This window comes from Gymnodraco acuticeps, unplaced genomic scaffold, assembly GCF_902827175.1.
Source record: "Gymnodraco acuticeps unplaced genomic scaffold, fGymAcu1.1, whole genome shotgun sequence".
Taxonomy (NCBI): domain Eukaryota; kingdom Metazoa; phylum Chordata; class Actinopteri; order Perciformes; family Bathydraconidae; genus Gymnodraco; species Gymnodraco acuticeps.
This window is the reverse complement of record NW_022990027.1, coordinates 1,153,848-1,298,026: the sequence shown is the minus strand read 5'-3', so window position 1 is coordinate 1,298,026 and position 144,179 is coordinate 1,153,848. Positions and strand designations below refer to the sequence as shown.

The following is a 144,179-nucleotide window of genomic DNA, read 5'->3' as shown; positions in this document are numbered from 1 at the left end:
GTAGTTTATTGATGAGCTTGGTGGGTATGCCTGAGAGGATGGCGTTACAGTAGTCGATGCGGGACGTGACAAATGCATTGACCAGGACTTCAGTGTTTGATTGAGAAAGAGATGGGCGGAGTCTGGAGATGTTGCATATGTGGAAGAAGGCAGTCCGGATGATCTTATTTATGTGAGGTGAAAATGAGAGGGAGCTGTCCAGGATGACACTAAGGCTCTTAACTTGGCCAGAGAAGGGGATGGAGTAGCCATCAATGATGAGCTTGGAGGCAGGGGAGGATGAGGTTTTGGAGAGGGTGGTTTTGGTGCCAACCAGCAGGGCTTCGGTTTTGCTGCCGTTGAGTTTTAGGAAGTTCCTGCTAGGTTCAAGTTAGACAACTAATGTATGGGTTAGTGTTCATGACTTCATGTTTATGTCATCTTAATGGTTAATCTCAATGCACACACATTTTCCGTGCTTTCCAATAGTTTAAAATTGTTTTATTCCACTGTTAATAACCTGTTCAATACAAACATGCCACTTGTAAAAATTAATTAACATTTCTGTGAACTGATATTTGTTTAGTGAGCTTATTAGAGGATGTTCCCTGAAAGATTGTAAAATGTCAATGAAGATGTCAGACTTCATTTGTAAATAATCACATATAATACTTGGCATTTGTGTGTGTTCCATGTGAATCTGCGGCCCCCTGGTGGCCAGTACATACATTATGTGGCCCACACCACCATCCAAGTTGCCCATCCCTGAGTTAGAGCTTCAGCTGAGAAACACAGCTAATAGAGACAATAAAGGTACTTTAAAACCCTTACAATTCTCAAAATTGCCAATGTCCGTTCATAAGCAACCATACATCCACTTAGAAGTCACAAAGAATATGCTACTTATAATTCCAGAACCTGTCTGAAAATCATTATCCAATCATCATGTTCTGTACATCCATGATAACAATGTGAAAAGGAACCGCTAATAGACAATTTGGCAGACCTTTACTCATGGCAATTGGCCAAATGGTCTCCATTATGCATTAAGTAAGGCCTACATTGTCGGAGCAATATTCCGATAGAATCCAACTGTTGCATTAACAAATCCCCAAAAGTGTGTTTCTATCCTCGGTGCTCTCTCCTACTCATTCAACATTCAGCAATTCCTACTTTCCAAACAACCTCTCTCTCTCCTTGTAGTTCTCTCCTGCATAATCTTCCCGCCATCCCTCTCCCCTCAGTTCCATCCCCCCAAGGACACAACCACCAGGTCATTATCTTCTCCCTGCTCGCATACATTTGAAACATATCTATACATAACATAAACGCCCCGATGCACTGTTATTTGGCCGAAAGGGAAGTCTTTGATGAAGTCAAGTGGAATTAAATTGATGGTAGTTTTCTCTCTCGTGACCCATGCATGTGGCTCTTTTTGCCAACACACACATGTTCACAAACTAATTCACATCTGTCCTTTTCACCACGCTGTCCACCTGAGAGAGCCTTTTGCCTCCCAGGCAGGCCCACAGAGCCCAGTGACAGCTGAAGGGGTGAGGCAGGAGGCGTCAGGGAGGTGACTTATGACAGCAACACAAAAGCACTAGTGTTTAGTGAGGGAGGTTGTATCATACATTAGGCTGCTGCTGCAACGGCCTGCCACTGAGCTGAGGTAACCATGGCAACAGGCTGCTGGGAGACAGTGGAGTGAGAGTCAGCAGGATGGAGTCAGTGGGCCTTCAAGCTTTTGAACACCAAGAGAGATTAGCTCAGAGCAAAAATCCTAAACCTCACACTACAAGCAGCTCTATGACGGGGTATTGATGTCGGAGGAAGTGGAAAGTAAGAGCAGTGGGGATACAAAAAGTTTATTCGGCAAAGATCCAACCAAATAGTTGACATCAAAGCACTTGCAAGCGCATCCTCTTAGAGCCAGCGCTCATGGCAGTATGAAATGTACAAATGATGCAGAAAGCATCAAGCAGTGGAGAGCATGCATAGTACAGGAATGAAGATAAAATATCCAGTGATATTTCAGCAATCAGTGTAAATTGCATCAGTGGATCAATCCAAGAGATTAACGCCATCGTTCGGAGATGTGAAACTCATTGCCATGATGTCTGTAGCAGATTGCCATGGCAATAGAAAACAATGAGCGCACGGAAGATAAAAGGAGAAGAGTGGCGCTTACATAACAAACCAAGGTCAAGATGCGAGGAGGCTTGATGAGCTACAGGGAGAGAAGGCACAAGAGTGAGAGGGCTGGAGGAAAAAAATCGATACGAAGAAATCTAGACGAGAGTTAGGAAAAGAGGAGATGAAGACGGATATCGGAAATGTACAGAAGTAAAAACAAGCCAGAGAGCGCTTGATATCTTATCCTTCGGAGAGCGTTTAACCAAGCTGAGGAGGTCAGGGATCCGATAAAGCATTATGAGATGTTTAGAACAGACACACCAGGCAGCACGGACAGGATGTTGTGGTGGTAAATACTGGAGGAGAGGAGACTATTTACTGAACGAATCGTGTCATGAAATATACATGAGGAATCATCAGAGGGGTTCTCTTTACTCTGCTCCTTAATCCACCTACTCAAGTAGGACATGACACTCTCTCTCCCCTCTCTTCACGTCTCTCTCTCACTTTATACAATTTGTGTACCCTCCTGGGGAGAAGCTAAGGCTGTGCCCACACTAATGGTGGTAAATCTGAAAACACCATTTACATGTACCAAGTTTTCCAGCCACATTATGCACAATGCTGCATAACTATCACCATCTGGTATCACTTCTTACGTTCTCACTCCCAACCCATCACATGTTGACAGACGGTCAGGGCCCCTCCCCGTCACTCTATTACGGACAGGGTACCCCTTGAGAGTCAGTTTTCAACGGGCAGGGCGTCCCATTGACTTGCATAGAGCTCCCTGAACGTTGGTAATAGGTAATAGACGAGTTGAGATCGCGGCGAAATGCTCTCCGCAGATCCATTCTCACAGCATTTATCAACCTTTTTCTTACTCAATATCAAGCCAAACTTATTGTTTTTACTTCTTTATTTTAATTGAATAATGTAGGACTTTTGTTGCCGTCAGTTATGGGGAGAGTAGGGGCTCAGAATACTGAAATCTGTATTGTTTTTTCCTTCTAATTTTTTATTCTTTTCTAAACCACACACTGTTATTTACTCAACAATAACACATAATTATCCTTGTGTTTATTTATTTGTTTGATTAATAAACACAAGTTGGAGTCCGTCAGGACCGAGGGTCAGAGCAGCTCATAGTAGTTGCTTTCGAGAATTTTACACCCGGAAGTAAGTATTCTCTCCGCTTCGCTTGACAAACCCCGTGATAGTCCTCAAGCTCTGTGATTGGATGTTTGAGTGTGCTCCGAGGGTTATGCCGAGCATCGAACAGCACTTGAAATGGGATGGAACCATGGCAGACTGTCCAAAACTGGATTTGAACGGTTCCACCCCGTCCCCCCCTCCCACACCCACACCCCGTCCCCAGAACTACACATGCTGGCTATTGTGTGTTTTGCAAAATGCTCTATGGCACGTCTACTGGGAATTGTAGTTTTAAAAGACGTTTTCGTATTTCCCATAATAAGAAGTTGCCAGTATTAAACTGTGTACATCCCTGGAAGTTTAGGGGATAGGAAACACTCACATTTAAAACATATAATTAATAAATGGGTGAAGATTGCTTGTGCCCATAATGGGCAGCATTATATACCCACATGACAGCTAAGGTCAGAAGAGCTTTATTTAACAGCTGGTCTTATGTCTGTGACCCCTCCTGTTGTTCATTGATAAGCCTGAAACAAGCACTTGTCAAGGTTCAGAGGCAAATATGGCAGTATAGCCATCGATCATCTTAAGATAAGATATACTTTATTGATCCTAAGTTGGAAACATTTGCGTTACATCAGCATGTGTAACAGTTGTAAATATGCAGTGGTGTTTATTTGTAAATTATTAATCACACAAATTCTGTGTTTTATATTTAATAATTCTGTGTTCTTTATTTATTGATTGTTCAATACCTGACAAGGTCGGAGATGAAAAACTTGGGTCGCAGGCTCCTCAACAGTGCATTACAAGACATCTATCAATATGTGTGTATACCTCCACCATTAAACTGTCGTATTCTGCACATTTCTTATACTATCTACATACATCTTATAAGAGTATAATACGTATAATATCAGTTAAAATAAGTGCTTAAACATAAAGTAGTTAACATTGCAGGAAAGCAATATATTAGTACTTTGTCAGGCTTCATATTTATTAGGGATGGTCCGATCGATCGGTCACCGATCGATATCGGCCGATACTCACTCTCTACCGATCGATCGGTGCTCTCTAAACATGCCGATCGCGAGAAACGATCGCATGACGTAAAATACATGACACTTTTCTCTGTGTGCGGCAAAACAAGCTCGCCAAAATGGCTTCACCGGTCTGGCATTATTTTAAGGTGTCCGAAAAAGACAGTAAAATAGCGGTATGCAACGTGTGTGAAGCAGAAATCCTGCAGCTCCGCCCGCCGGACCGGTAAGCGCAGCGAAACACACACACAGGGATAACCAGACCGCAGTTCATTTCCTCATATTCCAAACGAGAAACTACGGTAGCAAATCACCCGGTTCTTTACGACCAGAACTATTAAGGGGATACAAACTGGAGGAACCAGGCATGGAGGGAGGTGGCAGAGACAGTGGGTGAAACTGGTAAGTTTTCGCCTGTTTGGGGAGTTTATATATATATATATATATTGCTCGCATAAAATCCCCGGGGTTTTTTGCTTTGTATGTCGGGGGCGGGAGATTCATGTGATTGGTTGTTGGTCGCAAAAAATCCCCAAGCTTTCAGACACGCCCAGCTCCAAGATTTTCAAGATTTTTGAAAAGCTGCTGTGTGGACGTACCGTAAGAGTTAGACCTAACACACTTAGCTATTTTATCTACCTCTGGATCAAGCTAAACTAGTTATTATAAATATATTTATTCTTCATTGTCGGGTCACTCATTACTGGATCAGTGAGCTGCATGAGATACTGACAGGCTGTCAGGAGAGGGAGAGAGGGGGAAAAGAGAGCGCTTCTGCTAATTTCTCCCATGTTATTATCCAAAGTGAATGTAAACTTGAATTATGTACATCATTTGAATGTAATAATTAAGTTGATTGTTGTTTGTGGAAGCTCCAGTGAATGAGCCCCATTAACTGAGTTTTAAACATCACTTTAAATGGAAGATTTAAAGTGATGTTTAAATCTTCCATTTAGGCCCCGCCCACTCGATCGGATCGGCGATCGGTATCGGCCGATACTGATTCCGGCGATCGGTGATCGGCCCCGAAATTGGCGATCGGAGCATCCCTAATATTTATACCCCCAAAGCTTTTTTCTTATTCAAAATAAGACCTTAACCTAAGTATTCTTTAATGTTTAAATAAAGCCTTATTAGTTTGTCTGTCTGTGTCTCCTATTAATATCTATTAGATATTAATAATAAATAAAATAACCCTAACCCTAAATAAAAATTTCAATAACGTGCTTTAACCACCAGGTGTCCCTTTCTATCAGCTGTGCACCGTTATGGTGTAAATATACCAATATACCGATTGGATCAAATATAAAAGTCAGCCGAATTAGTATTGATACTGTAAGGAGACTTATATTGTGAAGAGAAATTGAAGATTTTGTTTAATTGCTCATATATTTATGATCCACGTCACATATTCAGTTCGGCGGCAGTTCTTCCTGTTTGTCTAGAAGTCTTCTCATCAGGGCTCTATAAATAGAGAACTACGGCAGATATGTAATATTTAATGCAGCCGAACCGTGTATTACAATGCCGTTATGTGATGACCTCCAAAGAGAAAAGCAAGCAAACTCGGAATAAAGTATTATTTTATTTTTAAAAAATGTTTTCGGATTTCACATCAACAGGAAGTCCGGTTAACTAAAATGTCCGTGCGGAACAATACCCCAACCCAGCGCCAACCCAACTCAGTCTCAGCGCCATATAGATAGTCTATATGTCTATAGTCTATATGGCGCTGCCCCAACCCATAGATCCGTGGGTGAATAATGTCAATCACCACATTACACACATCCCTTCACATTTAAATTTAAATTTGCATTAAAGTATTTCGTGAGGCCTTCTAAAATGTTTTTAAATATAATTAGGGTTGTAGTTGAAGAGTTTGTAACGGACGGTCCATTAATTCCACAACCACACACATGGATTAACGTTGATTTAATACATTAATGTAGCCTTTGTTTCTGCTAAAAGAGGTGTCGACCAGCTGGTGCAACAAGAAAATCTGCGAAATCGAGTGTGACTATTAAAAAATAAATAATTATTATATTAATATTGACAATAACAACCGTTGATAATATACGCCATGAGAGCGTTCTCATGGCGTCTATTATGAACGCTATGGGAGATATATGAAGGTCTATGGGACGCCCTGCCCGTTGAAAACTGACTCTCAAGGGGTACCCTGTCCGTAATAGAGTGACGGGGAGGGGCCCTGACCGTCTGTCAATGTGTGACGGGTTGGGAGTGAGAACGTGTTGTTTAATGAGGTGGCATGGGAAGATTTTGTAATGCGGGGGGACACCTTACTCCTCCTGTGCTTTTCTACACCATATTGAAATTAATTTAATCTCTAGCTTGTGTTGAGATTTCAAGGAGTGTTATGCTACTTGCTGGTGTAATAGATGTGACACAGCAGGAACACATTTTTAGCCACGCTATGCAGTGCCACCACTTTACAGTCTGAGATATCTTCACAAGAGTTGGATGGATTGCCATTACATTCTTGGCAGCCATTCATAACTCCCAAAGGATAACATTTACTAATTTTGGCACCATGATTATGTTTCCCCTCAGCCTCATCTTTACTTTTACTGTGTAAAGTGCCAATTTATAAATGTTATCATGCTAAACTAAGATGGTGACCATGGTAATACTACTTCAAGCATTTAGCTCAAAGCACTGCTATGCCAAAGTGAAGCCTTAAAGAGCTTCTAGCATAGCGGTTTGTATCTTGAAATTAGCACTGTGTGTTTTGTCTGTCACGTTTCTTGAATCTAAAGCAGCTACGTGTGCTGCTTCTGCTAGTTTCAGTTCATGGGTAGATGGAATAGTGGCTGCAAATAAATGTTTTACTTCTTTTAGTTATTGGGTTTTATCTTACAAACCCATTACTTGTCCGGTTATTTACGCTGTAGGAAGGTGAGTTTGAACTTTGTTGAACTTTATTGTTTGAGTTATCAGCGGCACAACAGTATTACCAGTGGCGACTGGTCATTAGGGGCAGGTGCAGGCACAGCCCCACCTAGTGTCAGCAGAAAGTATTAAAATAATGATTACAACAAAATGCAAAAAATAAATTAAAAAATATATAAAATATATTTAAAGATCATGTTTAATCATCTGATTCGTCTGTACATTGCTGTTTTAGTCTGTGTTCTTCTAATTAGTGTCTACAGTGTGTGCCTATTGAGCTGTTTAGAGCCATGTGGGACAAAACCAGATCCTGCCCCTCCATCTCACTGTCTAAGTCAGGGGTCTGCAACCTTTTTGACCAAAAGAGCCATTTTGCTCCTTTTTCCAAAAAATGTTTTTGTCTGGAGCCGCAAAACATATTTCATAGTTTTTTATTGTTATATCAGACAAAAACTACAGTTTTTTTGCATTTATTAGGCTATTTATTACATGATATAAAACTGTTAACCTCTAATAAGAAACTAATACACAGGCCTACTTTAAAATAAATTAAACACAGCACTTGGGGAGTCCTCTGCACATTTGAAGGAAAAAAAATATTATTAAAATGGGCCCACTTTGAAATAAATAAAACATATAGCTGCACCCTAAAAAGAGTTAAAGGTAGGGTAGGTAAGAAAGGAGAAACCAGCTCGAGTGCGCTAGAATTTGAAAGTACACAACCGGAAAAAATATGCCTCTTCCTTCAGACTTTCTTAAGTCCCTCCTCCAACACACACGAACGCGCACATGACCAATGAGGGCACGAGATAAGTTTGTGCACAGATGGAAGGCTGACAGGCAGGTAGGCCATCCAGTTACTTTAGCCGGGCCGGCTCAGATGATTGGTCGTGCTTTTTACAGCGCCACGGCTTCCAGAGATTAATTTGTGTATGTATTTATTGTCAAAGCATTTAATATATTCATTGCTATCGGGACGTTAAGAGCATTCCATGGAATATAACAAAAAGTGTTTTCTGAAACAAATGACATACCCCATTGAATTATGACTGAGGATCGTCAGCTGTCTTCCTCTCCCTTGTTGTTCCTCGATACGTAAAGGCTGCACCACCGTTGACAACTTCTCTCTACATATCAAACATACCGGTAAACCAGCATCGTTTGCTGTGAAATCATATAACTCTGTCCACACAGAATTAAATCCTGTGTTCCTCCGGTACTTTTCTTTGATTTATCCATAGCTCGCTCATCGAGCCGGGGGTCAGGTTATTCGCTTCCAAGAAAAGGCGCTCGCGCGGGACCGTAGCAGCAGGGCCGCCCCTGGCCAACTTGAGGCCCCAAGCGACATTGTGAGATGAGGCCCCCCCAACCGACAGGAGTGAACTTTTTTTTTTGGAAACAAAGTAGGCTACTTTGCAAATATAATTCCTGTTTATTATTATTATCAACGGTTACTTTTTTTATACAGTGAGGTAAATGGTAAATGTGCATGTATGTCGTTCAGTATGGGTTTACAGGTGAATTTTGCATTTCCTGCCAAATACTAGCCTCAAAAAGATAAAAATATAATTAATGCAAATAAACTACTTCTACTAATAATAATAATCATAATCAATTCAATAATATAAATACTATATTGTTTTATTATAATATAGTTGTAATATAGTCAAGACAAAACATGCTTATGACATGCTCAAAAACTGATATTTCTTAAATCTGTATTCAAACGTAGTTCCCTCTGTCAGCAATGTATCAACAACTACACACACATTTCAGTATTTCTCTGTGTTGTGGTTGACATGATGATGACTGTTAGGAGTTAAGGGGAGAGGCTGAGCATCACCATGAAATGTGCAAATTGACATAAAAATGAATAAAAGGGGAAAAAATGCTCCATGTTTTTTAGGCTGTAAACTTTAACTGTTATGTAAGCCAACTAGACAGACAGTGTATCACTCTTCCTCCTGTACATTAGCAGATAAAAGGCATCACATACTTGAATGAATGGTAAATAAAGAATGCTGGAAATAACTGCATCTCCATTAGCCTATATGCTCTGCAGAGACTGCCTTCTTCATGTCGTGAATTGCAGCTGATGTTTTAATATGGCAATTGGCAATTTGACTTATACACAGTGTTGTGCTAGTTACTGAAAACCAGTAACTAGTTACCATTACTAGTTACTTCATTTCAAAAGTAACTCAGTTACTTTACTAGTTACTTGCACCAATAAGTAATGCATTACTGTGCAAAGTAACGTTTTAGTTACTTACACAAAGGGCTCCCATTAATGCCCTTATAGCCTTCATTTCAGTACTGTTATTGCATTGGAGAATAATAAAATCTGTTGATCAACTTGACATGCATTATATGCAATCTGGATTGCTTCGATATTAGCTGGCTTTCCATTTTTGTATATTCTTTCTCCAGGTAGTTGGAAAAAGTTTTCCGTCCCATATGCCGTCCGGACATGCTATCATGCTAACTAGCTCCCTGAAAGCGGGTGACTCCACTGTAGCAATAGCCTGCATGTGTTCTACAACATACCGTGCAATGGCTTTATCGACTTTTCCCTGGCTAGCAGTCCCTCGGTTAAAATCCAGCCGCTGTTCCTTAGGTGGAGGTGGAGTGGCGTCGGCTGAGTCTCTGTGGTCTTAGCTACTAGCTTCGTCCCAGCATGTTGTTTTTTCAGATGTTTTAAGAGATTTGAATTACTGATTTGGGCAGTAGATAGGATCTTTGACCCGCCAAGACACAACTTACATTTAACTAAAACGTTCTTTTCTTTGTGCTCGACAAAAGTGAAATAGTGAGAATATCTCCAGGTGGAGAAACTAGACTTGAGCTCCGCCGCCGCCATGATAGTCTTGTTAGTAAACAACACAAACACGCCCACAGCCCGTCTCCGCATGTGACACAGGAAGTATCTAAGTACATTTACTCAAGTAGTACAGTACTCATCTCTGTTCGCCTGGCTGTTGACTATATAAAAAAAACAACGCAGTAACGGAGTAACGCACCATGTAGTAACGGTAACTGAGTTACTGAATTAAAAAAGTAATGCGTTAGAGTACTAGTTACTGCCTAAAATAACGGCGTTACAGTAACGCGTTACTTTGTAACGCGTTAGTTGCAACACTGCTTATACAACATTCGCAAGTTGTACATTTGACTCATACAATAACCCACCTTTGAGTGATGCTCTAGTTTCTTCATGGTTTGTTTTTTGCGCCGGACTGAAACTGTCTTTTCACCGACATCTCTTTACCTGCACTAGTGGCCGTATCAGAGCTGTGATTGGTCATATGTCGATTCATTGCAACGGTGTCGGGTTACAGACGTGCTCCCCTTGTCACCTCTCACTCTCGCGGGGGGTGCGCGGAGAACTGAGCGGAGAACTGCGCACAGCAGCTGAGGCCCTCTGGGCGGGGCCCCCTGCGCAAGGCGGGGCCCCCTGCGCAAGGCGGGGCCCCATGCAGCCTGCGTGATTGGCCTGTAGGGAGGGGCGGCCCTGCGTAGCAGGATGTGACGCATATTTTAGTTGACCTAATTAAAACCGTTTTGTTTTTTATTTATGTGTCACAATATCACCTCAAAATAAAAGATACGAAACATTTTCAACCGTGCAACAAAATAGAAATAGTCCTACAAATACTTTTATTTTATTTCCTTCTTATTTTTGTCTAAGCTCAAGGGAGCCAGAGCAGAGGGATTAAAGGGCCGCATGCGGCCCGTGGGCCGCGGGTTGCCGACCCCTGGGTTGCGTTCCGATAATCCAAAAATTAGCTCCTAAATTCTAACCCTATCTCCTATTCCTTGACCTCTGAGTGAAACGTCACGGGGTTAAGGGATAGTGGATAGGAGAATCCAAAAGGATTTAGGAGAAGAGACTGCGGTGCTTAGAGAATCCGAATGCACTTTCACTATCCGACGTGTTTATGATGCGCCAGCGGACGTCATGAATGTGCGTCTGCTGCTGTGGGGAAACTATGGAAACTACAGTTTTCTATACAGCGGACTACAACATGAATGTATAATAAGAACGAGGGACTACTGTAAACTCATCTAGAGACTCTGCACCGTGCTCTGATGCTGTTGTGTTATGCTTTATGAACGTGGACAACAGAGAAACATATTCTTCATGACCAAAGATGGAATTGAAATAAAAAAGGAAAGTGAAACTTATGCTCGTCACCCTCTGCCTCCGGTCCACATTAATACAAATGATCCCAATACGTATGATTGTATGAACTATTAAAAGATCTTAAAATAAATACAAATGGATTTATTATAAACGTTAGTCCTTAACATCTATCACTGTGTACATCACCATTCAAACATCTTTTAAAAGTTGAACAAACTCCACACAGCTCAGTAAAGACTGTGAAATGTTGACTTTATTTGATCATTTCAGTAAAAACTAACGTTCATATTTCTCTTTTTGATTATAATACTGATGAACGTTCAAAACAAAGCACTTTGGCAACTTACCACATACGTTTTAAAATGCGTAATAAGCACCGTAACTTTCATGATATCATTTCTCCCATTATCGTTTGTGTCCGTGAACGACTGTTGAGTGACGGCAAATGCTGCGGCTGCAATGCATTGTGGGGCAGCATTTTCTCCTCTCCTTTCGGTTAGGGAGGTCTAGTGGTTCCTAAGCTAAAGGAGGTTATAAAGGAAGTTTGAAACCTCCTTTCCTTTCATTTGGAGAATTGGAACGGCACTTATCATGGCTGCCAGTGACGTACTTCCGGGTCATTTCACTTGGTTAGGAAGGTTCCTAAGCTAAATGGACTATTGGAATGGGCCCCTGGTCTAAGTGAACGGTGACTGTAAAAACTACACTGCGCATGCTCAGAGTATTTTCCTATTTAATGTGTGTGGCAAAACATAATGACCATAGGGGCATTGAGCTACCATACGTCATATACGTCATATATTGAGCTGCCATACGTCATCTCAGATAATTTAGAGCTGATTGGCTGTAAGTACGTGTGCCGCGAAAAGTGTGGTGTGTGAAGAGGAGGTGAAGAGGAGGAGAGAGACGCGTCCTAAAACCAGGAAGTAAGCTGCGCATGGCTTCCCTCCACAAAAAAGCAATGAGATTTCTCCATAGGATTTTAGAAAATAGCTCAAAATAAGATCTGTGGGAAACGTAGCTGTTAAATAAATGTACGTTTTGTTCAGCCGGATAATATCCACATGTCTACCCTACTTTTATAATTTTCGAATCATAAATCCATCATTTAGATTTATGATAGACTTTTGAAACTACAAGAAGATAAGGAGGACTTTTACAAAAAAGTAATAGAGATTTTTGTTCAGAAGGATAGGCAAATGGACTTCATCTTCAAGTCAAGGTAAGACCGCAATTTTATTGAAAATGGGATCTTACTAAGATAGAACAATTAAATATTTAAATGATAAAAATTACATTTGTTGGGTATCCTTCTGTTGAACTGTCTGTTTAAAATTAATTGAAGCATCAGACTAAAGAGGCTTTTGAAAATAATATTATATTTTGATTTAGGTCAAAATACAATATTTGTAAACCTGAAGAGTAGTGCTGGGGGGAAACGATTATTTTGAAAACGATTAATCGGGCGATTATTTGATCGATTAGTCGACTAATCTAACGATTATTTTTCTGTTGTTCAATTCATAAAAAACGTAATGTAAAAAAAACGTAATGTAAACAAAAATTTTTTCACGATACTGTGTCTCAGGGGATCTTAATATTTAAGAACCTATTAATGTGTTATACCAGATTAACGGAAATAATCTCAGCTAACTGACGATACAAACCATGTTTACCAAAACAAAACACAAGTCTCATAAGAAGCATCTAAATGACCCCTGAGCGAAAAATGCTAACGGACATTGGCACAGAACTCAAGATAAAAGTACCCTTATTACTTATCGTAGCTGCACATACAATATATCCGATTAAAGCTGAGACTCCACAGATTATGTAGGTATATAGTATCATCACTGAGTGATCCGGACTCGCGACAGGGGAAGCAAATACAGTCATCACAACACGTACCTTCACAGAGCTTCTAGGGAGATCGTCTCACAAGTAGCTGTCAATCTGATCAAAAGACGTGTTCAATGGCAATAAAATGAGAAAAAACGCGGCTGAATCGGTTAATCCATAGGTTTTTAACGTCTATGTATACAAAAATGATTGAATTTATAATCCATAATTCCATTTTATGTAAAAATCGGAGAGCAAATGCTAGCTGCTAATGGTAGCCACCACAGCTAGCTGCTGCTTCTGCTAGGCTATGCAGCAGTCTCAGTGAGATATAAATATATAAATATCTTTGCGTTTTGGACTAACTTTAAAATATTCCCATGCTTTTGAAGACCTAGGGCGAGATGTTTTCGTTTGGGGGCTTCGTGCGCAATCCTGTGAGGAGGAGGTGGTAGCCGTTTCAGTCTCCATTGTGTTTGAAGTGCGATTGCGAACTGCTTGTTGCTTTGGGTGACCCACGTGTGTGTAGCGACGCGTCGACGCGGAAATATGTCGTCGACGATATTTTGAAGGATGTCGACGCGTCGCTACAGCACTAATGAACACCCAGACCTACACACACACACCCACCCCCACCCACACCCACATATACACACACACACACACACACACACACACACACACACACACACACACACACACACACACACACACACACACACACACACACACACACACACACACACACATACACATTTTGAGTACCTTTGAGGCTCACTCCAATGGGGATGCCAGAGGCTTTACCTACAGGCATGAGAACTGTGGTAAGGCAGACTGAATCTATAGCCTGGAGCTGTTTTCAACAATCCAAAACACTACCTGCACTTTCCCCAGCTAATTCCATGGGAAACCATATTATTTACCATGTGAAAAATTGAAATCCATTCCTATAATGCTGCTTTTTGAGATACAGGATCAAAGGGTATTTACTTAAATTATAAAAAAAAAGTTTAAAGACCTAGTGAAAAAAGTATTCAAACAAATACACCATATGTATACCTTTTTCTAATCAAGTTATTACTTTTGCAAGTGTCTAAATTGCTTTCTGAAGTATTGATTATTTAATTCATAATTGGCTTGTCTAACAGCGGTTTTTTTCACATTCTGCTCTGACCAAGTCTAGCTGAGAATTGTTTTAATTGGAAAGTTTTTTTTGCAAACTCCGGTACAGCCAAGCCCCCAAGGAGCTGTACTTTCCTCTTCCCAAATATCAATCACTTGAATGAGATTGTCCCATTAAAAGAGCTTTAATGGGCCTAATCACTGAGGCGGGAGACGCATAGTGAGTCAATTAAACAGATTTGTGTAAGAAGACACACTGATGTGATTTCTCATTTAATATGTGGAGACTTTTAAGATGATTGACAGGCTTTTGTTTATCGTCAAAGGTGTGCGGCAAGATTAGATTTCCGTCTAACCGCTAATAAAATGCCAAGTATAGACATAGATGTTGAGGAAACTTCTGTGTAGCTATGCAGTGGGAGTCACCGACTCAGGAAGGAGACACGGGAAGAGCAGTAGCTTTGATGTCAAACACATGATGGTTTATTTGGAGTTAACGGCCGGAGGATTCACATCACAAGTCCAAGAGTCAGAGGTTCTGACTTCACGGTAGAGTTGCCACGTCAATTCTGGAGAGCCTCTCTCTTGCCAGCCCATCTAACTGGTTTCGCAGAGAGTAAACAACATATTTGAGGAGATAGCCTAAACAGTGTGGGAACACAGAGCTACTTGCCTCGGACACTTATGACCTCGAAGATTTTACCTTGGAGTCCACAAATACAGAGAAGGAAGTGTCCCAGTGTACCCACAACACAGACCATCTGTGACCCAGTATTGACCGGTCACAGAATGGGAATAATAACATTATTGGCTAAGCAGCCTGTGTCCTTAAAGAAGGTAAACAGACATCAAGGTTTGTCCTGTATGTCACATCTTGGCGTCTATGACAATTATTTCCATAACAATAGATAACATGCCCATTCTGGTTTTGTCGAAAGTTTGAGTGCTATTTACAAAACATTCCATTAAGCTGTCATGTAGTTTCCCTGTTTGAGAACAAATATATATAGACAGATCTTCCACTCCTTTTCTGTCTTTACCTGTCATAGTTTAAAGCTCCTTGCGGACCCTTACCGTCTTGCTGACTTAACATCATTAACCTGCCTTTCTCATTGGCATAATGGCATTTACATTTTGGCATGGCTAATGCTTACTTTGTCCATCCATCCATCCATCTTCTCCCGCTTATCCGTGGTCGGGTCGCGGGGGTAGCAGTTCCAGCAGAGAGCCCCAAACTTTCTTTTCCCTGGCGACATCAACCAGCTCTGACTGGGGGATCCCAAGGCGCTCCCAGGCCAGCGAAGAGATATAATCCCTCCACCTGGTCCTAGGTCTACCCCTTGGTCTCTTCCCAGCTGGACGTGCCTGGAACACCTCCCTAGGGAGGCGCCCAGGTGGCATCCTAACTAGGTGCCCGAACCACCTCAACTGGCTCCTTTCGACGCGAAGGAGGAGCGGCTCAACTCCGAGTCCCTCCCGGATGACCGAACTTCTCACCTTATCCCTAAGGGAGACACCAGCCACCCTGCGGAGAAAACCCATCTTGGCCGCTTGTATCTGCAATCTCGTTCTTTCGGTCATGACCCATCCTTCATGACCATAGGTGAGGGTAGGAAGGAAAATGGCCCGGTAGACAGAGAGCTTTGCCTTCTGGCTCAGCTCCCTTTTCATCACAACGGTGCGGTAAAGCGACTGCAGTACCGCTCCCGCTGCTCCGATTCTCCGGCCCATCTCACGCTCCATTGTTCCCTCACTCGAGAACAAGACCCCGAGATACTTGAACTCCTTCACTTGGGGTAAGGACTCATTCCCTACTTGGAGTGGACAGTCCATCGGTTTCCTGCTGAGAACCATGGTCTCAGATTTGGAGGTGCTGATCCTCATCCCAGCCGCTTCACACTCGGTTGCGAACCGATCCAGTGAGTGCTGAAGGTCGCAGACCGATGAAGCCATTAGAACCACATCATCTGCCAAAAGCAGTGGTGCAATCCTTAGTCCACCGAACTGCAGACCCCCTCCCCCATGACTATGCCTCGAAATCCGATCCATGTATATTACAAACAGGATTGGTGACAAAACGCAGCCCTGGCGGAGGCCAACCCTCACCGGAAATGGGTCCGACTTACTGCCGAGGACCCGGACACAGCTCTCGCTTTGGGAGTACAGAGATTGGATGGCCCTGAGTAGAGACCCCCTCACCCCATACTCCCGCAGCACCTCCCACAGTAACTCCCTGGGAACTCGGTCATACGCCTTCTCCAAGTCTACAAAACACATGTAGACCGGATAAGCGTACTCCCAGGCTCCCTCCAGGATCCTTGCGAGAGTAAAAAGCTGATCCGTCGTTCCACGACCAGGACGGAATCCGCATTGTTCCTCCTCAATCTGAGGTTCGACAATGCTTACTTTGTATAAACAGAAATTATTAAAGAGGAAAGATTATGCACATTTTCTTGTGATATGTTCAAAAAGTGCTTTATTTTTCTCAAACTGCCTGAGTCTGCTCTGATTGGTTAGCTGGCCGACTCTGATGTGATTGGTAAAACGCTGAGATATGTCCTGCCCCTTAGCGAATCTCTTATAATGTGTTGGATTGCTAGCCAATAAAAGTGTTGTTGTTACAAAGGAGTCCAATTTAGGTGTTTCAGGCACGGGGGTGTGTGTGGGAGAGAAACACCCTCTGGCGTCAACTAGGCAAAATAGGACCCCTTTAACCACAGTTATAATAATCCATAACATCTAGATCTGATCACCCTGAAAATAAATACAGTTAAATCAGAAGATACAATGTATCTCACACTTGTCAATGTTGGATTTACCAGGTTTTCACCGTTAAAAAACAGTCTGTCAGATTTATGCAGGCCACAGGAGATGTTGTATGCTCATCCACGTCTGCTTACACCTCAGTCTGTATTTTTGTCACTTGTCAACACTGTGAATAATGATTTGAGGAAGGCACACCTGACTGAGGTAAGAGATCCCCGGTGCTTCAAGATTGCATGGCTGACTGTCTGCTGACAACTTCACCTGGCATTGGTCTAGTTTTCTGCTCGGCCATGGGTGGAAGGGGGAGGACAGAAAAACAGTGGGAGTCAGTGGAGACAGCTGATGCATATTTCATCTGGTATTGTGCAAAGTGCAGGTAGCCTCCTGGGGGATGGGGTAGTAAGAGAGGTGGATAGTATTGTGGCCTTTAAACATGCTTTTCTTCTTTCCCACTAACCATACATGCATTAAAACTATCAGTAAATGGGTTTTCTCTCTAATTACAGTCGGCACTCATCCCTGAGGCAGACTTTGGCATTACTGCTGTTGCCAAATTTGAACAATAGTTTATATCTAACTCACCAGCACAAATATGCTCCATTTGCTGGCAGGAAGGCACACACACAGCATTATGAATTATACAGCAGTCATGTAGTCACCAGGTGAGGGTGGCGGAATGTGTGTAAAGCGAGCCACTCAACACGACGCAACATAATATAGAAAAATCATTTTAAGGCAGGTTGCTTGAACAATGTCATCAATGTTCAACACAGTTTCACAGCATTTCGTGTTATAGTCACGAAATGAAACTATTGATTCGTTTTGACCAACACGATTTCGCAATTTTTTTCGTGTCACACAGAACGATTTTAAAAGCAATGTAAATAATAACAAATTAGAAGGGAATAAAGATGACAAAAAATACAGATTTCAGTATTCTGAGGGTCTGAGCCCCATTTCTTTTCCACGCAGACGGCAAAATAACTCAGACATTATACAATTTAAAATAAAAACAATAATCGTCGCTTGATATTGAGTAAGAACATGTTTTTATGAACCACACAGCTTCTGGTATTCCAAGACCCGACCGGACAAAAAGACGTGGTGCAGGCACGAAACACACTACCAATAGAAATACATTGCTTTTAAAATCATTGTGTGACATGAAAAAAATGCGAAAATCGTGTTGGTGAACACGAATCAATAGATTAAATTAGTTTCGTGACTATAACACAAAATGCCGTGAGACTGGGTTGCAATGTTCATATTTATAGTAATTGCATTGCTTTACTTATTACTCAAGTCATCAGTGCATTATTTTTGTTACTTAGGGTCATCCTCCATACATTTCATTCGAAACATATTCTGCGTATATAAATATTAAATGTAGTGATTAACAAAGCTGTAAGCCGTAGTTTGGAAGCATCTACTGACCAACGATAGCTAGCTTAGCATTAGCAATGGTCACCAGGTGAATTCCTGAATGAAGGCTAATGAATAACTAATGCTAGTGACCAAACAAAAAAAGGCAACTTTGGAGATAGCAGTAGGCACATTTCTCCAGATGGTAGTTGCGGTTCCCCTCTGTTTGTAGAAGAGAGCAGTCTTTACCGACCGTACCCCTGCGCTAAGCTAACATTTACCAGTGTATCAACTGAATGCACATGTTTATGGTCTCCAAAACATAAACAGTCTTGATAGCTGTATAAAATGTGATAATGGACCCCACTTTCTTTCTCCTGTCTGCAAAGAATACAAAAAAAAGATGGCATTCTCGTTGTTCACTTGTCACCCAATGCTGAGTTTGGTTGTGAGTTGCTCGTTTGGCTCGTTGTTTGATGGCCTCAGGTACTGGCTATGATGTTGCCAAGTGATAAAAACAGGCTTCAAAAAGTCCCTTCAGCTACCTACAGGGTGGCATCAACTGTCTACCCTTTGTGCTGACAATCACATTTTATTTACATCTTCCGTAAGTGGACCTTTGGCATTTCTTGTCAGAGCATAAGGACGGCTACACCTCGGTGCCACTGAGCAGCAAAAAGTTTTGGTTCTGGTTCACATGCCCCGTCCTCTGCTCCTCAGTGGGATTATGATCACTCTGTGAGAGTAAACAGGAGGTAATGAATATATATATGAATATCCCCTTTCCCAAAGCCTGGGTAATCCTGCCTACAAAATGCCCCCTCATTGATAAGATCAACCATAATACCAAGAGGGAGACCACTGGCATCCAGCTCTCAAACACGTTTGTTCACGCTTTGATGCCTAAGCCGCATTCCTTTATTTCTTTATTTTGTAACACTGAAATTGGGTGCAGTTATTGTTTATTGGGGGATTTGTTGCTGGTGGTGGCAATGAAATGGTCTACCTCCTGCTTAATCTACCCACAGTCTACTTGCACTGTTTTTGTCTCATTTGATCAGTGTTCCTTTCTCCCACTCTCTTTCTCTTTTGTTCTCTCTTTCTCTGATCTCCTTTTTATAATCCTTTGGTGGTGGGAACATGATTTTTTTTAAATACAAAATGTGAATTTGCATCTTAGAACACTCTGTTCATTTCCCCCAAATGTTGGGGACCAGGAACTTTTATCTACTGTGAATTTTGTGTTTAAGACTTAAGTCCTGTGCTACTGACCTGACTAGCTCAATTATATCTTTTTGAATCAGTATGGCAACTGCACAGCAGATGAATCATGTCTACAAGTTTGCTAATTGTATGTTATATAAATATACACACCCGTCACGTAAAAATACCCTTATGAACGAATATTTACTAAATGGGGATGCCAAATCCCAAACTAATACATGCTCTGAAGCAAAATATAGTGATTTATCACTTGTCCTATATTTACATATTACATCAATGACCAGAACACGGCTGAAAAACAGTCTCAGAATATCAAAAATGCCAAATGAATTAGTGCTGTCAGTAACTGTGATTATTTTTTACCTACAGGCAGCAATGTTTCTCAACTCCTACATTTTCCTTTTAAAAGAATATAAAATGGAGAAAAACAGCAAATGCTCACATCTCTACATAGATGAAAAAAGCTCTCAGTCCATCTTCCAAAGTATTTTTTCTGTCAGCATAACGTGTGGGTTCTACATGTAGTGCACAACTCTTTTGTATAGTTAGTTAACAAGAAAACAATAGAATACTGTATAGTGCTATAGGCAGATAAAACTAAAAATAAGGTTTCTAAAAGTGATTCAAAAGGACCAAGAGAAATTGCTGCCCTGATATTCTAAGGAGAGTCAATTAAAAGTCTAGGAGCCCTATCTAAACAGTTCTGTAACCTTTGTGTGTGAGCCTAGAGCCGAACAAGAAGAGAAGCATCTGAGGATCTCACGGATGGAGAGGGAACATGAGGCATTGAAAAGTCATTAATATAACTTGGGGCTAGGCTAGGCCCCTGAAAGCTTCAAACGTAATCAGTTAGATTGCATCAATTGGAAAAGCAATTGGTAGCCAGACCAGGGACTCTGGACTCTGTAAAACATGGTCTTGTCTTTTTGTTGTAGTTAAACTGTGATGCCAGAATTTTCTGGGAGTTGTCTGGGGGGTACTATTGTACTGCAAGAAACAATAATACAGTTGACATGTGATGAAGTTATGAGAAACTAATTTATTTTTCTTGTGCACGAAGTCCCTTTTTAAAACAATGACATCCTCCGTTCATTTACAAAACGCTGCTGCAGCTGCTTCAGTAAAATATATCACTTCTTGTTTGCCACATGTTTTTTAAGGAATATGTGGCTTTTGCCTAAATTATTTGTTTCAGCAGAGAAAAACCTTCGCTGAACTAGAGACTGCCACCGATATCAACATGTTTCCTCACGCACAAGATGATATAGTCAGGCCATGACAACTGTATTGTCGCTCTTTGTAAAGTTAGCATGGTGGTTAAACAAACCTTTAAAGACCATCCTGTCTAAGCTCAGTGTGTGTTCCAGTAGGTCATTAAGCATAAGGCTTGACCCTGTTGCAGTTCACTTCATCTCATGGACGTGAATCTGCTTAAAGCGATAGTGGAAATCCGCGAATTTTGGGTTTAACTTATGTATTTTTATTAAAAATAAGCATAATAAACAATTTTTTTTTTATTTCATGCGCCTAGTTTCATTTTATTTTCAATTTTACTGCGCCCTCTCAATGAAACGAAATACTTCGGGAATCTTCGGGTGATGACGAGAGCATAGGAAGACGGGCACAAACAATGGCGGACATTCAATAGCATTTGCATGTGAATAGCCGACCTTTATTATGGTGAATAGATGTGTCAATACTTTATACCGAGTATATTGCCATAAATATGATGATTGATTATCAGTAAAAAATTCTACGTGACACAACGACATTGGATTAACCTTGAGATGCGTTTTTATTCCGTTGAACACAACTTTTGATCACAAATCAAAAAAGGTAAGACGTAATTATTGTAATATTTTTGGAACCGGATGTTGTTTACTTTCTCTTTTCTGGCTGATAGCTATAGGAATTCGAGGTCTTACAGTGATGACATTACATGTGTGGAATCTGTAGAGTCTCAGCTTTAAATCGTATATCTTGTTTGTGCAGTTAAGATAGTAATAAGGGCATTTCTACCGTGTGTTGTGTGTAAAAAAGCGTTAGCATTAGTTAGCATTGTTTCGCTCAATGCTAATTCAAAGGCTTGGTATCACTCTTGTGTTTTTTTTAGCTAACAATTGTTCTTATTGTCAGTTAGCGGAGTTTCTTACCTTTAAAAGGGTATGAAACATTAATAGTTTCATAAATGTTAAGAAGCCCTGAGACATGTGAGAGAAAAAAAACGGTGGGAGGGGTCCACTGGGGGGACCTTCGGCCTTAACTGGTTAACAATGATTAATATTTGTAAAGGCTACAGGTGATCTTAAGATGCGTGAGCTATGCTTAGGGACCTACCAGTCACGATTATTTGTGCGTAGGGGTGCATCATCTGGTGCCTGGTCCTGGTCATCCTCGCCATTGCCCATGCCGTGAACCATCACCTCGGGCTCGGGCTCGAACAAATAAGGACGTAATGGTCCATCGTCTGGCTCAATATTGTCACCATCGTCGCTTACTGAACCGGATTCAGATTCAGTTCCTAAAACGACATTTTCGTAGGAAAGCCGAGAGGATGTTTCTGACTCGCTATCATCACTGGATACCTCGTACAATCCTTCTTCTTTGTCTGGTATATTTGCCCTTCCACGTTCATTCTGCATAGACGCCATGGTTTGTTATCGTATCGTCTTCCTAAGTTTTCGTCACTTCCGGTTAGGCTGAGAAACATTTCGTTTCTAAAAAACTTCGGGGAAGCTGCAATAAAGTGCTTCTAACATGCGTAAGGCAATTATTATATTTTATTAAATCAGGTGTGATTGTTTTGGTACGTAATTATGCTTGTATATAAGTTAAAACGAAACTATTTGAGGTTCCATTTCCACTATCCCTTTAACATTAGCATCAGCAAGTCTGCCTCGCTCTGTGTTATTGATCCCAGGTCTACATTTTATCCTTTAAGTGTCATTTTGTCAATTAAATCACCTTTTAAGCAGGCACTAATGTCTATGATTGCAAATCAATTGTCATTGACATTCTGTATTAGTGCTCCATAGGTTGTTAAATACTACATTTAGGCAGCTTTTAGACTGGGATAAGTAATTAGTCCACACTGCTCTTGACATATTGTCACAGACAGAATTAGACTTTCATCTATCTTGTCGTTTAAAAAGCTTCCTGGCTTTGGCGTGCATTGAATCAATCATAGTATGTGATTTAATAACACCCGATCTAGAAAAAAGGAGAAAGTTATTTTGTTTCTGAAATTAGTGACAGTTTTTTGGGGGGGAATTAATAGTGTGTCTAATTTCCATGATGTTTAATTTGATATCGAGGATGTGTTTCATTGAACATAATTTCAATCCATTGTTTGGACCAAGAAAGATGCATGGCCATTCACTGGTTTTAGCACATAATCAGTAATGTGTAATTAGTGTAATCAATATAAGTGAAATAAATCCTCCCCATGTGGTGCCTGTGGGCTCCCTGAGCAATAGCGAAGCCAGCAAACCAAAAACATAATGCTTAACCATTTCCACTCTGACATGCATGGAAAATAACATTCTCAGATGTGCTGAAGAATACAGTGTTAATCTTTTTTCTTTCGCATCAAGTCAACTATCTGTTTCCTAATAATTTGTGTCCAATTCATCCTCCGCTCTCCCGTGTGGTTTCATCTTATCCTAAATAGGACAAAAGCTTGTTACATTTAAAAGCGCTTGTCATTACTATGTGCTTCCTGTCATCGCTGATGCCACAGTGGGAGTGATCTGAGTTGAGCATTGTCTGATCTGGCGTAGGCTGGTTTTCATCTGTCAGTAATAGCGTGTGACCAGAGAGACATTTCCAGTTTCTTCCCCCGCCTCTCACATCTAGTGCTAGCTCATTGGCAATTTGATTGGGAACATCTCAGCACAAATTGTTTGCTCGCTTGTAGTTTCGCCCGATGCATTCTTGCTTTTAAGATGCATCAGAGATTGGCTTGGTATTAAAGAAGATGGTTCCTCTCTGAGTGTCTTGTTAACCTTGTTACCTTTTGCTGTTGAAGTTCAAGGTTACTTGAATTCTGTAAAATACCCTGTGAAGTAAGACCTACGTTAAACATTAGGAATCTCTTGTTATTTCTCGCTGGATTTTGTAAGTGGTTTCTGAGAAACATTGAACTAATTCATTCAATCCAAGATGCAAACAGAATAAAAAATGTCACGCATGAGAAGAAGACAGAATTAATTGGGGCAAGGCGAACAAGAATTGGACAAATACCATAGCTGAGTAGGTTTTTACCAATGGTGTGGAATGTTCTTCGCGAATACATGAAAATCTCACCTCGAATCAGTCATACCCTGACTGACAACTGGAGATGTTCCTTATGTAACAAGAAGTGTTGCCTTTTCCAGGGCCTTGGCAGCTAAGAGCGAGGGAGGCAATCTGAGAAACGGCTTGTTATACCCTTATCTGAGAGCATGGGCCAGAGACAGGCGACACCTCCCTAACATGAAACCTACTGATTGCAACAGCTCTTTATCTCTCCACAGCCCAACAGCCCCAGAGAACCAGACAGCAGAACAAGCCCCCCCCCTGACAGAAACCAAGCCTGACAACAAATGTTCAATGTTAGATCTGGTCCTCGGCATTGAGAGAAAATAACAACACTCCTTAGGACACTCAAGAAAGGATATAAAGTGTGCACACAGAAACATTCATGCTGGAGGGTTAAAGCGTGTTCTTAAAGTCAAACTGAAATCACTGGACCGGACCGGAGGACATAACAGCACGATACAGCTCTGCAAACGCTGATGCGATAAGTCCTGATCATGTTTTTTTTTCAACCAAGGTACCCATCAGCCTTCTGTCTGACGACGATAAGACTCTCAGAGCAAGAGGCTATATTTCTCCGGTTCCGGTGTAGCCAGCAGATATCTCTGCAAGGACTTGATTTTTAACGCCCCGGCCAATTGTTTCTCAGTCCGATAAGCTACGTGAGATACGAGACTGGAGTTGGAGTTAAGCGAAGACATCTTTGACCATATTGTTTAACAAGTAGCCAGTTTACAAGCTTGTAAAAAGCTAAATGATTTTCAGACAATAGCAGAAGGTTTCCATGATTGCCTAACCCACTCAATCAAACTTGAATGGCCAATACGAATCTACAAACAGACACAAAAATGTCTTCCGATACCGACATTATCATTTTTAATACACACATATCCATTTATAGAGGTTATACGTTGAATGATATATTCCGATCTAGATCCCATAACATTTCTTACATTAACCTTGAACTTGTTTGAATATTTATCTGACACTGAAAACTTCCTTTATACATTAGTATATCTATAATCCTATACTAATTAACTATTAGTAACTAGTCATTACTACATACTAGAAGAAGAAGAAGAAGACCCTTAATTAATCCCCAAGGGGAAATAATGGATTTCTGCTATTCGTCTTGGTTTACTGTTTTAGCAGTAAGTATATAAAATATTAAGCTAAAGTGAAAACTCAGATATCTAGCAAATGTGACTATGAAATGTCCCTGCAAGTCAAATTGTGCAAATAGAAAACAAAATGACTTGACAATGATGGTTTAAGCTCAAAATAACTCAAACGACCCCAATGTTTCAGTCTGATTGTGTTTATTCCCACCCACGTGTGTTTTTTGGTGAGGGAATATGAAGGGAAGCTCGAATCAATTAATTCCCACACACTGCGCCTCACACCTTGTTTATGAAATTGACACTTGTCTCGGAGAGACATTTTGTAAGGAGATGGAGACAGTCCTGATGTTTGTGCAGGTGTATGTAACTAAAGAGTGACAGGCTTTTACTTGGTTTTCAGTGCACATTTTTCTATTCAAATTACACTCACTGCCCACAGTATGATCCACAAATCCCGCTGCATACACACATAGTATAAAGATACAAATAAAACCCTAACCGAGGAAAGTGTTGTGACAGAGGTAAAACCGGACAAGGGTGTTAAACCTGTTTGTATCCTAGGTAAATGTGTTGACATGAGGTGTTTTATTTTCTGATAGCTGAGAAGCATGCCACGGCATCTGGACCAAAAGCTTTGACACCTATCATCATATTTCATTAGTAGCTGGCTGTGTTTGTATAACCCCAGAGCATAATTCAAGCAGAGGAGTTAGCGGTCAAAACAAATGTTAACCAGATGGCCGAGAGTGAAGGAAGAAAAAATAGCTTTCAGGATGTTTCTGACAGCGGACGTAATTAATTAATATGTTGTTTCCTTCCTCTGCTTTTTCTTTTACCGTGTGTTATACTCAGAGCAGTCTGGATCAATGGAGAACAGAAACGGGCACATTGGTCAATTAATTCAAACAATGTAGCTAGAATTGGGTTTCTGCCTAATAGCTAAAAATACTCGGATTGGTGTGTTGGTTGCTTGATGCGAGAGAAAAAAAGTTCCTAGAGCTCTTTGTTCAGCTCTGTTTCATGATTAAAGCCAATGCATGGGTGAAATGTGGTGCAGTCAGAGTTAATATGTTCTTTTGAAACAGCCATGCAATACAGAGTGGTCATTATTTTTTGCCCATAAAATGTCAAAGAAAGCTGATCAAGGTCAAATGGATGAATAAAACATATTCGTGTTAAAACTTCAGATTAACTTCTTCTCTGGTTAATCACATTTGGTAAAAGACAACAGAATGAATATATGTATGTATTTATTTGTTAAAGTGGAATTACTTAACAGTAAGCTAATGTAACGGTTAAATAGTTGAGAGTAAGCTAAAAGTAAGGAAATAAAGGTGAGAAATGTTTCAGTAATGGGTTTACTATCTTGAAAAAATGCTTGAATAGTTATTGGAAAATATAAGATGAATGGTTGAAATAGATAGTTAATTAATGGCTAAATGGTTCTAGCATACAGATTCTGTCACTGCTGGTTGCAGTAGAAGGCAAAATATTGAACCGAAATTACCTAAAAACTGACACTTAAATTATATGAAAAGAAAATTGCAATGATACCAACTTATATATAATGTATGGTAAGAATGGTATTTGACTTAAATTGACACATTTTGAACATGACAGTTGGTGGCGATAAGGGGGTACTTGAGTTCGTCTGACAGGCTGTTTGGGTAAATAATACAAAATAAGGGTGGAACCGTTTATATAAGCAACCTTGACGCAAAGGCTTGTAGTGAAATATATTATTTAGCTGTAATGTCAAACATACTGCTACTTTGTTAACTTTTAACTTTGTGATGCTGTCTTTTTTCAGGGAGGGAGTAAACCTGCATACATCACAAAACGTTCAAATGCCTCTCAGAAACTCCCATGGACATGACAGTCCAAATGGACATGTCACCATGTCAGCATTACCGCAGTGTCAAGCATGCTGGGACAGAATTAGTGTACGAATGAATGCCCAAATGACAACCTAGCCAAAAGTGAAGAAGACATCTGTCCACCACAAACAGGAAGAGTGTTGTAGTCAAACATACAGCAGTTTCAGTTTCCTTAACTTTACTCCCCATTCACTTTTAGGATGTATAACAGCTTGCTGACTCTCTCCGCTCCATCACCAATGACTCCGCCTGTTCCACCTCTGCTCTTTAGCTCTCTTTCACTTTCCCATCACTCCATATATTCCCCTCTTCTCCTCCCTCAATCTGTATGAAGCTGTTCCAGAGTGTGATCAAAGCACAGTGTGCCAGAGTTCTTTCCTCCCTCTGTCAGAGGCAAAGAGACGAGGGAAACAAAGGCCCCACAGTAGTCTGCCACAAATAACCTCTTCACAGCACAACATACCGACTCAGCCAATGGCAGTGGTACCAAAAGTGAGTAAGGCAGATCTGTCTGAGAGTGTATGCTGGCACTTGTTGGGTCTCTGTAGTGATCCACAGCATAAAAGGATGCAGCTTCTAATTATCTCCTATTCACCAACCCGACACGACACATAGAGTAAGACTTGACTGATAGGGGAGTCGGATGCTGGCTTTGAGGTGCAGAACGGGAATTTTAAATGTGTCGCAGTCTAAATAATATCACGAGCTACAAAGACCAGAATGCAGCTATGCGATTGTACTAGACAGTGAAGTATAAAGTCACAGCAGAGAAAACTATTTCCATTTTCCTTGGGTTTTTTCACAAGCGTTAAGGTCATTGACCATCTTTTCTTTGTTGTGCATTTCTTTTAAAAAGGCCATTGAGGGAAAGTGTGAGTTATATTCCAATTTCCACTGGAGATATAGGCTCCATATAGGATGGGTTATTTGAAGCAGCTACAGTGCATATCTGCTGTAGAGTAGAGTTTTTTGTTCTGAACTTATTCTCTGTCTATCTCTCTCTGCACTCGCATCCATTAGCACTCCAGTTGAAACTCTTCAAACTCCCCTTCACACTGCAAGCTGCCAGTGGCTGGATTTTACATAATGAAATGTTTTTGCATTAATCAGCGGATGAATACAGTCTTTCGGATCAGTAGCCTTGCTAAAAATCTCCTGACTGATGTTAGATCTCAGTTTGATGTTACTTGTTCCAATTTGGCCTGGAGCTGGATGAGACCTGTCAGTTTTTCTGTGTGGATCTTTCCTAGATGTTGCGGCCAATAATGAGGGTTTGTTTATTACTGGTTCCTGGGAGGGGGATGGTACTCAACTGCAGTGTGTAGCTACGGGTTTAACAAATATCTACAAAGTGGTGTGTGTCAGGTGCACAGCAGAAACATGAAACATGGACTAGCAATTTAAACATGTTTATTTTCTGCTTTTTCCTCCATAACAGGTGATTGTCAAAGATTGTGGCACTGTGACTCTGTGGTTACCGAGTCCCTGCTTGATGTCTGGTCGGCAGCGGGGGGAAACTGTGTGGCTCATTATCCCCCATTAGGGTTTTAGGCTGAATCGGTGTGGAGGCAGCTCAGGGCCGTATAATGAGCGAGTATGAAATCTCAGAGGACAGAGCTAACAGCCTCGCTGAGCAGGTGCTGCGCCGACACAAAGCACACTGCACCCTGCATCTCTGAAAATGCCGCATCAAAACATTTGACTGTAAGTTGCTGTAAACACATGCATATCTGTGCCCTCTCACGCATCTCTCTGCACAGACATGCACAGACAAAAATATGTAGTGTTTCATGCCTGCATATAAAAAGCTTTAGTCATGTGTTGAGGCAAAAAGACCTCCGTCTGACTGTAATAAACAGAGCCAGGCTCAATGTTAACATGAGGCTGATGCCACCTGACCAGTGAGGACTGTCTTCTTTTGCTTTTTATCTTTACTTTTAGAAAAACACTGGCGCCACAGAGATCTCTCTTTCTCACAGTAAACACTTGTGTCACATAATAAACCGATCACAAAGCTTTCTCGGCTATACAGAGGACACCAGTTCATCCGTCTTGATTTCAGTTTTTTTGTTTCAGTCTTTCTGCTATTCAGGCAGAGGTTGCACTGAGCTTCATGGGTACACGGTACGTCCATGCAAATTAAGTGATATTGATGCGAATTTCATGCCTGTAGTTTATTTTTGTGTTGCTCAGAAATGAATGTAGGAGCAGTTTTCTCGCAGTCCCTCTCGTTCAGTTTATCTCTCCGCTCACACCAACAAATGGGCTGTTTGTCTCGACTCCAAATACACCTTTTGCCAGATTGGAATTCTATCGCACATTATCACACCTTCGACAGCGGAGATTTAGCTCCATTAACCTTATCACTTTGTAAAAGTGTAAGAGTAAATTGTTTTCAAACTGCGGATTAATCTGCCGGTTGGTTCATAATTGTTTTTTTATCTCGTCCATGTCTGTTTGAACAGCTACTTGGAAGCATCTATGGATATGGTTGAACAGTGAATGATGAGTGCAGTAGTGTTTGAGCTGCACATAATTGACAGTGAAACATGAAATTAACAGTTCACTAAACTTCCTAGTGACTGCCAAATCACAGTTTAGCAAAAGTAACCAGGCAGGGCTGTTCTGTCAAGCTTTTTGATTTTTAATCAACATCTTATGTGTATATAAAGTGTTTGGATCATGTTTCTTTTCATTTTGGACATTTCAAAGAAAAACATGTTGTTTTTCTCATATTGGCTTTCTGAATAAACCTGAAATGCTCCATTTTAGCATGTCTTCCTTAGCCCACCTTCTGAAAAAGCCTTGTCTGCTTTGACTGGGGAATAACTGTCAGGGCACTGTAGAGAAAGACACATTCTACCTTTACTGTATATGTATCATTGTGACATCACAAACTTAGAGAAGTTCAGACGGGCTTGTTTCAAAGTCCCATTTTCTGAATATGGGCCATTTCTCATGGATTGAGCAAGTGGCTCTTTTACAGTGTTACGATAACAATGGGACATCTTTATACTATGACACCTTAAATGCCTAGTATGTATCCTACATGGAGGCACATTCAGCCTCACTCTTTTAGCACAATAGTTTGAACTATATCTATCTATAAAGGGTTCTTGTTAAGACTGCTTACTAATAATTTTTGAATTTGAAAGAAAAAAGACTGGGAATGCAGTATTTGGCTAACTTTTCGACGTTACTTTTTTTACCAACTCAAAAAGCTAAGATGAGTTTAATTAGCTAGCTTTGGAGACGATTGCTGGCAAGAAATAAGTTGCATTTCTACTGTGTCCGAAACAAGAGACCCATTGTTGCAAAGGGGTGGTAAACAGTAAAGGGAAGCACTGGCAGGAATCATTGAATATACTTTTTGCCATAAGGGAAAATTGGGTCGTTTAGTTGTATAACATTTTGCATTAAGGTTTAGAGAATGTGTGCTTACTACCGAAAGCATCTGCTATAGGGCAGATATGTATGGTTCACATGGTACCCAGAATATTTCAGAACGATGGACACTACATCCTCTTAGTGACTGCTGCCGCCGCCGCAGCCCATTGCCCTGCAGCTCCTTCACTGTGGCAGAAAACCGATCATGCATTGTGATCCCTTCTCTTTGTTGGCTATAGGCTTACAGACTGAGGCAGAGACTGGGGCACTCTGTGGAGAAGCTTAGACTGAGATCTGCTCACTAGCTCAGCCATCTAAGCGCTACAAATGACCCACAATATGCTAGAGTGCCCGCAGGGGAAATAAAGCTTCCAGACATGAGACTCCATCACCACTGCGCTCAAGTGAGGGAAATCGAGGGGCAGAGAGCGTTTAACCATGCTTGCTTCACTGGCCTCTCGCGTCTTGTTAAAAGCCGATGGCCACTTATGACAGGAGGGATAGCGGAGATGATGAAATGTAATGGGCCAAGAGGAAAGGGGCTTGGCTGAAGAGGGCTGGTAAGTGAGGGGGAAGAAGATATGATAGCAGATACCAGATCTGAATGGTTTTAAAAGAAAGACGTGGAAGTTATGCTGCGCCCACACGTAGCGCGTATGTACATTTATTTACGTGTGTAAAGAGTGCTTTCTAAAAGGCTTTGTTGTAAGAATTAGAAACAGTAGATTTTTCGCTCGTTCTATCAAAACATGTCAATTTCCTGTTGTACAATTTGGGATTCATTACAATCATCAAGTGATGTACTTACTGGTGAGCCATAACTTTAAAAGCTTTAGTTACTTTTTTTATTTGTACTAATATTTTCATCTCAAAATAATATAACAGTGATATCCAATGTGTTTGTTTTGTGACCATGAGATTTAAGCAGTTCCGCCAAATAAAAATGTGTCCTCTGAGCATCCCCTTTTATCTTGTGTAAGTATTTATGTCACACAAAATATGTTTTATTCTTCTCTGCAATGTAAAATAATCCTCAGATTCATCCCCATCCATAATACTACTGGACATTAACTTAAGGCCCTGTCACACTGTCCCGAAATTGACACCCGATGGACACACGATAAAGGAAATGTTCAAATTCGGCTGTGATCGTAGCAACATCGGGCCATTCGTGAGGGCATCTAAGCCATCGTATGACCGCCGGTGGAGTTTCTCAGGCTCCGGCAGCAACTTCGTGAGCGGCAACTTCGTAAGGCACATCTTGTCAAATCGTGTCATCTTCGTGTTATCATCGGTGCATTCGCCCTCACTCTGATCGGGGCGAATGCCCGATGGCACCGATGATAACACGATGCCCTCACGATGGCCTTACGAAGGGCACAATTGACACACGAATTCAACACGAAAATGAACCTTCGCAAGGTCCTTCGGCAATTTTTTGGCATGCCAAAGATTTTGCCACCGCTCACGAAGTTGCTGCCGGAGCCTGAGAAACTCCACCGGCGATCATACGAAGGCTTAAGATGCCCTCACTAATGGCCCGATGTTGTTACGATCACAGCCGAATTTGAACATTTCCTTTATCGTGTGTCCATCGGGTTGTTTTATTGCACAACAAAATCATGTAAATATATTATGTAAATAACCCAATTTGTGTTCTGTGAAACTAAAAAGGATATAATATATTATTTTGAAGGACAGTTGACAGGAAGTTGTTGTTGTTATGGAAACAACATTACGGAGAAAACGTAATATGTTCTACATTACATTACATTACATTACATTTAGCTGACGCTTTTATCCAAAGCGACTTACAATAAGTACATTCGACCAGGAAGACACAACCTTGAAGAAAACAGAATCGTATAAGTACATCAGGTTTCATAGAGCCAAACATTTCAAGTGCTACTCAACTGGCTTTAGGTAAGCCAGTCCTTTATTAGTATAAAAGTGCTTCGTTAATAGTTCTAACGCTCGAAGTGGAGTCGAAAGAGATGAGTTTTCAGTTTCCGCCGGAAGATGTGCAAGCTATCTGCCGTCCTGATGTCAATGGGGAGCTCATTCCACCATCTTGGAGCCAGGACAGCAAACCCACGTGTTTTCGCTGATGGGAACTTGGGTCCCCCTCGCAGCGAGGGCGCAACGAGTCGTTTGGCTGATGCAGAGCGTAGTGCACGCGCTGGGGTGTACGGTTTAACCATGTCCTGGATGTAGGAAGGGCCAGATCCATTCGCAGCATGGTAAGCAAGTACCAGTGTCTTGAAGTGGATTCTAGCAGTTACCGGAAGCCAGTGAAGGGAGCGGAGGAGCGGAGTGGTGTGGGAGAATTTAGGAAGGTTGAAGACCAGACGAGCCGCTGCATTCTGGATGAACTGCAGAGGTCGAATGGCACATGCAGGTAGACCAGCCAGGAGGGAGTTGCAGTAGTCTAGGCGTGAGATGACGAGAGCCTGGACCAGAATCTGAGTCGCTTTCTGAGTCAGCTGGTGACGTATCTTCCTGATGTTGTAAAGTGTGTATCTGCAGCAACGGGTTGTAGCAGCGATGTTTGCAGTGAAGGACAGGTTGTTATCTAGGGTCACACCCAGATTCCTTGCAGTCTGAGTCGGGGAAACAACTGAGGTGCCGATGTTGATTATTAGGTCAAGAGTGGTACAATCTTTTCCCGGGAGGAAGAGCAGCTCAGTCTTGTCAAGGTTGAGCTTGAGGTGGTGAGCAGACATCCACTGAGAGATGTCAGCTAGACAAGCAGAGATGCGTGCAACGACCTGGGTCTCTGAGCGGGGAAAGGACAGAATTAATTGGGTGTCATCAGCGTAGCAGTGGTAAGAAAAACCATGCGGGCTAATGACTGATCCGAGCGATTTTGTGTACAGGGAGAAGAGGAGGGGACCAAGAACAGAGCCCTGAGGGACCCCCGTAGTTAATTGACAAGGGTCGGACTCAGACCCTCTCCAAGTCACCCTGTAGGTACGGTCTTTCAGGTATGAGGTGAGGAGGGAAAGTGCAGAGCCTGAAACTCCAAGTTTTTGGAGAGTGCGAAGGAGGATCTGATGATTGTGTCGAATGCAGCAGACAGGTCCAACAGGATGATGACAGAGGAGAGGGATGCAGTTTTGGCAGTGTGCAGTTCCTCCGTGACAGCAATGAGAGCAGTTTCTGTGGAGTGACCTGCCTTGAAACCAGACTGGTGCGGATCCAGAAGGTTGTTCTGATGGAGATAACAGGAGAGTTGTTTAAAGACAGCACGTTCAAGTGTTTTAGACAGGAACGGGAGGAGAGAGACAGGCCTGTAGTTTATAACATCAGACGGGTTGAGAGTGGGTTTCTTTAGGAGAGGGTTTACTCTTGCCTCCTTGAGACTGTTTGGAAAGTGACCAGAAGTTAGAGAAGTGTTGATGAAATGGGTGAGAAACGGTAGAATATCAGGAGCGATAGTCTGAAGGAGGTTTGAAGGGATAGGGTCCAGAGGACAGGTGGTAGGGCGGGCAGAGGTAATGAGGGTAAGAACCTCACTTGGAGAGAGAGGGGAAAAGGAGGTAAGTGTGTTGGTGGAAGGAGGGTCTGGTGACCCAGCGGTGAGTAAAGGTGAGTCAGAAAAAGAAGAGCGAATATCATCAACCTTTTTTTCAAAGTGGGTAACAAAGTCGCTTGACAGAAGTGAGGAGGGGGGAGGAGCTTTTGGAGGGTCCAAGAGGGTGGAGAAGATGGAAAATAGTTTTTTAGGATTGGAATAGGAAGATTGGATCTAATAAAAACCTGTCTGAAAATGAGATTTTGACAACTTTATGATGTCAACACCCGCCCACCTTATCACCTGAATCTCCTCCTAGAGCACCATTGTGTGCTTTTTAACCAAATATCTCTCAGAGGGGCGTGGGGAGTGGCTCCTTATTGTCATCTAAAGTAACAGCACTTTTGAAACAGGGCTGAAACAGAGGGGATTATGGGATGCTGCAATGATCTGTTTGGTGTTTGGACCAAACACTTCAGAGACATGTTTTGTATATAACTGGGAACTATAATATTTTGATGAAAAACAGTATAATAGGGGACCTTTAAGCAGTTTATACTTGCAGTTGAGTACTTTTACATTGCTGTAGTGCTACTTTTACTTAAGTAAAATATCTTCATACTTCTTCCACCCCTGCCTTCTTTGGAGAAACATTGGTGGCTATGTTATGTATCATGTTATTGTGCTCTCTGTGAACATAGCTGGTTCCCATCAAGTTCCACGTGGGTTTCATGCAGTCAGAGTGTCAGAGTACACATGTTGGCTGGGCATTGTTGGCCGTCACCCTCCTGTGAGAAGGTCAGCACCTCGCTGTTGCAGAGCGCTGTGTAACCTACTCTGGACGCCGTCCTGTCCTTATCAACCTGCTTAATGGCTACCATTTGTGACACGAGGATTCTTACAGATGTATCCTGCTGGCCGATGGAATTTCTGGTATAGAGTGCCCTCTAACTGAATGTTGATGAGAGGTTTATTTGCTGCTTTTTTGTTCTGTTGAAATAAACATGCACATCTCCTCTAGTTTCAACCAGTGGCGTAGCTGTGGGTGGGCCCGGGTGGGCCTGGGCCCCACGCTTAATATGTCTCCCCCTGGCCCACCTACATTTCTCCAGGCCCACCCACACAATAATTCCTGGCTACGCCACTGGTTTCAACCAGGTATGAAATTGGCAAATACCAATTTGTGTGTGAGGGGAATGTAAAAAACAAAGATTTAGGCAAATTATATGTGATTTTCTACCAAAGTATATACCTACAAATGCACTGCTTTGTGTAATATGCTAACCTTTTGTCCAACTAGTCATCGCTCTCCTCCACTACTCCAGCATCAAAAGGGAAATTACATTTGTGAAATGGAAGATATCTTCCGGCGGAATAAATCTTCCAGCCAGCCTTTGACCTTAACTTTGTTACCTCAAAGAAAGATATGAGACAGTCAATGTAGTGCTTGCAGGATATGTTCATTTTCACTTTGTTTATTTGAACAGGGACAGTGCACATTGATGAGCACTTTAAACAAATAATGCTTCAAATGTAAATATGCCGGATTTTAGCTTTGAGCAAATTTCCATCCGCAGTCCCTCACATACAACATTTAAGAACATGACATTTATAAACATAGCAAAAATAAATACATGATATGCGGAAAGAGCATGAGCAGCATACACAAGCATTTACCACATGGCAGTACAATGTAGCAGCTATGACATATAAAGTCCAAGAGAAGATAAAAGAGCTACATCAAGTGCAAGAGGAGATACCCCTGTATTAAAGTGCATTTAGCGGTGATTGCACATCTGTTTGTTTCTCAACCATTCTTTGAGTTGACCTTTAAAACTATTGAGAGAGGGACAATCCTGTATCTCAGTTGGGAGGCTATTCCAGAAAGAGCTGCCTTTAATGGAGAGGACATTTTGTCCAAAAGTGGTCCGTCTACGGTGGACCTGACAGTCTCCTCTGGTTTCTGACCTCGTGCAGCGTCCAGTGTGTTTTTTGTGGATGAATTCCCCTAAGGGAGGGGTGGGCCAGTCCATGTAAACATTTATAAATAAAAAAACATACTTTTAAAATACTTAAAATTGTCAAAAATGGGGCGAAGTCTGCGAGCTAGTTCAGGCAGTCAACTCGAGCACTTATGCTGCATTCATACATAACGCCCCTTGCCACTCCACAACCAACCAAACAGAGTCTCCTTAATATGGCGCTCTATTTAACCTGCCAGATCTCTCTCTATGCATTGCTTGCTGCTGCTTGCCTGCCCCACCACCAACCCAGCTTCCACCTGTAGGCTCGGGGGGTTAGTTATTTAATCATCACTCATCGTGTTATGTATATCCGTGGAGTGATGAGACCCGAGCCTAGACGCCAAACTCAACTATATGCTGCTTCTAATAAACATGTTAAAGAAACACGTGAGTTGTCTGACTGAACTCAAGAAATTGTGTTTTTCAAAGATGGTACAGTGGTGGTATGAATGTGTCTTTCTGTCAGACACCTTGATAGCTCTCTTGTACAGCTGTTCTATCGGTTTAAGGTTTGTGGCACAAGCAAACGACCAGTTTGTCAAACAGTATTCAATGTGGAATCATACAGTGGAGGTATGACTTTGCAGCATTGACAGTTAAGAAAGGTCTAATTTGTTTAACATTTTGCAAGTTGAATTTAACGGTATTGGATACTTTCTTAATATGTTTCTTAAAAGTCAAGTTTGAGTCCAATATGTCTCCAAGATACTTGAACTGGGAGACTAGTTCTATGTCAGCTCCTTTTAAAAACACATTGGATCCTTCGATTTTGACTGGTCGTTTACTGAACATCATGCATACTGTTTTTTTTACGTTTAACTGTAAATGTTGTTCAGCCAGTGAACCTTGTCCAAAGCATTTGAGAGACAACATGAGATCATTGCAATGTTCTTCCCGTGTACAAAGATGACCACATCATCGGCATACATTTGCACATTCAACTCAGGACATACATTAGGCAAGTCATTAATGTACAGAGAAAACAGTAACGGTCCAAGAATGGAACCTTGTGGAACCCCAACAGGGTTGACAACGTAGGGGGATTTCGCACCGTTGACCAAAACACACTGTTTTCTGTTTGATAAGTCAGACTTAAACCAATATATAGAAAGTTAAACTGCAGAAAAATTTAAATTAGTCAGCTTTGTAAGGAGCACTTGGTGGTCAACAGTATCAAATGCTTCAAGGAAGACAGCACCTACATATGGGCTCATGTCCAACATACATTTTCCACAAAGACACAGTTAGCTGTCTCAGTGGAGTGGTGAGCATGAAAACCAAACTGCATTGGGTGGAGTGGAGCGAAACCTTTGTCTAAATGTTTGGTGATTAGTTTTGATGTAAAAAAAGTGCAACCATTCACCCCTGGGACTTATTTCATTGGCAGATCTCTGTGACGAACATCCAACATATTTATCCTATGTTAAATCATCTTTTTCTTTTGAGGAGATGTTCATTATTGCAATAATCCGGCGGAGGAGGGCTTTATCAAAGTCAATTAAATCGATGGATATACAGCTCTGGAAAATTAAGAGACCACTTCACAATTGTCTTCAATCTCAATCTCTACATGTATGGCAACCAGTCCATTCCAGTGTATGTTGAATTCCAACACAGAGAAATGTTGTCAGTAGTTTATAGAATAAAATAAAAAAGTGATTTTACTCAAACAAATACCTATAAGTAGTAAAACAAGAGGAACTGATAATTTTGCAGTGGTTACTTATTTTTTACCAGAACTATATATTGATGCATTTTCTGTCATCATAACTTTGCTAAATATTTCAAATGGGGTCCTCAGGAAGAGCAGCTTCTATTGAAATACATTATTGTAATCTAAATAGTTAAGAAAAACTCTTACAGCTTGCTGTGTCAGAGTAAGTAACTTACATCAAATCAATGTTTCATTTGAATGAATCCAGCCATCTGTAAACATATGGACTCTTAAGTGTGAGTGTGTCATGGTTTTTTCCATGTATGTGTGTGCGAAGTAGTGTGCCTGTAAGTGTATGTCAGCACAAAAGCGCAGCAGGGGGGGTTCGAAAAAAAAACCTGGAGCTTGTGAATGCGCTCATCCAAAATACTTTTACTTCCCATGAGCAATGCATGGTTGTAATTTCAAGCCTCTCAGGGAGTCATCATGTGGCGCATTGACTGGGAGGAGATAACTGTCCGAACATATGTATCCTCACTCTATTCACCCTTCCAGCCCACGGCTGCTCTCTGTGTGTGTGTGCGTGTGTGTGTGTGTGTGTGTGTGTGTGTGTGTGTGTGTGTGTGTGTGTGTGTGTGTGTGTGTGTGTGTGTGTGTGTGTGTGTGTGTGTGTGTGTGTGTGTGTGTGTGTGTGTGTGTGTGTGTGTGTGTGTGTGTGTGTGTGTGTGTTGTGATTGCACGTTCGAAGACAACAAAACCGAGCAAAAACAGGAGCTTATTGCTGCAAATGTTTTATGCATTGCACATAATGACAGTGTCATATCTCCTCCACCCCCTAGTGCAGGGGTCTGCAACCTTTTTGACCAAAAGAGCCATTTTGCTCCTTTTTCCAAAAAAACATATTTCATAGTTTTTTATTGTTATATCAGACAAAAACTACAGTTTTTTAGCATTTATTAGGCTATTTATTACATGATATAAAACTGTTAACCTCTAATAAGAAACAAAGAACTCTTATAAGGAGAATTAAAAATAATACACAGGCCTACTTTAAAATAAATTAAACACAGCACTTGGGGAGTCCTCTGCACATTTGAAGGAAACATTTTTTTTATTAAAATGGACCCACTTTGAAATAAATAAAACATATAGCTGCACCCTAAAAAGAGTTAAAGGTAAGAATGGAAAACCAGCTCGAGTGCGCTAGAATTTGAAAATACACAACCGGAAAAAATCTGCCTCTTCCTTCAGACTTCCTTACAGAGTCCCTCCTCCAACACACATGAACGCGCACATGACCAATGAGGGCACGAGATAAGTGTGTGCACAGATGGAAGGCTGACAGGCAGGTAGGCCATCCAGTTATTTTAGCCGGGCCGGCTCAGATGATTGGTCGTGCTTTTTACAGCGCTACGGCTTCCAGAGATTAATTTTTGTATGTCTTTATTGTCAAAGCATTTAATATATTCATTGCTATCGGGACGTTAAGAGCATTCCATGGAATATAACAAAAAGTGTTTTCTGAAATAAATTACATACCCCATTGAATTATGACTGAAGATCGTCAGCTGTCTTCCTCTGCCTTGTTGTTCCTCGATACGTAAAGGCTGCACCACCGTTGACAACTTCTCTTTACATATCAGACATACCGGTAAACCAGCATCGTTTGCTGTGAAAGCAGATAACTCTGTCCACACAGAATTAAATCCTGTGTTCCTCCGGTACTTTTCTTTGATTTATCCATAGTTCGCTCATCGAGCCGGGGGTCAGGTTATTTGCCTCCAAGAAAAGGCGCTCGCGCGGGACCGTAGTAGGATGTGACGCATATTTGAGTTGACCTAATTAAAACCGTTTTGTTTTTTATTTATGTGTCACAGTTTCACCTCAAAATACAAGATACGAAACATTTTCAATCGTGCAACAAAATATAAATAGTCCTACAAATACTTTTATTTTATTTCCTTCTTATTTTTGTCTAAGCTCAAGGGAGCCAGCGCAGAGGGCTTAAAGGGCCGCATGCGGCCCGTGGGCCGCCGACCCCTGCCCTAGTGGATACCTGCTGTCACATCTTCAGAGTGAACACACTGCTATTCCCAGAGCAAAACCAGCTAAGCCATGTGCCTTTGCTCCAAAAAGATAAACCCCCGGAGCTTGAATGGCAGCACTTTTATCCATACACACATGCATGCGCAAACTCTCACACACACATATTTTCTCTCTATCTATTTATCTATGAGACTCTTCCCTTCCTTGCTGGACTCAGCTGGGTCCATTTTGAGTCTTTTAATGCAGCAGAAGCACAGATGTCGTCCTGTCACAACATTTGTCTGCGGATTTTTGGCATATTCATGACCAACAGCTGGTATTTTACCCTCACATGTAAATCATTTGAGGATTTGAAACAATATATAATTAAAATGTGAATGCCACCGGGAACATCAAAGTTTTCTTCAAGCCATTAAACCGTTTGCAGGACAACAAGGTTATGAGACTGTCCCTTGGTGTCTGAGGGGGGGCGGTGGAATAGGAGGAATTGCTAAGAAACCCGCTGATGTGGGTAGTGGCTATCTCTTCTGTGAGTAATAACAAAGAAGAGATAGCCAGGTCTTGTAAGCGTTATCAGGATAGAGTTTAAATTGGGTTAAAGGGACGTGAGCTTCTGGATGAATTTTAAATCATGCGGTCGTGCGTAGCTGGCTGATCGTATTGATGGTTACACACAGGTTAGACTCTTGGTTAATTACTTGGATGGGATATACAAAGTAATGTGAAAACTTTATGGATTATTCCATAACATATCAAATCCATTATGTTCTGTAGGGAAAGAAATGTGTTTGTTTGAGTAATAAAAGAAGGCATGAGAGTGCATACACCGGCAACGCTATGGACATTTACAAAAAATAGATATCCTCATAATGCACAGTGCGGTCAAAAGCAAATATTTGTTTTACCACCAATAGTAGACAGAGTTAGAAAATAAACATTTGGCTCCAAAATGAAGAAAATTAAAGCAAACAGCAGTCGGTTAATGAGATCAGGACAGAACCCTTTAGAAAGTCTAAAAAAAATAGCTAAATAAAAACAATTGATGCTACCTACCAAACAAATGAGTAATCAAGTCATCTGCATTGATGATCAAGTTAACTCCATACTGCATGTTGCAAATGCTGACAAAATCCGAGTAATGGGAAATCTTCTGACATCTCTACCCTGTTGGTTTCACAACAATTCACACATCCATTCATGTGAATTTGATGACTCTTTTACATGAGTCCCATGTGGCCACAATGATTCTCATGATTATCAAGAAGGAGCCAATCAACCACATTAAATGATCATCCAACAGTCAACAGAAAGGCTTCTTGATCTACACAACGTGTTCAGCCAAGTATCGAGAGGAATTACTGTCAACTTCAGGATTTACGCCCAATGTCAACATTCGGTATCCCTAAGTTGTATATGCCTTTTACTGCCTTTTAGTTTGAGAAAATTCTGACTGAGAAAATGTGTTAAAAATAAACAGCGGACTGCAATGTTGTTGGTGTGTTGCCATGCTCATGGTAAGAAGATGGCAATACAGGATGTCCAGTTCTATACCTCAATGACTTTTAAAGACTGTGTTACCAAAACCAAATCAATTAATAATACAGTACTATGCCATTTTATTTCTGATGACATATGACATTTTCAGGAATATACTGATCCAATACCAATGAAGATACCTCAATTCAGAATACGAAGCATCCTGGCATTGGGCTGAATCAATATCATTGGAAGCGTTGAATTTTATAATGATATTGACATTGTTTCTTTTCATTATGGCTGACATCCGGACCACCAATGGGACCATTAACATCGCCAACAGCGTCTAAATATCTATATATAATAATAATCTCAGCAAATCTATTCACAACGTTTCAGCATTATAATAATAAGAGAACGAAAATACCCTAAAAACTCAATCGTGACACCTGGAATGCTGTGAGCCAGCCAGAATGGCAGAGGAGACAGAGGGATGTAGGAGACCTGAGAGGAATGGGACGTGACCCGTGTTGTGGGTCAAGCATGGACTCACACCCCATAGCATTGGCCAGAGAAAACACTGCTAATCGGATCGGAGTAGGTCAGGTCAAATACAGTAGATGTGCACACTCTTAGGGGCAGTCACAGGCAGGTACACTCCAACAGTCACATGCACAGCACACAAACCCACACACAGCTTACTCATAGCTTTGGTGCACAGGCTGCTTACAGTATTGGCGAAATGACGTACTCAAAGGAGTGTGGAAACACAGGGGGAGTTGGGGAGGTGGGGGGTATCAACGGATCATTTGGAAACATCTCGGTCCACAATCAGTATCTCCCTCCCTCTAATTAATTCCCCTGCACCCTAATTCTTCTTCTCCATCTTGCAAGTTTCCAGCAACAGATTTCACCACCCTCCTCCCATCTTCTTCTCTTTCGATGCACCAAGGGGCCCATATTTCCCCTTCTAATGGAACCGTTTCAAATGCAGCAAGCGCAAAGACATGGAAAAAACGCAACAGGAAGACACAGATATACACACGCATGGTTTGATACAAGGTTGGTTTCTAATGCCATCGTCATGGTAACGCTCCCTCGCTGCTTTTGCTCGCACAACAGAAAACCGTCCCCAGGAATCTGTGTGGATTGTTATGTAACCGCACAACCCCTACGCACTTTACAAAGAGACAGACAGAGAGTAAGACAGATAGAGAGCTGGGGGGTGAGTCAGTGCTAGACCACATAGTGAGAGCATCTGTCATCGACGTTATACCTTTCACTGTGACAGGAACAGTATGTACCCCCGTGTTACTTCAGCCTCATTATAAGACACGCGCACCCCCACACACGCGCACATCAGAGGCTTCTCCCGTGCTTCGGTGGAAATAGCTGTTTAACTAGTTATGGTACCACCACTGGCTCATGTATCAGCATACTAATTACTAGTTTTCTTCCCTGAGGGCGTTGTACACGGAGATGGTGCTGGGTAGGTGGGGAGAGGAGGGCTAGAGAGATGAGAATGGGGTCAGTAGAGGCATCGCTATAGATGTACAGTAATGAATTGACTTGCTGCGGAGCAACTTGGGAGGGAATCACGAAGGAAACAACACAAGAGATAATGACATGTGCCGGCCTATGAATACGCAGTGTACGGGTTAAAGAGAGAAGGAATGAGCAAGTGTGAAAGCACATGAGTGCATCAGACTGTTTGGTAAAAAGGGAAGGCGGGTGGAGTGTTGCAGGACGCTGCGCTCCACATCCTCGGCTGCTTGTTTACGTTATGGATGGAGTGCTTCGTAGGTTGTTTTTATTTGGCCTTGGCGCTGCAATGCAACATTTGTAAGTGTGGTTGGGTGATGCATTGCCCTCGCTGGCGCTTAATATATCAGTTGCCTGGTGTATGATTTATAGATCAAAGAAGGATGAACAGGTCTAGAAAGGTTTTGATTCAAGGATCATGTTAATATAGTGGCCGAGCTTCCACAAGGATTTCTTTAAAAAGGGCCGAGGTCAGTTGTTTTTATTCAGCACATTTGGGGCAGACAGACAAAACTCTTACTTACTGTGGAGGTTAACAAGTCTATTTGTACCTAAATGAACTGGCTTTTAAACAGGAACCCCTCAGAGAGGGTAAGGTTGTGGCTGACTGGGAAACACTAAATATTAGTTGTGAAGAACGTGTAAGAAAGTATTCTTGATGCCACTTCTAAACTTGTTTAGAAATGACAACACATGTCCAAACTGTAGCTGACATTACTTTCCATGCCTGTAAATCGTCAACATGTATTTGATTATATTTAAAGTTAAAAACTGCTGCTGTTTTTCTATCACTACATGGCGAAGAACTACATTATAATTCATTAGATGTCATTTAGATAACGCTTTTATCCAAATCGACTCACATACACTAAATATTCTAATAGCTATGGGAGCAATTTGGGGTTGAGTATCTTGCCCAAAGACCCCTCGACATGTTGACTGTGGGAGCTGGGGATCGTACCATCGACCCTCCAATTGGTAGATGCCCATTATTCCTCTGAGCCATAGCTTTCTGTATCTGAAACCTCAGATATTTCAGCTTGGTGGATGAATGATAAACTGGACCTTTTGCTCTGCATCATAAAACAGTGTCCTTGTCACTGAAACACTCATTTTCTCTCCTTGTTTAAGTGTGACAGCTAGTGGCTGTTGTGTGGCTGAAACTCAAGCAGCATAGACACTCAGCAAGTGCTTTCATGTCCAAACAAAACAGTCTGCTATTTATACCAACCTGATCTCACCAGAATGCGTGACTCCACCACGACTCCTTAACACTGCATTGCGTGGTGGACTCACGAACTTTGTTACATTTACGTGTCTGCACCACGCAAACAACCCCAATGTAAAGTGAATGAGGCTCTTTTGTCGTGGTGCACACACGCATTTCTACAACGTCCTGCAGTGAGTTTTCTATTCTATAAAACGTTTTTAAATCTACTTTATAGCTTGTAGTAACTCGCGGGAGGCTTCTTTTATTTTATTTGTATTCATAATAATTTAAATTTTTCATCAGCATGTATTATGGTGCATTATTTACGATTTTTTGTTCTAAAAAAACAGTGCATTGTATGTAATACAACTGTGATTTTTATTAAATTAGTTAGTTTTTAAGGAAGGCCAGAGCTTCAGCGGTGTCCAATAGATTGTTCCCTTTTAGTTAACGTTTTTTAAAAGAACATTATATTCCGATTTGATCCTGTCCCCTTTATTGTATTACGGAGAGCAATGTGAGCATCCATTCCCATTGGATAACGGAGGATTTTACACCCGGAAGTAAGTATTCTCTTTACTGTTGATTGATTTTACAGTGATATCTGCACTACTCATCAACTCAAAAACACCAGATTATCCTTGTTGATTACACAACATTGATTGGTTTAAATTGTGTACAATGCTTTTGTAATTTTCCCCTTCGATTCGGAGAAACAAATATGTGTTCAGTTTAGGATGGCCGAAGACACTACACTACCCAGAATCCTCAGCTATTGTTCCGCGTTGCCTCAAGCTCTGTGATTGGTTGACCTCCAACTGCATTCCATATGAAAAAACAAGCGGCAAACTGTGGGGTAGAGCCATGGATGTATAATAAGAACTGGATACAGCGTGGGAGGCGGGGCCTCATTCATTCCTATGAGAGCTGCTCATTAGCGCATGATGATAAAATGGTCCAACTTTTGAGAGAGTGAAACGTCACAGATTACCCAGCATGCCTGAGAAGTACCCGTATGTGCACTCATAGAGCATGCGCAACTTTAACCAAAATGCTCGTTCACATCAAGCACGTCAATTTGCGTACACGTAACAGCACCGCGCGTTCATGACAGCATGGTAATAGATTGTTGTTATCATGGATTTGATATGAACGAGGCGGCAGTTAGCGGCTAGCTAGTAATGATGCTAATGTACACATCAATCGTTATGTACTTATATTACGCTGTAACAGGATCTAGTGATATCCAACAGAGCTTCATTTAGCATGAAATAATTATTGCACTGTATATATATATATTTATATACAGTGCAATAAGCTTCTTAGTGCAATACGAAGCTACAGGGACGTTAATAATGTCGGTAATATTAACTTTATTTAATACAACATTTACGGTACAAGATTTAATCATACAGCCCATGTATGATAATGAATTACAGCAAACATGTGCAATATATCCATTATTACAGCTCCGTGGGGTGGCAGTAAGACGATATGGATCCGTTCTTATTGTGCATCCATGGGTAAAGATAAACGCAACTCACATTGGTTTCTCATACAGCATCTCTGTAAACTACGTGTATTCACTGAATTTCACTCTGCCTTTAACGGCTCGTTGTAGCTCCAATAGCTCCAGCCCCACCCTCCCTGTGAGCACAGTGTGCTCTGATTGGTCGGGACACGTAACATGAACGTGCCGGGCGGCGCGGTCCCGTGGGTTAGATGCGCGTTCATAATGCAGAGGGAAATAACTCTCAGAATAACGTTATTAGCAAATTTTTACAACTTGAGGAACTAATGTTTTTAATAAGGGCTATACAAGTGTTCATATTGGGTAGTTTATTTAGTTTAAAAAAAATTATCCAACGAGTTACAGACCACTCTTTCCCCATGTAAGTCAATGGGAAAAAGTGTTTCCGGGCCTGGCAACCAAACGGAAGTGTAGTACCGCCGTTTGGCCAGCACGAATATTTTCATCTGAGTCCGGCGCACTTCCTGGGGCCTTGGGTAGAGCCGGGAAGCCAATACGGAAGTGCCACACACTGCAGTTCATATATTGGCCGATAGGCGATGGCTGCAGAAAGGAGCAATTTCCATAGACCCCCATGTTAAAATGCCCAATTTTACAGCAGAAAAAAACATGTTTCTACCCCTGGCTCCATACATTTTATTATCGATATAGTTAGATTCCACCTTCATGATTATGGATCTGTGAGTGAATTGTTTTCTAACGCGATCCAGGGTTTCCCACACATAGACTATACTTGGGCGGGCCGCCCAGTTATATTAACGGCCGCCCAAGTATATTTCGCGACCCATTCTTTTTTTATTTATTTTTTTTATAATTTTTTTTAGTATTTTTTTTTAATTTATTCGTCCGTGACCACGACGCCATCTGCGATCGATTAACTTGTGGACAATGATCCCTCGCTCCCTTGCTCTGATCTCGCCTCGTTAAGTGGCCTGCCTCACACAGGGTGACTGGCTGTCTACATGATGTGGCCTGCCAACATGGCCACTGTCATACAGATCATAAATCAAAGCCCTTGATTGGTCTCTGTGTGTCATTCAAGCTCGGGATAACCTCAGCTCAGGTGAGGTAAAGGACTCTCTGAGTGTTTAGATAGTTAACTTAGTTTAAGTTCTCAGTGGATCTCAAACAGTGTGGTCACCATTTATGTAAACACATATTTCCATTTGAGAGGGTAGTGATTGGTCTAATGGATAGTGAGGTGGGCTGAAGATCGGAAGGCTGTGAGTTCAAATCCCGCCAGGAACACCTCCACTAGTGTGCCCTTGAGTGCCATCTTTACGCAAAATGATTATACAAAATGAAAACTTTTTTTTTTTTTGCGCACCCCTCACTCCTCACAGCAGTGAACTTCAGCTCAGGTACAAAGACTCTTTTTTCATACTGTACAAAGAATCAAGAAAGATATTGGTTTAAATGAATGAAGTATTGACTTGAATACACTGATATACATTCCATTAAACAATACTAAATATTAGATCACCTACACATCAGTTAAGTTGAGGGTTTTTTCCATGCAAAAAGTTACATTTAGATATTTAGCAATATGACTTTGTCAGCTTTCTAATTTAATGTATTGAAGGCAAAGATATTTAACACATAGTGAGAACTGCTACTATTTATCTCTCAATATTGTCTGTAAAAAACGTGGTAAAAGTTATTTTTTCAGTGAGACAACAGAGCAAGCTTCTACAGTTGCACTACGTTTTGATAACAGTTAAATATTATTTTGATAATAACTAGTGCTGTCAAAATTATCGCGTTAACGGCGGTAATTAATTTTTTGAATTAATTGCGTTAAAATATTTAACGCATTTAACGCATGTGCAGAATGGCCCGCCCCATACGTGCCACCAGTGGCAGCGCCAGGGTATGGCTGGGGTAGGCTACACCCATACCAAGAAATGGCTTAGCCCCACCATGAAAAATGATGTTAAAGGAAGCAAAATAAAGTCTGCCAACTCGCGCGGAGTAAATTGCACAGACAGCAGTTAGTAAGATTGATTTCAGTAGCCACGGTTTTGAAAACTTTTGTCACGTAGTGATCGTCTTCTCAATAGAACATCTTTGATAACGGCGTGGTGTTGTTGCAGGAAGTCCCGACGGAGAATACTTTTGCTGTAGTACAGGGGTGCACATAACTGGTACGCAGGTTATGTGCGTAATCTCTTTGAAATGCGTACCGTCACTTGTGTCATAAAGCGCATTTGCGTACCGACGTACTTGTGAAGCTTTTCCAGAAGGCGGTTAGATCACCGGACGACAGAGTCGGTCTCCGTGTGCACAGACAGGGCTGCTGTTAACGTCGGTCTGTACAACGGAATTGTGCCAAAACTACGCCAACTGGCTACGGAGGGAGACTCCCCCCCCCCCCTTCACTGGAGAACTGCGCTAAAACAGCTGATCACAACGTTCACACTCTGTGGTCACGAAGTACTCCACTAGCCGCCCCCCCCCCGTCGACTTTCCTGAAGTACTCCCCCGTTGATAGAAATCAACACGTAATGAATTAAGACCCCACGGTTTGATGATTGATAGGTGTGTGGGTTGTCTTTCATTTTGACACGCAGAAAAATGTTATAATAAACATAGATACTGTATGTTAAATGGATATATCCGCCTTATTTCATTTATCTTTCCATTCCCACAACAATATACATAAATAAATGGCATATTTTGGACATAGTTCGAATGGTGATTAATCATGATTAATTCATTTTTAAGCTGTGATTAATCTGATTAAAAATTGTAATCGTTTGACAGCCCTAATAATAACATATATTTCAATGTTGATGAACTTCATACTGTTCATTCATAATCTGATTGTCTTTGTAGCTCACTGTTAAAATAAAATAAAAACATTACAATTACAAAATAATTATATCTACAGCCCCTAAACACACCACTTTCATAAATAACACACTTGTTCTGCAATAATATGTTTTATGTTTCCTGTCATTTTTGTTAGGAAAGGACATGCCTGAAAGACACGACATTTTCTCCTTCTCTGAGGGTCAAGAAAAACATCCAAGAGGAACATTAAAAGCTGATGTTATGAGATTTTAAGACCAGTAGGCTACAGGACATTCACTAAGAAACTACTTTTATTGTAAAAACAGTCAGCTGATCGAATGCAGCTATTTCCACATCTACACTCCATCTGCTGATTATTTCTATTTGCCTCACTTTATGAGCTTCACATCACTTGTGCCTTGTACCGCAGAGTTTGCAACGTCACAAATAAATGGGGCCAATCTTCAGTCAGATGTGAATGTGTAATCTAACATTTTCAGTAAGAATAATGGACAAAAGGAGTGTAAATACAAATACAATTTATTGAAATGTGAACCAAAAGTTAATCAAATGTTTTAAATAAAAAGCACATATGGACAGAAGGTGTAAACCTATTAAATGTATAAGTAAACACATTTAGTCAAATAAAGTGACAGACTAGGCCTGTGCAGTTGGTATCAGCTTTGCCCAGCATGGGCTCCTCCATCAGGCCTGGTCCTCCTCGCAGAGGAAAGACCCTCAGTCCTCCTCGCAGAGGAAATACCCTCAGTCCTCTCCAAACCAACAGACAGGACGTCCATCACACGGAGGTTTCTCCCTGAAGTCTCTGCTGCTCTCTGGACACCATGCTGTCTCAATCCGTCCACACTGAATATGAGAGGGGGGAAATGAAAATAATAAATGCTTTAGACAATAAGAAACATAAAGTTGACTGTTGAGTTGCTCAGATTTTTTAGATTGTCAATACTATTACTGTATAACTAATATCTCAGGTTAAGAGGCACATTCAAATAAAGATTGGTCTTTAAATACATTTTGTCTTTTGAATTGTTTGTCTAAAGTCAAGGATCTAGAACTAGTACTTAGTTTTAATGATAGAGTCTGGTTATTATGCTGTTTGGAGGAGGCCTCAAAGGTAAGAGCACTAACTAGCTACCATCACATGTACCTTAGCTTGACTTAAATGTATTAAACGTATAGTTAAGTGATATCAAAATATAAATAACTAATGTCATGCAAACATATTAATATTTGCTTGATTCCAGTGTTGAATTTAGCACAATTGCATACAAACGTTAAGGGGTTTTAAGATTCTGAAGTATTATGCTAAAAGCTCAATAACTTAGATTATTATTTATAGTTTTGCTGAATAGTTTCATGTCCGCTTACCTTAGAAACGTAAAATGCGACGGCAGCGTGCAGATGGGGAGCATGTTAGCTTAGATTGGTAGCTTCAGCTAGCTCTGGAACTTCCAGCTCGGTGGCAGCAGGTCCCGCCTCGGCTCCGCCTCTTTGCCCTTATTTGGAGCAGGCTGGAGAAGGCGGGAGTTGAACTCTGACGTCACTGTTGAGCCGTTAGTGGCCGACTCCGCCTACTAAGGGCTTCACGGCAACTCTGCAGAATCCTATGGGTGACGTCACGGACCATAGGTCCATTTATATATACAGTCTATGGGTTTTTTGCGTGGTGCAGACACGTAAATGTAACAAAGTTCGTGACTCCACCACGCAATGCGGTGTTAAGGAGTCGTGGTGGAGTCACGCATTCTGGTGAGATCAGGTTGATTTATACTCAACAGGGTGAAATTTCGCAGCGCAATCTTTGCTTCAAGTTGCTACAATGAGGCGAGGAGCTATGGTAATCTGTGGCCAGTGGCTCACTCACAATTGGCTCTTCGAAATCACCAGGTTTGTGATAGCCTCCCGTAAAAGCCTCGGGCGAATCATTTATTCTACTCGACGACAGAGCATGTGTGTTTGTGGCGCAGCCCGTGGTGGTGCATGAAATCGGACTGTCAATCTGACGCACCTGCCCGCAGCAACACACTGACGCATTCCCACACCAACTGAAGCTGTTAATTGGGCTAATAAAGCCATAGGACGAGAACAGCTAAATCCCAACTCCTGTTTTTGTGAGTGTTTTTTTCCTGTGCTGCAGTTCAAATGCTTAGCACTCTCGCTCTCCCTCCAAAAATCAGGCAATTTCCTGCGAGGCCATTGGACTGTGACAGCAGCAGGTGCCTAATGGGCAAAGCTTAGGAAACAGGGCATTACCAAAATCCAGCAAACTCAATTGTATTAATCCTCGGGATTAGCAGTCTTAATTCTCAACACATTTTCAAAAGTCTTATTTCCTTACTGAAAATGGGAGCAGCACGTGAAGTGAATATTTTAACAAGCAGAGGAGTTTTACTTCTTCTTTTACTTGGAAAAAGGTTGCTTGAAATGTAAAAGGAACAGCTGGAGATGACCACAAGTCAAATCAAAATCTCCTTTAGCGCGTTTTCCACATCTACCTTTAAAACTTCTGGTTTACCTGTCAGTTTCATGATTAGTGTAGTTCTTGCTAATTAACCCTTCGATCAATCCCTTGCTACCAAAGTCCTTTTATTTTAACCCCACTCTGCACATTTCCCCTCAGACCACTGAAAACTGTCAGCTATAATCTGCCTGCCGCCGCCGTCCTCCCGTCTCTCTTTCACACACACAGCTTTCAAATAAGGGATTTAGATTACAGTGAACAGTGCTAGCTTCACGATGATGAAGTGTGTGTACTCCGAGGGTGAGCCTTATTGGAATTCATATGACGTTTGTTGACTCCCCTCATATAAACAGGTGGCTGTGCGGAGATAACGTTCAGCATATTGTGCCGAAGATGATGCGCCCCGCACACACACACATCTGGTTGTTTTTTTCTAAATCCTGAAGCAGTCACAGGGACATTTATTAATCTTTCTATTTCAGAAGAAGAGCGGCCAAGCCTTTCAGGTGTATGAGCAGGGATTCCTGAACATATGTCACCTCGTATCCACCCAGTGTGAAGCTGCAACAACAAAACAAAACTGGTTTTGTTTTGTCATCACTACTGGAGGGTGTATAAATCCCATCCTCTGCTCTCCTTGATTCCTGTTTATTTTCATGGCTCAATTTCACCGATTTAAATGACTCAGAAAGTCACATGAGTAGTTTTGATGTTTCCGACAGAAAATATAAATACTTTTTGTTGAACTGTGTGTATGGGGTGATATGAAGGAAATAATATATCACAACAATTTTGATCAAATACCCCAAAATCAAAACTGCAACTATAGGGTTGATTGATTGGTGCTTTCAGAAAATATTTTTTAAGTGAGATTTTTGATGAGTAATCAGCAGTAGTGTTGAAATAATATAAGTGGGTAAAAGCAAATAACTTAACACCTAGGTGAGGTCTGGACATCAGAATGAAATGTAGCATTTAAAGGGGCCTTATTATGGTAATTTTCATGTTCCATAATTGTATATTGTGCCTCTACTGTGACATGTTTACATGCTTTAATGTTGAACTAAATGTAAATTGCTTGAATTCATCACATACTGCCTCTTTTCACCCTCTGTCTGAAACCAGAGCCCAGTCTGCTCTGATTGGTTAGCTGGCTGGCTCTCCCTTAGCTTTTCACGTGCAATGTGTTGGGAGCTAGCCAAGAGGCTCGAGTATTAGGTAGAGATGTCACTATGCTACAGAAGTAAACAAAGGACTATGATCGAGGCGTTTCAGGCAGGGGGGGAGTGTGTGGGAGAGAAACTCCAGAAGGGAGGGAACTTTGGGTGTTAGCCTTTGCAGACAACTTACATGCACAAACACACACACTACAGTAAAGGAAAAAACCCAATAAGCTAATAGAGGCCCTTTATAAGCAGGAAAATAATATGTATGCCATATTACAATATCCAAAATGTAAGATGATACGTATGTCTTATATCACGATATTGGCACAATATTAATACATTTCTCAGCCTTAGAAGTGTTGTGTTTTTTAAACGTTAAAAGCATACTTTCACCGCTATTCACCTTTTATTCGTCTCCTCATTGTCAAGGCAACCAGTAACCGACTGTCACCTCAGTGATCTGCAGTTCCTCTCATCTCAGTGTGTGTGTGTGTGTGTGTGTGTGTGTGTGTGTGTGTGTGTGTGTGTGTGTGTGTGTGTGTGTGTGTGTGTGTGTGTGTGTGTGTGTGTAGCACCGTCTCGTACTGTGCAAAGTCTCCATCCTTTGATCCTAATAGAAGATGAGGCCTCTTCTGTCGATGTCTTAGCGTTAACAATACGTCTGCATGCTGACCTTGCTACTTCACATCCGGTGCCAAGCCAACCTCTGTATTGATTTCTCATTGCAAAGGCTCAGAAACACCGGCTGACAGCGCTGACAAAGCCATTACAATTCATCACGGCTGAATCAAATAGCCTTCAGAATGTGCTGGAATGACTTAGGGCACTTGTTAAAAGGTGCTTTAAATACTTTTTATCATAAATAAATGAGATTGGGGATTTTTAATACTGTACTTGCATTTTCCAATAATCAAAGATAGGGTAGTAACGGTAGGAGATTTTCGCAGTACGATAACCGCCTCAGAAAATATGTCAGCTTCAGTTGAGTATACTATTATTATTATCGATATTAATATTATTATCAGTTTCAATGGCCCCTAAAGGAAAAGGAATACATTTTATTAGAAGCAACATGATCATAAACCTGAGGAAAATAGCATGATACTGTAAGTACAACTAAAGCATGACTAACTACGAAATGAAAAAAACATTATTATTTTTTAACAATGTCCTGTAAAATAAACTCTGTTATCATGCGAGTGCTTCTTTCTCTCTATGTTTAACTTACACACACACTCTATTTTTTAAATACCGTGGATAAGAAAATGGACACTTTATGATAACCGTCACCTTTAATACTTTGGTAAACCATGACAATGGTATAGCGTTACAAACCTAGTCCAATTTCAAATGTGGTGATAGCGGTTGAACCCTGATATAATTACTCTGCAGTAAATGTTACTTCTGGGTGTCAGATTATTATACAAAATTGATTTAATTATGTCCACTACAGACCACCGTAGGCTGTGCCAGAGGCTCAGAGGTTGAAATGTTACGGTTTCTTGGTCACTATTGGACGTTTGTATTACAGTTATAAATACCAAAATGCTCCTTTAACAATTCATCCTTGCTTTGAAAGCAGCTATGACTCACTCAGCCCACACAGCTTTCCTATCAGAGTTACAGTCAACACTAATAGCCCTCTTACTGTAGAGGATCACAAGGGATAACATCATAGTTCGCTATTCACAGAGAGTGAACAAGTTAAGATGAAATGCTATACCACTGTAATATTAAAGATAGAAGGTAACTTAATAACAACATTTATTTTCTTTTGAAATGTACCACAAATGTGTCTGTAAATTGACTGGAATGCATTGTGTACTACATTTTGTATGTTTGAGAATGGCTCTCCAATGTATTTTTAGACTTTTACACTTGAGAAATAATCCACAACAGTCCTACTTTAGCATTAGAAGCATGAAATACAGCACAACCATGGCAAGATAGTGCCAAGACTAAAGAAACATTAAACAATGTATGCAAAATACATTTTAACAGCAGGCTTGTAGTGTACATTTTCAATACAACTTTACTGAGCATTTTTGGCAGATTATTAAAAATGCTCAACCTTTTGTCGAAAGCAAAACAAAACACATTTGCAAATATGAGAGACTAAAGACACATGGCATTAAACATTCATGCATGTGATGAAAGGTTTATAAGATGAAAATAAAATGAATTTATGTTCTGCGACACATCAAAGTCACATAGTTGTTGCCACAAGCTAGAAATCAGAGAACACTTTGACTATGCATTAATATTTCATACATTATTTATTTTGAATTTAGAAACAACAATGGCTACTTGCAAACATACCACTTCATCTCTACTAAAGAGGTGAAGTATGGAGACACAATAGGGATTTCTATAAAGGGAGTTTAAGTGGACTAATTGGCTTACAGTAGAAGGGACAAATGTCACGGTATGGCTAGGAGATGGGGCACTTATTATTTTCCTTTTTTCTCTTTTACATAAATTGTTATTCTAGAATCCAGACGTCTCTGCTTATATATGTCAGATGTGTTTTTCTCTTAGCTGGTGTTGAAAAGGTGTCATTTCAGCTCCCTCTTCTGTTCATTCACATGTCCTTGTGATTGTGTATAAATCATGCAAAGATGCCATAGAACTGGATATACACTTCTTCCAACATAAACAAATGGGACCAACGTCCCGAAATATAAATCATTAACCAAGATAAGCAAATCAAGCCACCATCTACTGATGAAGAAACATTCAACGACATAATCTCTCTAAAGTCCTGCTTATCTGAAATACTACACACATGGCAGACAGACACAAACATTAGATCGATAGATTGTGAACAATTACACCAAGCAATAACAGTACGGCCATATATAGAAATCCGAGATTCTTCCCGTAAGTTCAGGAACTCAGTCAAATCTGTTCTTTTCAATTGATAAATGCCCATTTTTTTCCATCTATTTTCAAGACTTTGGTTCCTTGTTTAAGAAATCCTTATTATTCAGGGTTTATAAAGCTGAATTACTGTGACGTTTAGTAACTAATTTTCATTTCAATTGCCAGTGATGAAACATTTCCAAAACACTCAATGCATTTCTCCTTAAGGCAAGAGATAATACTGCCCAGCTTTTACTTTTAACAAATGAGTATATTGTGCTGTCACTTCATTTGTTCATTGAATTCACTGATTGATAATTAGGTTTAATCCATTCAAGCCTTGAGTTGTGTGCATGCTTTAATGTAATGCATGTATCCTTGAGAGAAAGTAGAGGAGAGAGGAATGTTGAAAGATGCATAGAGGATATTTACTTTGATGTCTTCACAAACAAAGCACAAGCTCACCCTAAATGCGTAGATATTTCATGAAGAGTGATGTTACACAAACACTGCTAACAACACCGTGAACGCACGCTGACCATAATGGGCCTCACATTCACAGCCATCACTTCTTTGTACCTGATACATGTTTTGTTTTTATAGCAGCACCCTTATCTTCCATCTATCTCTTCCTCTCTCTTGGTTCCTCATCTCTCATCCCTTTCTCCTCTCCTCTCTCTGCTATGTTCCTTCTCCTCTTTTCATCTCTGTCTCTGTCCTCCAGCTGGCTAGGTGAGATAACTCCTCCACACCGAGATACTCTCAGCTCATTGGTCGGGTGATGGAACACAGGGCACCAATCAGACGCTGCATCATTAGTTGTGGAGATCATGAGCTGAGGCAGTGTGCTTATCTGTCCTTTCTGATCCTAATGCATCCTAAAACATCCCACAACTCTGCTGAAACACACCCCAGTCTGGTGTGGCTGCAGCTCGATTTAGTTAATTCCTCTTTAAGTGTGGAGTAATCAGATTTATTTCAGAGATAAGTTAACTATTACAAGGACTGACAAAGTAATAAGAAGATCTGCATATCTGAGTTAAAGTCATTCCGTTGGTTCAATAACGCTGATAAAAGAAACGCCATGGCAGCATTACATTTGTGTGAATGTGGTTGATAATTACATTTTATTCATTGCTTATACTTAATCTCATCTCTCATCTAACTGGGATGATAAAAGTAACTTGACCTGTGTGAGAACAGGAATGTGTGTTTTCTCTTCATGTTAACATTGAGTGCTGAGAAACCACAAGCCACTACTTTACCTAAGCTTTAGAGAGCACAATAGTAGCTGGCTAACATATGAACAGGACCACAAGTAAATCAACCAGGAGGTAAGAAGGATGAGGAGTCTGTTGGTAGAAGGATGAGAGTGAAATGTAACAAACACAAGTCTACAGACATGCTAACAGCTTTGTGGTGCTTTAGCTAAATGCTAATGTCAGCATACCATCCATAAACCGGAAGATGACTTAGCATTTTGGCTCTTCTCACAGTCAATGGTTTGTGAATAATGTTTTTTGGTTAGATAGCTAAAATAAGGTAAGATATTTTCCGCTCTTTTTTACAACTTAAAATATGTCAGTAAACACCTCACTGGTTAATGTCTTGATGTATCATAAAAAAAGGTGGTTGCTAACAAATGTCTAAAACGGAACTACTAAACGTTGTCATGGCAAACATTAGCGATGGTAATGTAAAGTCATGTGACCATGTTATAGTTTGTTCAAAGCCCAGTGTTAGCTATTTACTTCTGGTGATTGTATTTACGCTTTGACTTTTATAAAAGTGTTGTTAAATGTTATCCTGCTGAACAAAATATCTAAGAATCCTAAATGTTTGTTAGCCACATAGCATTATGCTCTGCTCAAACCAAGTGGAAAATGATGATTAGAATTGTTCAAGGCAGCCCTTGCAATGCTAACTTGATGGTTATCAGACAAAAATAACTGCAGCACTCTGGAAGCTCCCAACGACAATGCTAACATGTTAAAACATGCTTATGATATGATTTCTAAACTAAACAAAAGTGGTGTGCTGCCTAGTTGCTATGCCAAACTGTACAGTAAACACAGATCATACAGACTGCTTGCACAGCCCCGATGTAAACCCATTAACTCACTTCGATATGTTGAGGAATGCATTCCATCTTAACCCCCGTTACCTGAAAGTCACAGAAAACAAACACAACAAATCCCCACAAAATAGAACTGCATTGGATTATGCCTTATTTGCTTGTTTGCAATATTCTTTAAAGTAAATGCTTGACTGCTGAATTGACAATAATTTCTCCTTTTCCAATCAGTTGAATCATCTCCTGTTCTCTCTGAGTGTGATGCAAAACCACTGAGCTATCTGGCTTAAAGCTGTATGAGCAAGAGTGGAAAAGACTGTTTGGAAAAGCGTAAAGAGTTTTTTCTTTTATCACATCAGTGTCATTAGGATTCAAGCTGCTACAAGCTCTTATGCTGCAGAGCTGAGGGATAAGTGCACCCTGGTGGGCCATCATAGACTCTTCATCTCGGTGCATCAAAGATCTTAAAGTGTCCTGTGCTGCCATCCTGTGTTCACACCATATATGACGTCATTGGTTACTATGCATAAACAAATCATTCCTCTATTTTTTGAATATTGCTAAATAAATAGATAGATATTCAATTCAGTACAGCTATCCATACACTGAACCATCTTAAGTTGCATGTGGTTGCTTTCCTTCTGGCTCTTTCTATGAGTTCCTCTCTGATATCTGATATTTGACAAACAGGGCCGAGACAGACTTGATCCCAGGAAAGGTTTGCTGGTCTATTACCCTGTAAGTCAGCCAGACAACAGGCAGAGACGCCCTTACTGTTCTGACAGGTCATTTGGCTGCCAAGTCTGACCTTTGTCAGTTGGCCTCGCATCTCCAAGCTTCAAATAGGATAACATTTCAAACAGAAAGGTTAATATGAGGGCTCGGGCATATTTAGAGAAGGTCAAAGATCTTCCCCTCTCACACTGTCCCACAGTGTCCTAAAGCAGCAAACAACTCATTATGAACAAACATCTGAAAGGCTAAACCAGTACGTGTTTTGAAGAGCACTGACGTATAATTAGCTCCACAGGGCTATCACATAGGTTAGACTGGATTATGAGGCATTGTTTGTTGTATTCAGCAATTAATAGAGAGGGGAAGTGTAACAAGCATGTTACTAGGGTCTGCTCGCTGACAACATCTTTGTCAAATGAGCCTATTGGAATTTAATTATTATTTTCTCCAACAAATTGTATTTTTGAGAGCCTTAAATTGCTTAGAAATGTGGTTAATCATCACTAAAATATCCGCCATGTTGAATATTCATGTAAAATATTGGTCTTGTGCATGAGTGGGGAATAATGGCCGAACAGCTTCACAAATAGAGCAGTCCCTGACATGTATTGATCCTACTTGTATGGACATTTGGTAGGTATATGTCACATGTGGAGAGTCTTTAGAGGTATACCATAAACCCAACAGGAAGTCGGCCATTTTGACATTCATTCCAGGGTTTTTTTTGTTCAGCATTTGAGAGCTGTGCTTTAACAACCTCCTCCTCCTCCTTCCAGGAATTGTGATTGAATGACTCTTGTTAAATGAAGCAGTTCCACACATCAGCCAGTAGATGGTGGCACAGCCTCCTAATAAAGCCCCCATAGGTATGTACAGTATACGACCTCATTGTGATCCAGTAAAGCCATCCAGGAACATGATGTCACACATTATGCTCCCCAGATCTCAAGGCCTGGCTCATCGTATCATTTCATAAGGTTGAGGTCACGTTGACTCATCATGGCGATGCTATTCTGAGTTGAGACGTCTGCTCGGAGAGAGATGCCCTCTCTGTAACTGTAGCTCTGGCAGGATTAAGGACAGGCAGCTTTCATGATGTCAGCAAAGGGCCATGAGCTCTGAACGTCATGGCCTTGTTAGAGCCTGATGTAATCATGAGCTGTTTGATCTGTGTGTTTGGTCACAAAATAAAGCATGTGACAAGAAATGCTCAAATAATGCGTTCAGGTATGATAACAAGCGGTCTGCTGTAGGCCATAACCAGTTAAAAAAAATGTTGTATCATAAAATGGAATTTGGTGAGATGAGTTACTGACAGTGTATTCATATAATGAGTATGTATGGGGGAAATTAAGGATTACTTTTGTCATTGTTTACTGTTTGTTTATGAATTAATGAGTTTGTCTTTAAAATGTCTTAGAGTAGTGAAGAAAATTGAAAATAGCCATATTCATTTCCATAAAGGAGAAAACGGCTGTTTTCAAAATGAATGTTATTGATATGGTCTTGGACTACTAAAAATGGTCTCTCAAATCCAAAACTAGAGTGCTAAACCTCAAATGTATGATGTCATCATGTATAAAGTATCTGAAGACAATGAATTTGGAAAGATGTGAGAGCTCAATTTTTGTGATTATATGGGATATTTTTACATTTCAGAACTGAAACACTAAGCATATCGTGGTAAACACAAAAATAAGAGAATTTCTGTTCCCCTTTAAGGCTAAAGTGACGACTTAACATTTTTTGTTTTTTGACCAACACTGCAAAATGTAAATATATAGTTAACTATAAGGGCATTAATAAAACTAGAAATATTTACATTTGAGATGTTACTTTAATGTGACTTATATTGATTATTATCTAAATAGTTGCCGATTCATTTTCAGTCAATCAGCTCTAATTGTGTGGGGGATATAGTCAGGAATAATCTGCTGTTTGCCATTGCGTTTTATGGTCATTTTATTGCATCATTGTTTAGTATTTCACACTTATATTTTTATGTTGATTTTCTGTATTTGTATAAAAGTCCTTTTAAGGATGGTTGTTTTAAATTAGCTTGGTCTATAAATGCTGTGTGGCACTGGTCCACAATGTCTCCCTATAAATATAAACAATAAATATATAAATATGGCTTTTTACAGGGCCTTAGTTTGGCAGCGTGAACGAATTGGCATGGTCATATGTTCATAATTCTATTAATACTAATAACTCAATATATAATTAAGTTGTATACAAGAATTGTAAGAGCACATGGACCATTATGATTAACCAGAGTTGTATGGCAAATGTAATATATGATTCTGTGAAGTGTGTTGTGCTTTTTAAATGTTGTTTGGTCTGGATCTTTGTGTATTTAAACAAGGACTATCTATGGACAGGTCTTGCAAACTAGCTTCAGCTATAAATACTATGCGGCACCGGTTCATTTTATAGCATGACTTGCAATGTTATTAATACTCATCACGCTCAGCATGACATGAATAGTATAGAAGTATTCAGAGTACACACTGGTAGCCACAAATCATCTTTCCACCATCACAGTGTGTCCCTAACCTACTCAGGGAACTGTATCATAAAATCCATAATACACAATGTAATACATAAATAATGTATCATAATCTATCCCAGATAAGCATCCACAGCTGTTCCCTATCAGTCCTCTCGTCTTTTCCCAAGAGGACATGGTGACGAGGAGGAAGGCTGACCAAGCTCTCAGTCACTCTCTCTCCACCATTTCTCCCTCTCTCCCTCCCTCCCTCTTAAACCCACACCCTTGATGCAGGCAGGCGTGCACACACCGGCAGATTGAGTCAGCTTCCGCATCGCTCTCCCTTCTCTCCATCTCTGCTGCCTCTATCCTTCCACTGGTGGATTTCTAGCCCACTTCTGACAAACACCGGTAAGAACGAATCATCCCTGCTTCAGTGTGTTTCTCAATGTGTCTGTGTCGCTGTGTCTTTTTCTGCTTCTGTTTTAGAGACAAACAAAGGACCGGGGTGTGGCTGGATGAGCAGGGGCTGTTGGAAGTGATGTGAAAACAGGGATGTTGGAGGATGACGAGGGAACAATGGAGATAATGCTTGAATCGTTAGGTTTACTGATTGAATTGAAGAACAGTGAGATTAGGACTGTTACGGCTGTTGGTAAGATTAAGAAACAATGTGTTGCTAGAGGGTAATCCAGAAAAGATTGTTTCAAGAGATCATTCAAATCATGGCCTTGTTTCCAGTATGTCTTTTTCTATGTCCAAGGGATTGTATTAGGCCTCCTCTTCTGAATACAGACTAGTGATTTTACAGTAGCTAGGTTTGCAAATGGCTGCAGGCTGATGTGTCACATTTCAGCAGCAGATTCTGAGCAGACTGTGGAAAATAGATTAGTCAGACCTGCGGCTAGGTCAGGAATATGACTGCAGTGGAGGATCGCCTGAATCCACCACACTGCAGGGGTGGATGCAGAGGCAGAGTGAGAGAGGAAGAGAGGATGTGGAGGAAAGAGAACAAAGACATCTGGCTCTGAGAGGAGGAAAACAAAGACAAAGAAAGGAGCAGACAGCTAGGTAAAACAAAAAAGGACCCATGTTCGCCAAAAAGGTATTGTGGAATATCAAGAGAGAGCATGTGCTAGACTGCCCCCGCTCACTGGCAGCCATGTCTGCACAGAAAGGTGTGGCTACGACACGTGCTGCTCAGTCAGTTACAGAACATTATCTTCAACATCAGACAAAGGCATTTCGATTTTAGACAGCTATTGTGATGACTTGTTATTGCTCTTACATTACAGAATAGATCTAATACAATGTGCTGCTGCATTGTCAGTGTGATGACTGACAGGAAAGGGGGAAATCTGTGTGCTCAGGTGTTTTTCTTTCTATCTCCTCTTTCACAGCCAATATGTCTGACAAGCCTGATATGACGGAGATTGCCCGTTTCGACAAGGCAAAGCTGAAGAAGACAGAAACACAAGAGAAAAACCCTCTGCCCACCAAAGAGAGTGAGTGCCCCTTGTGTGTGTTCTGGGCAGAAGCCTTGTTCCCCCTGCAACACTTTTCCTGGCAGTAGCTACTCATCACTTTCACTGCCGTCAGAAGACTATACGCTTAGCAAGCAGAGCGGAAGGAAAACAATTTGCTGCAACATCAGCACATCATTCATATACAGATAATGAACACGCAGCACTCTCCCTGTTACATATTCACTAAACACAAGCCTGCTGACCTAAACTATCTTCTTTTCCCCTCCTCCAGCCATCGAGCAAGAGAGGAAAGGCGATGCCACACCTTGACTTCGAGCACATGAAGAAATGATGCTGAGATGCCACAGCAAAAAGCACTTTTTTTTTATCATCACAGTATTTCAATCTCTTGCTTTGTCTTCAGAAAAGGTTGCTTTTGAGCATCGCGGGGTGCCGTAAAGTGTTTAAGGCATCCCCTCATTGGGGGTTCTCTTACCACATGGGTGGAAAAACGTTAGCTTGGGTGCCTGTCTTGCACTGTTAGCCTATAGCTAACATGTCTCCAATATTGCCAAACTGGGGAGTGGTGTAGTGATGTAGCACAGAGAGAGGCAGGCATCCATGCTAGTGGGAGGGAGAGGGGGGGGTGTCTAAAGATGGGAGCAATCGGAGTCGAATCATGTGGGATGTTTTCTTATTCAACTTTTTACTTTTATTTATGAAATAAATATGAAGACGTGAAACCAGTCAGTCCTGTGCCTTTTGCTGTCTCCTTTATGTCTGTGTAACACACACACCCATGGGTGCTCAGACATGGAATAAATACACTAATAAAAATGAGTTATCTAGATTACGGATTGGTCAGTACTGTATATTTAAGTATACAATTATGATTCACACCTTTCATGTGAGTATATACGGAGCCATATTAGAGTAATGATATTTTACAACTACATTACTTTGAGTTCTTTGTACAAAAAGGGGCAAAACATATTGTACTGTTAATAATTTAAGAATAAGTGTTGGCTATATACTAATAAGAAGAAGAATCCTAATAACCTCCTAGGCTAAACACACACTGGTATAACAGAACACTGAATAAACACAATAAATCAACTGCAAAACTCTAATATGAATGAATAAATTATTTAAACAGAACTCCTTATATCCTCTCTTTTTAACTGGCAACAATAAGGCAACCAGCCTGGGGACATTTCAAGCTATTTAACACTATAAATTGATTAATGGACCAAAAAAACCCTACAAACATTCTGATAATCAGCTAACTAAAAGCTTAATAATTCTGCCTTCTCAAATGTGTTTTTTGTGTGTTGCCTTACCCTTCTATGACAATATATGTAAAAGGTTTTAGACTTTTGAATGTGCCAAGAAAACTATTTGAAGACCTCACACACTCTGGGGCTATTTAAAAAAAATATTTGACCAAATGATGAATGTGCAAATGATGAATGAATAAAAACACATTTAGATTAAATATATACGAAAGATGACATGAGTTCCATCCCTACTTGTTATCATTCAGTGTTGTACAGCAAGATCATAAAGACACTCCAAAAGCAGTGCTGCTGGATGGTGTAGCTAGCAGTATAGATGATGCATTCCTCTGATAGGCTGGATTATGGTTGATTAAAAAGAGAGGAAGGAGGGATTGGTGACAACAATATTGTCATGGAGACGGACACCATAAACAAACGCAGCAGTGTAAAAATACCACATGGACGTTTGGAAAGGGCTATTTAAGATAATATATCAATCATTACATCTGAATAGGAATTACACTGCAGAACGAAAGATATTTCATTCAGTCAACAGACTATTGGATTTACTTCACCAATCAACAGTTTACACCATCTCGAACTGTGCAATATTAACAATACCCAATCTCAGTAAAACCTGTGCCATTATTAAACTGTGCAATAACATTTAGGATTATTACTGTACAATGTATATTTGTTATCAACAATCTGGTGTGCATTATTTACATGATTTATACACCCCTGTATATATTTGTATACACATTTTTGTTGAAATATATTGTAGTAGAACAGGCACATTGTTTCTTAATTTAATATGTAAATGTAAATAGGTGGATTTCATTTTATGTAATCTTCTATTTGCACATTTTTACTCCATATAAATCTTTTAATTATCTTTTATCTTGTTATATTACTGACACATATCGAATTTCCCCATGTGATAAATAAAGCATTCTGATTTCAAAACAAATTATGTTTCTCACTTTAAGGGATTTTTACTAAACCTTTTTGCAGTTATTGATATGTTGTTAATGCCGCCTAGTTTAGATGTAGTATACATTTGTATTTTGTTTCCCATGACACCCTCCTGCTACAATGTTAATCTACAGCCCGATCTGTGCCCTGACTGAAGTCTCTGGCTGGCGTCAGCAGTCCTGCCACCCTCCCTCGGCCTGTGAAGCCCGTCACCTCCTGAGCCTTTATTGCTCCATTTCTCTCACCTTGCACTGCCGTAAATCTCCCGTCAACACTCTGTTGAAGGCCTAATGTGTCTGAAATGTCTGTTAGAACAATTTAATTAGTGCGCATTTTTACTTGATGTTATTCCAAGCATGGCGTAATTAAAAAAGGTCCTGACCCTTCCGTCTCCCTCTTGAGCTGGAATACACAAAGATGCGTTGAAATACATTCCGAAATGAATAGGGAGCTTTTAAGGTGCTATTATTCTAATGGTATTGTTTTGCTTGTAATATATAATTAATAGTAAAACACCGTTGAATAAATTGTATTAATATAGTTACCAAATTGTACATTTGACAGCTGCCAAAAAGTCGGATTATTAATGTAGCCTATTAATAGTACATTAATTAAATATATGTATTTTAATGACACTTAATCCGCGTGATTTGTCCTTGAAAGTTTCGGTGTTTAAGAGACATCTCGCACCCACGCTGCAACACGCCCATCTGGATAGATTGCTATTGTTTGCAGGTTATTAACCCATTCAAAACCCTAAATGAGCCTTCGGTTAGGGACAAATTGTGAAGCATCACAGATTGATTTTGTATCGCTCGGTATTATTTCCCAACAAGGTGATGAGGGGCTCGAGGTTTCAGTTTTATTGCAGTATGAATGTGGGCCATATCTAATTAGTAGGGATTATCCTCACCTACACCTCCTCGCTATTGTGCGGAGGAGCTCGCTCAGCCCTCTGCATATTGCCCGATGCGCAGAGTGTATTGTTGTTTTAGGTGATTTTGAGTGGTTTAGAGGGGATTTGAGAAGTATAAGCGATTCAATGTAAAAACTGTAATGTTAATCAATAACTCGTCTCGCATTAAATCACGGTATGAGTATGAAATGACAGAAACTGGTATGATGACTTTTGACTAAATCAAGGATGATCAGCTAAATGAAATCTAATACTGGACTGGACTGGATAATCCCAGATTTGATTAATGAATGATCAACTTCATCGATCTTTAAATTTAAAACTACAAATCAGCAACAACAAAAAAGATGTCCCAAGCAAAACATTTACAATTTTATGGTTAGGAGGACATTAAAGCTGTTATTTGTTTATACTCTTGTAAATTCCAGACTGTTTTCACACCGAGTTGTTTTCCAGGAAAACATCTATTATCCTATTATCAGGACGATGCCAATGTCGCCGATGTGTGAGGGAGTATTTACATGACTATATACCATCAGCTCCTGAAAGACTTTATGACTTTGTAGTCGCAGTCTTTCTCCCTGGGGAACTGGTGCCATTTCCCAAACGTTTCCAAGTACACATTTAAGCCTCAGGACGGCATGTTGTCCTGTTTTTCCTTAACGTATAACTGGAGACATATTTAATGTCTTACTGTCTAACAAAGTTGATTATGAAATATGGCAGGCCTCAGTGCAACAGTCAGCCTCTATTAAAAAACAAAACAATAAATCCTTGAATTCCAATGGTTTATGTCTCAAGATAGTTTTACAGTGATCTTACATATGTTTCGACTATTCGTCTTCTCGCAACATTTCAATATCCCCCACTTGATTTATATTATTGTAAACATATAATCAATTAACTATGTTATTGATATTTGGTTCAATGTGTCCAATCATACTGGATATGCGTCCACTGAGCCTGGGAACGACAGGTGAATGAATAGGGGAGAGAGCGGGGGGGTGGGGGCTGATTTATTTGAAGGGCACTTATGCACCGAAGGCTCCTATTTGTCAAAAGGAATGGGCAATCAATGTCGTCGTGGACGCATTTTCACAGTCGACCGTTACCTGCAGGAAAAATCTGTCAAGGGGCCGGACCATATAAATATCATCAGCATGGCTTGAGCTAAATCATCAATTGCCTCGCCTCTCTCTCGGCAATAACATCTGGGATTAACACAAACAAAGTTCTCCGTTTAGAATACAGCTGTTATGGGACCTTTTTATTTCCTAGCCATGGTTCTATCCATGTGCTCTCATGCTCATCTTGCATTGGCTTGGTATGTGACCTACTTTTGGATTAATACGTTTATAACATACTTCAGTGTATATGTGTTTACTGGTGGTAAAGTGGCAAGGGACTAACATGGCTTTCTTGTTTTCTTTCTATAGGACGGTGAATAATTTCCTCATGACTGGACCTAAGGTAAATACATGTTGATCCAACTTTCTGTGCACGTTTTTGCGTTAAAACACTCCCGAAAATGCAAATATGTTAGCCGATTTTTTTTTTTAATTAAAAACCTATTCTGAATGATTGAATGCAACAATGACTAACTTTACATTTTATTTTTCTCTCCCTAGGCTTTTCTGACATATGCCGATAGTGTGCAAGTTGGCGCACAGAGTGGAATACACGAGTGCAAACACCAGTTCGCGTGGGAGCGCTGGAACTGCCCAGAAAACACGCTCCAATTATCCACACACAACGGCCTCCGCAGTGGTAAGACATGTAGGTCCATATTCATATCCTTGCATGACTTGCATAAGTGGAGTGGTGGAGTTGTGGCGAGTTCAACTCCAACAATTGTTCTTTTGCACAAAGTGAATTATTCAACACGAGGGGCTGATGTGGTCTGACCTCCATTGAGAAGAGACACAAACCCAAAGTATAAATTAATTACTGGGACCACAGCGATGAAACACCATACATGCACAACAGTATTGCACCCTTACGCACAACAATATGCCTTTACGCATGGTTTACGCACAGTAGTAAACTGCAGCCATTGCTCATTTATCGTTCCCAATTGGAATAAAAACTAATCGACTCTATTTCACTTGTTATAGCAACAAGACAAACGTCTTTCGTCCATGGCATCAGCGCTGCCGGAGTGATGTACACGCTCACCAAGAACTGCAGTATGGGAGACTTTGACAACTGCGGCTGTGATGACTCCAGAATTGGACAAACAGGTAAATATCTATTTTATGCATAATCTATTTAGGTTACCATTAGATTAATTATGTAATATTTGTTTTATCATTATGATAACTGAATAACAATGTGTGTATTTGATTCACCAGGTGGTAGAGGGTGGATTTGGGGAGGCTGCAGTGATAACGTGGCGTTTGGAGAGAAGATCTCAAAACAGTTCGTGGACGCGCTGGAAGGTGGGCAGGACTCACGCGCAGCAATCAACCTGCATAACAACGAGGCAGGCCGACTGGTAAGATATGATTTTTCTTTACTCACTAGATTTTATTATCACTTGTTATGGACAGTGGAATAAGTGTTCTGGCTTTTAACCTGAGTAAAAGTAGCAATTCTACATTGAAAAAGCCCTCTGGCACAAGTGAATGAAAAAGTACCTTTTGTGCGTAATAGGCATTCCAGATTCATATATGTGGAACTCATTTTAATAACTTCATATACTGCAACCGAAAAACATATCGTTTATTATGACCTGTATTCGTTAATAATCTCTATCTGTGAATTAAATAGTAACTCAATTCGTTATATAAATGTAGTGGAGTTAAGTATAAAGTAGCATTTGTTGTAGTAAAGTAGATTAGTAAAGTAGTGCAAGTAAGTACTTACTAGTAAATATACTTTATTATACAATACCACTATTTATTGACTAAATTCCATTATGTGCAATAAACTGAGGCCAGGGGAGGAAACTTGATGTTTTTTGGGGACATTTACGCGTGGGATGCAATCCAAGAAGGAGAAAGTAGTGCATGTGTTGTGAATAAATAACCAACTAACACGGTCCCTCTCTTTGCAGGCAATCAAAGCTACCATGAGGAGAGCCTGTAAGTGCCACGGGGTGTCCGGGAGCTGCAGCATCCAAACCTGCTGGATGCAGCTGGCCGACTTCAGAGAGGTGGGGAACTACCTGAAGATGAAGTACGAACACGCAAAGAAGCTGGAGATGGACAAGAAGCCGACAAGGTCTGGGAACAGCGCGGACAACCGAGCAGCCATTGCACTAGCTTTTAGGAGCATCGCTCGCACTGAGCTCGTCTACCTGGAGGATTCCCCGGATTACTGCGTCAAGAACCGGAGCCTGGGATTCCAGGGCCTCGAGGGGCGGGAATGTCTGAAGGGAAACAAGAACATGTCTCTGTGGGAGAGAAAGAGCTGCCGCAGGCTGTGCTATGAATGCGGCCTCAAAGTGGTGGAGAAGCGCATTGAGGTCGTCAGCAGCTGCAACTGCAAATTCCACTGGTGCTGCACGGTCAAGTGTGACAAATGTACGCAAGTTGTTACGAAATATTACTGCGCGCGTAAACAAGGTGGCAGGAAGCCACATAATAAAGCCAAGCGCAGGAACCGTGCGCAACGCCACTGACTACTATTTGTTGCATTGGATCTCTATTTCTATTGTGGACATTAACAAACATTATTCAGTATTACAAGAATGTAACTTTAATTTTCAACTTGACATATCAACTGACACCTTTTAATGCACTTGTTCTTTTGATTTGATTCTGACAAAACTCTCCATTCATGCTCACTCGTTTGTGTTGGGTTTCAGGGATAACTGGTTTATTGCGTCTGTAAATTGTCTTGTATTTTATATGTATTCTTAATTGAAATTATAATAAATATTTTTCTACAATACGCATGTCTCAATCCGATTTGTCACTGGCAGTCTTTTGTATATTGGTGCCCTGGTGTCAAACAGCCTTGGGCAAGAAAATAAACTGTCTCCTAATGCCATCCTTTGAAGTGCGCATATAGGCGTTTCCTTAACTCGTCATCCAATCAGCTTCCTCTGACCTGGGGGACAAAGAACAAGAGTTCCATTTGTTATTCATTCATTTAAGAGAGAAAGTGGCAGCACACAGGGCCAACATAACGAGGTTTCTACTTTGAGGGCTGAAAGGTGCAGGAGAAAATGGTGCACTTATTATTTTGGCTCCTGACTCTTTTATACAAAATGTGTCCGGGACATGCTTGGTAAGAAATGTTTTTCTACTTTGCCTGAATCGTTTCAATTTGTGAAGAACTAGATGGCTTTATTGATCTAATTGTTTATCCTCTATCTTGTTCTCAGGGTGGCGAGTAACTTTCTTATGACGGGACCCAAGGTAAAAAGATAACACTAAGTTTAGGATAACATTTCAAAAATGTGAATCAGGCTGAATATAATTGATGTTGCCTCTTCTGCAGACATATCTCACCTATTCAAGAAGCGTGCAGGAGGGCGCAATGAGTGGGATTGAGGAGTGCAGACACCAGTTTGCGTGGGACAGATGGAACTGCCCCGAAAGCGCAACTCAGTTTAAAGGACTGAGACGAGGTAGGTCGAGATTGTAAATGCAATTCCTGTAAAATACAAGTTGTGTGTGACTCTAAACGAAAAAAACGTACAGGCGTATGTGTGAAGAGTTACACAATTATTGAAGAAATATGTAGGGGCCCATAAATAAATACGAATGTTGGTCTTATAGTTAAACAAGTTGCATTGGTTTTAATTATGCCTTATCATGCATAAGCCCAATCGATTGTTTTAATATAAAAAGTTATAGTGACCAAGTATTGTTTGTATCATTATTGATTACGCAATTCTCACGTTATCCTATTTCCAGCCACCAGAGAGACCTCTTTCGTCCATGCCATCAGCGCAGCGGGGGTCATGTACACTCTGACCAGGAACTGTAGTCTGGGAGACCTCGAAAACTGCGGCTGTGATGTCTCCAAGAACGGTAAAATTGGTAAGGTTTGCACCAAAATATAATCATTGTTTTATTATAACATGCACACAAAATGAATTATATATAATTGTTATGTTGTGTGCAGGTGGTAGTGGCTGGCTGTGGGGTGGCTGTAGTGATAACGTGGATTTCGGAGAGAGGATTTCCAAACAGTACGTGGACGCGCAGGAGACAGGTCAGGACTCCAGGGCTGCAGTCAACCTGCACAACAACGCGGCTGGGCGCCTGGTGAGTGCTTTTCCCACAACAAACATGTATCTGAAATTAAATCATTATGAGTGGTTTGTAACTTTCCCATGTTTCCAACAGGCAGTGAAGGCAACGATGAGGCGCATCTGTAGATGTCACGGCATGTCTGAGAGCTGCAGTGTCCAAACCTGCTGGACGCAGCTATCAGATCTCAGAGACATCGGCAACTACCTGAAGTTGAAGCACAGCCAAGCGCAGAAACTGGACATCAACAAGAAGCGCATGCGTGCTGGAAACAGCGCAGACAACCGAGGAGCCATCGTGGACGCGTTCGGCAGCGTGGCCCAGACTGAGCTCATCTACCTGGAGGACTCCCCGGACTACTGCAGGAGGAACACCAGCGTGGGCCTGTACGGCACCGAGGGCCGGGAGTGCCTGCAGCACGGGGAGGGGCTGACCCAGTGGGAGAGGCGCAGCTGCCGCAGGTTGTGTCATGAATGCGGCCTGAAGGTGGAGGAGAGGCGCACGGAGGTAGTAAGCAGCTGCAACTGCAAATTCCAATGGTGCTGCACGGTGAACTGCGAGGACTGTTCTCAGGTGATAGTCAAACACGTGTGCGCCAGGAGGGAAGCGGCTGATGGGCACGGCTACAGACGGAGGTACCGTGGACCCAAGTGAAACAAAATGGCGTCGTGGTAAACTCTGTTAAAAAAAATGGCCCATGAGCATGTTAAATGTCTCTTTGCACTTTTTTGTATCCTTGTATAAAAACGTACATGTCTATATTTATAAATATTTTCTTAAAATAAAATAAAAAAGTTTAAAATACCTCTGAATGTGGTTTCATTTCGGTCAATACACATTAGAATGTTTCACCTAATACATCCCAGGGTCATTGGATTTTAAGTGAGGGCACACAAGTGTCTATTAGAATAAGAATGCGGCGAATACACTCAGCCCAGGATTACATGGATAACATGGTGCAGCTCGCACCTATAGCCAATACGTTGATCCACTGCCACTTTGATGTCAACGTGTATTGATTTCACTCAAAGAGCAGCAATGCTTTGTAAGATAAATTAGAGGAAGCATTTCCACCACTATAAATTACTTTTAGGGTTGATAATCCGGGACACTACACTACAGCCTGTAGTCTTTTGTAACATCCCACAGGCAATGCAAATGAATCACAATGCATCAAAGGGAGGACAGTGTAACTGCAAATGTGACCCAACTTTACTGTTTAAGCTAATTGGGTTCCAGATATTGCACTGAATCAATCCCACATTGAAAACAATAAACCATTTATAATCCTTTAATTTGCAAGTAATTAGTTCTAAGAGAAGCCTGGTCTCCGCCCCCTGACCTATCTGTGTCTGAAGAGCCATTCATCCACCTCCTCCTCTCCTCTACCCCCTGCATCTCCAAAAATCTTCCTCCCAGCTGGACATGTCATAAATCTGCCACTGTGTCAGCTCAGTGAGTGATGGCATGGATATTACCTGCATGGGGGGGGGGGGGGGGGGGCATGCCTGGGGGACAAGAGAGGGGGACGAGGCTGTTTCAGGCAGTTAGTGAGGAGATAAGTGAGAAGTTACAGGATTAGCATTGCATTATACAGTTGATCAACTGGTGTCAGTTAGGGTTAGGCTGAGACGATATGAATATTTCATTTTAAGATTATCCTGAAAAAAGGTAGTGTGACTCCCGTTGTTATCCTGATAATATGCTTTAAATGTCACTCAAACATACCGGAAACTACATTTTGTTGAGAATTAAATATTATTTACTGAAGTTAGGACACACCTTTTAATCAAACGAAAAACAAATCTCGTATAGCACAATCATAAATCATAAGGTCCCACTGGTTAAACGATTAACACCATTTTTTTAAAGCAACATTATATAAGTCAAGATAACTCCAGTATTTCTTTTATAAATCGGACTCAAATTTGAAAACAAATCGCGACAGATCTGATATTTGAAATTCAATACTAATGACTTATTGGGTTTATATTGCAAATCCTGATCCAATCCTATGTTGCCAAATCCCTTATATTGATCTCTCCACTCTCATTGGAGTCAGAAAGTGCACAGTTTGTGAAAAGTAGACGAATAAGCCCGTAGGCACTGATAAAATAACGTAGCATAATTGCAAATATACCTTTTTAGGGCAAAAAGTAATTGAAGCATATGGACAGAAACAACCAGAGGGAAAGTAACACTCCCTCCCATCCTTCCCATTTGCCTGTTTTGCTACTGGGGATGTCCTGTATTTCCCATGATGCCCTGCTGTGCATTAATGAAGGTTTCGCCCCACTGGAGGCCCTCACCGACCCGCCTCTCCTCTCTGCTCTCCGTCGAGGACATTATTGCTTCCATGTTGTTCCCATACGATTGTGGTTGCTCGATAGTGATTTACAAACTACTGGTAAACTCCCTTAACGGTGTCCTTTACCGGCTCAGTGACTCATCCTACAATATGAATATGAAAAGAGGGAGCAGCATAAGATAAGAAGTACTTTATTGATCCCAAATTAGGAAACGTTTCATTGCAGCAGCATAACAACAAACAAGACATTGCACATAATTAGAAATGAGATAAACAATTGTAAAATAGAAACATCTCAAAATAGAAATAAACCGGCATTCGAGAGTTTAGGAAATAGATAATATAAAATAGACTGAAGTTAAAAAAAATCTATAAACCATCTGACAAAATAACAACACTACTGAAGGGCCAATCTTCAGTTAACCCAATATAAAGCAGGATATTATTTACATTACGTGTGCAGTGATCTTATTCTATCTTTTATGTATATATTTGTCTTACTTTGCACTATTGTGTCTACTGTACTATTTCATGTATTTGAGTTTCTATGTTAAGTATGTTGCATTGTAGGAAGAGTCTAAAATCTAAGGTTTTCCTTGATAACACTTTGCTATTGTGCACATGACAAATACATCTGAAGGTTTTGCCCGCTTGCTTTATAGTTATACCCCGTTACATGCCTCCTCCACAGTGGCATGTCTTTCATTGGGGGGGGGGGGGGGGGGGGGACAGAGGAGGAAAACAGGGGAGGTGATCTCCCGCAGGGACCCCCCAGGAGGACTCATGTATTCACCCAGACAAGCCTGGGGGTCTGAGCGTGATTGATCATCCCCTCTCTCTGCTGCCCTCCTCTCTCACCTGGGTGTGAGATACCATGAGGCCTGTGGCTGGGATACAACAGGACTCAGCTGATATCTCTTCGCAGCAACTTGAATCAGCGCCTTTAAAGGAAGCTAGAAGAACATGTGAACAGAAACTACAACACAGGCTGTTTAGATCTCACCATATCTCAAAATGTTTACAGAATCTGCATCTCACAATTATGTCCATGTGAAAAATCTGACACATTAGTTAGCAGAAACTAAAATGATAAGCTGCAAACTTGTGGTGGCGTACTTAGGTGTGTGAAAGGAAACCAGCAGGCTCTAAGTTTAGAGTGAGACACGCTGCAGTGTGTGCATAGCGATACGTTTGAGTGCTTTCAAACCACGGAGAGCTACTTTTACACGAGAAGACAGAAAGTCTAAAGACATAACAAAACAATTTACTGGAAGAGAGGTCATTTTCGAATTTCCTTTTATAGGTAGGTGGAGTTTGTTCAAGACTTTAAATGAAACCAGTCTGTGAAGCCGCTGCAACACATGAAGCTCTGGTTGTGATTAAAGTGTTTATTTGTAAGTGGATGTGATTAATAAAAGGGACGAGGATGAGCTGTAACAACGTGCCCTCTAAAGTGGACGTGATGGGATGGAACCAGCAGAGTCTCGCTGACTACATGAGGAAGGTGAGTATCAACGAGCAGCAATACAAGTGTTTTCATATGTTCAATAACAGTAGGAAGTGCAGTTTCTTGTATGTGATATGGGAAGGAATGTATCATGGAAGCTAGGTAAACACTATAAAACAATGCAAGTGGCTTGAGTAATGTATAAAATAGTTCAATGTTTACAGTTATATTTTTTTCATTATTCCTATATATTTATATGCTATAACACTAAACTTTACATCTATTCAAAGACTGTGTTCCATTTTAAAAAACGTGTTATTTCTTATCAGCTCAAGTTATCTGGCTGTGACAAATTAGTGATGAGGAACAGCATGACTGGAGCACATTTCCTGGTCAGTACATCTCTGGAGGCCTTTGCACTTGTTTTATTATTCTGAAATACTAATTATTTTACACATCCTATATCATACAGCAAATGGCATCGTGTGAGCTCCAAGTGTTCCCCAGCCTGTATGTCCCGTGAGTCAGACTTCAAAATATAACTTGATGGCCACCAAGCAGTTTCATATGGAATAAAAAATGGTTTTGTGTCTTCATAGAATAATAACTAAGATCCAGAGTGACATCAACAAGGGGGAACAGAAGAGGGCTTTTGGTCAAATGTAAGAAAACAGATTTGAGTTTATAACTTTTGCTGAATGTGAAACTGAAAAACAATTCATAACTTTCATATTTATTTATTTATTGCGCAGATCAAAGGCACAAAAGTACCCAAAGCAAGGTAAATAACACATGGATTCACCTATTCCACAGATATCATAAAGGTAGACCAATGCTTGATGCTATACTTTTTTTCCTTATCTTCAGTCTTACCTGCACAACAGGAAGAAGTTTGGGACTCCGATTTGTTTGTGAGTAACAAGCTATGAGATCATTCAACCCAGTCTCACGGCATTTCGTGTTCACCAACACGATTTTTAATCTATTGATTCGTGTTCACCAACACGATTTGCCCCTTTTTTTCGTGTTGCACAGCACGATTTTAAAAGCAATGTATTTCTACTGCCTGCAGCACGTCTTTTTCTCCGGTCGGGTCGTGGGAGACCGGAAGCTGTGTGGTTCATAAAAACATGTTCTTACTCAATATCAAGCCACAATTATTGCTTTTATTTTAAATCGTATCATTTCAGATTTTTGTTGCCGTCTGTGAGGAAAATAAATGGGGCTCAGAGCCTCAGAATACGGAAATCTGTATTTTTAAATATTTTTTTCCTTCTAATTCGTTATTCTTTTCAAAATAACACACTGTTATTTACTCACCAATAACACACAATTATCCTTGCTTTTATTTATTGGTTTAATTCCATAATCTCGGGCTTTTTTGGCGTCCGTCAGGAACTGAATTTCAAAATAAAAATAACCGGAAACAGAGGTAGGCATTTCGAGCAATTACCCAAGATCCTCAGCTATGGTTTTAAGCTCGCTTATTGGATGTTTTAGCCGCAATGCATGCTGGGATTTGGTGTTTATATGATATGAAATCCGGAAAACATTTTAAAATAATACTTAATTCCGAGCACTCTTGCTTTTCTCTTTGAAAGTCATCACATAACGGAATTGTAATACGCGGTTCGGCTTCATTACATATTACAGATCTGCCATAGTTCTTTATTTATAGAGCCCTGATGAGAAGACCTTTGGAAAAATTGAGAAAATGCCGCCGAAACTGAATACTTGACGTGGATCATAAATATATTCAACAATTAAACAACATCTTCAATTTCTCTTCCCACAATACGTCTCCTTGCAGTATCAACACTAATTCGGCTGACTTTTACATTTGATCTAATTCACAGATAGGTTATATTTACACCATAACGGTGCACAGCTGATATAAAAGGACTGTAGTTTTTAAAGATATTACTGATTTTCTTTGAATGTAAGAATGTAAATACTGAGTCTGAAATAGTATAGCAATATGCTGTAAAATTATATGAAAGCATGCATAAAACTACACATCTTCAGATGTTGTACGAAAACATAAGTGTCCTAATGTGACGTAATGTAGGCCTATAAGGGACATTTCGAGCATCATTGCGATTGTCAACATTTCTGAGTTTAGGATGGCCAAAGACACTACACTACCCATAATCCCCAGCTATTGTTTAGGACTACAGTCCCCGTAAGGTTACGCAGAGCGTCAAACAGCTGTGTGAAATGGAACGAAACCACGCCAGACTATCCAAAACTGGAATCGAACGCCCCCCCAGAACTACACATGCTGGCTATTGTGTTTCGCAAAATGTTCTATGGGACGTCTCTACTGAACGTTTTCGTTTTTCCCACAATTAGAAGTTGTCAGTATTAAACACATTGGTGTTATCAAATGTAAAACATATAATTAATAAATGGGTGAAAATCGCTTGTGTCCATAATGCGCAGCATTAATACCCACATGACAGCTCATTGTTACTTTGTAATTCTACTCCACTACAATTCAGAGGTTAACCTGGTATTTTTACTCCACTGCATTTATTTGAGTTACTTTGCAGATTCTGATTAATTATGTGAAATATAAACAACCCTTAAATCAGACTTTAGTTACACCCGAGTAAAATTCAGGTAAGGTGATTGTCAAGTGCCAACAATCAGGAGAGATATTTGATAGTTGGCGCTTGAGAAGACTAAACATGTATCTGCAATTGACATGAATGGAAACGAGTAATAAAGTATATTCATTACTCGTTATTCTCTACTAATAGTTAATTAAAGACTGTATAAGGGCTATTTTGCACATCCCTTTCAAGATTTTCAAAGGTTTATTGACATATCATATACACAACTACGGTGTAGTTATGCAATGAATGAAACACTTGGGTCACAGGTTCCTCAACAGCGCATTACAAGACATCTATCAATATGTGTGTACCTCCACCATTAAACTGTCATATTCTGCACATTTCTTATTCTATCTACATACATAAGTGTATAATTCATGTGTATAATATCAGTTAAAATAAGTGCTTCAACATAGTTAACATTGCAGGAAAGCAATATATTAGACGTTAAGTACTTTGTCAGGCTTAATATTTATCTGTAGATAGATACCCCCAAAGTTTTTTTCTTATTTAAAAGAAGACCTTAATCTGTTATTTAATGTTTAAATAAAAGTTAATTCGTTTTTCTGTTTTGCACCTGCTCCTATTAATATCTTTGTACATTCTGCACTAAACTGTTTTATTGTAGAGATCACTTAGAGTATCTTCTTGATATTTTATATTCTATATTTATACTTTCCCCCTATGAAAGTATGTACTCTTAATATTTTTTTAATCAAATAAAACACAATAATTCAATAACGTGCTTTAACCACAAGGTACACACAGCCATAATAACTTTGTATTATTAGTGTAGGACACTTATGTTTTCGTACAACATCTGAAGATGTGTAGTTTTATGCATGCTTTCATATAATTTTACAGCATATTGCTATACTATTTCAGACTCAGTATTTACATTCTTACATTCAAAGAAAATCAGTAATATCTTTAAAAACTACAGTCCTTTTATATCAGCTGTGCACCGTTATGGTGTAAATATAACCTATCTGTGAATTAGATCAAATGTAAAAGTCAGCCGAATTAGTGTTGATACTGCAAGGAGACGTATTGTGGGAAGAGAAATTGAAGATGTTGTTTAATTGTTGAATATATTTATGATCCACGTCAAGTATTCAGTTTCGGCGGCATTTTCTCAATTTTTCCAAAGGTCTTCTCATCAGGGCTCTATAAATAAAGAACTATGGCAGATCTGTAATATGTAATGAAGCCGAACCGCGTATTACAATTCCGTTATGTGATGACTTTCAAAGAGAAAAGCAAGAGCGCTCGGAATTAAGTATTATTTTAAAATGTTTTCCGGATTTCATATCATATAAACACCAAATCCCAGCATGCATTGCGGCTAAAACATCCAATAAGCGAGCTTAAAACCATAGCTGAGGATCTTGGGTAATTGCTCGAAATGCCTACCTCTGTTTCCGGTTATTTTTATTTTGAAATTCAGTTCCTGACGGACGCCAAAAAAGCCCGAGATTATGGAATTAAACCAATAAATAAAAGCAAGGATAATTGTGTGTTATTGGTGAGTAAATAACAGTGTGTTATTTTGAAAAGAATAGAAGGAAAACATTTTTTTAAAAATACAGATTTCAGTATCCTGAGGCTCTGAGCCCCATTTATTTTCCTCACAGACGGCAACAAAAGTCCGAAATTATACGATTTCAAATAAAAGCAGTGGCTTGATATTGAGAAAGAACATGTTTTTATGAACCACACAGCTTCCGGTCTTCCTCGACCCGACCAGAGAAAAAGACGTGCTGCAGGCAGTATAAATACATTGCTTTTAAAATCGTGCTGTGCAACACGAAAAAAAGGGGCAAATCGTAACGAATCAATAGATTAAAAATCGTGTTGGTGAAAACGAAATGCCGTGAGACTGGGTTGGATCATTAGTTTATAAGTTAAGCCACTTTAAATGATAAAAACGTCAGGGTCTTCATTGTGTCCTTCTCTCCTCTAACCCTTGTTAAGTGACACATTTACCAACAGCTACTGTAACAAGTTAAAGTACACAGAACAGTGTTCAGTGATCTGAAGTGCACATGTGCTCACTACATGTCTGGGCCGGGGTCAGGACTATGACAGTGATCCTGACAATGGAGGCGGTGTCCAGGAGGAGGACGGCTACATCTGTGCTCTGAGTGAGCCTCAAGACGCAGACGACACGTACGAGGAGAGCTACGAGGCGGCGCCCTCTGCAGACACACTGAAGCCCCCCCCACCTCCCAGAGTGCAGCACAGTCATAACACAGGTAACAGAAAGCATCCTGACAAGCACTGTACACAAAGAAAGGCATCAGACGTGAAAACATATCGAGCTAGCTTTGAGATGTTCTGCTTTTAAAGTCAAATTGGTTTCAAATTGTATTTACTTTAAGTAAAAATGTGTGATTAGTGAGTGGTTGAATGTGACAAAGTTAATTCTCAAGTATTGCTCTTACTGTATAGGTAGAATGTTTAGGTATCCTTTAGTTGAGTATTTCCATTATATTGTACACACTGTATACATCTCAGTCAAAATGTGTACTTGTTTTACTCCACTACGTTCATTTAAAACTTTACAGATTGTGATTACATCGACAGATGAAAAAAAAAAAGAATATATTAAACTACCCAGCAGTATATACGCAATTAAAATAAACGCACTAATGCAGAAATATAATACAATAGTAAAGGTTATTTTTTAAATGGGACAGTTTAATGTTTTGGTACCTTGATATATGAAAACGTTTTACTCGAGTATGATTTTGCACTTTGAACACTATTGCTAAAAATAAAGAGTATTTCTTCCATGACTGCATGCGAGCAGATGCTGTTCCAGAGCCGATCCCTGCTGAAAGGAAGTCAAAGGCTGCATACCCTCGGACCACAAGCAACAGCCTTATTCCTCAAAGACCTGTCAATGCGCTCCGTAAGTGTACATTTCAAAACTCCACGATCACCGGACATATCGATGATGATGCTCCAAGCATTCTGTCAAAATATGTCTCCCTTTTCTGAACCCCAGCCCCCCAACCCAATCTACCTGTGGACAGGAGCAAGAAGCCCTCCCAGATCGACGTTGCAAAATCAAGTATGTACTGATTACTGTGTAAAAGTTAAACAGCAACATGTGGTCATCGTGTGACAATACTACACTTTTCTGTTTTGCACTATCACTCATGTCCACTAGATGGCAGTGCTGTCAAGGCTCCCGGCTCATTCACAGGCAGGATCCAAAAACCCAGAATCCCCAGAGCTACAGATGTGTGCAACAGGTAGTTTTCAGATTCATTCATTTCAATCATCAGGACACAAAGTATAATTGAACTAATAGTGAATGACTTTAAACAGCCTAATCCGAATTTGGGCTTTATTCTGATTGATGTCAGTTGCCTTGTTTTATAGGCGTTACGTGTTAATGGCACACATATTTGTATACATGTCTAATAATCTTTTTAATACATTGATCTTGTGTTGTTAAACATAATTGACAAAAAACGGCTACATCAAATTATCCACAGGGGCATACATGAGGGGTCCCTTGAATAAATGGTATTGTAAGGGGTCTGCCAAACAACTAAAAGTGTATGCTCTGGGTAATGAGCTATTGTGGTTTTCTCATTGATGTTCCATTTAACCTCTCCCCCCCAGAATAAGTAAACGCTATCAAGTTCCTTCAGCGCCCACACAGCCTGCTCCGGTTAAATCAATTCAAGAACCAACACAGGTGAGAATCAAAGTGGAATCACACATGAGCCATGTTCTACTGTCCAAGCTTTAGAACACCACAGTACTTTGGGAACTCGACCAGCAGATGGCGCTGTTGTAAAAAGGAACACAACGGTGCAACCCTTATGTCTGCTGAACTCTACAGACTTGCATTTAATTCAAAAGCTTGGTTACATGGAAATATCTGTTACATTTGTGCTTCAACAACAATAATGTCCAACACATGTTTGTAACTGCAAAAAGAGAAAGAAGAGGAAATGATTTATAAAGCCGACTGTCTTTGTATGGTGCATTGAGGGTTTGGATCCCAGTTGGTATGGAGGGAAGGTGACCAGACGTGAAGCTGAAGCTGCTCTCAGAGAGATGAACAAGGTCAGGGGCTGCCTCTCACATATCTCATCCTCCTCTTTCTTGAAAACACACACACGCACACACACACACACACACACACACACACACACACACAAAATCATGTTATACTGACTGAAAGTATACGCCGAGTGCATTTGTCCACATTTGTGTCATTAGGACGGAGCGTTTGTGGTGAGGGACAGCTCACAGGGCGCACTTGAGCAGCCTTACACCCTGATGCTGCTGAAACAAGGCAAGGTTTACAACATTATGATCCGTAACCAAGGCAACTCCTACTCCCTGGGCACCGGCATCAAAACCACCAAGGTAAACTGAGAGTGATGTTAGAATGAGAGGGAAAATGCCAGACCGAAAAGTGTCCCCATCTTGTGGCACGCCTCGGGCTGTGTTTGATGCTGACTCGTGCTGCGTCATCAGGTCCCTGTCATCTTTTCTTGTGTGCCGCTCTGCTGCAGAGTTTCCCCGGGGTGAAGGAGATGATTACCCATCACACACACACCCCTCTGCTGCTCATTGATGCCACAGACCGGAGCTCTGAAGCACAGAACCAGTGCCGTCTGCTGCACCCTGCGGGACTCGGACCACCACCAACCTAATGGGGCTGTTTACCTTGGTTTCTGTATGCTAATGTGTGCACATCAATCAACAACCCAAAACAAATGTCACCATTTTCACAATCACCAAGGTCAATGTTATGCAACTCCTCTTTTGCATTTAGACGAAGCAGAACGGGGAAAAAGGGAATATTTCAACATGGCTGGTGGTTTGTATATTTCATTAAACCATGTTTTCCCAGACACACAGCATTACCTCTGTTCTTCATGTTTCAAGTTGTCATGCTGGGGGCTGCTGCTTCAGCGCCTCGTGGATTCCCAGAGGAAGCTTCTTGTCAGGGTGGCCAACACACACGATCAGATCACATTGCCTCAGCTGGGTCTGCACTGCAGGAGGAAAACAAATACCTCCTTTTAGAAGAAGAGCCTCGGGTCAACACAGTTCTTAGATGGTCCAAAAGTCACGTTTCAACATATATAGAAAGTTCTACACCAAGGATGGAAGAACATAAAAAGGGAGATACCTGAGAGATAAAATAGCATACATTGCTCTCTATTTTGTCATCGTATTATTAGTCAGTTCTGGTATTCACTGTACCGACACAAAGATACATTACTCATCAGGAGTGACTAGCAGTCAACTTGAAATTGCAATTCAATTGCTTGACGTATCGCATCTTTTCAGCATGCCAATCGTTACCAGGTTTTGATTATGTTTCGCAATCACACTGAACTCAAAGTGTGCATACTAAATGAGGTAGATATCTGAGTGATACGCAGAATTATTGTACGATTGACAATGAAAATAGAGGAGCAACTCACAGCTGGAACAATCAAAGCTATTCCTGGGTGAAACAGCACAGACAAACTAAATGTCATCGTTGCTCAAAATCTTTCTGTTTTTTAGGCGAAGTAGGTTTTCTGTTTTAAAACGGGCACCAGCTCCCTGAAGTAACAGGTTATCTGTTGTTTAGTACACACTGGTGTATTCAGGTCTTGCTTTAAAGCCAGAACAATGTTTTTATTCAAAGAAACAACCTCTGACACTTGTTTGCAGGCATTAAAAGTATAAAGTAAGAATATATGTCCCTAACACAGTAAGCAGAGAACTTTGACTGCCTTTACTCTTTGCAAAAAAGATAAACTCAAACATCAAATAGCATAATAGACAACCATGTGTGTGAATTCCATCCGTTACTCATATCTACCCATCAGCAGAGCGATCTGACAGACGTCATGTAACATTGTGTAACTTTGCACCACTGACATTCACAAGGCAAATGTGAGCAGCAGTTGGAGTACAATATAATCTAATTCTTGCGATCACATTTCAGATCTAGGATAAGTTACATGAAGCGATTTGCATATTTGCAAATCGATCATCAAGGTCATCATACTTGCCGTCAGCAAGCCTCAATTATTATTTTGTGTAAAAGGAGCAGACTGAGGGAAAACTGTCAGACTTACATGCCATTTGATCTACGCAGTAAGATAAGGAGTCCAGCCTTTTCATTATGTTTACCAGATCGATGCAGGCAGTTGAGGGAGCTTGCTCTGGGTTTGTGTCTGCGTTATCCATCTGAAAAACAGTTGTATAACAACGAAACAAGATTTGTCAGTATGGTATTCATTTCATGTGTATGGTATTAATACATACCATACACAAGATCTTACACATTTGAAATGTAATTCTTATTGCTGGTGTTACATCGAAACTAAAATATAAGCTATAATGAAAGCAATACAATACAAAAGTAGGTGCCAGGCATGTCGGTCTGTCTATTAAAAAAAACACCGGAGAACTTATTTTCTTTTTCTTTTTTTATTGTTCAACTCAGGAGAAACAGGACACTCCATCACCACCGAAACATGAATTGTGCAGGACATGCAACAATACAAACACACTCAAAGAGCTCAGTATGAGCATTAGTGAATATGAAATCCTGTTTTAAAGACAAAAAGGCAGAACCATCGGTCCAAATACACATTCTCCATAGCAACGTATAAAAACGACTTTTACAAGCGTTCCACTTACTCAGTGTAATGTCAACTAAAAACTCTGATATAACATCTGAGTAGGTGCTATGGTGGTGGGCTCAGGTCAAATGCTACTTTCTGACTCGGGCTCTTGTCGGTCTCCACAGATAATAGCTCTGCATTTATTATATGCTTCTTCCAGTTTCTGCATAGAAGTCCCCAGCTCGGGACTGGTCCGCAGTGCCACCATGTCATAACCCATCCAGGTCAACTGCACTGCAGGTGCACAGAAACAGTACATGTATGTTAGCTAACACAGCTCCACAACAAACGATCAATTACTGTGTCTGTAAGCGGATGAATTGGAAATGGGGGACCCTGATGTAAACAAGACGAAAGTCTTTCTCTGGTCTGCATCCCCTTAACAATTGTATGTTTTGAGCTGTACTGTACTGTACCCAATACACAAGCTGTTAATACACTTTTCAATCAATCAATTAATAAAGTAACTTACCGGATATATCTTCCACGGCTTCTATAACTCTCTCCAAATCCTTGTTCACCTGCAAGGCGTCGTTGATGCTTTCTTGTGGAAGCTCGGGCAGCGCAGATGAATCGGCCATCTAAATAATAAACCGGCATACGAACTGTATCAGCTGTCGGTTTGTTAAACAGTAACAATACACTACCTCCGCAAATAAAACGGATTTTAGCGAACGCCAGCAAGCTGTTGCTGACGCTAGCTTGTCCCGGCTGAAAAGCCTAATTTTAGTTAATGTTAGCTAATGTTTGCTAATCGTAGCTAATGTTTGTTTATGGTAGCTAATATGTTTAGAGCTAGCTATCTCACGAACCAGTTAGTAAGGTCAAGTTAACATCGTAGGTTCTTAAGTAAGTTAGGTTTGACATATTTCCAATTGTCAACAGCAACACAAACACTTTCAAATATCAGCTTAAGTTTTATTCTGTTAGTGTATGGGTTGAAGATGTACTAACTAGTTTATAAATGCAAAAACTTACGATTGAGTGCTGTTCTTCGGCAAGTTGGTTTGAACTCAAAACAAAGGTCTCGTGCTAACCCAAAAAAACCGACGCAGTGCGCCTTTTCATTTGAAAACATGATGACGTAACTTCCTACGTTATCCGGAATCGTAGGATATATATATATAGTTGTATATGTTGTATATGTTTATTGCTAATGTTAAGGTTCCCCTTTCATATAATTATTTTATATACTTTTTTACATGTTTGCATTTGTAGACTAAACTGTGTAAGAATGGATATGACCTGCTTAATGTCTGCTTGCTCCCAATTTAATAGGGAGACGAGAAGAAATATAAAACGCAACAGCATGATATAATGATAACATGCCATTTAACACCAACACTGTGGCCAATTATAAAAAGTGATCATTTAATTTGTGAAATTCTAGATTACAAAAGGATATGGGCAATGTCCCCTAGAATTTCGTATTCATTTAAATGATATCAAAATACTATGTATTCAAAATTAAACTATATATCGCTACCGATATTCTAACACTGTTAGTTACTAGTAATAGTTGATGCTTTCATGGTCTACTTATCATCATTTATGATTATAATTCTACATCTTAACCTGGGAGCAAGAGGCTATTGCTTTTATGCTATATCACCATTTTCGAGTGTGGTCAATCTTTACAGTTAATACAAATACTTTATAATATATAATTAAATACTATCTATATAGAACAAGAACATAGTCACAAAATTGTCTTCGGGATGGTAGTTTATCTTCATAATAACTACTCTGTTCAGTGTTTACTCAAGAAATGCTTATTAAAATGTAGAATTTAAATAGGGCAAACTTTGAAGTCAATTTACATTTTCATCATTATCATCAAAAAGTTACAGAGGAGTGAACTTAATCAATGTTGTAGCAGCAGCTTGAGTGGAAAAATATTTAATTGAGGTAATAAAAAAAACCTGGAGACCAACAAGCTGACAGAATGAAAAAAAAAGTGGGAGGAAACAGGATAAAGGTCTCACCTGAGAAAAGAACCAATCACATGAGGCAGGGAAACAGATAAAGCAGGTAAGGCAGGTGAGGAGGGGACAACAGACAAGAAGAGAGTGGAGAAGAGCCTACGACTTTGAAGTGTAGACACCATCATTTGGATCAACTCACATTCAAATACCTGCCAACGTCTAAAGAAGAAAAGGACTTCGGGACTTCTGACAATACCGCTCCACAAAGAACATTGGCACAGAAAGGAGAAAGGCAAAAGGAGATTTAAAGAGGTGAGAATACATTTCATATGTCTTCATTTGAGACTCAGGGCCAGTCTCCACCTCGGTGTGGCCCGCAGTTCCCCAGCCTGGGTCAGGAGCCCCCTGAGATCAGCATGTACAGTGACTGTTACTACCCCCCTCCCTCACTGCCGAGTCCTCAGCGCACTGCTCCGACTTCCTACGACCTGAGCGACTACACCTCCACCCCAAACCCTTACCTCTGGTTCAACGGCACCGGGATCAACACACCGCCGTACTTGGCTACAACGGGCCCACCTGGTAACCCAGGCCCCCCCTTTGTCCCCCAGCACTACGGCATGCAGAGGCCCTACCTGGGTCCTGCTGGAGCTGGGGGCCCAGGAGGGGAGCTGAGCTGGTTCTCTCTCCCCTCACAAGAAGACCTGATGAAGCTGGTCAGACCTCCCTACTCGTACTCCGCTCTCATCGCCATGGCTATCCACGGAGCACCTGACAGGAGACTGACATTGAGCCAGATTTATCAGTACGTGGCTGACAATTTCCCCTTCTACAATAAAAGTAAAGCTGGATGGCAGAATTCAATCCGACACAATCTGTCACTCAACGACTGCTTCAAAAAAGTACCAAGAGATGAGGATGATCCAGGTAATATTTGCTTTTTGATTTCCTTATGGCTCTATTTTAAAATGTCACCCCAACAAGGGCATATGTTGTATGGACCATCGTGTTTTATTGGTGTGTTGTATAAAGCCTTTTTTCAAATTCAAATTGAACCTCACTAATTCTGCATTCTTGCATCACAGGCAAGGGCAACTACTGGACACTCGACCCAAACTGTGAGAAGATGTTCGACAATGGAAACTTCCGCCGCAAAAGGAAGAGGAAGTCTGATTCCCTCTCCGGTGGAGATGGCTCAGGGGCTCCGGAGTCAGGAGACAGCGAAAGGGGAAGCCCCAAACACTCAACTGCCCTCAACATGTCTCCCACGGCAGACCGGATCCCCTCCCCTTCATCGTCGGGCCCCGCTCCTTGCCTCAGCAGCTTCTTATCCGAGATGTCTGGAGTGACAGTAGCTAATGAGGTGGGGGGTGATGGGTTAAGTCGGCCACTGCAGATCAACCTAGATGGGCCTCATAGACCTGGAACCTTTATTAACTATTCGCCCAACTCAGGAGGACAAGAGTGGGGACCCCAAGTATCAGCTCCCACTGTGCTCTCCTCTTCACCCACCCACTCTTCCCTAGGCTACACCAGCCCCATCCTCAGCCAGTACAATGCGTCCAGTGGGCATTTCTACCCAACACTTGGCTCGACAGGAATCATCTATCATCGTGAGGGCACAGAAGTTTAATAAGACATTAAAGAGGGGTTGGGGGGGGGGGAGAGAATGTTTGGTTTCTGGTAAAGACTTTCCACAGGAAGTGTTACCTGTCTGGTCACTTCAGTTTGTTCGGTTGTGAAAAACACAGAGTTTGCGCTGACTGAGGCAGTTGAAGATCACTATAGCGTGTGACATCAGAGTAAAAAGGCTTTGATTCCCACAGAAACAGCTGAGTCAGTAGCAATGGACTAGAAGTGTCCCTCCCTTAAAACCGCAGTCAGCCTCTCTATCAGATCCTCAGTCAGCTTTTATTCGAAGTAAAGCAGGTCTCTATCAGATCTGACTCATTACTAACAGATCCTGGATCCTATCTGCTGACATCAGGCCATTCCACACTGCTATCTGAGATTCTTTGATGGTATCACCCATACAGCGCTCAGGCAGCACATTTAGAGTAGTAGTTGAATTACACCATTGTCTACTAAGTCTGTGTAGGAATGAACTAAAGGTAGAATTTCTTTCATGTTTTTTTCGTAGGCCTAGTAGTAAAGCTTAACATCTGATGACGTTAGAGTCCTGGAGTCTGAACATGTAATTTTATCTTGTAAATATGTCAATGTGTTATGTAATGTTATGCATTTGTATTGTTGGTTTGTTGGTTATTGTAAACAAAATATCATTCCTAATGTATGGTATGCTATCTATGTTGTGTTTTTGATATGAATAAAAGGAATACACTCTACACTTTATTTCTAATTTTTTGTTCATGAAGGATGATATTTTATTCAAATGAAAGAGCCATAAGATTTCTCTCAAACATCCAACCCATTCAAAAAGAAAGTTAGGACAGAAAGTGAGCGTTCACTGACAGAAAACTGTCAAAAAAGCGATGACCAGTAGAGTGGAACCTGCATGTCGGTGAAACCCGATCTTTGTGTGATGGATTGTTAACTGATTCTACTAAACAAACGGTGAAAATCCACATTCCCATGCTGTCCCTCTTTGCTACACCAAACACTGAAAAGTCAGTCACACCATCTACACAGATACTGCTGACTGGATGCAAGCAGCTCTATCTGTGGAGAGGGACCAACTGTAAAACGCTGTAAAGATGCTGAGGCGTGAATTAACGGCTAAATAAACACTGTCACTCAACATAACAATTGCAGTCTGTGTATTAAAACTACGATCATCACATATAGTTGAGAGTCTTATGAAAGTAAATCAAGAACCTCTTGTGTGTATCAAGTCAAAGTTAGGAGATGTATTCACAAAGAAAGAGGTTAGTGCTGTACAAAGACATTCAGGTTAGTTTCTCCAGTGACTCATATTCATGGAAAGGTACTCAAAATATACATACAGCAATGTGTGGTATACATAACACATGTAGTAATATAAAGAATAATGTATTTATCACAGGAGAGTAGTGTGACAGTTTGGAAGGAATACAAAGAGAAAATAAAGTAAAATAGAATACAGTCTTAAACATCAGAAGTCAAAGTAAAACTCTGCAATTTCAGGACAAAATAAAATAGAATACAAATATTTATATTAACATAAGAAGTTAAGCAAAGCAGTGCAAATGTGCTTAAATATTCCACACCAATTAACATGTACAATTGTGTAAATTGCAACATATAGTGGTGTATAAGTATTAATACATACATTAATGATGAAAAACAGATTGCTCTTAATGTAGAGTACAAAACAGTAATAATAAACGTACACTTGCTAATATGTTAATATCTGTTATATGTCTGATACAACAAACTGTAATTTAAACACTAATATAATAGGATATTATACATTGTACATTTCAAACACATTATACTCTATGCGTCTGTGGTTCCCTCTGCAAAATGTTAATTTTGGCTTTACATAATCATTACATACAATATTATTAGTGTTATAGTTGATAAACTGTGACAAATAGAATCATTTTACCAGTTGTATTCCTGTTCTCTAGTTGTCCTGCACCCTTGTTATTAAAATAAATATAAACCCTTTGATCGGTGTGAGCCTTAGGCCTTTATTTACCCCGAAACACAGGCAGCATGACAGTCATTTATACTAAACACAGAAAGAAAGACACCCACACTTCTAACCGAGAACCAGTGGAATTTAACATCCTGGCGCAATTGGCAAAGTGTGTAAGTGGTTGGAGGTTAGACGGTCAACCTGTCAACATTTGCATAACTGATTTTAAAGGGCTGAGGTTCCATTTGGATGGATCATAAAGTTCAGTTTATTAGCTGTGTCAAGACTTTAAGGCATATCTGATTTAAAACGTGTGAAATATCCTGCCTCACACTAAGCCATAGACCTCATTCGGAGAAACATGGCTGTGCCAAATTCATATGCAAATAGATGATCTCTTCCTGCAGATTGGTAGCTTACAGAGGGGATCATGAGCTTTCCGGGTGTAACTAAAAGTGCAGTAAATATTAGTATATCACTGTCCCAACATGCCACACTTGTATCCCAAAATGTCTTAGCACATGGATAGCTGGTGCAGACAATTAGCTTGTTCTTTAGCTTGTTCAGACTCCGGGCTGGCAGTTGAATGATGTGGCATCAAGAACTTTGGTGGCCCTTTTTTTTATATGACAAATATCAGGCTTTTGTTTAAGAGACTTCAATAACAACCAATGCAAATTTGTAGCCGTTAATCACACCAAGAATGGAGATGACAGGGTCAGAAGGAGAGCAGTGTTCCAGATGAAGCTGCCCAGATAAGAAACGGAAAAACCTGAGGGATCTACCTTAACGACTTGATGAAACTAAAGTCAACTTGCCTTTATCATATCTCACAATACTTATGTTGATACATAACATCCTTTGTCTGGTTCTTTCAAATTTTTCATTTTGGACAGTAAGCCTCAAACTCAGATTACACACTTGCCTAACTTGGAACAACATTCAGTTATTATACTGTTTTCCTCCTGGCAGTTTCTCTTTCCTTTCTAGTTGAAAAAAAAATCAGCTGCTGGTTTTTCTGCTTTCTTTCCAAATAGGCAAGGCAGTTTTATTTAATAAGCATCCTTTATGCAGATGGGATTTGAATGTGCTGTACAGAGAAGTCAAATCAATACAAATAAAATGAGTAAAACATTTAAAGGTTAAGGCAATATAGTTTGACTTAAAATATAAAAAATAAGATACAAGAGAAAGAAATGATGATCTTAATTAAATTATAACAAGGCCTTTGACAATTGCATTGTATAGCAACCTGTATCCAAACCAAAACTATGAAGCATTGGTGCACAAGCCACTAGAAATGGAATTTGTCACAGTTTCTCTAGGTGCAGGGATTCCCAACACAGCATCCATCACATGTTACTGTAGCTATGGACCTTCCTTGCCTCAAGCAGTAGAAGTATTGCTCAACAGAGTTATACGATTAAAATCTGTAAATCCTCATCGACACCTGCTGCCCTGTTTCCTGGCTCGTGTCTTCCACACACCTGTTGAATAACGGAACGCACACCCCCTCACGCTCACTGTTGATGTGTGTGCGTGTGTGTACGTGTCCTTGCAGTGCGAGTTTGTGATGTTTATAATATAAACTCAAGACAAAGAATGATTACACTGTGAGGTTCTTGCGAGAGATGAGAGATTTGTGTGTGTAAGAACTGTCCTGATTATTTTGCAGAAATAAATAATCCACACCTCACTGCACGGTGGATAAAGAGTGTTGAAAGTCTGACAGCTCATAAATCTCCTCAACTTCATTCCCTCAAAAGTGAGGAGATTTTTGTATAACTGCTACCTGCAGAAATCTAACTGTCCTGGTACCAAGTCAACCCAAAACACACACAAGGACACACACGCACCTTCTGTATTTACTAAAACAGTCCCGTCCTATCGAGGCTGTTTGGTAAACGGTAGCAGAGAACGTGAAGCCTGGAGACATGTCGTCATGCCCATTGCCTCAGCTCTGCGTTAGCTGCTTGTGTTTAGTATAAACATCCACACACTCCAGACACACGCATACAGGTGATGAAAGAAGCCTTTATCTACTTGTCCTTTATCTTGAAGTCATTGAATAACCTTTCGTTTTTTGTGCCCGTTAAAGGTCAATAGAAAACCAAGAATCCGTACAATTTCCACCACAGCTTGTATCCAACTGCTGATTGCAGAAAATGCTCTTACTTGGACAATTCTCAATTTGTCCTTAAATTCTTTTTGCAAAATTGGATTCCAGAAACATTGCCTGACAATAAAACTCTTAACAAGATTGCCTAAATATGCCATTGCCATCACCAACGTCCCGCAGCCTACTCCCAGTTAAGAAAAAGTAGAAGTCCCAATTTGCCCAAGGGGGATTAACAATCTCCAATAAAAGGCATGTAAATACAGCGGCTCCTTCTTGGAAAAACTAGGTGCTTCCAGGTGTCCAAGACTCCAGAGAATAGAGCAGCGAGTGATCATCCCTTCCTAAACATGGCTTATATACAGTATTTGGGGAAAAGTGAAGTTTAAAGACAAACACAGAGTGCAGTGAGACAGTGTGTATATATGAATCATTGCTATTTCACCCTAAAATATTTTTCATGTCAACATGCAGTAAACATGGCGATATGGACAGGGCTCTGCCGGGGAGGGAGGGAGAAGGGGAGAATGTGTCCTCTATCTACAGGTGATCTAAGAAATTAGAGGCTTTGTGTAATGTTATTCTGTCTTTTTTGACTAATAGCACACTGATAATAAAAACATTGGGTTGATAAAGGCATGCTGTACTGGAAACAGACAGCCACAGTGAAGATTTAAGGTCCATACATTCATTTTTTTCAGGGACACTCTAGTGATGTAGGTCAACCACTTAAGTACAGACTTAAATAATTCAACAGATTAAAAAGATAAATCATGAAGGAACATGCTTGGGAATTATACAGTAAGGGAAAGTCTTCCTTCTGGTTATATTTTAAGTAACTGCCTCTGATAGCTCCCCGGAAAAAAATGGCAAAGCTGATAAAGGCGAAGAAGAAATGTAATATAACAAGAGTCATTATTATTGCTTTTGTATCTAATGTTCCTTCTGGATGGAACAAGGAATAAACCAACTTTCTGAACATGACGCCCATCTGAATCCATTTGGGTCGTGTACATGCCAGCTGAATCCCTCAGACTTTACGGGGCTGGGTTTTAGTATGCAAGGAGGGGACTGCTTCTGTTCAGTAAGCATTTATTTCCATTAGCCAGCTTTGAAACCTTACCAGAAAGCATGAATGCTATCCAAACAGAAGGCAAATTGCTTACCAGAAAGCCAAACCAAAGAAAGGAAGGAGAATAAACTGCCTTGGTTTCCAGTTTGCAAATGTGTTCATTAACCTTTAGACACCAGTAATCTCACCCCAGGCAGATGTCAGCGTAATAATGGCCATGCTTATTATAAAAGTATTCAATTTGGAATATAGACATGAACTAAAGCTGTATTTCTTGAACATGTAACTACTGTACATTGATGCACGGTAACTATGTTGCCAATAGTAACCAGTGGAGGAAAGTAACTAAGTACATGTATTCAAGTACTGTACTTAAGTACAATTTTGTGAGACTTGTACCTTACTTGAGTATTTCAATGTTTTGCTACTTTGTACTTTTACTCCACTACAATTCAGAAGTAAATCATGTACTTTTACTTCTCAACATTTATTTAAAACCTTCAGTTACTTTGCAGATTTTGATTAATGATGTGAAATATAATCAACACTTAAATCAACCTTTAGTTACACCTTGAGTAAATTCACAAGCTTCCCTGCAGTATACAAATGAATTATAACTAACTTTGATAAACACTTTCATGCATCAATAATTATAATCAAAACATATAATATTATTCTGAAATGGGCCAATCTGCATAATGAGTACATTTAGTTTTGGTATTTTACGTATATTTTGATGCTAATACTTTTGTACTTTTACTTGAGTACCCTTTTTTAAGGCACCATTTTTACTTGTAACAGAGTATTCCTACACTAAGGTTGTTCTACTTTCACTTTAGTTCAAGATCTGAGTACTTCTTCCACCTCTGCTGCTAACTATTCCAGTTGTATATATTTGCATGCTGAACCATTATTGACTGGGGAAGCAGGATTGGGACAGGTAATCAAAAAATCAAACGACTGACCAAAGTGTGCCGGCTCAATAGGTCTCAAGAAGAGATTGACACCATTAAGCAACAAGTGTAGGAGGACAGGCTGCCATTAAGATGTAAACGCGTGGGGAAGCTCTTAGCAGCATAGACATCCATACAAACTCTGGGGAAGCTCCCAGAAGCCTTTATACTTGTGTACATGGAGTGGTGGAAGAAGTATTGAGATTCTTTAAAATTACTTATACTAAACTGTAAATCCTCTCCATTAAAAAAGTTAAATTACTGCATTGACAATGGTACTAAGTGTGATGGTAAAAAATGTACTTAAAGTACTTTACTTAGTAAAATCATACTTTATTAAAATATAAATTGAAATATTTGAGAGAAAAAGCTTCATTGTATTTGTGTGTTGTGTTTATGAAATCTGAATCTATAATGTAACTAGTAAATAAAGCTTCAAAGTAAACGTAGTAAATTAAAAAGTAAAATATGTCCCTTGGAGTAGTATACAGTGGCACAGAAAAATATACTCTGGTAAAGTCCAAGTACCTGAAATGTGTACTTAAATACAGAAAATGAGTAAATATACTAAGTCAGTGGTTCCCACAGTGGGGGTCGCGAGATGATGACGTGTGCATAGACATTTTTCAGGGGCAGACTGGCCATCCCCCCCGTTGACAAATCACTAGCACCCCCCCCCCCCCCCGCAGGCTGAAAAGTTTGGGAACGCCTGTACTAAGTTATTTTCCACCTACTGTGTAAGCCAATAAGTTCCAATTACATTTTTGAAGGAATGTCAAAACAACAGAATAACCGTCACAAAACCTGTCTTACATATTCAGATTTAAGAAGCCAGAACAAGTGAGTATGTGTCAGAGACAATAAAGCTCAGACAGAGGGCGTCACTAACGATCATACAGCTTTCATTATAGTCGGGGCCTGGAGGTCACCTCAGCTGGATCAGATGCAACACCTCCTGTGTGAGCAACAGTAAACGTCTGGATGAAACAGTCCCTCATAACAAACCCTCATAAGCTGTGTGTTGTGACACACTGCTGTGACTCTGACGACAAAAACAAGGTTCCTGACTCCACTGGTTAGATCCCTACTGATAGGGGATTCTCACAACTATTTAGTGTCTTTAAATAAAAAACAACGCTAATAAACCGGATCTAAATCTTGTCAGATGAGTAGTTTTCCATATAACTCCAGATGTTATGTTACGTTGTTGTAACTGATTATGTACATTGTTTCATCAGCGTGTTGGTTCTACTTATTGTGAACGAAATATGATTTATACATTTTCCAAAAATGAGTTGTATATGAGTTCCAAAGTTTTAGTTAAAGAAATTAATGAAACGAACAAAACCAAAACGCTTAAAGAGGAACTGGCCTTTGACCTCAACTGACACAACAAAGTCATGTAGTAGGCTACATTTATCGGATTTGCTTTTAACCTATGAGCTCTCTAGAACCCTCAGATCTTCTGGTGCTGTGAAAACAAAGACCCACGGTGAGCCGTCTCTTTATTATTACGGCCCACGACTGTGGAACAGCCTGAGGGCAGCAGAGAGCGTATTTTTTTAAGAGCAAACTCAAGACCCACCTTTTAAATTGAGTTTTTAACTGAATTGTATTTTATTCTTCTCATTTTGATTGTGTATGTATGTATGTATTTATGTATGTATGTATTTATGTATGTACATAGAGTATGTATGCATATATACAGATACATGTATATATTTTAGTTTTTAAATCGAAAAGCTATGTGTTACATTTATTATTATTCCGGGAAGAGCAGGATATTATTGTTTCTATTTATGAATTGTCTATGGTTTTCGTGAAGCACTTTGTGTTACCACTGTGTATGAAAGGTGCTATATAAATAAAGCTTGATTTAATTTATAATTTTAGTATTAAATGCAGAACTGGTTGCCAGTATACATGTTATACACCTGCAGTGGTTTGTTTTAACTCAGTTAAGGATGTAGATGTTACCAAACAGTAGCAGACAGTGAGGATATAGCACATCCAAACTACTTATCTTTCCAAGGGTGTGGAGCAACCTGAGCGAGTGTGACAAGCAGTAACAGGAATCCTATACGAGTCTGTTTATTGGTGTATACACATGCAGTGATGTGTGTATGTTTGTGTGGTTGTGCTTTAATTCTATAGGTCTATTAATGAAGACACAAAAGCCATTACACCCTCAGTTGCTTTTTGTCATACTTTGCAGACCTCTGGGGGTTAGGGTGACGATCGATGGCAAATGAATTGCCTGTTTTGAGAGTTGTGAGCATCAGAGAAGATAATTAATCCACTGGAAGACTGGACCCCTTATATGGTGACCATTCATCAAAAGGCGGAACACAGAACAAATGCAAGCGTGGTTCATATTGTATTTGTGATTTACTGTGCGTGATGAAGAATATATGATCCATACAGCGCCATTTCTGAGATGTTATGTGCTTTTATTCTGTGTATTGGTACAGTGCCTCACAGCAGGATCAAATAATGAATTGCAACTTTCTTGACTGGAGATGTAAGATCGTACTTTTCGGGTACGCTTATTGATTTTAATAATTTAAAATGGATTCATTTTGCAAAGCTTGTCGCTGAATGGTTAGTCCAAATAAGAATCACATAGCTGCATATTGTACATACCTGCTATTACCATCCTCACCCTTTCATATTGACTCATTTCCATATAAATAAGACACACTAGAGTGGAGGTGAAGGGGTGAGAAGGCAACAGGAAGAGGAGGCTGGAGGAATAACAAGCAAGTTGGTGGAGGAATGAGTGAATTATTCACAAAAGTCTGATAAAATGCTGGATAGGGGGCAACAAAAAATGAAAGACAAATATGAAACCAAGGGAATTTGTATTTAGAAAAAAAGCCATTGAAGTGTGACCACACTCAGAAAACACCAGGGAGCATGAGAAGATCCCAAAGCAGGAATAAATGAATTTACTTTCCACATATCAATCATTAGAACAGAATTTTTTTTTCCCAACACGCTAGTCCTGAGTAGAATGCCAGCCAATATCGTGTTTGAATAGCACACTGACGCCCAAAAGTGGTATTTACCAAGGCAAGGCAAGTTTATTTATATAGCACCTTTGAACACAAGGCAATTCAAGGTGCTTTACAAAAATGAAAGACATTCAGCCAAAGGCATTTAAAAACAGTCATTAAAAAGAAAAGATAATAAAAGAAACAATTAAAGAAAAAGTACATGAATACAAAGTTACAGTGCAGTTTAAGATATGAATAGTTCACACAGAAGTTCCATTTTACTGATGCCTTTTTTTAAGGTTTCTCCGAACATGAGCTGTGTACGCTTGTATGGCACATACGCAGCATACACAGAAAAAACCAGACACTGATTCCCTGGGGTTACTTGCCCCAAATGTTCATTAACCAAAAACGAAACACAACCGCTCAGTTTCAATTAAAAGCAGCGGGAAAAATAATAGTCTTCACTCAGCCTGGATTTAAAAGTAGTAAGAGTTGTAGCGGACCTGCAGGTTTCTGGGAGTTTGTTCCAGATATTTGGAGCAAAATAACTGAACGCTGCTTTTCCATGTTTAGTTCTGACTCTGGGGACAGAAAGCTGACCAGTCCCTGAAGACCTGAGAGATCTGGATGGTTCATAATTTAGCAGGAGATCAGAAATGTATTTTGGGCCTAAACCATTCAGTGCTTTATAAACCAGCAGCAGTATTTTGAAATCTATTCTTTGACACACAGGAAGCCAGTGTAAAGACTTCAGAACAGGAGTGATGTGATCCACTTTCTTAGTGTTAGTGAGGACTCGAGCAGCAGCGTTCTGAATCAGCTGCAGCTTCCTAATAGATTTTTTAGTGAGACCTGTGAAGACACCATTGCAGTAGTCCAGTCTACTGAAGATAAAAGCATGGACAAGTTTTTCCAAATCCTGCTGTGACATTAGTCTTTTAATCCTAGATATATTCTTTAGGTGATAGTAGGCTGATTTAGTAACTGTTTTAATGTGACTGTTGAAACTCAGGTCAGAGTCCATGACTACACCTAGATTTCTGGCTCTCTGTTGTTTTGAACATTGCAGACTGAAGCTCAGCGCTAACTGTTATACGTTCTGCCAGCCTAGGCTACCAAGCCTAACATCTTTATATTCAGCCAATACACTTGAGGAAGTATTCACACATGTTGCTTATTTATACGGGCTTAGTTAAATGTAAGAAATTCTGTACAAGCTTTCTATCATATTGGACCGGATGTTCAATAACATAAAAAATGACAAAAGGAATTGCATATATAATATTCCTCACAGAATATTTTGAAACACTATCCCAAAACCTTGTACATCTTGACACAAGTCTAATACATTTAATGAAACTACCTAAATATTTCATTTGCAGAGAGAAAATAGCATTTCCCAATGGAAAAATCCTGAGAAAAAAAATGAGTACGAAAATAAAACTGTCCAGGTTAATCCCTGAAAAGCTAGCACGTTGTCCACATATGGGATAATGCATCAAGCGCATGACATGGCATTTACATATTCAGCACATTGATGCAGCAGAACCAGCAAGGGAACATGTGCTCTGTACATCTGAACCATTGATCTTCATGAAAAGGGATTGTGGTCATAAAGAGGACGGAGCCACAACAGCGACCGCAAGCTTTAATGCTCATTACCCAGTAATTGGCTATGTGGTTGGAATTCCCTCAAATGTCATTACACATCCAGGAAACCACTGTGTGCTAATCACTCTTACTGCAATGTAACTGTAATGTTTGCACAGGCAAGTCGCAGAGCCTCAGCATTATGAACCTTCATTTTCCCAATAGGCTTTTCTCCATTTCCTAATAAAATCTACTGGTGCATACTAATTGGTGTGGCTCTATCCCCGTGGCAAAATTAGAAGCAACATATATGGGTGTGTGGACTCTACTGGACCATGCAGATGAGTTGGATCCTTTGTTTGACAGTTTACATCAGTACAGTGAATCTATGTGGACACTGTCCCCTCATGCACACACACAGTCACGCTCCAAGAAAATAAATACCGCGTTCTTCCCAATGTGAATCCTAATTTGGCCTACCATCCACACTTACTAATTAAAAACAACAACCTTTGGTTTGAATAGTGACAGTTTTCACACTTAAGACAGGACATAGTATTTCATAAAACTGACAGATCATTTTTTGGTAGGCAATTTTCCATCGTTACTGTTGAACCTGGGCGTGCCAGCAGTCCAGAGAAACCCACTATGAGTGTCTTCCAACTCTCTTTCATCACTTGCATTGTGTTTAAAGCCAATAACAAAAGGCAGCTGTTGTTGAAGACATTATCTGTCTCCTCAGGGCGCCACATGCAACAACCCAGAAATGATCATTAACTGTCAGTTGGATGTACCACTTATAAAATAACATCAAGCTATTATCTGTGCCAACAGCTGTATTTTGTGAGTGGCTAGATCGAAACTCAAATGACATCATCAGATATGTTTGCAAATCAACTTGGAATATGTAAGACATGAACTTCTCTTAAGAGAGACATTTTGATTTGTATTGATTTGAGTTAATAAAAAGAGAATACACTGATACAACAGAGACATTGCTGTTGCAATTTCATCTTAACAATGACAATGTTTTTGTGAATCACCAAATTCCCCAAAAATTATAGTTTAATTATAAAAAATCGAAACAATAATGTTAGTTTATTTAACATTTAGTTGAAACTAAATCAATAAGCAAGACAGCAGAGTTAGCTTGTCTACGTTTTCATAACTTCATGTTATCCTTCTTCACAGGACTTTTGGCCTGTCATAGCCGAAAGGCTGAAGGTGACAAGGGAACACATTCCTTGTCCACCTCTCCTTCCTCCAGTGGAATTTAATGAGATGCTACCCCAGGTCCAGACGATAACTACTACTGACACTGCACTCATCTGAATTTCAAGTCGAAGGCATGACAAGACTTGCTCCGGGGGGAGCCTGGGCTATTCTGCACGGTGACACCATGGGTCAGTAGACTGAAAATATAAAGGTATGAAGTGATATTATAAACTAAATACTGCCACAAAAAAACACTGAAGAAAAAGGGAATCATAACGAGTCAAAACGTAATTAACATAAAGGTATTACAATAAGCAGACATAAACACCATCATTGCAGTTATTTGAAGCACAAACTGGGACTTTTTACGTCCTTTATCCCAGTTTTTCCAAAGTTATGGCTGATTAAATTACCTGGACCTTCATGAGCTCTTGGGAGGATGGCTACTTGTTGGATTTAAACTGTTAGCTAATCAATAAAAACAGACCAGTGGAATAAAAAAAGGTATCAATCCATCTGACTGATAGATTGAGACAACTAAGACAGAGGAACAGTGAGACAAAGAGGGAGATTGGAAGCTTTAAAAAGAGGTAGATACACTATGACTATGTGAAGCTATTGCTAGCAGTTTGTTAGCTTGGCGCTAAAAAGAATAGAGAAGAAAAAGGGAAAACGGCTAGCCTGGTTCTGTCGGAATATAACAAACACAACACTATTAGAATGTGTTATAGTTAAATTACTTTCAGAGGTGCTTGTAGGTACATTGTATTACATTCGGAAAGGGACACTTCAGCCTAAGCTAATCCTAAACTAATCGGAGTCTTCTCATCTAAATAAAGCAAGAAAATGAGCTAATAGTCTAAACCTATTCGATTAACCTTTTAAGAGTTTTGTCACATTGGATTTCATAGCAATGTTGGGAAAAAGCGCAGACTATAAAGCCTGTTAGAAGACCACAACGGTGCTAACAAATTAAAAAGAAAATAAAACAGGAAGAAAAATAGAAGTACAATCAATGAAGTCAGAGGAAACCAATGTTGTTAATGACCAAGAATACTCAGCATGGGACTGTATCATCTTTGTTCTATGTTTTCCTAGTTTAATATCTTCCTCATGACACATAACCAGATATTCAAAGGGTTCTTAGCAATGTTTTCCCTTGGTCAACGACCTATATTGAAACCACCCACAGCTTATAGCCTAATTACATGTTACTGCTCCAAACTTTCCCTTTAGACATGGATATCTTCACAATAGCTGAACCCATTTTCCCCATTCAAACCCATTGAAACATCCTCCTTTCAGTTTTTTGAACAGCGAAGAAAGCCCCTTCCAATCTCTCACTATGTTAGTAGTAGGCCTATCAAAATACATAAGGACTTTGGAATATAAAGTACATGAATGATCCCCACCATGGCAACACATGATGTAAATGTTTCTTTTTTCCGAAGCCCCAGTCTCTGATCAGGCAGTTCTCCGATAGGCGCTCCATTCCTTGGAGTTTATGCTCATACTATCTTACCCTCTGTACCTCTCTTTCCGTACTGCATCTACAGGCAGTTAACTAGTCCCACTGGTGCCTTACTTAACATTCACATGTGCATTTAAAACACTTCCCTGCTAATGTAAAAACCCATCTATATTACATTATACCAGCATCCCATGTTTGCAGAAAAAAAACGTTTATTAAATGAAAGATTGCAAACTGTAATTGGTGCTGAAATGGATTCCCAAGTGGTTGGCTTTTTTGACAGCTGAGGCGAATATCTAATCCCCCAGCTAGTGGAAGGTACAAATTAAATTTCTGATATGATAGGAAACCTTTCCTTCCTAGGTATATGTATCCTATTCCTAGAGAAGCTCTCAGTCTTCTCTGTAGCTGACAGCTCTAACAGGAGCCTGAGTGGACCCGAGGGCAGACAAGGCAAGAGATACATGGCAAGGAGAATGTGGCTCTTACGTTTTTACTTACCCTGAATATGCACTTGGCCCAAATTACTGTAATGCCGTGTAAAATCTACATTATAGTATCAACACTAAATTAGCCTATAACACAATGTGTAAATTAATCCCAGAGGATAAAGGGTTCAATGTTAGTTTGATAAAGGAAAGGATTGGAGGCAGATGGGGTAATTGGGTGTTATTATGTTGAGACTAAGATGAACAGTCTGTTAACATCATGCAAATTCTCTGAGCCCTACCAGCTATATCCCAGATCAAAGAGTCAACGACTAAATTACTTACTCTGGAGTAAGCCTTTTCTGAAGATAATTATCATTGGTTACTCTACCAAAAGTACGTTGTTTTCAATACTTCAGCCTTGAGGTTTTTATGTTTTGGGGATCCAAGGGTTTTTTAATAAACCTGCCGGCCCTTTTAAACGGCAGATGGCCTAAGACAGAACAATTATATGTTAACATCAAGGGAGTAAGCTGCTTATTTCTCGCAGGATTCTTATATTTTCACCCCCTTTGGGTTTGGGTACAGCACCCAAAGTCCTCATGAGAAAGCTGTGAAGCAGCTGCTCTTTTAGGGAATCCATGAGGATGGTAGTGTGGCTCTGGCTGCCAACAACATTTGTCCCAACAGGACATTTTATACTCTCTTTAGAGCTTTGGATCTCTCTGAATACCAAACTCTTCAGTGTATTGTCAATGCTATTAATAAAACTGATAATGAATTAATGGCGAACAAGAGAAAACATTAGGTGACCTTTCAATAATTAATTCAGAGGCTGAGCTCTGGTATTTGTTCTCTGTGGGCCAATCAGAGGATTTACATGTTCAACAGACACCTTAACATACAATATGCTTTGTAAAGTCCTCTTTAGGGGATGAGCCTAGAGTTTAACATACTAAAATTGTTACTAATGATGTCTGATTTTAAAAATAATACACCGAATATGTTGTGTAATATCGCATCTGCTTTGTTAGCAAGTTAATTTAGATTGTTCTATAAGGGGAAATCCTTTAAAATACTTCAAAACATATTGACAAGCTCTTATTTATTGGGACATCTCACATAACTGGTCCTTAATCACAAACCAGTCCACAAACAAAAATACGTTACAAGGGTTAAAAGAGACAGAGAGCAGACTTCAAACATGTTATTTATTTCCTGAAGTGGAGTAAAGGAGATCCATACATACCTGTATTGATTAAAAAATGTAATATTGTGCTAAATTGTAGACAATGCTAGTTTATTGTTTCTCTAATAATGTGGACTTATACTTATCAATTCAAACCACCAGGCGATGTCTAGAGCAAGGCAAGGCAAGTTTATTTATATAGCACCTTTCAACACAAGGCAATTCAAGGTGCTTTACAAAAATGAAAGACATTCAGACAAAGGCATTTAAAAACAGACTATTTGTTTGTTGTTTCTAATTCCTCTAAGGGTTTGTACTTTTAATAAGGTACTGTATGTCCCTGGTGCACCAAGTGCAGTTGTGGTTAGTAGACCTGCAGGTTGATTTCTGCTCCCAGTCCCAAACAGAATGCTGTGGCATGCTCTGTGAACATTGTCTTCACAGCATTTTAATTATACTTTTGTGAATATGTTGTTCTTGAGGGACAAGGCTGCTAATGCCATTCATTTGATCATATGCAGAGATGGGAGAAAAAGTATTCACCAAAACATTGACTACAAAGAGATGAAAAGAGGAATGATGTGTAGGGAACTATAATAAATGTGCCTGACAGGAACTTAAAACTCTACATTTCTAAAGTGTGAAATAAATAAAAAGGATTGAAAACAGTTGAGACTCAGGGATCAACAAGTGGAATGACAGGAACAAGGCTGAGAACAGATACAACTGCCTTAAGAGGACTGCCTCAAGCTCTTCCTTGCATAAAGCTTACGAGCCAGCAGAGCCTGAGAGAGTAGAGCCTTTGGGAAAACTAGGCTATTAAGAGGAATGTTAAATTGCAATTTCATGTCCACTTCTACTTCTAGTGCACACAAAATTCACGGGGTAACGTGGCGGTTGGTTCCGAGTAGTGACTAGCCTCGCCGCAGGGCAAACGGTCTACGTCATATTAACTCATACATGTTGCTCCTGGACATGGCAGCCGTCACAGTCATTTAGGAGAGATTTATCACTGTCTGTCTTATGAGGAGTCCTTTGACATCTCCATTTGTCACATGACAGCAAATCACCGGGCCAATGCATGAGCCGTTGTGACGTTTTCATTTTCTGGTGCCACTGTGGACGTGAACATAACTTGAATCATGGTGTCGTAGAAATGGTTATTCATTGTGATAAGGAAACAGAGAAAGATGCACAGACAGTGAAATATAAATCAAATTGAAACAGAAAGACGAGAAAATATTCTGAGAAAGTTGGTTGTGCAACAGGGGACTGATGGGAATGAAACCAATGTGCAGCATAATGCGTTGTTGCCTGAACACATTGGATTTCTTAGGAGAAACTGGATTGATGGATTGATGGGAGGGTAGGTCAACAACTGGGTGCTTTGGATGGGATTAGATGTGAGAGGAGCAAGAAGAAGAGTGACTCACAACTAGAAGGTCTACTTGCTATGGGGAGTTGTAAACCAAGGATAACTGATTGCGTTTTATATGGAAATTGAAATAAGGGGTTGGTCAAAAGGGACCAGGTATTAAAGAGCCTGTGACAGCATCCCAACAACTGTTGTGCAATGAAATATTGGGCTACTAGTAATCTCGAACCGTCAGTTTAAAAAAGAAAAAGCGATACCGTTCCGTTAAATATCAATAATTTCGATCATCGCGGGGAAATTCCTTCGACTCATTTTGAAGTTTTGGGGGAAGCCGGAAGTGACGTCAATGCGGGAACGCTTCACTGTGTTGTCATGCGTAGAAATGGTGAATTACTGAGTTTAGTCACGTTAATAACGTTTTAATGAAGTTGACTACAGTATATTCATATTTGTCAGTGCTTTCATGTCAATTCGGTGAACATAAACATAAATGATCGTGGTGAAGATGATGATTAAATTAGGATTAAAAATCGGTAGTGAGAGCTGCTGAATTTCCTCCCGTATGTGATATAAAAACAAATCGATTATTTTTGTAGTTGTAAACTCAAGTGGATGAAACTACATGAATTAGTGCTTTCATGTCAATTCGGCGAACATATGATAGATTAAATGATCGTGAGAATGATGATTAAAAATCGTTTGTTTGTGCCGGTCTGCATTTCCTGATGAGAAAACAAACCGATGCTTTTTGTAGTCTAGTTGTAGTAGGCTACACCAACATGGATTAAACGTGTGGTTTTTTCACCACAATGTTGGGGAAATTAATGGATAAAATGCACGGATTATTATTATTATTACTCCCACTCCGATCGGGACACTAGGTCCACCGTTTCCCCGCAGCGACAGTTTACGTGGGCTGGGTGCAGTGGCGGACTGGCCATCGGGACAAATCCCGATGGGCCGGTACCGAAGTGGGCCGGTCGGATAAGTCACTAGTACATCCCCCATAGGCGGCGCGTGAGGCTCAGGTTTGGGAAGGCTAAATAACTTTTTTTACGCCTCCGGCGTCTATAGAAAAGAGATCAACTCAGTGTGCGGAGTTTAAATCTCTCAAGTCATATTACAGGATAAAGGAAATACAGTTTAAACTGCCGTATGCAGAGAAGACGCCGACGTGTCGCACTTATCATTCATATTACATCATCAATCAGATCATCGATCATATAATATCATAATATATCATATCTTTCCTTATCTGAGTCAGCTTCTCCAGCCGTATCTGGCCGTGCAACACTTACAGTGTCACATACTGTATGCAGAAGTATTATTTAACACATTATGTTGACGAAACACTCGAGTCAAATGTAATTAAAGTCAGATCCACTCGTGTCTTAGACGTGAACGCGCTCTCAACTGGAGAGAGAAACCCTGGCTTGATTTACCGAGTTGATAACCAGCGTCGTAGGACCGCTTAGCGAGATCTCGTTTGTTAGTTTGTTGTTGTTAGTTTGTTTGTTACTCAAACATATCCAGGGTCTGTTGAACTGGCTTCGTAGTACAGGGCACAGGTGGCTAGCAGCGCTAATGTCAAAGACACAGACATTGCATTATATTTGTATTTTACGAGGATGCAGTGACACAAATATTTACATATTTACATTTACTATCTACAGCACCCGCCGCCCCTGACATCCCCCACTCCCCCTGTTGACAATTTACTAGCGGTACCGAAGTGGGCCGGTCGAGAGTCCCGGGATGATTTTTAGTCTCAGTCCACCACTGGCTACATGACCGTATGATCGCCCATATTGACGCACCTAATTCCTAAACTTCTAACAGATACAACATAAACCGATCCTTCAGCCTCATATGAGCTCTCAGACACGTTCAAAATGAAACTGTCTGAGCTGTCTGAGCTTGCTGCTGTGTGCGCCATCGTGCGTTTACATGCAGATGCTGGGATCCTGAACGGTGCAGATGGAGCGCTGTGCTCGCAATGACGTCACACATAATTTGGCGGGACTTGAAGAATCCCCGAGAAGATCCAGAAAATGGTCAACATTGAAGGGCAGATTAATGGTTATCAAAGTACAAATATCCAAAATCAGTTCAGTAACGGTTTTCAAGGGGACAATATTTACTCAAATTGATGGGTTTGGATGATGGGGGAAACTCGTGTCACAGGCTCTTTAAATGAATGAGGCTGTGACTGGAAGGCTATTGCCCAGCAGAGTAGAATTTAACACACAGCAAATACATAGACACACATCTAGTGCTGCGGATTAGGTTGTACCATTATTGAGAAGCAAGGATTTGTCAACCAATGAATTAGCTGATCAACAGAAAAACAACCAGTCGATTGATCCTTCAAAAATATGTTTCAAGCATGCAGGTGAAAAGCAGTTTTCAGCTTTATAAATACGGAGCATTCCTGCTTTTCTGTTTGTATCATATTAAGGTGTACATATCAATAATGTTATATGTTTTCTCCCCCAAGTTAGTTTTTGACTTAACACAAATATGTTACTTATCATTGACCTTGTAAATCTGTATAGAGGAGAATATTGGAGTATATGGATGGGTCAAATTAAAATGTAACCTTCACACAGGTGACCGATGTTCGTGTCCTATATGAAACACAAGACAATATTGGCTCATTTTAACTTCCGTAGGTTACCTTATCGACATAACATTGCACTTAATTCTCAGCCAAACCATGATACTTTACTCAATTTAACCATGTAAAGCTTTTATTGATTTTGTTTCAGTTTACAGCTTTACCATGTGTCTGAAGCGGCTACATTATTACAGGAGAAAATATGTTTCTTTTGAACCATAATTGAAAATGCAATTTTCGGAACCTAATTTATGGTTGACATGGACAGAAAGTGAATAAGATAATAACCATGAGGACACGGGACATACAAATTTCATGTGTTGACTAACACATCTATATCTATTCACTAAGGTAATCACAGAGGAACAAAATTGTTGTGGAACAAAATTACTAAAATAAATGGTGTGAATAATACATGAAAAGAATGCATACCCAGGAGAATAAGCGTATTGGTGTGCTATGCCCTATAAACATTCAAATAAAAATATAATGGACATTTGAGTATATGATGCATCTGTGATTTTTTAAAAGACATTAAAGTTGAATTCACCAAGAGAGGCAGCCATGCAGGAACATTAAAGTGGCCGATAAATCTTGGGGGGATGCAAGGAAATATGAAAAGTGGGAACGATAATAAAAGCAATAGAGAAATGGACAAGCGTACGAATATGGATAAACAGGGAGCCTTTAAGTGGTGAAGTACAAAGAAAAACAGTCAGTCACACACAGATATATGCAGGCAGGTATAGACAGAGGCAGCCAGGTGGACGCTGACTTACACTGAGTTGTCTGACATCGCTGGTTTGACTAGAATTATTCTGACATAACCCCCCTCAGGTGCTTCAAAAATGTCTCTATTTGTCTCGTTCACTGTCAGCAAATGCTACTGGTGTGTCTACTTTGATTCACAAAGTAGATGCAAATTAGATCATCCTCTGTTCATTCAAATATAATCAACACCATGTAAAAAAAAAGGCTGTTAATCCAAGAATACAGCACCACCGGAGCATGAAATTAAGAATAAGAGAGCTTTACGTCTGCAGTGAGTTACTGATGCGCAAAGTAGTCCATGACAGGGACATGTAAGCTTGTTAGCGACCAGTTAACATCAATAGCAGTACTGGGGGGAGCAGGCTGGGAAAGCAATGGCTGCAGCAGGTTGATCGCATGTGCTGAAATCTCATTAGGCATTATTAGGCTGCCCTGAAGGCTTTCTCCCACATGCTGGAACTCCTACCAACGGGCCCTCGCAGGTCAGGATATATAATTAGAGCTGTATCTCGGAGAGCACATTTAGATTGATCACAGCGAGATTGGAGCCCAGTTGTCGACTGCTGTGTGTGGATATGTCATCACCATCACTATCATCATTAGGGTTTAACATTATCATTAAGCAGAATGTGGACAGCAGAAGCTTTTTGTAGACGGGGTTGGAGGCTGCAGGAGGGAAGTTTTAGGAGCAGCATAAAGTAAAAATGAGTCTCACATAGGGGAGCCACATGGGTATTTTATGAAAGTGAAGATAAGGAGGAAAGTTATTTGGGTGATGACACTGATGCAAGGTAGCAGAGCTTGAGGTGAGGAGACGGCAAAGAGGAAGGAGACAGAGGAGTACTTCGAAGCCCAGAAGGAGGTGTGGTGTCAGTGTAAATTGGAAGGGAAGGGTAGAAGATTAAAGGCAAAGAGAAAAACAACGTGTAGGAGGAGAATTAGGATGTCAATGTGTGTGCGTAAAGTACATGTATGTGCTTATGTGTGGAGGTGTGGGGGCTGTGAAGGAAACAGGGGAGAGATGCAGTGCAAATGAGAGGGTGAGGGGCATAAGAGGGAGAGAGAGGTAGGGAGGGGGGTGCACAAAGGCTCTGGGTGAGATGAATACAGCTGTGCAGAGAGATGGGGAGATGCACAAACAACAAAACAACCAACACCAGCCCACGCATCAGGACCAAATGATAGGAGAGACCGGGGTTTGTATTTAGATGGTAGAGATTCTAAGATATCTTTATTAAGGAAGGAGCGAAATCTCAGACTCTCATAACATTTGGGACGGAGGAAGAGAGAAGAGTGGGGGAGGAACCAAAGAGAGAAAGTGACCTGAGGTGGAAAAAGGACGCCAGAAGACTGCAACAGGTAAGAAAAAGATGGAGACATGATAAGAAGTCTGTAAAAATAAAAATTGTCAAATAGTTTTCATTGTGATCAAATGTTAAGGAAGAAATTATTTATATGGATGTGCAGGAACAGACTGAGCAACAAATTAAATATATAGAATATTCTGTAGTAAGTCGATACATGGCAGAAGGGAAATAGATAATAAGAAGTGTTGGCTTAAAGAAATTGAAAAAAGGAGCATGCATAATCCGACATAAATAGTATTTTAGAGAATTTAGAGAAAAAAATATGTAAGCCTATAAGCTACAAACAATAAACAATAAATTAAATAAAAATATTTTGGCATGATTTAATCATCAACTGGCTTATGTCAAATAAACAGCTTAATACCATCTATGGCTCTTTAACTTTCATTATGGCCATTAGAAAAGGAAACAGTCGTGTTCACATGCATCATGATTTATAACTGCAGGGCTGTGTGAATGAAAAACTAAATATTTAATGCTATGCTGAGGTGACATTATAATTGGAAAAATAGGAAACACAAACACATGAATGATGGTTTTATATAGTGTGTATAAAAGTAAGACTTAAGGAGGGCTGAAGTCTATTACTGCCAGTTAGATTTATCTGCAAGAAGAGGAGCGTGGCATGTGAAAACTAGACAATGGGAGGCTTTGATGAGTGAGAGACAGGATTAGTTGTAAGAGAGGTGATGAATAAACCATGAGGTTGCAGCCACATAAATCAGCATGTGACAGGCTACATTTACCTGCAAGAAAGGCGCAGAAACGAACATGTAAATAAGTCGGAAGGGCTTCATCGCTCTTTATTTTCAAGCCGCAACAAATTAACTCATTGACCAGGAAGTTCCACCTTTTTTTAAGTAAGAGGGCAATGTTTTATAACATCAAAGCCTGAGGATGGCTGCTGTTTAAAACATGTTCCCTTAGCTGTGGGATCAGATTTGGTCATGTGCTGCCACCCTATGGTGAAACAATGCTATTCCATGACATGTAGAAGAATGATTTGTGATCTGTTTTTGTTTCCCCGAGCACAGCCGCTGACCTCTGGCCTGTCAATCCACAATGTCCGCCCTGCTGCACACGCTACTGACCCTCTGCCTGACCTTCACACAGGGGTGAGAGTCCAAAGGCCGAACACTCATGTATAGGGTTAACAACACGTGCTGTCAATGATATTCATATCGGTTGAAAATGCAATTTCTTAGCTTAGTCCCCAATGTTATGGTCCATCTCGTGTCTCATTTATCTCTTGATTGCTGTCAGTGGTTGTACGTACTCTGGCAATCACTGGGACGAATGGAGCGACTCTCAGCTGCAGCCGACAATTCAGAAGCTGATGAAAGGATACAACCGCTACCTCAGGCCTAATTTCAATGGTAGGGATGAGCGTGATTGTTTGATTTATTTGAGTTTGATTGTTTCAATTTGGATGCTTGTGTATCCCCGAAAAAAAAAGCCTGATGATTTTCAATTCCTGTGGTCTGTCTTTGATAGAGGGTCCTGTGGAAATTGGAATGAGTCTAGACATCGCCAGCATTGACGCCATCTCTGAAATCAACATGGTACATCACTATTCTTACTTATTTTTGTCAGTAGGTGAATGAAGATATGAATGAATAAGTATTCCTTACATATTTTTTTAGGACTACACTGCAACCATCTTCCTCCGTCAGCGCTGGCGTGACTCCCGCCTGGTGTTCCCGGGGAATGAGAGCGTCAGCGTGGACGGGCGCCTTGTGTCCCTGCTGTGGATCCCTGACACCTTCATCCCCGACTCCAAGCGCTCCTTCCTGCATGACGTCACAGTGGAAAACCGCCTCATCCGCATCTTCAGCAACGGGACCGTTCTCTACGCCCTACGGTACAGGTTTAAGTTCATTGATTTGACATTTAGTGACATTTTTTACACAAAAGTACACATTCTGCAGAGCCAGTATGTGTACAAATGACCTGAGAGAAAAATGAAAGGGGGACACTTACAGAAAAGAGCAGGAAATGAAGGGAAGGCACACAAAAACAATTTCATGTTGTTTGCCGTGGTAATCAACCGTGAATTGGCCTTGGGTTCTACAAGAAAAAGCAACAAAACACACTTATTTATCATCACTTATAAGTCATATCACCTAAGGGCAATGCCCCTGAATATCTGTATTTTGAAAGCTCTTCAAACTAATCAAATTGTGTTAGGGAAGATTCCCCTTTAGCCACAGTCCAAATTCATTCTGACATCTTATCAGACATGTCAGACTGATAGAGAATTTCATGCAGCTTTACTGAGCACAGAAATGCAAGGACATTCCTTACTCTTTTTGAATAGAAGAACACATTTTGATTCAACTGTTTTAATTAAATCTGTTTATTTGAAGCTGATTAAGCTGTGCATTTATAGTTGCATTGTACTTCAGATCAATATTGTCCGTGTCCATGTCTACCAATTACAAATCTACAATGTTTTCCTACGCAATTAGTAGATTTGACTATACAGACTGAGAACACTCTTTAGGTTAGCAATATATCAACAGGAGATTTTCAACATGCCAAGTCAGCAATTTATGATTGGATACATAATAATCTGACACTTCAGATACAAGACTCTGTTCTTTTGATCGATGCATAAAGGGGAGAGTTCTTTGATTTCACTAGTTATTAACCTCCCTGTCGTCAAAGGAGTACCAGTGATTCAGGGGAGTTATTCTAATGATCTTGCCACTGTATGAATAAACAACAGCATCACAGCTACCATCGCCTGCAACATGGACCTGACCAAGTACCCCATGGACAGACAGGTGTGCACCCTGCAGCTGGAGAGCTGTGAGTATCTGAGAACTCCATCATCACCATCATCATCATCATCGAACGACAACATCTGGGTAGTGAGCACCACACTGAAATGTTATTTGTGGCAGATAATTAAAACTGTACAGTTGTGCAATAATATTTTCATAGTGGTGTTTCTTTTTATGGCTGACCCAGAAGTTAGCATCACATAGGCTACCATGACAAAAAGCAATGGGATTTTTTTCATTGGATTTCCAATTTTTTTATGAAGTAATATCTGTGGCCAACACAAATGTATGATGATTACACATTATGTTCAGCAAGTGTCCACATATTACGGAGCCCCTAAAGGGACATGGAAAAAAAAAAAAGAGAGAGAAAAAAAAAAAGTCAGGATAACGGGTAAGTATCTCGTGCGCACGAGAAAGTTTCTCGTTCTTCTTTCTTTTCATTCAAAAGCGTTATCGATTTCAGCATTAAGCGCAACAAAACTGCATTTCATATCAAAGGTTTTTACACTGTATGCAGCAATCCATCACCAGACTCTCTCTGAGTACACTATACTGTGTGCAGTTCACACAATAATATCAGTGTAGCTTATGTCAACACTCGTTCTAAAGCTGCGAGGTCTGACATGTAAGCCAGGTAAGCTCCAGGCTTTCTCTCCCACAGTCTTTATTTTTCACATACTCATACTGGCTGACACGCACTCATACTGGCTGACACGCACTCATACTGGCTGACACACACTCATACTGGCTGACACGCACACACCCGTGCACACACACACACACACACCCACCCACCCACCCACCCACACACACACACACACACACACACACACACACACACACACACACACAACACACACACACACACACACACACACACACACACACACACACACACACACACACACACACACACACACACATGCACCTCTACACACATCGAACTGCCTGATTACTCCCCCTTTTATTAGTTTTATGAAGGAGATGTCCGGTCACCAGGGTGCATGATTGATGTGAATCTGTTTGTGCTCCGTGTGCATGTGTTTTGAGTGTTTATTTCCCTTTAAACCAGCTGAGGGCAGCAGGTACTTTGATGCCCCGGCCACACGAGAACGAAAACGGTCGTTTGCGTTACTGTTTAGTGTCATATAGACCGTTCGGCCACACGAGGACGACCGAATACGGCACTAAACGACTAAACGATAACGATAAACGATAACGGGTCCCAAGGTGGATAGAACGGCATACGCAACGCTCTGGGGGGTCCAACGGCTCCATGTGTGCGCCCTATACGATCATTTTCTGATAATGATGAGGCAATAGCCCCGCCTCTCCCCACCTCTGCTGCTCACCCCCGCATCAAAGTAAACTGCACACTGACTTCAGATTATTTATCTTTCTCTCGATATGGACATACACGCGAGTGAAGTCTAATCTGACAGGACGGAGACACCTCTCAAACTACCTAAACTAGTTATAAATATGTTTATTTTGACTGTCGGCCGGGTCACTCATTACTGGACCAGCTGCTGCATGAGACAGACACTGACGCTGGAGGAGAAGAGGGAGGAAAAAGAGAGGCTCCGTGTATTTTATTATTATATTATATAGAGTCGTTATTCATTTGTTTTAAAGCTCAATAAATAACAAAGAAGACCTTTGACCGGCACTTTTATAATTTTGTGGGAAGGTTTAAACTTTAATACACGTTGACTGGCGAAAAACTCTGCCCGGTTCCCTCGGCCGCGGAGAATAAAAAGAAGGGCAACCATGACAACCATGCTTCTTCGCTGCTTTTGTGGAGGAAGTTACAGCGCCACGTACAGGCTCCTGCATATGTACTGCAGCTTCTCCAGCGGTTGGAGCTAAACGGAGCTGTCTCGTGTGGACAGACACTATCCGGATGACTATTGTGTGTGGACGGAAGTTTTCTTGCGATTGCGTTTGCGTTAATCCTATGCGTTTAGCCGTTTTCGTCCTCGTGTGGCCGGGGCATGAGAGTCACGGACATTAATCAGGGTTGCCAACTTTGGGTACCTGGCTGGAGTGAGATTTTGATATCATGGGTTTAATTACACATATGCGCACTAAATGACTGCTATCGTGTCAGTAGCGGGACCTTAGCATATATATAGGATATGTATACAATATATACACAATATTGGACACAGAATATAAAGGGCACAAAGTTTCATTCACTAATGAAAGTCAAACACATGTTTGTTTCCACAATTTTATTGTGTGCCTGTCGCGATAAGCAATTCATTGATTTATCGTACGATAAATAAAAATGAACTCGATAAATTGCCATTTACATGAGGATGTGACTAGCAGTTTGAAAGGATGTACTTGAATTATTATTATTATATATTATCATTATGTCAGTGGTCTAAAATGGTCATACAACGGTGCCGACAATATTATCGTTTATCGCAATAATTTCCGGGAAAATGTATCCAACTAAATTAATTATCGTGAGAGGCCTATACATGAAACACCCACACACAAACAAATCTACAGACTTACTCCAAACTGCCAAATATATTAATTAACACACTCTCACTCTCATATACTCTTTGACTCCATTTTGGCCTAATAGAACAATAAGCAGCAGACTTTACTTTTTATCATTTCTACTGGATCTTAGATCTGCGCATGCGCAATACGGGTCGGGGATTGACCAACCGGCTCCCACTGCTCTGGGGTGGGGGCGGGGAGGGAGCGGATCGACAGATTGAGCAGCGGTCAACTCAACATTGTAAATAACCAACCAAAAACGATTGCCGGTTCATCTTGTTTTTGGCATGAGAATAGTTTGGGCAGCGTGAGAGCGTGAGATTGAGAGTGAAAGCGTGTGTCACACGCCAGATGCGTGAGAGTTGGCAACCCTGCATTAATTCATAGATCAAAGCAGACTGGTTTACAGACTCTCCTGTTTTGCCAATCTGGTGCTTAAACAAATACCTCTACACCCCTGGCCGAAATGCCCATAAAATTAAGTCGGAGTTCGAAATATATCTCAAATAATGTATATGCACTGTCATTTCCCCACGTAAACATAACAGTATGCAATTAAATGGTTGTCTCCTGTGTGCTCCACTTCCTCCTTGGCGCACCGGTAAGTTTCTCAAAAAAATAAAATAAAGTCAGGATAGTCAGGATTAGTTTCTCTTTTTTTTTTCTCTCTCTCTCTTTTTTCTTCTTCTTCCATGTCCCTTTAGGGCTCCGTAACATATTAAGACCACTGTTATAATAGTGTAACGATCACAAAGGGAGTCGGAAACAGGCTTCCAGTTATTAGGCTTTAATAACTCTTCTTATTCACAGATGATCACAGGTTCATGTACAGCTTGTGGGTTCAACCTCACACTAACTCTAACTCCCACACATACCCATATATATAACAGTGTCTACGTCACAACTTCCCGCCCTCCCCCGTCTGCTCCCCCAACCACGGGCCCGCACCTCAACCAGCATCACCGTGCAGCTCTATGATTGGCAGAGAGACGGGGGATGCCTGAGTGACACCCTCAGCATCCTATACAGGGTCGCTACAATAGTAAATGAAATAGCTAAAGTAAATAGCTAACGTCAGGCTATAAACAAACTACATCACGGTAGTATGACTGCGCGTGACCACCGCTACGCTAACGGTGGCTAATGTTTGGCGCTATGAAGTTTAGTAGTCTCATTTAGTCCCTTGTTAGCAACCGTTTGTGGCATATTTAATGAAGTGTTTTATGTCATAGAACACAATGTACAAATATATTAAGTAGTGTTAACCACAGTCCGTATTTCAGGACCAAAAACATTGACATTGGGACGAGGGAACCCCAACGTGCCAAAATGCTAACTCATTTCCTGATGTAGTACTCATTCCTGGACCACTAACTTATCAGACATTTTGTATGTGTGTGTTTCCAGGGGGCTACAACCTGCAGGACGTGGTGTTCTATTGGACCAGAGGGAATGATTCGGTGAAGGGTCTCGACATACTGAGGCTAGCTCAGTACAGCGTAGAGAGCTACTATACCTCAGTGTCCGAGGCTGTGTATGAGACAGGTAGGATACTTCAACCCCCAGAAGCCCCTAACAAATGAGTAGCCTATATATGAGAGCAGAAATGATACATCATTACAATATGTACCTTGTCTTTTTTACAGGACAATACCCTAAGCTGGTGTTGCATTTCGCACTGCGTAGAAACGTGCTGTTCTTTATCCTGGAGACGTACGTCCCCTCCATCCTGCTGGTGGTCCTCTCCTGGGTCTCATTCTGGATCAGCCAGTCCTCTGTCCCAGCCAGGACCTGCATCGGTCAGTACTGGATATCTAACTGGGTTTATCTAAAGGTCAAAGTATCATGGAGTTAAGAGCCTAAGTGCATCAATTCTTCATATCCTGTTTATCTAAAGGTCAAAGTATCATGGAGTTAAGAGCCTAAGTGCATAAATTCTTCATATATTGAATCACTTTTATAGACTTTATATATGGTCCGACAGATATGACCAAAGCAGAGAAAACATATTATAACACAATATAGTCAAATGTTATAGTGGTGCTATTTAAAATATAAAAGCAGAAAAGTAAATGTTCACAATGCTGACAGATTTGTGTGCATCGGCGGTTAGGTATCCTAGATTTGAAAGAAAAACGACAAATATACACTCATTTAACCCTTATGTTGTGTTCGGGTCTCCCGTGACCCGTTTCAAGTTAAAATTATATAATAACTACACTCTAGTTTTTTTTATCGGAACAAGGCTTCATGATATCCTCCACAACAGCTATATAAACACTACAAAACTGATTTTGACAATTTTTGACAAGTCTGAAGGTCTCTAAAAAAAAAGTGTATAATTTGGTGTTCGGGTTTGGGGAGACCCAGCAGCATTGTTTTGGGTGACTCGAGGTCAAATTTGGCCCAATCAAGATTCATCTTTGACTTTAGACACTCCAGCCCCACCCCCTTCATACACTGTAACAATAATTTTTCGCAACATGCACCTGGTCTCCCCTCCCTCTGCCCCTTCCCTCCATGGGAACTCCACTTTTCTCAAAGAATATGTACACTAACACTTGAACCTGAACACACACATGCACGTTGGCAATATGTGGTGTAATGTGTTTTGGGCCATAACATTAAATTACAACAGGATTGTACGGTTATGAATGCATTATAAGTTAGTTATGATGTTGTTAAAACAATATTGGATGATAGTTATTTTTGTGTGTGTTTTGGACTGAGATAAATCATGGGTCAAAATTGACACACGAACACCATGAAAGGTAACAGCTTTTGAACACAACACAAGGGTTAAAACACACTCCATTGTGGCAAAGATGTTAAATATTGTAGATGATAGGACTATCAGTACATACAATTACAAACATTCGAATTGAACACAACTGTATTCATCTTTAAGAGTTTTGTAGGTGGATAAAAATAGCATTAATACAATATACACATGTTGGCTTTACATGGTGATCCAACATGTAGGAAATAGACGCAGTGGATTGCACCAATTTCCTTAAAGCATTATAATTGTCCTGCATTCATAAGGATAGTATAAATTAGGGCTGTCAAGTTAACGCGTTAATAACGCGTTAACGCAAAAAAAAATTAACGCCACTAATTATTTTAACGCGATTAACGCATGTGTATTTTTTTTTCCTCGGCCGCCCCGTAGTTTCAGAGTTTTGAATTGATTGATTGAAAAGTTTATTAACAGCTTGTATATTGGGTACAGTACAGTACAGCTCAAAACATACAATTGTTAAGGGGATGCAGACCAGAGAAAGTCTTTCGTCTTGTTTACATCAGGGTCCCCCATTTCCAATTCATCATGTCATTTAAGACATATAAGACATATTTGACATACAGATGGCTTATTTACAATTTACATACAGGTGGTTTTTTTACATACAGATTGCTTGTTTACAATTTTCATTTTAGATTTCATTCTAATACATCCTAACCGGACATTTAAGACATACCAAATCTACAGATATACAGTTAGTAACAGAGTCTAAAATGCGAGTATATACATAGATGGGGGGGGGAAGCTGTCCATTGAACGACAGGTTGAGATTTGTACCATTACCGGGGCCAGTTTTGCAATGCTCTCCCCCGAAGGTGCTCTTTAAGAGAGGTTTTGAAGGTAAGTATAGTTTTACTTTCCTTTACAGTTGTGGGAAGAGCGTTCCACCTTGATGTGGCATAGTTGCGAAACGTGTATTCCCCCTTTTTTGTGCCAAATCTGGGTTTCACATGATTTGTGGAGCTCCCTCTGGTGTTATGATCATGGTATTCCTTGACCTTTGGGAAGAATTTTTACATGTACATGGGTACCATAGAGGTGTAGTGGATCTTGTAGACCAGGCCCATTGCAAGTAGCTGTACTCTGTCGTCTACTCTAAGCCGTCCTAGGTTGTCAAAGTGGGCAGAGGTGAGGTGGGTTCTAGATGAAAGGTCAAGCAGTAGTCTGACCAGTTTATTTTGCGATGTTTGAAGTTTTATTTTTAGCGCCTTGGAGGTGCTATGGTACCATGACGTGCAAGCATAGTCATAGTACCCTTGAATGAGTGCTCCTGCCAGAGTTTTCAGGGTGTTTTTGTTTACCAGAGAGGAGATCCGGTATAGGAATCTAGTTCTTTGATTGACTTTTTTTATTACATTGGATGCCATTTTGTCACAGGAGAGGTTTGCCTCAAGAATAGATCCTAGGTATGTAATTTCCTTCTTACTTGTGACAATAATGTCGCCCACTGCAACTGAGAAGTCGTCGGATTTGCTGAGATTATGTTTCGAACCGAAGAGAATGGACTCTGTTTTACCCAGGTGTAATGATAATTTATTATCGGCGAGCCAGGTGCAGATTCTGCCGAGCTCGGAGCTGAGGGTTTTTTCAACCTGCAACCTGTTCCTGTCAGAGACCAGCAGGGCTGAGTCGTCCGCGAACAGGAACAAGTTGCAGTCACATGCTGATGACATGTCATTTACATAAATTAGGAACAGTAACGGACCTAATATGCTTCCTTGTGGAACACCACAGCTCACTGGGAGGGGGGGGGACAGAGTACCGTTTACCTCCACCATCTGTTCTCTCCCTTCCAGGTAGGATTGCATCCAGCTCACCGATAGTTTATCAAAACCAATTGCTTTTAGCTTGTCAATCAGAATGGGGTGATTGACAGTGTCGAAAGCCTTTTGTAGGTCCAGCATCACCATGCCGCAGTACTTGCCCTCGTCCACCTCTTGTTTGATGTGGTCGCTCAAATAAAGAAGGCATGTGTCAGTGGAGTGGGATGTTCTAAAGCCAGATTGAAATTCATAGATTAGTTTCTTTTCCGCGAGGTACTTTTCGACCTGTTCATATACTATTTTTTCCATGACTTTCGAGATGGAGGTAAGTATAGAAACAGGGCGGTAGTTGCCTGGGTCCAATTTGCTGCCCTTTTTGTGCAGGGGGGTTACTCTTGCAATTTTGAAGTCTTTGGGTACTTTTCCCTGTTTTATGGAGAGGTTAATTATGTGAGTTATGACTGGTGAGATGGCGGTTGCTGAGTCTCTGAGGAATTTGGAGGGGATATTGTCGTGGCCAGTGGCCTTGTTAGGTTGGAGGGCGCTCAGTTTAATGAGTACCTCTGCTGTTGTTACCCTTGCTAGACTGAAATCATCTTTGCGTACCCCTAGGTTTTTGTAGTAGGTCATGATGTGATCTACTCCAAAAAGCCCTGAGTGGGAGAGCATCGAGTTTAAAATACCATCTACAAGCTGATGCTGACAGCCCCGCTCCTGCCGCCCGCTTGTGGCAGACCACACTTCCACGCTCACCGGCAGGCACCGACTGGTTGTTGGGAGGACCGGGAGGGTGTGTGTATGTGTGGCCCGAGCGAGCGAGAGAGAGACCTTACGTGCATTGTTGTTGTTAGCATCTGGTGCTAGCTAGCTGCGCTAACGGATATGGAGCTGTTTAAATGAAAACAGAGGAGCGACATTTCGCCACAACTGCGCCGAGCACTTGACTTTATGCAGGAAGCCAGACAGTGGGACATTGTACGAAAAGTCAGCACACTCAGCACGGATAGTGCAACATGATTGCAGCGTCCAGGCAGCTCCCGTTCGAGCATATGCCTTGAGTTGCACATAGCTCCAACGATCACACACACACACACACACACACACACACACACACACACACACACACACACACACACACACACACACACACACACACACACACACACACACACACACATACACACACACACACACACACACACACACACACACACACACACACACACACACACACACATACACACACACACACACCATTTGTATTGTATTATTGTATGAGAGAGGTTCCAGGTTGAATTGAGGCGAATATTTGTAATGTTCAGAGGTTGTTGTGTTTAATATTCATGAGAATTTTTGTCATTGTTCAAATGATAATAAACATTAGCATAAAGCATATTTGTCCACTCATATGTTGATAACAGTATTAAAAACTTGAAAAATATTCCTCTAAGGTACATTTAGAACAGATCAAAAATGTGCGATTAATTTGCGATTAATCGCGATTAACTATGGACAATCATGCGATTAATCGCGATTAAATATTTTAATCGACTGACAGCCCTAGTATAAATACATCATCATCACTTTGGCTCCAGCTAAAGGAACAACTGTACCCTTAAATGGTTTACTTACACCAGTACCCATTTAGATAAAAGAGCATAGAAAAAGCAAATTACAAAAAAATGATACATGAAGTAGAGTTTCATCCTATCTTGCATCATGAAAACAACACTGTGATGTTTTTCCCAGGAGTGACAACAGTCCTGACCATGACCACACTGATGATGGGTGCCCGCACATCCCTGCCCAATGCCAACTGCTTCATCAAGGCCATCGATGTGTACCTGGGCATCTGCTTCACCTTCATCTTTGGTGCTCTGGTGGAGTACGCCTGTGCACACTTCTATACCATGCAGAACCAGACTATAGAGGAATTACACAGGGTGAGGATATGTTCATATTTAAATATGAGGTGAAAAACTATAGTGGAACGAAACATCCAGAATATACCGTAAAGTGTTTATTATACTAAACTGTGTCTAGTGGGGTCTTTAGATTCCTCAGAAAGTAGGCATAAGATATTACCTCATTTGCATATTTATACATGTAAGATAAACCTAATCAACTGGGGAAGTTTTAGGGTGATACATATTGACTTAAATTTATTAAATATTCACCTGTAGTGTCTTGCAAAATGTTACATTTTACAAAACGTATCCTTAAGGCCGTTTTCTCCAAATATTGTTCTCTTTTTCTGAAAGGGAGATTTTCACTTCAGTAGCTCTTACATAAGCAAATACATATTTAAGGATTTTTCAGAGGGGTTTGGTCATAAATCATTCAAAGTACGATTTATATTACATTGAATTCCTATATACATTATTTAAAACCTTTGATTACTTTTGACAGTATTCAGATTTATTGACAAAAACACATATCCCGAGAGATCCATCTTGAAACTTTTGAGTCCAACTTGTCAACAAATTCCCACAAATTAAATCGAAGAATGCCTTTTCGTGTTTTTTAACATTACATTTCAGAAGACTTGTTTACGAAAAATAATTGTATTATTTGAATTCATCGACATGGTAAGCTTCAAAGTGATTTCTATGAGTTCAAATTAACTTTATTCACCCACCCTTAACCTGTTAAGCCCTGAGCCTGTTTTTCAGGTCTCAGGCTCGAAAATGACATTCCCAGAACAAATGACCTTAACTACACTTCTAAAAGGGTTACATTAATAATCTTGTTTCTCAAAGTAATGATAAACCTGTGAGTTGGATGTTCAAAAGTCAGAATCAATATAGATGTTTTTTATTTTAAAGAAAATTCAGATTGAACATCGTAAAAAACTGTAAATTATAGTTTCCGTCCAAAAATTATGTTTTACTTATAGTGAAAAACTACCCTTGGATAATGGTAAGGTAGACTAAAAGCTTTAGGAATCCAAAGTACAACATATAATAAGTACACTGTATCAAGATTGATACAAAATAAGTGACATTTGACCTTTTTAGAGAGGTTTAGCAAAAAAAACTCCACCTCTGAGTTGATTTGGGTGGAAATGGCCATTTTTTACCGTTTCTCTGGAACCCATTGGTCGATTTTGGTGAATGACATCTCTTTTTGACCGTTAGAGCCAATAGAATCAAAGGGGAATTTCCCCGTACACACACATGGTAAATAAAAAAGGTGGGGGCTTTGCGCATGCAGGTTTGCATCAGAGTGAACCTATCTCTCATCTGGAAACGGAAAAGCAGGTTTATTGCTTATGGATTATCAGAAATCATTTCAAAGGGACACAGACACATTGGATTAACCTATGGATTAAGTTCAGCAGCGTTTTTATCGTTTTAATCCCATTGAAGACCACTTTTGACCAGACAACGACCAAGGTAGGCCATGTTGCCGGTTTTAGCTACCTATAGCGCCACATGTTTTGATGTCTGTTCTTGTTAATAGCTTCGCGAGTTGTTATCATGGAGTGATGATGTATGTACCCATCGATTCTGTGTCATCGCACCATCAGATCGATGGGTTGGACGTGCAGCTACGATAAGTAATAAGGGTGTTATGAGTGAGTTTCTGTGCAACACCCCGTTATTATCTTTCGCTCGTGGCTAATTCATAGGCTCAGCGCTAGCTTTGTGGGTTTTTTGAAAATAAAAATAAAAATGATCAGTTAGCTGAGTTTCTTCCCATTACATGGATATAAAACATTCATAGTTTATTGAATATTAAGATGCCCTCAGACGCTGTTTCCTGCAGATGACGCATTTTTCCCCCCGGTATCCAACCCAGTCTCACGGCATTTCGTGTTATAGTCACGACATTTAATCTATAATTGATTCGTGTTCACCAACACGATTTTCCCCTTTTTTTCCTGTCACACAGAACGATTTTAAAAGCAATGTATTTCTATTGGTAGTATGTTTCGTGCCTGCAGCACGTCTTTTTGTCCGTTCGGGTCTTGGAAGACCGGAAGCTGTGGGGTTCATAAAAACATGTTCTTACTCAATATCAAGCCACGATTATTGTTTTTCTTTTAAATCGTATAATGTCTGACTTTTTTTGTCATCTGTGAGGAAAATAAATGGGGCTCAGAGCCTCAAAATACTGAAATCTGTATTTTTTAAAATCTTTTTTTCCTTCTAATTTGTTATTCTTTTCTAAATAACACACTGTTATTTACTCACCAATAACACACAATTATCCTTGTTTTTATTTATTTGTTTGATTTCATAATCTCTGGCTTTTTTAGCGTCCGTCAGGAACTGAATTTCAAAATGAAAATAACCGGAAACAGACGTAGGCCTACAAGGGACATTTCGAGCATCATCGCGATACACAGCCACTGAACTGATTACCCAAGATCCTCAGCTATGGTTTAAGCTCGCTGATTGGATGTTTTAGCCGCAATGCATTCAGGGATATGGTGTTAATACGATATGAAATCCGAAAAAAAAATGTAACGAAAAAATAATACTTTATTCCGAGTGTTCTTGCTTTTCTCTTTGAAAGTCATCACATAACGGCATTGCAATACACGGTTCGGCTTCATTACATATTACAGATCTGCCGTAGTTCTTTATTTATAGAGCCCTGATGAGAAGACCTTTGGAAAAAATGGAAGAAATGCCGCCGAAACGGAATACTTGACGTGGATCATAATTTAAATATATCACCAATTAAAGCTGTTAACATCTTCAATTTCTCTTCACACAATACGTCTCTTTGCAGTATCAACACTAATTCGGCTGACTTTTACATTTGATCTAATTCGTAGATAGGTTATATTGACACCATAACGGTGCACAGCTGATATAAAAGGACTTGTAGTTTTTAAAGATATTACTGATTTTCTTTGAATGTAAGAATGTAAATACTGAGTCTGAAATAATATAGCAATATGCTGTAAAATTATGTGAAAACATGAATAAAACTACACATCTGCAGATGTTGTACATACATAAGTGTCCTACACTAATAATACAAAGTTATTATGGCTGTGTGTACCTTGTGTGCACCGCCTAGTGGTTAAAGCACGTTATTGAATTATTGTTTTTATGTGTTATATTTGATGAACAAAATATTAGAGTACATACTTTCATAGGGGGAAAGTAGAAGGTCTGTGATAGAAATATAGAATATAAAAAATCAAGAAGATACTATAAGTGATCTCTACAATAAAACAGTTTAGTGCAGGATGTACAGTACAAAGATATTAATAGGAGGAGGTGCAAAACAGAAAAACGAATTAACCTTTATTTAAACATTAAATAATACTTTAGATTAAGGTCTTCTTTTAAATAAGAAAAAAGCTTTGGGGGTATCAACAGATAAATATTAAGCCTGACAAAGTACTTAACGTCTAATATATTGCTTTCCTGCAATGTTAACTATGTTGAAGCACTTATTTTAACTGATATTATACATATGAATTATACTCTTATGTATGTAGATAGTATAAGAAATGTGCAGAATATGACAGTTTAATGGTGGAGGTACACACATGATAGATGTCTTGTAATGCACTGTTGAGGAACCTCAGCTGCGACTCAAGTTTTTCATTCATTGCATAACTACACCATAGTTGTGTATATGATATGTCAATAAACCTTAGAAAATCTTGAAATCTTGAAAGGGATGTGCAAAATAGCCATTATACAGTCTTTAATTAACTATTAGTAGAGAATAACGAGTAATGAATATACTTTATTACTCGTTTCCATTCATGTCAATTGCAGATAAATGTTTAGTCTTCTCAAGCACCAACAATCAAATATCTCTCCTGATTGTTGGCACTTGAAAATCACCTTACCTGAATTTTACTCAGGTGTAACTAAAGTCTGATTTAAGGGTTGTTTATATTTTACATCATTAATCAGAATCTGCAAAGTAACTCAAATAAATGCAGTGGAGTAAAAATACCAGGTTAACCTCTGAATTGTAGTGGAGTAGAATTACAAAGTAACAATGAGCTGTCATGTGGGTATACATTAATGTTGCGCATTATGGACACAAGCGATTTTCACCCATTTATTAATTATATGTTTTACATTTGATAACACCCATGTGTTTAATACTGGCAACTTCTAATTGTGGGAAAAACGAAAACGTTCAGTCGAGACGTCCCATAGTAAATGTTGCGAAACACAATAGCCAGCATGTGTAGTTCTGGGGGGGCGTTCGATTCCAGTTTTGGATATCTGGCGTGGTTTCGTTCCATTTCAAACAGCTGTTTGACACTCAGCGTAAACTTGGCGCACTGCAAGTCCAACATCCAATCCCAGAGCTTAAAGATTAATCACGGGGACAGTAGTCCTAAACGATAGCTGGGGATTATGGGTAGTGTAGTGTCTTCGGCCATCCTATTTCATATCGCATTAACACCATATCCCTACATGCATTGCGGCTAAAACATCCAATCAGCGAGCTTAAACCATAGCTGAGGATCTTGGGTAATCAGTTCAGTGGCTGTGTATCACAATGATGCTCGAAATGTCCCTTATAGGCCTACGTCTGTTTCCGGTTATTTCTATTTTGAAATTCAGTTCCTGATGGAAGCCAAAAAAGCCCAAGATTATGGAATCAAACAAATAAATAAAAACAAGGATAATTGTGTGTTATTGTTGAGTAAATAACAGTGTGATATTTAGAAAAGAATAACAAATTAGAAGGAAAAAAAGATTTAAAAAAATACAGATTTCAGTATTTTGAGGCTCTGAGCCCCATTTCTTTTCCTCACAGACGACAAAAAAAGTCCGACATTATACGATTTAAAATAAAAACAATAATCGTGGCTTGATATTGAGTAAGAACATGTTTTTATGAACCCCACAGCTTCCGGTCTTCCAAGACCCGAACGGCCAAAAAGACGTGCTGCAGGCACGAAACATACTACCAATAGAAATACATTGCTTTTAAAATCGTTCTGTGTGACACGAAAAAAAGGGGAAAATCGTGTTGGTGAACACGAATCAATAGATTAAATGTCGTGACTATAACACGAAATGCCGTGAGACTGGGTTGCGGTATCGGGGGTGCGGTGTAGAAGAGGTTAAAGCATGTTGGATAACAACAACACTGTTATTGTCTGTCTATCAGGAGCTTCTGAGGGATTTCAATGAATCCAACGGAAATGGCTCCATCCCCATCTTCCGCTACACCCAGCCGAAACACACTGTGCAGATGAGCTCCACTGCAGAGGAGCCCCTGGAGCAGGCAGCGGACTGCGACACGAGGAACCATGCTGGGGCCAGAGAGAAGCTGTCTGATCAGGGCTGCGGTCTGTCCTCAGTGAGGAGCGCTTCACGCAGAGCCGCGGCCGCCTTCACGGTGGAAAATCCACACAACATCGATCGCCACTCTCGCACCGCTTTCCCCATGGCGTTCCTCTGTGTCAATATCCTCTACTGGCTTTACTATCTGTTCCTCTGAGCTGCTGCATTGTTCATTTCACCATCCTTGATGCTATGCTGCTCCATCTCCTCATTTGAGACCCAATACCATTTGCCACTGGATCTAAACTGATCATACATGCTTTTTTGTGTCACATAATGTATTCAACCCGGTATCACGGCAAGACGTGAACATGTGACGACTTACCTTGCTGGGAGACGTGAAGATGTCACGATTTCGTCCCTTCAAACGTGACAGTTACACGGTATTGTTAACATGGCCCAACCAGTGGAGATATAGGCCTACCCGGAAATGCCAAGCAAATGCTACCCGACGGTCGGTTGTTATTGTCAATATTAATATAATAATGATTTTTTTTTTTATAGTCACACTCGATTTCGCCGATTTTCTCGTAGCCCCAGCTGGTCGACACCTCTTTTAGCAGAAACAAAGGCTACATTAATGTATTAAATCGATGTTAATCCATGTGTGTGAATGTGGAATTAACGGACGTGACGATGTGCGATTGCGTTACCAGGCAACAGCTTCGGTTCATGTTAATTTACAAACTCTTCAACTAGAACCGTAGTTATATTTAAAAACATGTTAGAAGGCCTCACGAAATACTTTAATGTAAATTAAAATTTAAATGTGAAGGAATGTGTGTATAACAAAATACATCCGTCATAAAAAATACCGGAAACAGACGTAGGCAAGGTCCTCAGCTCGGTGATTCGATGGTTTAGCCCCAATGCACGTTGGGAAATGGTGTTAATGCGATGTGAAATCCGATTTAAAAAATAAATAATAATAATACTTTATTCCGTGTGCTTGCTTTTCTCTTTGAAAGTCATCACATAACGGCATTGTAATACACGGTTCGGCTGCATTAAATATTACATATCTGCCGTAGTTCTCTATTTATAGAGCCCTGATGAGAAGACTTCTCGACAAACAGGAAGAACTTCCGCCAAAACTGAAAACTCCTTGCAGTATCAACACTAATTCGGCTGACTTTTATATTTGATCCAATTGGTAGATAGGCTGTATTTACACCATAACGGTGCACAGCTGATAGAAAGGGACACCTAGTGGTTAAAAAATAAATAAATGTATATGACGGATTATCCTGTTAAACAGCAGTATAAGTGTTGACTCGTGCAGAGAGACTCACTTCCAGCTGCCAGCAGCAGCAGAGCTACAGAGAACATGATGATGATGATGATGATGATGATGATGATGATGATGATGATGATGATGATGATGATGATGATGATGATGATGATGATGATGATGATGATGATGATGATGATGATGATGATGATGATGATGATGATGATGATGATGATGATGATGATGATGATGATAAGACGTGAGCTCCTGTGCTTGGCATTTCCGGGTATATCTCCACTGGTTGGGCCATGTTAACAATACCGTGTAACTGTCACGTTTGAAGGGACGAAATCTCCCAGCATGGTAAATCGTCACATGTTCACGTCTTGCCGTGATACCGGGTTGAATGTATTACCTTTTTGTCCCTCAAACAGGGCTAGAAAATGATGAATTCGAAACTCCTATTCATCATTAGAAATTCTTCTGTGCATTTTACCATTTTGAAAGCTTTATTAATAATTTTTAAATAGATGGCTACTAACATCTTAACATACAAATAAAGCCTGTCTTTGTCTATTTCCTGACAAGTCTTGTTAAAAAAAAACTAGTAAAACTAGTTATAAACGATAGGCTGCCTGAGCTGCATCACACTATACTGTGTTGCATTGAATTGCCTTTATTAAGTGACTTGTTCAGCCGCAATGCACGTTGGGATATGGTGTTAATGCGATATGAAATCCGAAAAACATTTAAAAAAAGAAAATAATACTTTATTCCGACTGTGCTTGCTTTTCTCTTTAGAAGTCATCACATAACGGCATTGTAATACAAGGTTTGGCTGCATTAAATATTACATATCTGCCGTAGTTCTTTATTTATTGAGCCCTGATTAGAAGACTTCTGGACAAACAGGAAGAACTGCCGCCGAAACTGAATACGTGATGTGGATCACCCCCCCTGTCGACTTTCCTGAAGTACTCCCCCGTTGATAGAAATCAACACGTAATGAATTAAAACCCCACGGTTTGATGATTGATAGGTGTGTGTGCTGTCTTTCATTTTGACACGCAGAAAAACGTTATAATAAACATAGATACTGTATGTTAAATGGATATATCCGCCTTCTTTCATTTATTTTCCATTAACCCTAACCCTAACCATAAAGAAATGGCATATTTTGGACATAGTTCGAATGGTGATTAATCATGATTAATTAATTTTTAAACTGTGATTAATCTGATTAAAATGTTTATTCGTTTGACAGCCCTAGTAAAAACATGAATAAAACTACATATTTTCAGATGTTATACATACATAAGTGTCCTACACTAATAATACAAAGTTATTATTAGTATGCTGTGTGTACCTTGTGTGCACCGCCTAGTGGTTAAAGCACATTATTGAATTATTTTTGTTGAATAATGTTATTTTTGTTGAATAATGTTATTTGATAAAAAAAATATTAAGAGTACATACTTTCATAGGGGGAAAGTAGAAGGTCAATGATAGAAATATAGAATATAAAAAATCAAGAAGATACTGTAAGTGATCTCTACAATAAAACAGTTTAGTGCCGGATGTACAAAGATATTAATATGAGGATGTGCAAAACAGACAAACTAATTAACCTTTATTGCCACATTAAAGAATACTTTAGGTTAAGGTCTTCTTTTAAATAAGAAACAAGCTTTGGGTGTACCCTACACATACATATTAAGCCTGACAAAGTACTTAACGTCTAATATATTGCTTTCCTGCAATGTTAACTATGTTGAAGCATTTATTTTAACTGATATTATACACATTAATTATACTCTTATGTATGTAGATAGTATAAGAAATGTGCAGAATTTGACAGTTTAATGGTGGAGGTACACACATATTGATAGATGTCTTGTAATGCACTGTTGAGGAACCTGTGACCCAAGTTTTTCATTCATGTGTGTATGTATATGATATGTCAATAAACCTTTGAAAATCTTGAAATGGATGTGCAAAATAGTCATTATATACAGTCTTTAATTAACTATTAGTAGAGAATAACGAGTAATGAATATACTTTATAGGGATCCTATTAATATCTAATAATAAAAATAATACAATTCAATAACGTGCTTTAACCACTAGCTGACATCCTCGTGGATTCATCTTCTTTCAGACACATGCATTTCCTAACATTCGGTCTATATGCTGTAAAATGTATTATCTCTTCGATTTACACACGGCATCTATTGCACGTCTGTCCGTCCTGGGAGAGGGATCCCTCCTCTGTTGCTCTCCCTGAGGTTTCTCCCATTTTTTCCCCTTAAACTGTGGGTTTTCTCTGGAAGTTTTTTCTTGTACGATGTGAGGGTCTAAGGATAGAGGGTGTCGTTTTTCTCATACTGATATTCTGAACAATCTGTGCTGTTGTATTTGCTGTAAAGTCTCTCTACTGTAGGCTATTTGCATTTTATGTACAGCACTTTGGCTCGACCAAAAATCGTTTATAAATGTGCTATATAAATAAAACTTGATTTGAGGTGTCCCTTTCTATCAGCTGTGCACCGTTATGGTGTAAATACAGCCTATCTACCAATTGGATCAAATATAAAAGTCAGCCGAATTAGTGTCGATACTGCAAGGAGACGTATTGTGTGAAAAGAAATGTAAGATGTTGTTTAATTGCTGATATATTTATGAACCACGTCACGTTTTCAGTTTTGGTGGCAGTTCTTCCTGTTTGTCTAGAAGTCTTTTCATCAGGGCTCTATAAATAGAGAACTACGGCAGATATGTAATATTTAATGCAGCCGAACCGTGTATTACAATGCCGTCATCAGATGACGGCATTGTAATACACGGTTCGGTTCGGTCATCTGATGACTTTCAAAGAGAAAAGCAAGCACACTCGGAATAAAGTTTTTTTTAAAAATGTTTTCGGATTTCACATCGCATAAACACCATATCCCAACGTGCATTGCGGCTAAACCATCCAATCAGCAAGCTGAGGATCTTGCCTACGTCTATTTCCGGTATTGTTTATGACGGGTGTATTTTGTTATACACACATTCCTTCACATTTAAACTGAATTCCCATTAAGGCGAGACACCCCAGGTGAATAGGGTATCTTTTTTTAACTTGAAGGTATCAGCTAGAAATTTCTCCAGTTAATTACTTACAATAAGGCAATTGTCTTTTGTATTACAAGTTTTCTGAAATAGCATGTTTAAATATGCAAATTACCCATTATCTCATTAAATATGCACATATTTTAACACATTTCAGGAATCGAAATCTGAACTTTGGATAAAGCCAGGTTCAAAATTATTGTTTCATTTCGTAGTCATATTAGTATCTAAGGCTTTTACAGAAGGGATATTGGATATCTCTTTTTATCACTCCATAAATCAGGCCCTAAAATATCAATTTTCGCCATGTTTTTAGGTATACAATGTTGTATAATTCAGGCTATGAATGATATATGAACAAACCCTTCTGTAAAAGCCTTCATAATATTGATAGGAATATAACTGGAAGGTTTGGTGTATGTACGTGCTACTGAAGTTGAAATTTCGAACTCAGAGTAGGAGAAAAAACTCATTTTGAGAAAACGACCTTTAAAGAATGCAGTGAGGCGCTAGCTAAACCCTCCTGTTCTTTGGATGACAGCTTGCACATCGACGCACTCCGTGAAGGTATTTCATGTTCGGGGTCATTTGTTTTTTGTATAACCTTGCTTCGTGCAAGTGACAATTGTTGTCGTCTTCTCTGTGAAAGTTTTTTTCGCTGTTCTTTTGCCATTTTGAGATTTCAATTTCTAGCGGAAAGCTAACCAGGAAGTGTTTTAGCACACCACGTGATGCATCTGAACGAATCACGTTGTCAGAAATTGACATCAGCCAATGAGATTTTGTTTCTTGGTTTAAGACCCCTGTGCTTTCACGATTGGTTGCTGATACAAAGGAAATGACCATATTTGGATCTGATGAGATTGTGCAGGAGAGACGGAGCTTTCCAACGATATCTCTGTTGACATGGTGCACACAGCGGTCGCGGTACTTTATGTTACGTTAGAATGCTAATTTTTGGTGAATTTTGGAGAAATCTACAGACGCAAATAGACAAACTATAGTCAAATAAACACTTAAATGTGTATTTTGTACGTTTTCCTTCCAAAAGCCTGAAAGAAAACATGTTATAGAATCAAAATAGCACAATCTCAAAATTGACCAGTACTTGAAAAACGATGTTTTTGCCTGCCGTGTCTCCTCTTAAAGTATGTCGTGAGGCCTTCTAAAATGTTTTTAAATATAACTACGGTTCTAGTTGAAGAGTTTGTAAATTAACATGAACCGAAGCTGTTGCCTGGTAACGCAATCGCACATCGTCACGTCCGTTAATTCCACATCCACAGCCCTGGTTGGGCACCGTGTAACTGTCACTTTTGAAGGGACGAAGTCGTGACATCTTCACGTCTCCCAGCTTGGTAAATCATCACATGTTCACGTCTTTTGCCGTGATACCGGGTTGGTTTTTTGAGAACAACATTTCGTAACTAATGCACCATAATACATTCTGACGAAAAATAAAAATAATTATGAATACAAATAAAATAAAAGAAGCCTCCCGTGAGTTACTACAAGCTATAAAGTAGATTTAAAAAAAAAAAACGTTTCATAGAATAAAAGATCACTGCGGGACGTTGTAGAAATGCGTGTGTGCACCACGACAAAGGAGCCTCATTCACTTTATATTGGGGTTTTTTCCGTGGTGCAGACACGTAAATGTAGCAGAGTCCGTGACTCCACCACGTACTGCGGCGTTAAGGAGTCGTGGTGGAGTCACGTATTCTGGTGAGACCAGGTTGCTCCGACGCATCTCTGAAGCACAGTTTACTGGTAAAGCATCACTGTAGATATTCTGTTTCTTTTTGCTGGAGGCCTGCACAGAAAGTAAAGGCAAATAATTAAATATACCACGTTTAACATGTGTTTGTGCGTCCTTACACATGAAGCAAGATATATACCTTAAGTGGGGGTTTAGCCTCAACAGGCACACCCAGAGCTCCACCAGCAAGGCTCTTCTTCAGGTTCTCTGTGACCCGAGTCAGCCTCAGCTCCAGGTCCACCCTCTCCGCCTCTTTTCTTAATGACTATTTCTGCTTTTTCTACTTTTTCCTTAAAGGTAATTATTTTACATGTAGTGTGCTACCTTTTTCAGATTTAAGATCTGAATATTTCTTCAACATGCTATGTGGAAATACAGGAAATTAATTTGATTCGAAAAAGATTTCACAGCCATGTTTTTGGTTTAATTATCAAAAGCAATTAGTTGTTTTAGTCGTCCCTGTAGGAAAACATTAGCCTACGTCCATGATAAATTGCCATAGCTAAACCTTGAGCTAACTTATCCATTAGCCACCACCTTAGTTAACTATTTGTTTTTTGGCTTTTGGCTAAGCTCTGTAAACTAGAGGCACTGGCAGTTTAGGCAAGGTAAGGCAAGACAAGGCAAGTTTATTTATATAACACCTTTCAACACAAGGCAATTCAAGGTGCTTTACAAAAATGAAAGACATTCAGACAAAGGCATTTAAAAACAGTCATTAAAAAGAAAAGATAATAAAAGAAACTTTAAATAAAAAATACATTAATAAAAAGTACATGAATAAAAAGTTACAGTGCAGTTTAAGATATGAATAGTTCACACAGAAGTTCCATTTTACTGATGCCTTTCTTTAAAGTTTCTCCGAACATGAGCTGTACATACGCAGTATACACAGAGAAAACCAGCCAGGACAAAGTCCCCAGACACTGATTCCCTGGGTTACTAGCCCCAAATGTTCATTAACAAAAAACGAAACACAACCGCTCAGTTTCAATTAAAAGCAGCGGCAAACTGTGAACTGGCCAAGAAAAGCCGGCATAACATGGGACTTTGAGGTGGGGAAGTTTTATGGTGATACATATTAGCTTAAATGTATTAAATATTCACCTGTAGTGTCTTGCAAAATGTTACATTTTACAAAACCTATCTTTAAGGCCGTGTTCTCCAAATATTGTTCTCTTTTTCTGAAAGGGAGATTTTCACTTCAGTAGCTCTTACATAAGTAAATACATATTTAAGGATTTTTCAGAGGGTTTTGGTCATAAATCATTCAAAGCACGATTTATATTACATTTAATTCCTATATATAGTATTTAAAACCTTTGATTACTTTTGACAGTATTTTCAGATTTATTGACAAAAACACTATTTGCTTTTATGGCTTTTGGCTAAGCTCTGTAAACTAGAGGCACTGGCAGTTTAGTCATTTGTTCATCACCACTCACCTTCAAACAAGCCAAGAAAAGCCGGCATAACATGGGATTGTGAGGTGGGAGGTGCTGCTACCTGTATGTCTGAGGTGACTGCCGATGACTGTCCGCAACGCTGTGCGCGAGACGTGGAGAGGGGAGGGAGGGTAGAGAGAGAGCATCGGAACTTGACAGTCTAATTTCCCGACCTGATATATATTTTTTTTATTCAATCAATTTATTTTTGGAAACGGAAACTGTGCGCTAACTGGAGTAGATATATATTAATTTATTAAAAATAAATATTTTAAAAAATTTAAAAAAACATTTCTCTGGAGGAAGAAAAAGGGCAGGGGCTCAAGCCCACTTTGAGGTCTATGTGTGCACGTGCCTGGTCTCGACATACTGCGGCTGGCTCAGTACAGCGTAGAGAGCTATACCTCAGTGTCCGAGGCTGTGTAAGAGACAGGTAGGATACTTCAACCCCCAGAAGCCCCTTCTAACAAATGAGTAGCCATATATGAGAGCAGAAATGATACATCATTACAATATGTACCTTGTCTTTTTTACAGGACAATACCCTAAGCTGGTGTTCTATTTCGTCCCTACTGACCGCCAGAGGCGGTGCTTTAAGCACTGGATATGTCCATCGCGCGCATGCGCAGCTCGAGTACCAATAACAACAAAGTCACCTGTGACCCACGTGACACCGGCTATATCGGCCGGTGTCGTCAGAGGATCTGTTCCTTTCATCTTCTCGCTGCGCGAGGGTACCGTGGCTACATTTTTGTAGCCTACAGCGTTCAGGTTTGAACGTTTGATCTGAGGGATTTCTCTGCAAGCAGCTGGCCGCGTGCAGCTTCACGACTTACGGCCCGTCCACACAGCGGCGTGCGTTGAAGCTTCCAACGCTTCTGCCCATTCACTTTGAATGGGGTGACGTCACTTTTAGCCGAACTGTATTTTGGGAAGCTACGTGGAGTGTTGCTGGCGTTGCTCGCTTCAAAAGTTGAGCAATGTTCAACTTTTGGCGCCTCGGCAGAAGCGTCAGCCAATGAAATCCCGTTTATGCAAATCTGCCAGTACAAGCGCTAGCCAATCAAACCGCGTATATGCTGGGAGAGACTACGCAGGTCATTTCCTCATATTCCAAAAAATGGAGGGAAAATTCATTATAGCGGTAGTGAATCACCCGGTGCTGTATGATCAGTCTCTGTTCATCTCCCGGGATACAAACTAGAGGAGCGAGGCATGGAGGGAGGTGGCAGAGACAGTGGATGAAACTGGTAGGTTTTCGCCTGTTTGGGGATTTTATATCCAGTTTACTTCGTTTTAACATTGCTATTGCTTTGCATGTCGGGGGTGGGAGATTCATGTGATTGGTTGTTGGTCGCGTTGCTCGCAAAAAATCCCCAAGCTTCAGATACGCCCACCTCCAAGCGTCAACGCACGCCGCTGTGTGGACGGGCCGTAACGGCCCGTCCACACAGCGGCGTGCGTTGAAGCTTCCAACGCTTCTGCCCATTCACTTTGAATGGGGTGACGTCACTTTTAGCCGAACTGCATTTTGGGAAGCGACGTGGAGCGTTGCTGGCTTCAAAAGTGGAGCAATGTTCAACTTTTGACGTCTCGACGGAGGCGTCAGCCAATGAAATCCGTTTATGCAAATCTGCCAGTACAAGCGCTAGCCAATCAAACCGCGTGTATGCTGGGAGAGACTACGCAGGTCATTTCCTCATATTCCAAAAAATGGAGATAAAATTCATTATAGCGGTAGTGAATCACCCGGTGCTGTATGATCAGTCTCTGTTCATCTACCGGGATACAAACCGGAGGAGCGACGCATGGAGGGAGGTGGCAGAGACAGTGGATAAAACTGGTAGGTTTTCGCCTGTTTGGGGATTTTATATCTAGTTTACTTCGTTTTAACATTGCTATTGCTTTGTATGTCGGGGGCGGGAGATTCATGTGATTGGTTGTTGGTTGCAAAAAATCCCCAAGCTTCAGACACGCCCACCGCCAACACACACCGCTGTGTGGACGGGCCGTGACAGTCGGAGCTACGGGTCGTTAACTCGTCCTCCAGGAGCTGTGGCCGGCTGCACGCTGTGCAGAGCCTCGACGGACAGGTTTGTGTCAGCTTGTTGCTGGTGATGGCTGTCCCCGCACCCTCTCCCAGCCAAGTTGTCCTGATTGCCGTCTTATTTTTTGTTTGGCTTAGACTTTCTGGTGACGACAGTGTTCCCGCTTCCTCCCCCCTAAAGTTTCCCTTATGCTCTTTTGAAAGTTCTGCTTGTGGCGTTGTGCCCGAGCTATCATTAGCATTTGAGTCCCAGCTTTGGCTGCGTCCCTCATTCAGTTTAGTATGGAAAGCCCAGAGTGTCATATTTTAAACCCGTTTTTCATTTAGATGGAGAGAGTAAGGTAAGTACTTTCTATTTCATAGAAGCTAATTATCTGGTCTTAATCTTTGTGTTCTGACTTGGTCGCTTGATTGTTAGCAGCAGCCGCTTTGCTAACACCTTGCTGTTAAGCTTAATTATTTAACTCAGGGCAGTGCTCCCGCTCCCGGTAACATAGGGTTTGATTGCAGTAGCGCTATATCGTTGTAGTACTGTCTGCTCCTAGTACTAGACTCCTAGCACTAGGATGATATGCAGAGAACATCTTCACTGCGGTTGCTGTGTGCTCTGCATGTGATTGGGTTAAAAAATAACCCAATCATAACCCAGCTGCTGAGTCACTATAGAACAGAACACACGCTGGGTTGTCTTTAGGGATGCTCCGATCGCCAATTTCGGGTTTGATCGCCGGAATCAGTATCGGCCGATACCGATCGCCGATCCGATCGAGTGGGCGGGGCCTAAATGGAAGATTTAAACATCACTTTAAATCTTCCATTTAAAGTGATGTTTAAACTCAGTTAATGGGGCTCATTCACTGGAGCTTTCACAAACAACAATCAACTTAATTATTACATTCAAATGATGTACATTATTCAAGTTTACATTCACTTTGGATAATAACACGGGAGAAATGAGCGGAAGCGCTCTCTTTTCCTCTCTCCCCCTCCTGACAGCCTGTCAGTATCTCATGCAGCTCACTGATCTAGTAATGAGTGACCCGACAGTGAAGAATACATATATTTATAATAACTAGTTTAGCTTGTTCCAGAGGTAGATAACATAGCTAAGTGTGTTAGGTCTAACTCTTGTGTGTTTCGTCCCGCTTACCGGTCCGACGGGCGGAGCTGCAGGATTTCTGCTTCACACACACGTTGCATACAGCTATTTTACTGTCTTTTTCGGACACCTTAAAATAATGCCAGACCGGTGAAGCCATTTTGGCGAGCTTGTTTTGCCGCACACAGAGAAAAGTGTCATGTATTTTACGTCATGCGATCGGCTCTCGCGATCGGCATGTTTAGAGAGCACCGATCGATCGGTAGAGAGTGAGTATCGGCCGATATCGATCGGTGACCGATCGATCGGAGCTTCCCTAGTTGTCTTAACCCATATGCTGGGCTGGATAATTTTAACCCATGTGCGGGGTTGTTTATTTGACCCAAGCTAGTGATTGAAATTAACTACATCACTGGGTTAAATATAAACCATACATTGGGTTGTTTATTTGACCCAAGCTATTGATTGAAATTAACTATATTGTTGGGCTAAATAGAATATAATAATAATGTATAATAGTGTAATGAATTATCTCCAAACACACCGTGTATATATATATATAAAAATGCATTTATTGATAATTTGAACAGCTTTGGCAAATCGCCAACATTCCATTCCATTTCCACTATAAAAGAACAATGCATTTTAGCACAATTCAAATTCAATATATTTAACTCTTAAATAAATAAAAAAACACCTTAAAAACAGTGCTAGGGCCTTGAGAAATATCTGTGTGTATTTTAACCATCACTTATGAGCAGTGTTGGGACTAACGCGTTACTGTAACGCCGTTATTTTTGGCAGTAACTAGTACTCTAACGCATTACTTTTTAAATGCAGTAACTCAGTTACCGTTACTACATGGTGCGTTACTCCGTTACTGCGTTAGTTTTTTTATATAGTCAACAGCCAGGCGAACAGAGATGAATGACTTAGATACTTCCTGTGTCACATGCGGAGACACGCTGTGGGCGTGTTTGTGTTGTTTACTAACAAGACTATCATGGCGGCGGCAGAGCTCAAGTCTAGTTTCTCCACCTAGAGATATTCTCACTATTTCACTTTTGTCGAGCACAAAGAAAAGAACGTTTTAGTTAAATGTAAGTTGTGTCTTGGCGGGTCAAAGATCCTATCTACTGCCCAAACCAGTCATTCAAATCTCTTAAAACATCTGCAAAAACAACATGCTGGGACGAAGCTAGTAGCTAAGACCACAGAGACTCAGCCGACGCCACTCCACCTCCACCAAAGCAACAGCGGCTGGATTTTAACCGAGGGACTGCTAGGGATAAAGCCATTGCACGGTATGTTGTAGAACACATGCAGGCTATTGCTACAGTGGAGTCACCCGCTTTCAGGGAGCTAGTTAGCATGATACCATGTCCGGGCGGCACACGGCATATGGGACGGAAAACTTTTTCCAACTACCTGGAGAAAGAATATATAAAACTGGAAAGCCAGCTAATATCGATGCAATCCAGATTGCATATAATGCATGTCAAGTTGATCAACAGATTGTATTATTCTCCAATGCAATAACAGTACTGAAAGGAAGGCTATAAGGGCATTAATGGGAGCCCTTTTTTCAAGTAACGAAACGTTACTTTTCACAGTAACGCATTACTTTTGGGTGTAAGTAACTAGTAAAGTAACTTAGTTACTTTTGAAATGAAGTAACTAGTAATGGTAACTAGTTACTGGTTTTCAGTAACTAGCACAACACTGCTTATGAGTGAACACAATTTTCAGGAACAGTTCTGCGTATTAACTTAACACATGGACCATAAAGACCCAATACATATAAAAGTATAAAACAACATCTACGAACAGTCCTTCAACTTGAAGCTGAACAGTAACAAATCTGTCAATGAACACAACAGAACACAGATGTAAAGCAGCAGGATGTAAACAGAGGAGAAAAGTGTGTGTGTGTGTGTGTGTGTGTGTGTGTGTGTGTGTGTGTGTGTGTGTGTGTGTGTGTGAGTGTGTGTGTGTGTGTGTGTGTGTGTGTGTGTGTGTGTGTGTGTGTGTGTGTGTGTGTGTGTGTGTGTGTGTGTGTGTGTGTGTGTGTGTGTGTGTGTGTGTGTGTGTGTGTGTGTGTGTGTGTGTGTGTGTGTGTGTGTGTGTGTGTGTGTGTGTTGTGTGTGTGTGTGTGTGTGTGTGTGGTGTGTGTGTGTGTGTGTGTGTGTGTGTGTGTGTGTGTGTGTGTGTGTGTGTGTGTGTGTGTGGTGATTGTTAAAGTGCAACTTTGTTGGTAGGATTAAACTTCCAAAAGCTTTTTCAGGCTCAACACCCTGGGCTTCAAGTTCAAGAAAGTGTTGGCCAAGTCTTTTGGGTAGCTCAGATGCAGGGCAAAGGTCAGTGCAAAAAGCAGGATGAATGCGTCAGCCAGTGTGGGAGTTCGATAACTCCGTTACCCTAAATGACAACAGCGATCCTCTCTGGGCAGAAGAGCGTGGTATCTGTTGACCTGGCACTGATCATGAGAAGTCCGACCGCGATGCCCTGTGTCTGGATCATCAGACTGCTCCACTTGATGACAAGAACAGATAAACGTTACCCAAATTGCCTCTCTCAGAAATGTGTTTTCTGAAAAATACATCAGTGACATATCACATCAAATAACCTTATGTTTTGTGCATAATGTGGGTTTAAGGAAACGCCTATTAGCATTGCACAACATAATGTTACAGCACTAGAAACGTCAGCCTCCAAAATAACCAATCAGTTGACATAAATGCTTTCAACAAAAAAACATGTATAACCTTCATAAGGGTAGGATTTATTTTATCACTGTATTAGACTGTTACTATTAGCTAGTTGTACCTAATAAACTGGCAACTGAATATATATTTACAGTATAATCTCTCCCTACTACACATACAAAAAAATATGGGGAACACTAGAGATTATTTTGTATTGAACACTGATGCTGCAGGAAAGAAAGCCCTCTCTTGATTGTGTATTTTATTAAATCACCTGAGCCCATTTTTTTACACTGAAACCTAGAGCTTAATTTTAAATAAATCCTAAAGTAGAAATCATATTCAACACTTCTGAAGTGTTGAAGTAAAGGGAGATTATGTTCAACATGTCCATTGTGTACCTTACAATAATTACAATTCTTATAGCAATATTCAAATGTTGGAACTAGAACCTGAATGGGATGTGAGCAACACAAGAGATCATTTTTGATTAACAACACCTCAGTGACAGAATCAAGCTTTGATGACACCAGGACAGTTCATACTTTTTCAAATTAAATCTATCATTTATTATAATTTTTTCACTATAAAAATTCAAATAATTGTCTACCTGCGATAGAGCTCCTGAAACAATGTAACAAGATAAACTATATTTGTGGATGATCCGTCACATACATTCAAAACAGTTATTATGCTGACTTACATGCCACAGCCTCAGAAACGTGGAGTCATCTTCATGCAGATATGCAGGCAGAGCACGGAGGACAGCAGCACGTCGGACATGGACGTCACCTTGCTCCTTGAGTGTGAGAACATATATTTGTTTTACTTTGGATGCTAAACAGTAGGGGTGCACCGAATGGGAAATTCTTGGCCGAAACCCATACCGAAAATAGGAAACAGTTGGCCGAAAACCGAATGCCGAAAGGCCGAAAATGATTAATAGAAATATATATATATATATAATGTATACATTTTTTACCAATGTTGTTCAGCTACCTGATTATGGAAATAGACATGATTATGGCAAAACTTAACTTAAATAATAATCACTATTATGGGTCCATAAAACATTTATTCAGCACTTTTGAATGCATACAGTACATTTATATATGTCATGTATTATTGCTAAAAAAACATGATATCGCAGTCTTAGTGTCGCCAACTCGTTTCTAATATGCAAAGACAACAAATGCGTCTATGATGTATTTTCGATCAGACGAGATCTCTCTCCCCCGTCTGTGTGCGAGGGGGCGGGGAAGTTTACACACACGCAGCTGCTACATGCAGCAGAGCACACTGCGGAGATGGCGGAGAGAACGCGCTCCGAGGTGTGGTTAAACTTTACCCGTCTCGATGTGGAGAATACTTGTTACCATAAGTGCAATAAGAGTTTAGCATGTAAGCACGAGCAATTTGTCTAAACATTTAGCAAAAGTGCACCGCATGCAGACGGAGGAATGTACCGGGTTCGACCGTCTTTCTAGCAGCTCTGTAGCCCCATCCACGAGTAACGTTTCCACGTCAGGTGTTATGTATGCTAGCAGCAACACACGGAGTTAACTACATGATACAAACATGGGTTAATGATTAGAGGTAACTGAGTTATTTAGTTTGTTAAAATGTCAGCTATTCTGTTTACAGTCTGTCATCAGATTATTTAATACGATTTGTTAAAGGCTCAGGGCAATCTCGATGACAAAGGTCAATGTCTGTGAGCCAGCCGCGAGCATGGTCGCCGCGTCTTTATTACGTCATCACAACAACACGTTAGGTTACCAACGTAAGCCTGTTCTGACATTCGGTGATATTTTTTCGGTGCTAAAACCCTTTCGGCCGAAAGCCGAAAGGGCCTTTTTAACCATTTTCGGCCGATAATTTTCGGTGGCCGAATATTCGGTGCATCCCTACTAAACAGTATAGCCACACAACAATTGATATCACAAGGAAGGGCTCTTCCATGACTGAAGAGATTAACATTTTGACAAAGATAATCCACTCTAGTATGAGAATAAAACACCAAGAGGCATAACAGACTCACCTGGAGGTCATAGGAGGCGAATAGCTGATCCAGAAGTTCAGCTTCCTTTCCATGCTTGCCGCCTTCTTCCTGAACAGGCTCTGAAGACAGGGGGGACATGTCTATCCAACTACGCATAGAAGTGGTTCTTCAGGTTGAGGTTTGTTATCCTGCGAAACTCTGCTAAAATATATAATGACTATTTAATTCACAGTACAATGTATATGTGGACTGAAGGCAGCAGAGATAAACAGAAACATAACATGCTAAATCTGAGTAAACATGTCAAAGTGTCAAAGGGACACAAAATAATTATATAGTTGTAATAAATAAAATATTTTCACCTGTGACTCCATTTTCAAGGCAGGTCAGCGTTCCAGGATCTCTCCAACAGGTAGCTCATCATTGATGATCTCATTGCGCCGCAGGGCAAAGGTAGTCTGCATTAACTTTTAAATCAAGGGAATAATAATGTTATAATGTTCAAGTAACTCTGCCCTTGTATCAAAGACAGCAGCACAAAGTTTGCATCTCCAAGCCATTGGAAAACGTAACAATATTCACAGGCACCAACACAAATATAATTTCAGTGTTGAGCACTAAATATTCATTCACATTTTAGTAACCATGTGGAATAAACATGGACGCGGGAAGGGGCTGCAGCACCCCCAAACGCGGCGCACCTACAGTGTAACAGCCCCTACAAACGGCGGCAAGCCGCGGGCATGTCTGAAGCTAGACCAACAACCAATCACATGAAAGCTACGCTTTGCTCCCACAATGCAGTTCGGCTAAGCGTGACGTCACCCCATTCAAAGTGAATGGGCAGAAGCGTCAACGCACGCCACTGTGTGTAGGGGCCGTAACATCACTCCATTCATTTTGAATGGAGTGACGTCACGCTATTCACTTTGAATGGAGTGACGTCACGCTATGCCAAACTGCATTGTGACAATCAAATCATATGCCAGTACAAGCTCTAGCCAATCAAACCGCGTGCTTGTGTGTCCTGGGCGGGATATTCATGTGAGTGGTTGTTGGTCGAGCTTCAGACAAGCCCGCCGCTGTGTGTGTAGGGGCAGTAAGCATGCCACAGTTGCGCCGCTGCGAGGCTCCACTCGCACCCCACCCCCCAGCGCGTCAGTTTCTCCACTGTGAGTCTTACCAGATTGAAGAAGCCATATATCTGCCAGTTGCTTCAGTTTCCTTAAGAGAGAAAACATTGAAGGTTAGCTGGGTTGCAAAGTTTTCACAAAATGATCTGAGAAACACTATTTTCGAACCTAAAATGGCGGCAGGCGGCGCGCTTTTCTTCTTTTTTGTTACAGCATGCATGTCTGTGCATGTTTTATTAACTTAGACTAGAGGCATAGAGGATGTACGTTCATTTTATCCACTAACGTTATACCATAACCGTGCGTTCTGCATGTTTGTAAAAGCAAGCTAACTTGAAACACTAGACTATTAATCTGTTAAATCCGGCAGCCGTCGGTACCGAGGGGTTCTTGTTCACGAAACTTTGTCTCAGGGCTTCTTAACATTTAAAAACCAAGATAAGACATCAGATTAAAGCTGAAAGTCCACATATTATAGAAGTATTAGTATCATCACTGTGCGATCGTTACCTTTGCTGAGTTAATGTATTTGAAAACGCTGGGGTAGTGCTGGGGGGAAACGATTATTTTGAAAACGATTAATCGGGCGATTATTTTATCGATTAGTCGACTAATCTAACGATTATTTTTCTGTTGTTCGATTAATAAAAAATGTAATGTATCTCAAATAAATACCAAAAAATTCTTAATAGTTTTTTTTTTCAATGAGCGCCCCAAAAAACAACACAGCCGTTAGCTCTTAGCACTCAGAGCTCACAGCTCTTCATATCTGTTCAGAAACTAGACAAAAGTTAAACAAGTACAAACCACAGACTGCCTGTGTCATGGCGATTACAGTCGCTGGTTTGTTTGACAACCTGTGCAGCCCATGTATTGATTCCATCCGATAGCGGTTATAATACAAAACGTCTGCCTCTCTCCACAATGATCAATAACAATGAACGGATGGTCAAAGTAAGGTACAAATAAACAGAATCACACGAAGCCTGGTTAGTGTTGCCTGACTTTATAAAGTATGTTTATAAGCACTACTGCTTGTAGGCAGGCATGACAGTCGACCCATGTTCAGGGGAGGAGGGTTTAGTTTCCTGCACGCCTCGACGTAAGAGAGACGTAAGCGACGCCACCTCTTAGCTCCGAAGCTCTTGCCTCTAGACCGACAATTTTTTGGAGCTGGAAGTGAACCCGATTCCGGAGCTAAGAGCCGGCGCCGCTGCGGTGTGAACAGGAAAAACCGGCGCTTTTCAGGCTCCAGCTCCGAGCCGGAGCTGAAAAAGCGCTGGTGTGAAAGGGGCATTTGAGATATAACTTAAAACAATATAAAAATACTGTCTTACACGTAAGTTAAATCGTTTTTCAAGTGAGGCAGATATTAAATGTAGGCTAGCTAACAAGAGCTCAAATCAAACTAACACACCATGCGACACAAAGTGCATTAGATGCAGAATTGAATAACACACAATTTAAATACTGTGCAAAGGCAAGACGTAACTCACCAGAGTAGTGTGGCCAAAAAAGGATCACGATTCCGGCAGTGAGAGCACAGTGAGCAAAGTATTCTTAAAAGTCTGAGCGATTTCAACAGAGGCGAGGAGATAATGCCGGGCGGACTCTGGTGCAGTGTTGCCATGCCAAGTTGGCAACACTGCTCTGGTGAAGGCCAGAGCCGTATAATAGAAGAGTTACGACAACGGAAGTCCAAAAACGGTTATCGTGACGTGGTTCATGTAGACGAGGATCGTTCCCCGGAAGTTCATGGCGGGCAATGTGAATGCACTGATAACAGGAGATAGAACTACGATTTTTGGTAATTATTAGTGAATAAAGGTTTTGCTTTGCAATATTTATACAACAAATCGATATGTGTATGTATTTACATCAATATGTTTTAAAAAATAAAATAGAATTTGCTAATATTAAGTGATAATATTAGGATTAGTGTGAACAACTAGTTTACATGGTAGGCTAACAGTGCCTTGGTTAAAGAGCCTGTTGCTGTTTATTTATAGCTTTGAATTCTTTAAAACCAATATTATCTTCTTAAACTTGTATGGTAGTCAGGAGCATCACTTTCTAATGTTTATTGATATATTTAGAGGGAGGGGATCTAAAGTAATGCTTTAAAATTCAGATTAGATTAATTTCTACCATTTTCTTAAATTCATGGTAGTTTCAGTAATTCCATGGTAATTGAGGACACAAGTTATCTAAATGACTAATGTCATCTTTATGGCTTTCAGAAAGGACAGGAGACCGACAGGTGACTATCAAAGGACTAGCAGCAGCAGCATGATGATGATGATGTTAAATGTGTTGTTTTAGGAACATCCATTGCAAATACATGGAATTCAATAAACATTGAATAGCATATCATGCAGTTTGTCTTTGCCTTTTCCTCCGTGTTGTCCTGGTTTGCTGTGCTGCCTCCCAGTCGCCACCATGGTTTGCTGTGCTGCCTGGGGATGCTCAAATCGCTCCGAGAAAGGAGTACGAATGTACGGCTTCCCCACTGACACAGAGCGGAGGAAAAAATGGCTGGCTCAAGTCAGCAGGAGCAATTTCACGACCAACAGCAAAAAAATATGTGAGGCAATTATATACAAACACTGCATTTGCACTTTTTCACAAAACGAAAACCACACCATTGGGAAAGCTTAATGTTTTGTTTAATACAAAAAAACAGGGAAAGGCTTGAAAAACACAGAATTGAGACTCAGGGTGCAGGGTGAGGGTCTCAGTGCAGGTATTCAGGCTCCATTGAATCCCCCTCTGGTTCTTGTGCTGAAAGAGGGATAAACAGACAGGAGAAAGGGTTATACACACCTATATAGCACACCTATTGGATGGGAATTTGCCTTGGGGAGATAAGGTGTGGTCTTTGTTCCCAACTGAAGTTATGGAACTTTATTATTTGTGAATTTAATAAAGTATGACAAATGGCATCAGTAACAGATGTGATATGAATTTCTATAAAGTTGTCTCACATTCTTGGT

At 40.3% G+C, this 144,179-nt stretch overlaps 6 protein-coding genes and 1 long non-coding RNA gene across 10 annotated transcripts; 5 read left to right on the top strand and 2 right to left on the bottom strand.

Annotated features, from left to right (window-relative positions):
- The first annotated feature begins 60,161 nt into the window (after positions 1-60,161).
- On the top strand, positions 60,162-62,938 carry tmsb2 (thymosin beta 2). The gene is made up of 3 exons (XM_034214903.1): positions 60,162-60,372; positions 61,362-61,466; positions 61,720-62,938. Exons 2-3 carry the CDS (start codon positions 61,367-61,369, stop codon positions 61,755-61,757), a joined length of 138 nt encoding a protein of 45 aa, XP_034070794.1. The 5' UTR covers positions 60,162-60,372; positions 61,362-61,366; the 3' UTR covers positions 61,758-62,938.
- A 2,745-nt stretch (positions 62,939-65,683) lies between these two features.
- Positions 65,684-68,489, top strand: LOC117545223 (protein Wnt-8a-like). Of its 2 annotated transcripts, none has more exons than XM_034214938.1 (6): positions 65,684-65,919; positions 66,032-66,065; positions 66,224-66,362; positions 66,710-66,835; positions 66,947-67,089; positions 67,651-68,489. In XM_034214938.1, the coding sequence occupies exons 1-6, from the start codon at positions 65,852-65,854 to the stop codon at positions 68,215-68,217; spliced, it is 1,077 nt and encodes a 358-aa protein (XP_034070829.1). In that variant the 5' UTR covers positions 65,684-65,851; the 3' UTR covers positions 68,218-68,489. The 2 variants fall into 2 exon arrangements, with proteins under 2 accessions (XP_034070829.1, XP_034070827.1); XM_034214936.1 differs by having other exon boundaries at positions 66,224-66,371.
- A 190-nt stretch (positions 68,490-68,679) lies between these two features.
- On the top strand, positions 68,680-70,603 carry LOC117545203 (protein Wnt-8a-like). Its single transcript, XM_034214904.1, has 6 exons — positions 68,680-68,828; positions 68,926-68,959; positions 69,042-69,171; positions 69,461-69,586; positions 69,672-69,814; positions 69,896-70,603. Exons 1-6 carry the CDS (start codon positions 68,767-68,769, stop codon positions 70,451-70,453), a joined length of 1,053 nt encoding a protein of 350 aa, XP_034070795.1. The 5' UTR covers positions 68,680-68,766; the 3' UTR covers positions 70,454-70,603.
- An 8,903-nt stretch (positions 70,604-79,506) lies between these two features.
- On the bottom strand, positions 79,507-83,906 carry syce3 (synaptonemal complex central element protein 3). Of its 3 annotated transcripts, none has more exons than XR_004568797.1 (4): positions 83,810-83,906; positions 82,280-82,391; positions 81,069-81,199; positions 79,507-80,296 (listed from the first exon to the last, which is right to left on the bottom strand). XR_004568797.1 is itself a non-coding variant. In XM_034214978.1 (3 exons), the coding sequence occupies exons 2-3, from the start codon at positions 83,410-83,412 to the stop codon at positions 82,914-82,916; spliced, it is 261 nt and encodes an 86-aa protein (XP_034070869.1). In that variant the 5' UTR covers positions 83,810-83,855; the 3' UTR covers positions 82,676-82,913. The 3 variants fall into 3 exon arrangements, 1 of the variants encoding a protein (XP_034070869.1); XR_004568798.1 differs by having other exon boundaries at positions 79,507-80,292; XM_034214978.1 differs by lacking the exons at positions 79,507-80,296; positions 81,069-81,199; positions 82,280-82,391 and adding exons at positions 82,676-83,065; positions 83,304-83,412 and having other exon boundaries at positions 83,810-83,855.
- A 980-nt stretch (positions 83,907-84,886) lies between these two features.
- foxi3b (forkhead box I3b) lies at positions 84,887-87,101 on the top strand. The gene is made up of 2 exons (XM_034214954.1): positions 84,887-85,683; positions 85,842-87,101. Exons 1-2 carry the CDS (start codon positions 85,086-85,088, stop codon positions 86,387-86,389), a joined length of 1,146 nt encoding a protein of 381 aa, XP_034070845.1. The 5' UTR covers positions 84,887-85,085; the 3' UTR covers positions 86,390-87,101.
- Positions 87,102-107,250: 20,149 nt separating this feature from the next.
- gabrp (gamma-aminobutyric acid type A receptor subunit pi) lies at positions 107,251-124,920 on the top strand. Its single transcript, XM_034214920.1, has 10 exons — positions 107,251-107,491; positions 108,534-108,614; positions 108,763-108,875; positions 108,994-109,061; positions 109,143-109,360; positions 110,228-110,310; positions 114,213-114,350; positions 114,452-114,604; positions 119,121-119,314; positions 124,479-124,920. The coding sequence occupies exons 2-10, from the start codon at positions 108,562-108,564 to the stop codon at positions 124,809-124,811; spliced, it is 1,353 nt and encodes a 450-aa protein (XP_034070811.1). The 5' UTR covers positions 107,251-107,491; positions 108,534-108,561; the 3' UTR covers positions 124,812-124,920.
- A 15,499-nt stretch (positions 124,921-140,419) lies between these two features.
- Positions 140,420-142,692, bottom strand: LOC117545215. The gene is made up of 3 exons (XR_004568788.1): positions 142,683-142,692; positions 141,237-141,277; positions 140,420-140,520 (listed from the first exon to the last, which is right to left on the bottom strand). It is a non-coding gene; the product is annotated as an uncharacterized LOC117545215 (long non-coding RNA).
- Between the last annotated feature and the right edge of the window lie 1,487 nt (positions 142,693-144,179).

Excerpts from the sequence above, each read along its gene's own strand:
- tmsb2 (XM_034214903.1), top strand. The coding sequence starts at position 61,367 with ATGTCTGACAAGCCTGATATGACGGAGATTGCCCGTTTCGACAAGGCA. Across the intron at positions 61,467-61,719 it reads CCCTCTGCCCACCAAAGAGA|CCATCGAGCAAGAGAGGAAA; the intron begins GTGAGTGCCCCT and ends CCCCTCCTCCAG.
- LOC117545223 (XM_034214936.1), top strand. The coding sequence starts at position 65,852 with ATGGGACCTTTTTATTTCCTAGCCATGGTTCTATCCATGTGCTCTCAT. Across the intron at positions 65,920-66,031 it reads GCTCATCTTGCATTGGCTTG|GACGGTGAATAATTTCCTCA; the intron begins GTATGTGACCTA and ends TTCTTTCTATAG. Across the intron at positions 66,836-66,946 it reads CTCCAGAATTGGACAAACAG|GTGGTAGAGGGTGGATTTGG; the intron begins GTAAATATCTAT and ends TTGATTCACCAG.
- LOC117545203 (XM_034214904.1), top strand. The coding sequence starts at position 68,767 with ATGGTGCACTTATTATTTTGGCTCCTGACTCTTTTATACAAAATGTGT. Across the intron at positions 68,960-69,041 it reads TTCTTATGACGGGACCCAAG|ACATATCTCACCTATTCAAG; the intron begins GTAAAAAGATAA and ends CCTCTTCTGCAG. Across the intron at positions 69,172-69,460 it reads GTTTAAAGGACTGAGACGAG|CCACCAGAGAGACCTCTTTC; the intron begins GTAGGTCGAGAT and ends TCCTATTTCCAG.
- syce3 (XM_034214978.1), bottom strand. The coding sequence starts at position 83,412 with ATGGCCGATTCATCTGCGCTGCCCGAGCTTCCACAAGAAAGCATCAAC. Across the intron at positions 83,066-83,303 it reads AGCCGTGGAAGATATATCCG|TGCAGTTGACCTGGATGGGT; the intron begins GTAAGTTACTTT and ends GTGCACCTGCAG.
- foxi3b (XM_034214954.1), top strand. The coding sequence starts at position 85,086 with ATGTCTTCATTTGAGACTCAGGGCCAGTCTCCACCTCGGTGTGGCCCG. Across the intron at positions 85,684-85,841 it reads AAGAGATGAGGATGATCCAG|GCAAGGGCAACTACTGGACA; the intron begins GTAATATTTGCT and ends CTTGCATCACAG.
- gabrp (XM_034214920.1), top strand. The coding sequence starts at position 108,562 with ATGTCCGCCCTGCTGCACACGCTACTGACCCTCTGCCTGACCTTCACA. Across the intron at positions 108,615-108,762 it reads TGCCTGACCTTCACACAGGG|TGGTTGTACGTACTCTGGCA; the intron begins GTGAGAGTCCAA and ends GATTGCTGTCAG. Across the intron at positions 114,351-114,451 it reads CGAGGCTGTGTATGAGACAG|GACAATACCCTAAGCTGGTG; the intron begins GTAGGATACTTC and ends TCTTTTTTACAG.